The following is a 144,179-nucleotide window of genomic DNA, read 5'->3' on the forward strand; positions in this document are numbered from 1 at the left end:
ATAATCACTATACTTGAAAACTGTAAGTACAAATCTATTAAAAAACAGTCCTGAAAATGCCCCTCTCCTAAACTTAACTTTAGCTTTCCTGTGGGCCAGCACCTTTGGAGAGGAACCAGGTCTGCCTTCATGTCTGCCCAAAGACCACCTTTGCCCTGGTGTAGAGGGCAGCCCTCTGAGGGGCAGCTTTTGCTCCTACATGTGTTCTCTGATTTGCTGTGTGCTCAGTCTGATGGAGCCCAGCACCTTGCCCAACAGGCAAGCTGGGAGCAGGCAGATTAACACAGAGATGATGCCTCTCTCTGAAAGTCTTTTTGAGGTGTTTTGTGCTCTCCCTGAGCCAGGCTGTATTGGTAAAGTCTGCATTGTCAGTGTGGATGTGCACCACAGGGGACAGACACAAACATGACATGAAATGGAAGACCCAGAATTGTGCTTCCCCCCCTGGTTTTTTAATTAATAACTGCCAGAGTGTAATGACTGCAATATTTTTTTTAATAGAAAAAAGCTTCTTCCCTGTTTAAGTTATACCATTTTCTTTTGTGGTTTATCCTGTCCACACCTCTGGGGTTAGGTCTTAATTTTGAGCACTAAACAAAATCCTATGCTTTGTGTATGAACCAGAAAGTAACACACTGACCCCCTCCTTCTAGCCCAAGTTGCAGTGACCATCTGGAGACTTCCCTGTTCAACTTTGGATGAACTTCAGCTGAAGTAAGAGAGCCAGTTTGGCTCCATACAATCTGTTCTAAGCCTCATTGTTACTATTAGCAGTTTGTCTTAGTGACAAGGCAGCATTTTGCCTATTGAAGGGCTGGTTTTAGTGATTCAGCGTGTTTCCATTGTTTGCAGTTGTGAGTAGATCATTCAGGCTCTTATGTTTCCAGTGCTGTGGACACAAAGCAAAAAGGCAGCTCTTACTCACAATAGCTTATTATACTGGGGTGTTTTTTCTTGTTGTTGTAGTTTTTATGAAGGATTTTGGATAGATGTACAATAGATGCAAGCTCATTTGAGGATCAGGTTTTTTTCTTGATATCCTTGCACAGCGTTCCTCTTAACAGGGCTCTCTTTGCTCCTAATATTCAAAGCAAGCTAGTTTTGGGCTAGGGTGAGGACCAAAACTACAAATTTTTGTTAAGGGCAGTTGCAGCTCCTCAGACTATATCCAGCTGTTGTCAATAGGCACTGCATCATCATCATTCATCAGGACACAGGTGACACAGAGGTCACACAGGAGAAACTGGATTTTATTGTCCATTGCCAACAATGGCTTGAAAAATGATCACACTGAGGTTAAAGTTATGGCAATAAGCAAAGTTATGTGAAGGACACATTCTCCTTGTTTCTGATGACACGAAGCCGAGGGTTAGTGTCGAAACAGTGGAGAGTGGGACTTTACAGGAAAAACTGGAAAACACCACTAATTTGAATAGCAGTAACGAGAAGGAGTGCAGGGTCATGAACCTAGAGGCTTAGTAATGAGCTCTCAGCTCATACCAGAAATGCTTATCCATTGAAAGCCGTGGAGACAGAGAAAGCCCCGAGTGCATTGGTTAATCATACAGTGGCTTTGAGCTACCACTGTGGTGTAATGTGGCTCAGTAAAAGAGAGGGCCAACTCCAGAGTGTTCTGGGGAGGAATTTTTCAAGAATTATGGGGAAATATTAATGCTGTTTCACTAGTAAAACTGCACCTGGAGTTGTCTTTACAATATTTGTCAGCCATGTTGGGAGACAGATGGATTCAGCTGGAGCAGGTGCAACGAATGGCTACAGGGATTAGCACCGGGCACTCAAATATACAGGAGTAAACTGGAAGAGCTTGATTTATTTGTCCTAGCAGAATAAAGGCTAAGGAAGAATGCAACTGTGCTCTATAAATACAAGAGTGAATTAAACACAAGGAGCAAGAAGGTATATTTAAACAAAAGAACAATGCTGCCTTGAGCAAACAGGTGTGTGTGTGACTTGGTGGTGATTACAGTTTCTAACAAAAGGTTCTGGAATACTAATAGGGGAAAGAAACCAAAATACTCTTTGGATATATTTTAATAAATTGATGGAGATGAATGTATGAAACAGTTACTTATTAACAGAACTCAAGCCCATGATATCTCTCTTGCAGAGTGTCCCTGCATTTCCTGAAGAACATTGTTAATAACATGATTTCCTGTTGATCTTTGTTTAGCATCCATTATGTGTCTGTGCCAGGCATTATGTGTGCCTGAATAGCACTCACTTTGGGATGAAGAGCTTGAAAATGCAAGTCTTACTGGTCTTGGATCAAGTCAAGCAGACTCTAGTTCAGAGAGGTACAATTCATAGAGGTACCCACCTTCTAAGATTTCAACTTAGGAACATGAAATCTGGGCTTCTTCTCCACCTGAATGCTCCTGCTTCCTCACCCCTGTGTCCTTTATCTCTTCAATCTTCCTCTCCTGAGTCTCTGGCTTCTTGAATGAATTCCCAACTTCTATGACATTTAATCCTTCCCCTCTTCTGTGCATTTTCTACCTCCTGGTGTTTCACAGCCAGCCTAGACAACCCTTCTGCGCTTTGGAGTCATTTCCCAAGCTGAAAAACTCCCTGTTGGATGGTAAAATGAAGTGACCTGCTGTTTTTACTCCATATACTGCAGTGCAGGAGCTTGTCACACCGCTGGGATTAGTGTTGGCAAACAGCATTTGCAACCCAGCAGCTCTCCCAGTGCCCAGCACAGTGCAGGTGGGTGCCCAGTTGCTGCCAGCTGGTACTGGCCACCTACCACCCCTGCTCCTGCTCCCTCTTTCTTGCATTACACCCCCCTGCAGCAGCCCTTCTGCCCTGTCACCCCAAGCCCTTTTCCTCTCCCATCAACATGCACCCTTCCCTGAAGAGGGGCAGCCAACCCAGGAGTCCCCAGTGCTGCCCTGGCTGTCTGAGACAACAACCTGCCCATCATACATCACCATCAGCCTGGCAAGGCAAGCCACACAAATCCATTCGTCAGCCAAAAAACAGTCTCTATAGCTAAAAATAAACAAATAAATAAGTTAAACAAAATCATTTCCCAGCACTTTGAAGTACATTAAATCACATTTTGTGCTGCAGCATTTGCTTGTGACTCTTGACAGCAGAGTTACACTGTTATTGTAGGGGTATGGAACCGTATCCCAGGCTATAAAACTGCACACAGGAGCAGGCAAAGCTGCCTGGCTGGGTTCCTGCTGCTTTCCCTGAATGTCCTGCACTGCTGAGCTGAAGGCATTTTATTGCTGTTCAGTGGGGAGATGCTCATGCTGGGTGGGAAAAGAACCTTTCTTCTGTTTGGGAAAAAAAAAAAGAAAGTTGGCCTGTAATCCCTTAATTGCATCTGGACATTAGTCAAGCAAAGGTGTGGTAAGCTAATTAGGATGATTGTGAGAGGTTTTCATTTCCTGCCTCTTTCTTATTATCCTGTAATTGGCTATCTTCTTTATTTGAGAGGCATCCTGAAAAATAACAAACTTAGATAAATCTTTTTTTGCTCCTCTGACTTGTTGCTTGTTTCCCTGCCCTCTCTGGTAGCATTGTGGGCAACAGTTTAACACGAACTATGACTGTAACCCTAGCAGTGACTTTTAGACACTCCGTGCATACACCTCTTTACCAATTTGCTGTTTCCCACCTCCAGTATGCAAACCCAGTGGCACTGCCCTCAGTACTCTGGGGAGGGACAGAGCTGAAGGGGGTGCCCCCAAGAAGGCTACAAAGCCCATTCCCTACTGCCACTTTCCAGACAGAACTGTTCCCAGGTGAACTGTAAAAATGATGGAGCAAACACTATGTATGACAAAGCTACAGTGAAGTCACAGTAATTATTAAGTGTCTGACACCTGAAAACCAAGACACAAGGAATAGAGAAGTAGCAGCAATCAGGCTAAATTTTCTTATAATTGTCTCCTTACTATGAGTCTGTTACGGACAGAGAGGGAAAAGCACATCTAAGAAAACTGCAACATTGGACCGCATTTGTGTTTAAAAACAACTTCCAGCAAAAGCTCTTTTTTTCTCAAAAATAACTATTTCACAAAACAATGTCCTTACAGTTTCTCTTTACCAGAAGAAAAAATTTTGCACCCCACACATTTAGGCAGATTGCTGTTTTGCTAAGGCTCTAGCTCATTTCCTTCAGGAAACACTGGAATTATCTGGGCTCACTCTGTACTAAGGTTACACCTACCCCCTGCTGTGGCTGTGCTGCAGTGCCATAAGAACCTCCATCTTTATCATTTCAGCAAATTGTTTTTCAAGGTAGCCATACAAGATGTTTATAGAGGCAGCGTTTTGTTGGTTTTGTTTTTCCCAGCCTTAGAGCTTCCTGCTCCCTTTGAATTTCTCTACTTCTTTGACAAGGGGGTTTGAAAGTCTAATTATCCATCACAGAAACTTTACTGTTTATAATTCTGAAGCCATGACTGGGCATGGGTAGCAGCTGCACAAAGCTCTGCTCAGAGACACCCCTCACAACTTCTGTATCTACAGGTAAGCAAGGGTGTTGACCTACTTCAGGAGCTGCTAAAGGGCCCAGAGTTAACTACTTCAAAATGTTTTTCTAGTATGAAGACAGCAAAGTCTCTCAGACACCCTCTTGCAAACCTGAGGAATTCTGTATCTCGAAGCTGCTCTTGACCATGTTGGTTCCCCAACTCTCATCTCTGGCTTGGTAAAATTTCAGCATTAGAGGAGGGCATAAAGAACATAACATTTACTGTCCCCGAAGATGCAAAACAGCTGAGTGGGACCAGAAACACCAATTAATTTGCAATTTTTAGAAATAAGGTCAATTTTGTACACAGGTCTAAAACAAGATAAGGAGGAATCAAGAAGATTCTGTTATTGCACTGGACTAAATCTTGGTTGAGTTTTCCTCACTCTATACCTTGTACCTCTGTTCAAGCTGCAAACTGTGACTGAAAGCAGATCTACCTACTTATCCTTCACACTTCTTCAGCTTTTGAAAAATGGAAACTACAGCATTCACTACAACAAACTACTAAACAGTTTATTAGCTGTTTAGAAGGCCTTCCAGTCTACCAACATTATAGTTTCAAAATTTGTTTCAAATTACTATTGTGATGAATGAAGGAAGAGGTGGTATTACTCTTACAGGGAGAGCTCCACTGAAGAAGATTTCTTTCTTAGTAAGTATTAATTTTAAATGCTGATAATAAAGAACAGTGATGAAAGAAGAAAGGCATCTCTCTCCAAAAGAAATCTGTGATTCATTGTTTTTACTATGAATGTAACAAGAGTAATCTGCCTGATTTGTGAACCTGGAAGTTGTTTCACCTCTTGCGTGAGTTTGTTAGAAGGGACTGATTGATTGATTTATTTAAAATTAACTATCTATATCTTATTGTCTTGTATTTACCTGTTAGAGAACAAACAGATCCTTGATATCTTTGCTCCATTAGAGCTTGTCTGGTTGTTCCATTACAAAAGTCTATGCCCCAAAAGGAAATCAACCCTTTGGCAACAATGCAATTTTCACAGCAATTTTCAGGTTAGTTCTTTAATGGGCCTGATGCCTTATACAGCCTCTGGGGATGGAAAAAAGCAGTTCCACAGGCATAAGATATATAATTTCAAGCTGGTGCTTTTAATATCAGTTAGAAATGGTTCTTAATAACAGACATATTTACTTAATGATTCACTTGGTCTTAATTACATAGTAACAAGCTGCTATGATTCCACCCTGTATTACTGTATATGGTCTTCTTAAAACGTACTACTTCTGCGAAAGAGAATTAACTGCAGGAGTACATTTTTAAACCATCCCCATAGTCTTCTTGCTTTAGCTGACTAACAAGTCCCATGTTATGAAAAAGAAGCAGATTTCTGATGCTGGAAGACATCCTGGACATGCCTCTGCACTTCTTCTAACTGGATTATTGGGAATTTTACTTGTTTTTCAAACCACTTGGCTACAGTGAGAAGCTGCTTCTCCTGGAATGAACGTCCAATGAACTGAAGGCCAATTGGCAAGCCTCTCTCTGAAAGAGCTGCAGGAACATTTATGGCTGGCAGTCCTGGGGAAAAAAGAAAAAAAAGAAAAAAAAAGTTAATAACGAGAAACTTAATTAAGAGTAATTTAATGAGTCAGCATCCTCTAAAGAGACTCCACTCTCCTAAGATAGAGATTTTGGTCTCTGGAACTTGAGCTGATTCATCTAACTGTAGCCCCTGCCTGTCTCCAAGATGCCTCACTTTAAAATCTAAAAAACATTTATTAAATAAGCTACCCTTACAGCTGGTTATAACCACAGGAGTTAAAACAGAGGTGACATACCTTGATTCCAAAGTAGATGCTAAATAGCTGAAGGGAATGGACATTAAAACTGACTAGGCAGAGGAGAACAGTTGAATTCCTGTCCCTACTCACCAGCCAGGTTTACAGCCTGGGTCAGGATGTCATCTTGAGCACTGCGGGTTCTGTTGTCTTCTTTGATGAATTCTCTATAAGGCACTGGATCACTCAGAGTGGTAGGAGTCAGTAAAATATCAATTCCGCTCCTGAAAACCTTCAAAAAGTCATTGGCAATGAGACGTCTGACTTTCTGTGCCTTGATAAAGTAATTCTCATAGTTCCTAAGAAAAAAATATGGACATGAGGACCTGACATTAATTCCAAAAATACAGAGCTTTATTTCTTAGTTACTGCAAAAAAGGTAAGGCCAGTATTCCTTCTGCTTAAAGGACGAACACTGGTACTCAAGTTTTGGATATATCAAAAACATGCTGTTTATGTTCTCAGAGCAATGGAGATCTCAGAGAAGGAAGAAATGAGGTGAAAGGGAAAAAAACCCAAAACAACCAAAACCAGTTTACAGTAATTAACTAAAAATCAAAACACTTTTATGACCTTACTGAAACTAAACTATGTATAGAAATTCACTAAAGGGAAGCACAGCAAAACCTAGAGACAATACACAACTAAGTGATGCTAGAAAATAGGCGTTAAACATTTAGGATTCAATCTAACAAGATACTTAAAGAATGTGGAAAAGTCCCATCATCTAAGGAGGACTCCATGCAGTCAATGGATTTCTAAATCATCCCTACACAGTTCTAAAGCAGAAACAAATTAGTCAGCTTTACACCTACTGCTCCTTATAACTTCATATGCAGAACTGGTAAATATGGAATTCTTAAATTAAGGAGAGTTCAGCTTCAAAAGTAATTGCCATCTAAACCCACAGCTATTCTGAAAAGGAAGGAAAAAAAGCATAGGGAGGGTATTAACAACGGTCACATGCTAGAGTGTTTGTAGACAAAAGTGCAACTGCCCCAAAGCAACTTTGTTAGAGTAATCTAAAGATGTATTTTTCTAAAAAATACCAATGAAAACTGTTATAGTAAATAACAGACAGAACATAGCAGGTTTAAATTAAGAAGTTACAGAAGTTGTATCATGGGATTTTTTCTATAGTAATTTCTGAAGTGATCCTAGCTGTAAAGACTGTCAGAAAAACACTAAAAGGAACAAAAAGGACCTTAAAAATATTTAAAGCTGGAAAGGCTCTTTTGGGTTAAAAAAGAATGAAAAATATTGTTAAATCAAACATATACTCTCTGTTAAATCTGATACAACTCTGACAAGCTTCCATTGCTTCCTAAACAACCACGGAGATACAAGCAAGATAAAAATAATGTGTAAAATGCAACATTTGCAGAAGACGCATTTATTTTCTCTCAGCTATTTATTCTAAGAATGTTTTCAGAACCCTGGGTTCTGTTCTTCAAAAGTAATTTACTGCAAACAGGAATAGTGCTCTTTTTCAGTCTTGAACAACCTTGAAGCCAACGGTGTAATTTCTTTCACAGAAGAGTGAACTACACAAATTTTAAAGCAGCCTCAGGAAAGCTGATCTAGACAGACAGTAGTAAGCAGGAGCACACTTGGCAGGAATATCAGCATTCCATAAAAACTGGTTGCTGCGTTCTGACTGACAACATTCCTGTCTCTGTGAGCAACTACAAGTCAGATCTGATGAATACTCATGCTGACAAAGCTCTTTCTGTAGTGCACTTGCTTTGAGACTGATTTACGTTACTAGTGTTTCTGTTAGGACCTGAAAAATTAAGAGAGAAATCAGCAGTTTTACTAACATAGTAAATTAGGACTGTTGGATAAGAAATAAACACTCAGGGGGGGGAAAAAAAAAAAATCAGACCGATCCATCCTCCAACTTCTCTACATGAGCTGGATAAAAACCTCTTTTATGTAAAGACATCAGCTCAGTACCTTTGCCAGTGCCTTTCTCTCCCTGTACACTGAGACAAAGAGCTGCAGTTAATTTAATTGCTGCATCTTCTGGCTTTAGGTATGAAGACCTCCCTAGAATGAACCCACAGATTTTCTAGACAGTTCTAATGAGAATAACAGCTACAAAACTTTTAACACTGTGACAGTAATGGCTTCAGTATGATTTCAGTGCCATACCATAGGATAGTGTTTTGCTTAATGGATGCAAGTAACACCTTGGTAAGGGAAAAGAAAAAAGATCACTAAGTTGTTTTACTTACTGAATTCAGGTGGCTCACAGTAAGACTAAAGGAAAACATTTTCATTCATAATTAACAGTTCACTAGGTATTATATGGCTAAGTGATAATACAAGTAGGTACTAGTATAAGGATGAATATTTTTACGTCATGATTAACAATCACACTTTGCTCAAAAAAACAAATTAAAAAAATTGTTAACTTGGCAAATTTGCACTTCAAGAAGTCTGCTTACTGTTTCAACAAGAAATAGTTTCCTGATAGAATTCTTCCTCTTACAACATCATTAAAGCCTTCTCGTCGAGTTGCAGCATACATGCTTTCTGTGGACTTGTTCATGTCAGAACGGTGTCCTGGAAAGAAAAAGCAATTAGGAAATTAATATTTTCTGTAATCCTTACAATTTAACAACATAATGTAAGGTTATACACAGTAAAACAATAAGCCATTGTTTGCTGCACTCTGACAGGCTACTGTTCTGGAAAGACAGCAAGAATGTTCCTGTTTTATTATAAACATATTGAGCAGATTTTAAACCCTGACACTTACATGTCTAGAAGTTAAATGTTTTTAAATATGTATTTATTTACCCATTTTTATTGAGAAAGGTTTTTATATTTCATCTTGGAAAAGTAACACCAAACATTCAACCATGAAAAGCATAATTTTTCCTAGCATGCAGTAATGTATTTATTGTCTGAGAAAAAAGTTTTTTAAAGCCCTTACCATATTCCAGTCCATCAAAACGAGCCATATTTGATGCCACTTCTGCTGTGCATAGCACATGATAGCAGACAATTGAGTAACAAGTGTGTGGTAGACTCACTTCAGTAACTTTAGCACCTGCATTCTTAAAGAGGTCAGCAGCCTTTGACCAGAGAGCCAGAATTTCACTAGAAAGCGCTGGTGCATGATACTCCTTAGAGAAGAACAAGAAGGTGAGTGAATTTACACACCAGTTTACACACCACAATGGCAACCAAAATGCAAATACTCCTTGCTAAAAATGCATTGAAACTAACTTCACCACTGCATGATTTATTACAGCTTCTTGCATCTATTACATCTTATACAATCAAGCAGTATTAAATTAGCAGGATTCAGCATTCTTAAAACTATTCTGTTCATCTCAGTAGGATCAACCCACGTAACACAGACCATGGAATTTCTGGAGTTTCTTCTGAAGGAGAAGTTGCCCATCTATCCATTTATTTGTCTAATTCATGGAGACTATACTGCACTGCTCTGCAGTTCATGAGGAGAAATGCTTCGTGGTTAAATGCTAACACTGGGCTCTGAGCAGGAAAAAAGAATTACAGCCACAGCCTCTCAGTGGCAACCTGCATGCCTCAGTGAAACAAAGACAGCAAGCCACCAAAGAAAAACTACAGCTAAAGGGTTGGGAGACTTAGATAAGCTACGTTCCTGTTCAAGAGGTAAGTTGGAAGATACTGGATGAGAATCATCTACTTTTGAAATACTTGCTTTGTTTCTAACGCACCATGTTAGGGTAATAAAACTGTCTGATCTCTGAGTAGCTAAGACCCATGTTTAATATATGCATTTATCTGTCTAGGACAATCTGAAGCAGTAGAAAACAACTGTCCAAAGGATAGGAAAAATTAACCAATACCACTATTTTAAATTTATCAAAATCTAAACAGTATGCAGCTAATTAATATTCTAGGCATACAATTTTTGCATTTCACAGATCTGGAATAAACAATAGGTCAGTGGACACCTCTGTTTACCAAATTATCTTTTGGTATACCTGGTCTAGCACAGATTCCACTACTGATAATCAAACCAATAAATGTTATTGTCTTTTTGAAGGCAGAGCATTTACTAAACTAAAAATAGGCCTAAGTCCCAAATGCTGTTCCTCAATTTTAAGTATACTTACAGTTACAAACATGAATGATTTGCATACATCAGAAGCCTGATTACAGCTGTCTTTCAATCCCTGTTAGAGCTCTATGAATTGCAGTTCTATGTGCCAGTCAACTGTCTTAAAAATTCTCCTTCATATTAACACAGTGACATTTAGGCAAATACCTCAAAGCACTGCACAAACTGGTACTAATCTCACTGTATGAGAAGGTGCCAAGAGCAACTTGTTTGAGATTATACAGATGACCGAGAGCAACAGAGAGAACAAAGGACTGAAGTTCCTCGTTTCCCTTGGAACTTCCTACAACAACAAAATATTTTAGATGAAGCATTAGGTGATGCTCACCCAGAATCACCTGCACAGACAGAGCACAAACTGCTCTTTTCCAGGAGCTGCTTGTACTGTCTTCGCTATTTTAAATCATGAAAGATTGAAAGGTGATGGCCAAGACACAGGTATTTTCTGGTAGGTGCCCTATTTGCTGTTCCTGTCCACAATTACTGACTGGATTTAAATGTTACCTTTGGAATTCCTATCGAGAGCTTGCTGACATCAGGCAGATTGGGTAGTTCAAATGGCTTGAAGTCATCCTGAATTGTGGTAGAGTCTTTAGGATCATGTCCAGCAAGTAAGCCTGAAACATGACATCATATATGAAGAAGAGGGAAATGTCCATTGGGTAGCCAGAATTAGATTTGTTTTGAGACAATGTTGTAAACAAAGGCATATGGAGTAGCAATACCTAGCACAACTGCTGCATCATCCACACATCTGGTTAGGATTCCTGGCACATCCATGGAGTTCACTAGAGGAATGAGACCATGTCGAGAGATCAGTCCATATGTTGGCTTTAAACCTACTACACCACAGTGAGCAGCAGGGTTTCTGGTAGATCCTCCTGTGTCTGACCCTAAGGCTCTATGGTTTCAAAAGGATCATCATTAGTAAAGTAATTCAGAACACTTCCAAATAACAAAAAAAAAATCAATGGCTTTAAGATGCATGGATCCAAAAATATGTGAATTCTTCCGGATTATAGGTCATAATCACACAGCATAAATTTCAGCCTGCTCCCTATGTCAGTAATTTTTTATCTGTTCTCTTATTTTAGTTAGGGCCTCTGAATTAGTCCTCAGGAGAGCCCACTTCTCTCCACAAAGCAGAGGTAGACAGGCAGAAGTTAGGCCACCTGAATATGGCCCTAAATATTCACTTCCACCTTCTCTGTTGATCTGTTCCAGTTCTGTGGACTCCAAAGATAAGTCTAATAGGATTTAGTATACAATTTTCAGATGCTGATATCTTATTTATTCAGTAGCCAATACATTAGGAAGCTGCATTTTCCAGTACAAAAATAAACAGCAACACAGTACAATTTTTGCTCCTAAAAAAAGGGCATAGTTTTCTAAATCTAGGAGGTTTTTCCTGTTTCCAAACCTACAAAGCATAACATCAGAACTCCCACTTTACAGTAGCTTAGGTACATTTTTAGAACACAGTATTTTTAAATTATTATTAATTTACTTTTTAAGTTGACTTTTGTTCTTCTTTCACAGGTGAAATCTTGTTCTTTCTAAACTGAGATTCTATTTAAATTTCCAGTTCTATTACAATTTTTTGTGTGAAATGAAGCCTGCTCTTCTCTTGCTTTTGATAATGTTTAACTCAAGAACCATTATAAAAATAAAAAGACCTATCACCCAAATCCTTGCAAAAAACCAAACACTTCAGTATAGTTTTTATTGAAATGGGTATGTAACTTTTCCCATAATGTTTGTTTCTGAGATGGCTGAACTGATGCAATTGACTTTGCTGAAGTGGAATTTTTTCAAAGCTTTTGTGTTGCTATGAAACATCCTCAATTTCGTAGCTTTTCTGCACATCCAAATCTCAAATTGAAAAAAACAAAGATTGGCAGCACTCCTGATGCGTGAAAGAAACTAACAAAGTGGACATACAATAGGTTATAGGCAATAAAATAGCTGGGTGAAAAATATCACTGATTTGACAAGGTGCTGAGCAGTACAAAATGGGAGTTCAGCATGCCCTGCAACACAAAAGATGGTGCCAGACTCTATCAGTATCAGTCAGTCCTTTCTGGCCCAGGACAGGGACCAGCTGCACTTGGGAATGGCTGCACTCAGCTCAGTTTCAACAGTATTAAAATATTCAGCAGAATACACCCTAGCAAAGGTATCACAGAAAAACTAAGGTTTTGGATAAAAAACATTTTTTTAAAAAAAAGTAGCAAAAAACATTTTAACAATAGACCCCTATAGTATAGTCTGCATGTAAACAGTAACTGAAGAATGTTCTTAAGCACCTTCCAGTTAAGAGCACAACTGAAATAATCTTCTATAAAATGAGCTCCCCTATACACTCTAAAAGCTGCATAAAATCAAAGGTGTGAAGTTTTAAGGAGTGGGTGGGGAAAATAGTATCATACAACTGATCTGTTAAATAGTCAGTTGCTACTCCATGCAGATAATTGTTGTAATACAAAATTCCAGGTTGTTTAACTCCTTAAAAAAAACCCAAACCACAAAAGGTTAAAATTATCTGCTAAATTTTTAAAACAGACAGGTTCATAAAGACCTGTGTAGTTAAGTATCTGTGTATCTTTTGTTAAGTCAGGGATTTTAAAGCATTTAGATCTCAAATATAACTGCTATAAACACAAAGGAGAGGAGAAAAAATTATAATACTGTTACAAATCAAGGGGCCTCTTCATTTGCTAAACTGCACTTTCAGTGTGTACTTATGTAATGCACTCACTGAAGAAGAGGAAGTGTCACAAACCCCATGTTACTTTTAAGAGAGGATGTGGGAATAACAATAAAACTGTCAATCCTTTATTGCCATTATCGTTTTGTTTCACACAATGTCAAGTGATCCTATCAGTACTCTCCATAGTACTCAAAATGAGTAAGCCTGGATTTGCCTACATGCATTAATTCTGGCTTCATGATATACCACGAGCAAACTAGGGATGCTGAAATAAATTCTTGCATTCCAGTGCAAATAACGACACCCCCTCCCCCCCCCTTTTGAACTATATTACAAGAAAATGATAAAATTAAAACCTTGCAACATATTGAGACATTTAATAGAAAACTATTTGTAAAAGCCTCTTACGCAAAACACGTGAAAGATGATACAGCAGCTGCACTGCCTCCTGAGCTCCCTCCTGTTATTACCCAATTAGACTCTTCATCCTCAGAATGGGATTTTGAGACAGATTTTTCCTTGTACTGTCTTGAGTAACTCCAGGGATTTCTGACCGGTCCAAATACCCCATCCGTACTCCCAGATCTAAGATAGTCAGATGGGACAAATACAGACAGAAGTGACAAATGACACACAGCATTCACAAAGTTTTCATTTCTTTATGTAATTTATCATCCTTCAGCCCAGAAAAAAAGCATAAAAACACTGGTGTACATAAATCTTCGTGCAGTCAACTTCAACAGTGTTATACAGAATGTAAGGTTTATAGATCTTCATCCCTTTCTGACACAGAAACCTCTGCTAATGCCACTTTAAAGAACATAATCCCCCAAAACATAAAACTAATTTAATCTAAGTAACAGTAAAGTCACACATCTGCTTTAAATCAAAAGTCTTCTGGTCTCCTAACCCTGCATTTGGAAAAGGCAAAAGAAGATGACCACAGTCTTCTGGAGGACCATGCTGCTAAGAGCAGAGGAGGAAAGCCCCACAACATCAGGAACAAGCACTTCTCTCCAAAGCACACACCATGACTCACTATGTAGCCCTCTCCTGAGACCACAGCTCGCTGGTTCAGACTGACACATTGGCTTCTCAGGAACTATTTTCAGTCAGACTGTGGTCACCTACGTGTGAGCTGCCAATGATGCAGGACAGGGGGTACTTTCCTCCTTCTTCACATCCTCCAACCCACATTCCCCCAGACTCCAGAGTGCCAGAGCATGGGACAGAGTGGGTAGCTGACAAAGTAGTTGAAAGCTAACCTTGTTTGAGACATCATTACCTCGTGAGCTAGACTGGCTCACTGATCAAGCTCATTGTGCAGCTGTCTTGCTGCTAGCATAGGAGACCAAGCCAAGCACACAGACCAGAGATGAGAGGCCAGAGGTGGGACAAGCCTTTTTAGGGGAATGCAGTGCTTTAATGAACTTAGAACAGTGATAACACTGCATAATCAGGCTTTTTTCTGAGCTTTTCCTCCGCTCTTCCTCTGAAAAGTATCTCTGATGCAGAAATTACTTTATACAAAACAATATAGTCAAAATATTTCCACCTCATCCATGCAAATTCCCAATTAAAACTGTCTTCTGTTTGGGTAAAATAAAACCAAAACACAATAATTACTGTTTCTGATAAAGTCCCTTTCCAGACATTTCTTTCTAGACCTAGGAGTTGTGGTGACAGGGACCCCCATCCCTAATGCCCAATGTTATTCCCTGCTGTAGCTTGGCTGCCTTCACTGATTTGCTGGAGAATCAATTTCTCAGAGCATTTTCCAATGTGCTCCTGACAAAAAGTCACCAACATTAGCTTAAGCAATTTAAAGTGTTAGATGGCTGGCAGCAAATCAAGGAGCACTCATACAAATTACTCCAGTGGCTGACTGGCAGAGGCAGTGACTGCCACCAGGACATGATAATAATTAGCTAAGGGGCAAAAAGCATCAGTAGGGAGGGTGAAAAAGGCAGCAATTAACTGCTACTGCAACCAATTCTATTAACACGTTACTCAATCTGGAAGAAGTCTGTTTGTCCTTGGCCTTCTGCAATGGCCATTCCACTTTCTCCCCCTCAAACGCAGCTACAGTCAAATACGTTGATAAAACTTAGCATTTATATCACTTAAGCAACAGTATAAATGTTCAGAGAGAAATTCATGCGAGTATATAAGCTAAGAGAAGCTTCACAGTAAGAGAAGCTAAGGGTTACAGGTAGATCAGAACATGGTGTGCATTCTAGTTAATGTGCAATCACCATTAAAAATAATAAACATCACTCACCCCATTGCGAATTCATCTAGGTTTGTTTTTCCTAAAAGCACAGCTCCCTGATCCAGTAATTTCTGAACTACTGTAGCATTGTAAGGAGAAATATAACCTGAAAACAATCAGAACAATTAAGAGAGCGATTGGCAAGATACAGCTGATTTTTAGAAGTAGCTACCCTGAACACTTCAAAGTTGTCATTATTTGTGCATAAGAATTACCAGTTCACAGTGCTGAAATATTTAAGAAATGTAGCAAAAGTGAACCAAACGTTGTTTTGTTTGTATGTCTTTTTTTCTCTCCACAATTTACAACCCAGTAATTCTGGACTACACATTTTTAGCTTGTGCAGCTAAGATTTAAAAAACAAAACAAACCTTACCACAAAGGTAGCAAATTACTGCATTCACCCAATCTGCACGAACTGTCTAAAATCAGAAGAAATGAGCAACCCTCTTTACAGTAAAGCGCTAAGCTATCTTGAACTGTCTCCCATTACCATGAGATAAAAGAGCACATGGCTGACCACAGGATGAAATACTAAGTGGCAGCCCTGTGATCAAACTTGTGCACCTTTGACCACTTAGACTTTTTATAAACCAGAATGAGAACCACAACACTTACACAAGATCCCAGGTATCAACCAGTTCCTTTTGTGAATACTGGCAGGGGTTTCACCAGCCCTACCCTTAATGGGAACAAGGATAACATAACTCATAATGCTCTCAGCCATGATCTTGCAGTCAATCACAACCGGTCTCAGAATGTATTTTAAGGAAAAGCATCTCAGATACTGTAGCACTTCTTAAAATGTCAAAGTCAGATTTTGTTTCTTCTGCCATTAAAAAACCCCCCTGTAATTAGATAAGGGTCCTGCTAATTTACTTGAGGTATCTTCCACAATACTTTTCGGTTTTAATTTGTGCAGAATTAAAGAGATATAAAGATATGTTTTCTACTTTTGCTTTTACTGAAAAAATATTCTAGTGCCTGGAAAATGTTCATGGCCTGTTACTAGAAACAATGAGTTTAGGAAATTTCAAAACAAATAGAAAGCCATTATAGAATGTGTCTGTATACCAGGAAATTAGAGAAAAACAACTGTTAATGTCTACTCTTCCTACAGCCATATACAAAAACTACTTAAATCAACAATTATCAACAGAACAAAAAAGATTGTCTTTGGATTTTGCTAGACAGAACAGCAACAAACAGAACAGAACAACCTGTAGACTTAAAGTAACACAGACCAAAATGTGAACTGTAGTAAATTTCTATTTTAGCACATGCTCTATAATAAGCATTGTGCTGTTAAAAGCATGTAACTATGCATAAAAGAGATAATGTCCTTATAAGAAACACAAGAAAAAGGTACTTGTGTAATTAACAGATGAGATAAGATTGGCAGAACAAATCAGATTAGATAGAAATGTATTTTCTTAAATCAGCTCAGCTCATTTTTCAAAGATATTTACATTTCTGTAAGACTCCACTCATAAACCTTCTAAAGAGATGAGCAAGAGCTCTGAAATGAGATTAGATTTTACTTTAAAAGCTCTACTGTACCTTTTAGCATGTTTGATGCACATGTTGTCTCAATTCCAGCTGTATTAAAGTTGTCTTTTACTGCAACAGGAATTCCATCTAAAACACCCAGTGGCTGACCTGCATTAAGAATTATTGTGAAGACAACAGAGATTAAAGCAAAGTGTGTTGTATGCACAGCCTTCTCAACAATTGCAGTTTATTTTACATGTCCCTTCTGGTGTTTTTTAGAGGCAAGAACGCTATCCACCTACCATTTTATGGCTGTCTCTTTCAAGGATAATCTTTAATTCTAACCCCAGCATTGAGCATTCTGCCCAAACCAGACCTGACCCTGCAGAACAGAGCTCTGCAAATGGGTCTAAGCCTCTAAAACAGGCAACTGCTTTCATATAGGTTTCTATCCCAAGGGAGTGCTTACCTCTTCAAATATGACAACATAATGCTCACTTGAGCCATAGGTGCTGCCTAGATCCACTCCATCCATAGGCTGGGAGACATAAATTCTGAGTACCTGACGTACACAGTCGATATAATCTTAAAAAATTACTGAAGCAGAGAAAATCTTCCCCAGGTGATTAATTATCCATCATCCAGGGGAAAAAAAAAGATTAGAATGCCTGTGTCAGGAAGAAAACACTCTGGCTGGAAATTCTGTTAATCTGTCAGAGGACAGCAAATGTCAGCCAGGAAGGAAAATAAGTACCCTATTAGGTGAAAAATTCTCTTTTCTGTCTTCTGGGAAACACAAAGGAAAATGATGATGGCCAGCCTCTAAATGCTGCAGGTAAAAAGAGTTTAATGCTGTTCTGTTCACCAACAAATAACTCCAATCGACAGAGTACCTTTGTTTTCGTTTGCTTTCTTAATTTAAAACCTGACAGGTGGAGCTGGATCTTTGCCTACTCCAGTCAGCAAGCCTGCAGAAGGCCACTGCATCCTCCTGCTGTTGCTGAGGGAAAGAAGAGGAAACCATTGGCAGTGCTGTCCCAAGAAGGACAGAGCCCATTTATCTGCTTTGCCTCCCTGGTTTGGTCCAGAGTTTGCCTTGGATTTTTGAAGTGAACAACCTACGGGGGTGCCAAGCAAACACCCAGGAAGCCTCCATCGCTATCCTCACACCCCCACGTAGCCACACGTGTAGCACACAGACCCCGCTTTAAAAAGAAAAAGTATTTAAGCTAAAGCCAAGAGCTTCTCCACAGCAGCTCTTTAAGGGCTAATACCGATCACAATCAAACAAACATACCGCTTCTGTATCTTTTCTCCGACTCTTCAGCCTGCTTCAGAGCGGTTTCTTCCGCTACGGTGATGTAAGCGTTCAGGAACTTGGTGCTTTTGATGAGGGAAAGGCACCTCTGGCAGAGCTCCGTCGGGCTGACACCTCCTTCCCGCAACGCTGCCGACACCTGGAAGCGCAACACCCCTACCCCTGTCACGGCATTCGGGCGGCACAGACCGCTGCGGGGCCCTCAAGGGCCCAAGCGCCATCCCCACTGCCACTTCGGGAAGGAGGCCGCGGGCAGGGCCCTGCCTGCTCCCCCGTGGCCGCGGGCTCCGAGGAGGGGAAACACCGAGGGGACAGGGCGGTGGGCCCGGTCACCTTGCGAGGCCGCCCCGCCGCCGTTCCCCGCTCCTTGAGGCGCCCTCCCGGCGCGGCGGGCGGCTCGCAGGGCGGGATCGGCGCCACTCACCTCTCGGAGGGAAGCGCGCAGCATCGCGGCCCCGCTCACCGCCGCCTCGGGCTCACCGCTCCGCCGCTACCCTCCTTCTCCCGGCACCGTACCTGGGCGCCGCCATCTTGCTGCAATACCGCGTGGCACCATTGGCAGGGCCGCTAAGAAGGCGGCCGCCCATTGGCCACGGGTTCTGCCGGGCCGGGCCGGGCCGGGTCTTCTGAGCTTAGTGCTGCGGGACCGTGTAAGGAGTGCGCGGCGTCTCTTCTCGAACCCTTGGGGCTGCGCGACCCGCTCCGGCCCGGCCCGGCCATGCTGTCGCGGGGGGCAGCAGGCGGGCGGGCGCTGCGCGGGGCGGTGCGGGCGCGGGGTCACCCGCCGAGCCGTGGCCTCCGCGCCTCTCCGCGGGCGCGGTCCGCTATGCCCTCCTGGGTCATAGACCGGTACGGACCCAACGAGGTGCTGCGCTTCACCCGGGACATGGTGTTCCCCACCATAGACTTCCCGAACGAGGTGATCATTAAGGTTCACGCCGCAAGCCTGAACCCCATCGACCTTAGCATGAGAAGTAAGTGCCGGGCCCGAGCGGCCGGGGCCAGGCTGGTGTGATGGCAGGGGTGTGCTGGCATGGCAGCTGCCAGGTGTCCCCCGGCCACCAGAGTTGTACAGACGGTGTCACCGGCCCGCTCACAGTCAGGAGGGGCCCCTCGAACCGCGGGCCCTGAGGGAAAGCGCCCATTTGGAACTGGATCTGAAGTTCTTAGGGAAGCATGGTACCAAAAGCCTTTCCGAAGGCGAGAGTGCCAGTGCTGGGAGGGGGGTAGCTTTTAATCTGAGTGACTGGCTGCTGTCCTCTGCAGGTTTGCAACTTGCAAGGCAACTTCCTTCTGTTAGTAGCATAACCACAGGGGGGTTATTTCTCGACCTTCTCCCCAGACCCTGCCATCTGGCTGGTGGTACTCTTTGGGTAAGGAGAGGAGTCATTCCCAGGAGCAGGGTTGTCCATGGAAGGTCGTGGCTTTTCCCGTCTCTTTGAGTTGTGTATGTGGGGCTGAAGGTCAAAGTTACCTCAAAGTTGGCATGCGTGGCCTTATCCAAGCATTGGAATTGGAATGGGCTGCCCAGGGAAGTAGTGGATTCTCCATCCCTGGAGATATTTAAAAAGAGACTGGATGTGGCACTCAGTGCCATGGTCTAGCAACCGCAACGGTGGTTCAAGGGTTGGACTCGATGATCTCTGAGGTCCCTTCCAACCCAGCCAATTCTATGATTCTATGATCCAAGCCATGTTACTCGTTTTCCTGCCCCTTTGTCCTGAATTTGCATTAAGGTATCTGCTGTCAGCTGGCCCTGGAAGTCTGCATCTTTTACTTACTGAGTCTTTGTATTTGACCCACTTAATCAGATTTTTTTTTCTTTGATTACAAAGTTAAAAATACAAGAAGGAAGTTGCAGTTAATAGAAGACCTTCATGTTGAGAAATGATCTTGCTTATCAGATCAGATTCAGAGGTACATGCAGGAAGCCTGCTGATAGAAGTGTAATTTCTGTATGGGGTCTCTAATAAAAAAATGTAAAAGAAAGCAAGGTGTCTGCTTTTGTCTCCATCTCTTTTTTCAGTATTATAATATAATGTAATTAATATACTATAATATATATGAGTCACTGTAAAAATATATAATATAATAGTATAGATAATACTTGAAACACATAATAGGGCACCTGGGCTAGGACTCCAAATGCTTGAAAAGGCCTATGTGCTCAAATTACTTCTTTAGGTTATTATGTAATTCTGAGATTTTTTTTTTTAGCATTTAGCTATTGTTTACTAAATACAAGTTAGATTATTCATATCAGAGGATGTGTCTTACTATTTTTGCAGGGGTGTTAATGGTGTTTTTTACAGTGCTTTATCTGCAAAGACAAATGAAAAGCTTGGAGTTCTGGATTTGTAGATTTGTAGCTACACGATGCTGTTGGAAAATGGAACATTTACAAGTGTCCATTTCATGGAAAAATAAGTCAGAAGCAGATTTGCTCTTTATTTGTAAAATCTGTAAAAGTATAAAATACTGAAAGATTTGTGCATGCTTAAGTTACAACAACAATGTGTCACATTAGGTAAAGGCAATGCTTTACAGCTGGAATTGTCCAGTTCACAAATTTAAATTCTGGACCACATCTCATGGTTAATTTCATGTTTTGCAGGTGGTTATGGTGCAACTGCACTAAATATGAAGCGGGATCCCCTGAAACTCAAAAGTGCCGACTCTGAATTTCCACTAACACTTGGCCGAGATGTCTCTGGTGTTGTTATGGAATGTGGACTTAGTGTGTCGTATTTCAAACCTGGAGATGAGGTGGTACCACCAAGGTCTTTTTTTTCTAATATGTATAGTTAAAATATACTATAAGATATTTAGCTTTTATTTTCCTCCTAAGAAAATTCTTTTTTTATGCGTGCATGTGCTGCACTCTGGATGAAGACTCTATGGCAGTAAATTCCTAGAATGCTTTCTTCCCTAAATTTGTTCTCTGAAAAGCATAGTCTTTCCTAGACTTGCTTCTGCAAGTGAATTTTCCTTCTGATTTTTAACTTTTGCTTGATTTCAGTGGTAGCAAGAGAGGAATTTATTTATTTACAAGTGCACACTCAAGATTCATTTTTTACTGAAAACAATTTTAACAGGAAGGGTTTAGTTGTTTGGTTTTTATTCTTGATAAACTTGACCTCTGGCATAACACAAGAACTACTTATTGAGTTGATACAGAAATACTGGTATTGTTTGTTTTTATCTTCACCAGTTGCTTTCACATTTCACCAGTTTTTCTATAGCAAATTGTGATTACTCCCTGCCCCATCCCTTCCAATCTGGACTTTCCTGACATGGAAGTATTTTGGTTTTTTTTTCTTTTTTTTTATTATGACTTTGAAAAATCTGCACAGTTCTGTACAATTCTATTTACAAAGCTTTGCAATCCTTCATTAGCCAATCTTGTGATGTCTTTTGTGTAAAGAGTAAGCTAAACTGGTTTCTGGTAAGCAATAGTGAAGACATTCTGCAAATAGGAAGCAAGATTTCTTTAATGAAGAAAACTTTTCTATGTAGCTATAATGATGTGTAAAGTCACAAAAATTGATAGTTGTCTTCTGTTTGGTTTTAGGTGTGGGCAGCAATTCCTCCATGGAAACAGGGAACTCTGTCAGAGTTTGTGGTAGCTAGTGGAAATGAGGTAAACCTCCAAAAATGTGGCTAACAGACAAAACCCTGAAATTGTAAAGAATGGTGTTATTTTTTCTTCGTTGTCTAAATAACTGTCTATTTCTTGGTGCTTGGATTGCTTTAGGCTCCACCTAGCTGTCAAGGTGGTTGAAAATGGAGCATACACAATCTGCAGTTCAGTGAAGCTTGCTTAAGTATTTCAGTGTCTTGTAGGATCTGCTGTGTGACTTAGATAATGATTGATTTTGTTTCAGGTGTCTTTTAAGCCGAAATGTCTCAGTCACACAGAAGCTGCCTCCTTACCATACGTAGGTCTCACAGCCTGGTCTGCAGTTAACCAAGTTGGAGGACTAAACCAAAATAATTGTAGTGGGAAAAGGTAAGTGAATAGTTCTGGTGCTAAAATGTAGTGTTTCAATTTTATGCTGGTTAGCTGCTTGTAAGGCATGTCCCACAGTGATGGGGACTGTCAGACCATGACATTCACAAAGACCAGCTGGCCTGAAGGTGCCAGGTTTAGTGGACACAGCTGCTGAGAGAGCCTTCTTTCTAGGAAGACTCAGAGGAGAACCCTAAATGAAGTATGCAGAGTCACTATACCTTCTGCATAGTGACTGAATAGAGATAGTCCAGTGTATATCTAATGTATAGGACTGTAAAGAGAATTTAAGAATGGTATCTCTGGGAATTTCTTGGGGCTTTGCTTTTCTGCCTGCTGGGACAGCTATCCAAATGTAGTATCCTCTCTCTGAGTTATTTTGGCAACTCACAAAAAGCCCTTTCAACCAAAGAGATGTGGTTCAGTCACTTCCTGCATGTGTGGACCACTTGGAAAGTGGTTTTCCAGCTTTCTAGAAAAACCCCATCAGTCTCATTTGACCTATAGGCCAGAACTTTGATGAGGTCAGGAATGGAGGAGAATGTGCAAAATGAACAGCCAAATCAAATAAGAAAATTGGCTTTGTTTATCAAGCCTGTTAATCTGACAATGGCAGATGAAAGACAGAAGAGGAAAAATGCACTGAAAGATTGGAGCAGATACCTTTTTTTTTTCCTGATAATTGAAATTTGGAGTTATTTTGGCCTCTGGATGTTTATGTACATAGATAGTAAAATGTTCAAAATGGAAATAAGGGCAAAAGGTAAAAATACTGGTATTGAAAGATTATAATTAAAATTGCTGTGCTGCACCAAAAATGTAGGTCAAAAAGTAATTACTTGGCAGTAGGAGTCTATATGCCAGACCTCTTGTCTTGGGTATTATGCTGTAATGCAACACACTGCAAAGGACACTAGATATATTGAATTTCTTCACCTGCATCTTTAGGAGATAATCAAGTGAGTGGTTTGTATGTCATGGTAAATTTCATCATGAAAATATCAAGTAATTGTTCTAAAGAGAAAATGAAATTGCAAAATTTAAAGCAATTTCAAAGAGACATAAGTGAATTTAACTTCCAGCTAGTGATAAAATCTTAGCTATATTTTCTTCCTTTTTATTTTTAAGTATTTAGACTTATTATTATCTTACCTTTCAGATGTAAGTAGAATTAGCCTAAAGATAGATTGATAGGCTAGCCTTGTTTAAAGGATCTTTCCAGTCTTCAGGTAAGCATTCAGATTGTTAAAAGTGAAATTCAAACTGCATTTATATATTGTCTTTACTATTAACATTTATGTTTATGTTCCAAATAAATAATTACTCTGTTGTTAAAAGCATTTTAGTGTGCTTATAAAATTATGATGCATACTTCTAAAATTATGATGTTTCCTATCTAAAATTATTCAACTGTGGAAGCAGCAGAGAGTGACTGATGTGATGGTAGCTTTCCAATGTTATTTGGTCGTTTTATCTGTTGAGAAGTACAAAGTGAGTGGAGGTTGTAAAACTTCTTGATAATGCTTTCTGATACGGGAATAAATCTCTTAGGGACATTTTGTTTCCATAACCAAGTGGAATTTAATTTTTTTATATATACAGTATATATACACATATTCCATAAATATAATATTTTGTATTTGGCACGTAGATGAGTCACTGAAAAATTTCACTTGTTTATAATCTGGAGAAAATGTTAGTCTTTGATCTGAATACCATCTCCCCTCCCCTGTGTCTTTTAGTGAGGTGGGGCACAGCTGAAACAAGTCCCAGCTCTCTCCTGCTGGTTTCTGAGCACACCATACATAGTTCCAGGCAGGGAACAGAGAGAGAAGGGCTAAACTCAAAATCCCTTGATAAGCTCATCGGGAGAGATCTGCTGACTCTGATCATTTGAACCACTATAACCTCATATGGGGCTTGGTGAATGATGGATTGAATTGTGTTCCTCTGTCAGAAGGGAGCCAAGGCTGGGGTATGAAGATATGGTTTGTTCTTTTGAGAGAATTGGTTCTGTTTGATCTCTATTCAGGTCAGATAATTCATTAGTTTGGTCCCTTGTGCACATTCTTGTATGTTAGTTTACTCCTGAGCTCACCTTTGCAGTGAAACAGGTGATTTCTCTGAAATATTTTCTCCTGGCTGTGTTTTCCTAAGGCAATGCAAATAAAACTGTGCCTCTTTTGGCACTTTCCACCATCTGTAGTTCTTCAGCACTGTCCTAACAGGTCTTGTACCTTCAAATGCTTCTCTGCTCCCTTGCTCACATCAGTGCTGTAAAAATACTGATCTGTGGAGCTCTGTGGCACGTGGATCTCCTGTACTGAAATAATCTGTGTCTGAAGTGAAAAGCTTTCTCAAAGTCACAATATGTGGAGAGAGTTTTAATAATTAGAAAGTTTGGTAGAAAATAACCCATGTTACATAGGAACAAACCAACTCTGGAAAGTATTTTTACCTAAGAATCTCAAGGACTTCTACTGAAGGGGAAAATAAAAGAAAGTTCTTGCCATGCAGCTTCCCCAAACTGGAAATATTACCTAAAATGTTGCAAAATGTACATTTTAAAATAACATCTGTCTCCAGCATCATAGCAGAAGAAATGCTTTTAAGCAAGAAGTAAAATTGGAAAGGCAGTTTGGCAATGTTTTTTTTTAAAGGATTTAATTGTGACTGTCCTTTGTAAGGATAAAGATGGGCTTAGCCCAGAATCTTGAGTGTAACATCCCTGTTTCATGTGTAATAAAATCTAAACATGAATGTTGCTTCAGGCATCTGTCGTTAGAAGCATGCTTCTGAAGATAAGTACTTTTTGGCAGATTTAAAAGCTGCAGACGTTTTGGTTTCAAATTCTTCATCTGAATTTTGCACTTTGGATCAGTGAAATAGGAGGGAACAGAATCTGATCAGTTACAAAAGAGGAAGCATTTTAAAATGGATACTGTGACCAAAGCCAAGTCTCTTAGGTTACTTCAAAGAATTTTTGTAAACTGAGACTCCAGATTGTATAGTACACTGTAAAAAGCAATTTCCCTCAACATCCAGCACAATATGATTTAAAATGGGAACATCACCAGCTTCTGAAGATACTGATTTCTTTTCTGGCAAACAGAAGTTCTCAGAAACATGACGTTCCCCAGTCCTATGCCAAGACTTCATTTTGGATCTTCTTTTTGTCCTCGAACTAGCAAATGAATCTGAAGTCCAAGCACTCTTTGTAACTTCAGCTGCAGGGCTGATTTGCCAATTCACTTTATGAAATTTAGTTATTTAATAAGATACCTGGATGAAATTTTTGAACAGTGGTTAGGCTGCTAGGTGTAAGGTTCTCACACAACCAAGCTTGCATTTATTTTATGAAATTTAGGGCAGTGTGCTAAAATGAACTCTAACTTGCTAACAGTTTTGTAATATACTCTTTAATTTTCTTGCTTGTGTGTCAGTTTCCACAGCCTGGCATTTGCAGGGTCTCATTGAGATGGACTATCTTTTTTTTTAAAAAAAAAAAAAAAGGAAGATACATTAATTTAATAGAACTTAAGCTTGGTTATAATGAGGTTAATTCATTGTATTTGTGTCTTTCTTTTAGGTAAATATTATGCAATATGGGAAAAAGTATGTTCTATATGTTCTGAAGTTCCCTGTCTCCCTAAATAATGTGATACTGAACTACTTTTTCTCAGATCACACCAATTTGTGCAAAATGTTGGTGAATCAATTTTTTTTTTCCTTTGGCAGATATGAAAGTGCAGTCTGGGAGACACTGGTTTTATCCCAAACTAAGCAATTATGCTCGGGGAAGTGAGGACACAGACAGGGGTTTTTGGGTGATAAATGTTACTGCCTGACAGCTCCACTGCCTGGATTTAGTGGAAAGCACATCTGAGGAAGCCTCTTTGTCTGTGCCAAGATAATGGTCTTGGCACAGGAAAGATGGTCAGCAATGTTAAGTCACATTATTGGCTATTGGAAGAGATAACCACAAAATAACACTGAATGACAAATACAATCTTCTGCTTAAAATAATTTACTGCTAGAGATGTATGAGAAGCCTTAGAGTACAAAGTTACTGTAGAGTTTATTTAAAGAACGATTTAATGTATTTTCATTTTCTCTTACAGAGTATTAATATTAGGAGCTTCAGGAGGAGTTGGTACCTTTGCTGTACAGGTAATATAAACCAGCATGTTCAGGAGGCATCTTCCAAGTATTCAATATGAAAAAAGAAAATAAATTGAAGGAAGGAATAGTGAAATATGAAGCTCCTGATTGATTTGTCCAATCAATCTGATCAGTATTTGCAAAAGCAAAATATTTTCAGATTGATTACTTTACATTTGTTACATTGTAATAGTTTAAAGTAGGAAGGGACTTGAGAAGAAAGTAGTTTGTGAGTCATGAGAGATCACATTTCACATTTTGGGTGCAGATAATCTCTTCTTGTAATTTGAAATATGTAGCATGTTTTCATTATTTTTCAGGCAGCTCTGCTCCATAAATATAAAAAGAACTTGATGTATGAGGAGATAAAATGATAGAGAAAGTATCATCATCTGTAACTGTTGTAGGTGGCCAATTGATACAAGAGGCTTTTATGTGCAGTGTATGTAAATCAGAGTAGCTTAGATTAACTTTCCCTCATTGTCTTTGCCCTGCTGCCCTTTTGCCTGTCTTCATTCCAGTAGCTCTAAGCTTTGGAGAGTCAACATGCTCATTTATTGATCCACTGATTGTGGAACATCCTCTTTTCATGTTCTCTCATTTAATTGGGGGATTTTGATTCTAATTGGTGTCATGTCATGCTGAAAACAGCTTTCTCTTGAGAATATGAAAAAAGACAGAAGTTGGGTGATTGCATCACTTTGCATTCCGTCTTAGTAGACTATAAACATAGTGGTTTTAAAGAGAGTGATGGGAGACTTTTTAGTGATATGCCTTTTGCTTGATCCATGATAAAGCAGGTGGCTAAATTAGATCAGTCATGGAGGGCTGACCAGCTACTGGTCACAGTTGTGATTTCTATCTGATTAATTCTGGTTAAACTACATTAATTAATCCAGAATAAATTTTAAAAATATTACTGTCAATGGAAAAAAGGGATTACAAAAAACACAAATAGCAAAAAATCCTTTACTTTGCTTTTGAAGTAGAAAATAACCTGACATCCTCCCTGTAGTGAATCAGAGATGGCTTCCTTATTTTTCTCATTTTTAATATTCAAGGTAATTACAGTGAAATAGATTTGTGAAATATTTACTGACCAGGTAGGAATATAAAATATTTTAAATTTTAAATATTTAAAATATGTAGTATTTGATCTGGTAACAGTTTTGTGGGTGGGTAACTTGGGACAATACCTCTTGGTATATATTTAGCTGACATATTCAAATGGTAAACTGAGTATTTTTATTTGAAGCCTTCTTTATACTGAGAGCTGATGTCTCTAAATAGCATTAAAAAACCCCCTCCTTTCTCCACACCAAATCCTTCCTCTCCAAAACCTCCTTAAATATGGAAAAATTCTAACCACTATTTGTGGCATGCATAACAGGTTATACTGTGTTGGTTATACTGAGTTTCCGTGCTCCCTACTAAAGGTGTGCTCTTGTTATATAAATATAATGATATTTTGTCTTTCTAAGTTGTTCTCAATGTTTCATTAAATTTTAAGCTTTGGATTTCTTTTTTTGTGCTTGTTTTTAGCTAGTGAAGGCCTGGGGTGCTCACGTGACAGCGGTTTGTTCTCATGATGCCAGCACACTGGTGAAAAAGCTTGGAGCAGATGATGTGATTGATTACAAATCTGGAAATCTGGAAGAGAAACTTAAAACGTTACCCTTGTACGTATTTGTGTTGCTTAATACTGAGATGAAGGAGTTGGCAGTCAGGCCTTGTGCCTTTTGATTGCTTGACTCCAGTCTGTCAGAACTCCCGCCTTTTTTTTTTTTCTTCTTTTTTCTCAATTCTAAAACGTTACTTTGTGAAGCAAATTCATCCCAACCATTTTTTGAATGCAGTGTGCCAAGCGAATATCCCAAGCACAGATTTCATTGTGCCACTAAGCCAATTAATTGGGCATGTGCAGGCAAGCTCACTTTCACATGCTTCTCTTCAATGACTGTGATTTGAACAGTTTTGTCAGCTTCCATCCAAGGATCTTGGAACATTCACAAAGCATGAATAAATTAAACTAAGTGTCAGGAATTTTGTGTGAGGCTAGCAAATAATAAAATTGATCTTCCAGAGGGAAGAGCTGTGTCATGAAGCATAGGTCTTTTCCTGAAGGTCTTTAGCCACTGTGTAACTCAACTGGGAGTAAATTTCTTTTCTGTAGCACTTGGTAGGGCTGCCTCTGATAGCAATCACACTTATCTTGTTGCAGCAGTTATGTTTCAACTAGCTTGGGGGTTTTCTCTAGAACTGAACTATTTTTTGCTATCTTTCCATCTGTTTCAACTTAGTCTACTGTGACTTGTATTTGAATATGATACTTACACTGCTAGATTGAGTTAACTTTCTGAGAGGGGAAACAGAAGCTGTTCAATCTATGGAAGAGTCTTACTGTGCTAAGAAGGCACTTTAACTGTGGTGTGATTTTTCAGCAGGCCTGCAGTCAACTGTGAGGGTACTGGCACTGTCTGTGTGGGCAGGACATGCAGCAACTAACTTATCAGTTTGCAAGCAGTGCTAAATTTACCTTTGTGCAATTCAGCATCTGAAATGCTAAGCACCTATTCTAGTAAGTGACCCTGGTTTTTTGGGAGATACCAACAGCAATGCCCTGGGCTGCAGTTTTATGAAACAGTTACACTGATCAGTCGGGTATATTGAGAGGACTGTTCCTACTTCCCTTTTCAGCTGTACTGACTCTTTGGATGCTAGAGTGAGATAGTTTTACCTGGAGCATTATTCTTCATTATTTCAGTTTCTCTTGCTGGCAGCTGTTACGTTCACTGAACTTTAACATGAAATCACATCCTTGGAAGATAGGCAGGAAAACTGTCTTCCCAAGGATGTGAACTTTTCTGTTTAACTTGCATTAAGTATTTTCCCTCTTATTTGTAGGTTATTTAGATTAGATTTGTGTGTATATACAAATCTGTTGTGATCTGCTGATTACTGGAGATTTACAGATGGAAATGAGAATGAGCTGTGCATCTAATATAATAGGTGCATAGCTCCCTGCTGCACTATCCAGCCTTTACAGGCTCACATGAGAAACATATATGAGAAGACTAATGAGAAGGAACACTGAAACTGTGGCTTCTTGTCAGCGACTGCATGTACCCATTCCATGGGGAGAAGGTTTTAGACCCTTTGCATTGTTAAGTTCTATGTTGAATAGGTGAATGCAAAGAAAAGAGCTGGGAATAGAGGCAAGATGGCCCCAAAACAAATAAAGAGGTCAGAAAAGCCTTTTGTAAGTGATGCTGAGAATTGGGTCACAGAAAAGATGTGAGGAGATAAGGGTTAGTAACATGTTTATGTAACTTTGGCCACTTGAACTGACTGACACCTGAGTACAGCATGTACAGGAGATTTTCCTAGTCAGGGTGTGAGTCCAAATTAGTATTTACACGCACATACCATATTGTTCTGTCCTGGGACCAGACTCAAGGCTGTTCCAGTAGTCTCAGTGGTAGAGCTGAAGAGACAGAGCACTAGAAGGCTTTAAGCAAGTGGAGAATGTAGTTGTGCATCTAAGAGTCTGCTTTTTGGGGTTTAAATGCAGTTTAAGTTATGTATATTAATAGCCCATGGCTGTTGTGCAATGAATCATCAGTAAGCTGTAAATTTAAGCCCCATTGAACAGTAAAGCTGGGATTTGGCTGAAGTCTTGAGACTTTCCTGCCATTATCTTGCAGGCAGATTATTGCATTTGAGAGACATGTAAACTTGAATCAATTTCTGATATAATTAGCTTAATTATGATTAAATTATTTTTCCCATGTTGTGATTTTAAGCCTGGTTTTTACATGTCTGCAGATTTGATTTCATCCTAGATAATGTTGGTGGATCCACTGAGAAGTGGGCTCTAGATCTCCTGAAGAAATGGTCGGGAGCAACATATGTTACCTTAGTGACACCCTTCCTGATCAATATGGACAAACTTGGAGTGGCTGATGGCATGTTACAAACAGGAGTTACTGTTGGCTCCAAAACTGTTAAGGTATTTAACAAAATTTTATATATTTAATATCATGTATTATTCTAGTTGCTTCCTTCATGGCTCAGATGCTAGTCGTGTGGCTCATCTGGAGGCATCTGTTGTATTTTCCTCATTAAGTACACTTCATAGGCATTTTAGTTCTTTCTGCCTGTCTTGCACTGAAAAACAGTGGTGCTGATTGGTAATTGTGGTAGTTTGGGGTGCTTTGAAGTTCTGATTCCTTATTGTGCTTTTCATTGCAGCCTTTTCTATACGGCCTCCTTAGTGAGTCCTGCTGACAGCTAATGTTTCATAGTAAACAGAGCAAATCCCTGCCTCATTGAAGTGAGGGGAATTTTGCTACTTGCTTTAGGCTGGTCAGGCTTTCTCTCAAAATGTTGTTCCATGACTGATTCTCTTCATCCTTTTCCAGCACTAGAACATAATAATAATGGTTGAGGGTAGCTAGAAAGCTTTTCATCTCTTTCATATTCATATGTCTGGATGGTGATACTGATTTTTCTGGTTTTTATAAGTGGATCTTAAAGCATTCTGCCAGGGGCCAGATCAGTGAGGCTTTTTAGAACTTCCCTCTTTTTTCTCTCAACATGTGTACTTGCTCCCCAGATGAATGCTTTTCAAGCAGTTGCTATGGTATTCCTCTGATGGCATGGTTGAATGAGATTTTAAGTCCTGCACCAATACTTTCAAAGGAAAGCTCAAAGCCAAAATTAGAAGTCTGGGAAGAAACAATGTAACATTATTTTTCAGTGTGGATGGGAGCATTGTATGCCACGTATTAAAAATCATCTCTTTGGTGGCTGATGGCTCTTACTTTGGTAGTGCCTTACTCAGAGGAGGTGCTCTTGGCTTGTGCTTGTGAGATCCTCTCAAAATGCTTTTCATGTGAGCTGCCATCTGTCAATGGATGGTGATGGCTCTGCCAGATGTGATGGTGGAAAATTTAATCACAGACACGGAGATGGAAGGTCCTAAATGTCACATTGCTGGGTTTATTTCACCCCCTTTGTGAATGTGTATAAACATACAGCACCATCTCTCTCTTACATAATAAATAATGCCATTTCTAGCTGCTGAGACAAGGTGGTTGTGTTTTTCAGCTAGCTGACTTGTGCAACTGGACACAAAATTCACTCTGATCCTATTGTGGTAATACAGCATCCCTGTCTGTACATTTAATCCATGTGCTTAGGTGACATTTTTTTCAGACACTAGCATATAATTCCATGTCTTTTCCCCAAATTACTTCTCTAGTGCTTCTGCCATTAATTTTTGTTCCCATTTGAGATTCCTCTTGTGATTTTTTAAATATATTTGTGATCTTTCTTGCAGCATCTCTTAAAAGGAGTCCATTATCGGTGGGCATTTTTTATGCCAAGTGGCCCAAGTTTGGATGAAATAGCAGAACTAGTCGATTCTGGAAAGGTATGTCAGTAAAGGTTATTTTGGTATTTGTGCTGAAAGAGGTGCTGCTTGGACTCAAAAATGGTGTAGTTCACAATTAAAGAATAAAATGGTAAATGAGGGTCATGAGAAAAACTAAGAAGTTACTTGCTCCAGTTTCTAACTTCTGCCTTTTGCATGGAATTTAGGAATCTTCAAGACTATTCTGCCTTCTCCTTCTCTGCCCTACCTGCTTTTAAAAACACAAAGCTTATTAAGTTATGAGGAAGGACTGTCCAGTGATGATTTATTTTTGCCAGTGAGAATCATTGAGCAGGACTTCTGGTGTTGAAAATCCTGTGTTTTAAGAGGTCTCCTCTGGTTCATTTGGTCAGAATGAACGTAACTGTGTATCTATGTGTATCTATATATGCAAAATTGCTCAGCCTGAATGATCAGGAGCCCTGCCCAAAATTAAAACATTCAGGTTATTGCAGGTCACAGAAATCTGCATGGGCAGAGTGATGACAAGAATCTTGTGTTTCATTGTTTCAGTGCTTCAGAGTATGTTTGTGCTAATTCAGCACAGTGACTTGGGGTATTGTGAGTGTGCATAAGCTCTTGGGGAAACTCTTTGCGGGCTTGGGGGAGGGGGGGGGAAGAAAAGCAGGTAGATTACTGCCTTTCTGATCTTTTCATATTAATGAACTTGTTACAAAATGTGTGCAAGAGCAAGCAGTTAATTGCCTGCTTACTGGACTGTGCTGTAGTGCTAGCAGTGTCCTCTTTTGGATAAATTGATTTTGCCAGAATTCCCAAAGTAGAGAATGTGGACAGCTGCTGTTAATCTCTCTATGTAGTACTTAAGCTTAAGAGGAAGCAGAGTCTGCTGTGACTGTTCAGCCATCTTGTGCTCAGAATTTGCACATGTTAGTAGAATTTAGACCTCTCAAAGTTGGAGTGTTCATATCTTTTTTTCACTACACATTATGTTCCAGATTTTGGAGATGGATATATAAGTTGCTCTTGTACTTGCTACTGTTTGCCACCTCAGTGCTGCAGATCAAAATATAAATCTAAATTCAGCCATTTCCATTCCTCTGTCACAACCAGTGTGCTGCTGACACAGGCAGTGGAAAGTCTGTGTTTCCTAAGAAGTTACCTACTCATAGACAGAGGTTGCAGCAGCAAATAAGCTGTGGGGAAGTGTGTTCCTGGCTATGCCTTTGCATCACTCTGCTTTGCATTATGTCCAGTACTGTAGACATTATCCTTTGGTCAAGAAGGAAACCCTAGGTGGTGTTTGCATCCTATCACACTACTAAATTATAATTGTCTAAGAAACAGAAATGGCTTTGTTCTTTACTTTTTGTCCTGATTCTTAGCCACTCACATCTTGTTTAGTGTTCTGCTTCTACCTTGTATGCAAAACAAATGCAGAATATGCTCATGAAAGCCTCTTGGGAAACACTTGTTTATGCAATAGAGATAGAGCTTAATCAGTGTTCTCAGCCTCATAATCTGGACAGGTGAATTGTAGAGCCATTTAAAAAGTACGTCAGACATATATGAATGTCCTGATGTACTTTTTCGTGTCAGATGATCATGAGGACAAGGATGTTTACTTGGTCTTTTATTTTCTGTTTAAAACCAGGTCATTATGTCAGACTGTTTATCAGCATAGTCATTATTCTAGCCATATTTTACTCTGTTTTGTAAGGGGAGGTAACCCTGTGCTGTGCTGTCACCCGTATTTCGTAAAACCGTGATGTGTTTCATTTGAACAGATGTTAATTAGACTGTGATCTTTATTGTCTAGACACAAGAGTTCTCTTGAATGAACAGGTCATCCATTCAGAAGAGCAGGTGTTTGGAAAAATGGAAGGGGGGAATTACTGGAGAAAGTGCACCAAAATTTCCCATAACTAAGTGAAAAGAAATGTTTATGTTTGGATTGGAGAGAATAAATGAGAATTAAAAACCAAACCAAACCAACGATAAAAACCCCACCCCACAAAGCAATTGAAGTGTAGCATGAAGACTCAGGGAAGCCAGCGAAGTGGGCTCACGTGGTTGAACTTCTTAGTTTTGAGTGAATACACTTTTGAATAATGCAGATGAGTTATTTTGAAATTTCAGTGAATCTGTTATAGGTATCTCAATTTTGAGATTGTATGAAGGTGGATAGGAGAGCAATTGGAGTGTGAGAATGAGAATTTTTTTCAGGAAAGTGTAAATCATGAGAGGGGGTTTAAATAAATCAAAAAGAGCTGATAAACAGATGACGTTGCAGTAGGTGAAACTTTGAAGAGCATAACCCTGAAGCAGCTACAGGTCATTTTGATTTGTCAGGTTTTTTCTCTCTTAGTCATTTTGCACCAACACAGATTTTTAGTTTTGATGAATTTGTCATCTTCCCTTGCAAAAGCAAAAGAATTCTCAATCCTTCAGTGGTTACAGAACAAACATAAAGGGAATTTTGTTTAAAGATACTTGGTTTTCAGATAGAAGATCTCTGCAGCAAGGAATAAAGATTTGCAAAATGTCAGCTATGTAAAGGTATCCTCTGAACGGCCTATTTTAATGGTGAAGAAAAGGAGCTGATTTGATGAGCAGGTAGTGCAAGGGAGGAGAATAAATTTTCCTTTTGTAATTTACCTGCACATCAGCTCGGTTCCGGAGGCTGTAAAACCATTTTCAGTTTGAGTTGTTTTCTCTGCCTTGCAGCTGGACATCCTGCAAAGAGACTATTGTGAGACTGAGGGGCTGGGGGGCTGCTGATACCATAGTGTGCACAGAGTGGATCATGTATTTCTCCATCAAATTTTAGAGACACTAGCAACTTTCTGAACTGCTGGGAAGCCCCTCTTGAGGAGTAATTATGAGTTGATTAATTATGATCCAGAAAGGACTGTCTTAACTTGGGCTCCTCCAAATGAGTTGATGAAGCATGTGACAGAAGCTGGGGATCTCTTTCTGTGGTGGAACGTTCCTGGTGAATTATAAGGTTCTTATCTAAAGAACTGAAATCAATAGAGCCTGTAGTTCAGGACACAGATTTGCTGGCACACTGTTTGCTGAAGCATTGTCACTGGTCTCTGCTGCCAGCATTGTCACTGAAAGGCTTGTTAGGAATTAGATGTATTTGTGGTCAGTGTTGTGGATTTAACATTGGTGGTCTTCATTTTTGCAGCTTGTTTTAACTTTTTGCTCCTTTCCAAGGATGTCCTGTTTATTCTTCGGTAAAAATATACCAAACTCCTATAACTACATAAGTTTGTCTGACTTACAACTGAGCATTTCCTTTGCCTTTTATGAAGCCTGATGGAGGAAGGCAGGCTGAAAAGACTTCATAGCATCCTAAGGGGGAGCACTCGGGATGTTGTATGTTCCTGCTGGACCACGATAGGATGTCAGTTAATGTGCATCCCTCCAGATATTTGAAATTTAAATTTCAATTCAGTGCCCTTTAAATGCAATGCAGGTGTTTGTCTGCAGTATTTCAGGTGGCCCGTCAGAGCAGAGTTGCATCAGATGGGCTGATGGGTGCAACTTGGTTTTGCAGAAGGAAGGCTGAAGGACAAGAGACTCTGATCATGAAGTGAATAGATGCTTTTTAGTGCTATTTGCATAGGCACACATAAGGAAAAACAATTGTATGCCTATATTAAGGTAATTTGTGTGTAGTGTTGGTTATACATTTTGCTGAAGACGGTAGGTGCTTTGGACTCAGCACCTGCTGTTGTGATTTGGAGGAGAGGATGCTTTTAGGCACTGCTGCTGTCTTCCTGTGCAGTGCTGTACAAATCACATAACCTTCTGCTATCATAATTTCTCTGTCTTGTACAGAGGGCTAATGCTCTTTATCCACCTTGGGTTACTTGCTGTGACATGCCCTGTTAAAATGTGGAATTCAATTCTTTTCTATTCTTTTGAGGAAGACTACATTGAGGAAGCAAATAACACAAATGTCATCCACTTGGACATTCCTTGGCTTTTGAATTGTTTGGATGGCCATGAGTTAAGATGGCTTACATTCCTTCTGCTGGCACAGGTTATCAAACCTTCTTGACTCCATATCCTGACCCCGGTGTGTATTGATTTGCTCCCAGTTCTTGTTACTGTTCTGCAAGGAACTTTTTCCCTGGTCCTTATTGCAAAATGGTTGCAGATTTGTATCTAGTTCTTGATCCTTCTCCAAATCTGGCATCTCTAGATGTGGCCTTCTCTGCAGTAATTCCAGTCCTAAGGTCCCCAAGGTGATGTGCCTTTGGGAGGTGCCTGCTTTAATCTCACTGTCTGAAAAAGAACGCTGGGGTAGTAATTCTGTTCTTAAATGTCTGGATTGACTAATGATCAGTCCCTCTCTCTACTCTCCTTAGCCACTCACACTAGTTCCAATGACCATCTTTCTCCATTCTCAGTTTCAAAACTTGCACTTTTTTTTTAGAAAAACAACGGCCATCAACATGACTGCTAGGGGGATTCCAGGAGACAGGTGATCTTTCCTTTATTTAGTTGGTTTTCAGCATGGTTCAGTAGGCAGCTAAACCCAGGATCTTCCTCATTTCTACTGATTTAAGCTTGGGCTTGGCAGGCACGTGCTGCAGTTCTGGGCTTGCTCCAATTTCTTACTCCTCTTCATTGCATCCTGTAAAAGTTGTCCTGCCAGGGCCAATTAATGAACCTGAGATATTCTAAGCCTCTCCTGCACTCCCAGGCACACCCTGACAGCCTGCTTCACTGGGACTTATCTTCTAGGATTTTAATACTTGTAGATGATACTCATGAGTTTCTATTGGCTGCTGTGTATAAATAACTCATACAAGGTACCTTAGCTTGAAAAGCAAACAAAACCTGGTAATACAGTTGTTTATAAGATGACTAGGGAGCAGACCCCAAGACCCATACCTTCCACTCCTGTGTCCTAACTACTGCACCACTATTCTCACGGGTGTATGAGACTGGAATGTTGGACCATTTTTACTTCTGCTAGGCATTTGGGACAGAAATATCACACGCCTCATGTCCTTTAACATACTTTTGGATGAAAATGTATGTTCTCTGAAATATGAATTAATCAAAAATACAGTACTGTAAAGTTGTGTAGCTACCTTTACAACATGTGACCAGAGTCAGCTGTTCAGACAGTAACAACTTCAGGTTTTGTCTTCAGTGAGGGTTTACCCTAGAACCTAATGATGACAAAAATAGGAATTGCTGCATACATCATTGCATGGCATTTTAAGATGAAGGAATGATGAAGTAATGGGTGGATTGAGATTGTACACAAATTCCCAAGTTGAATTTGCATACAGTAGAGAAGATGCTCAGCTGAAGGGAAGGAACAACACAAAAAGCAGTGTCCTTAAAACAGACTTTTTTTCCATGAGATAACAGTAAAGTAACTAAATGTTTAGTTACAGGACAGGGACCGGTTTTTGTAATGACTTCTCTTCAAGTCTCATGTTGACATAGGAGGGAGTCTCACTGCCGGCCAGAGAATATCAAGCTCTGCGTTTGCACTCATGGGTATGTGAGCATGGTGGAAATTTCTGGAGGAAGACAGCTTTTGTCTCCTCACTCAAAGCAGCCAGTAGGTCTTTTCCACTGCAGCAAGTCCTCCAAGAGGACCTTTAGATCTGCTGGAGCATATCACAACTCCCATTCTGTGCACATGCAAGAACCTTTCCTGAAGGGCAAACAGAAACCACAGGCAGACTGGTGTCTGCTTACTGTGGTGCCACTGGTGTGTGTGTGTGTGTGTGTGTGTGCTGGGAGGGGGCACTCTGCACAGCACGGCTGCCCTGACACAGCCCACAGCCACCCTTTACAAAGTGAGGAGAGAGCCAAGATGTTGTCATTGCATTTTGGAGTGAGGGGACGTGCTTTCCCTCCTGTTTTGGACTGTCCTTGCTCTGCGGGCCTCTGAGGTTCGTTCTCTTGGTCGCTCTCCTGAGGATTTCAAGGCTCTGGCTCTCCCTCCAGCGGCAGGAAGCAGCTTCACACTCATTGCAGCAGCTTGTTGCTAAGGGGAGGCTCAGGGCCATCTTCGTTGTCCCTTCCAGGTAAATTCAGACTGTGTCCTTGCTACCACAGAAATTAGGAACCCCAAGGGTTGGCTTGAATTTGGCAATTAGCGGGAGTGTGTTCTTACTGACCAGTCAGCTCCTGCCAGTACGTGTTCACTGCCTGCTGCAATCAGAGTTGGCTTGGCTGGGATGCCACTTCTGTGCCCTATGTAGGTTACCCTTCATCAGCATCAGCAATTGCTCTTTATTTTGCCAAACACATGAGTTCAAGAGACCTGAGATTCATTTCTATAGTATGTCCTGCATTAGTGAGAATGAAGAGGAAGAAAATACTTTTCAGGCCCAATCTGTTTGCAGATAAACATTTCAATGCGTGTGTGTGTAATCCTTTCTCTCCCAGACTTTAGTTTAATCCCTTTCCCTGAACAAATAGGTGTTCTCTGGCAAGGAACTGATGTGTGGCTGTAAATAGGCAGTGTTTTTATTATCCAGTTAATCTCCATTTATTATCACACATTCAACAAACAGTAGACGCTCCCCTGCTTGTTTGTCTGTTCACAGGAAGAATTTTTATCTTAGTCAGTGGATTATGGTACAGGCTGAGTGAATCACTGTGCTGCAACATGGTCAGCCCTTTCAGGGTTATTCAAACAATGGGACTGACCAGCCAGCCAGATAAAATTAATGCTCTAGATTGTCAGGATCATCAATTTAGTATTCATGTCTCTCTATAGCACTGCCTAAAGCCAGCATTTAAATGGTGTTAGAGGTTACATCAATGTAGCAGATGGGCTTTGAGTCTGGTGGCTGCAGCACACACAGTATTTTGAACTGTGAGGCTGAATTCAGGGTTCTTCTGAATCCCTGTGTCACCACTTTTCAAATGCAATGCTTTGAACTTTCCCTAATAGTCTGAGGATGCAATATACCTCGTTCTGTCAGGGTTATAAGCTGCACCCCACAATAAATGACTGTAAGCAGCAAAACTCAAAGTGCCGCATTCATTTTTTTCTCAGTTGCTGCACACATCTGAAATTAACTTCTGCCTTTCCCTGGATTCCCTTGTGCTGCACATCCCTTATACTGCTGTGCTGCTTTCTTCCCCAAATACCTTTCCCACCCCTTCCAGCCTCTTGCCCTGCCCTGCATCTATGTCCATGCTCCACCAGCCTGAGGTTCTGTATTCTTTTTTAATTTTTTTTAACTGAGGCAGAGCTTTGTATGTAACTGCTGTTAACAATAAGTACTTGTACAAGTACTGCACTTGTGCTTAGCTCAACAAGGTTACTGTGTTGTTTTTTTCTCCCCAAGCTTCTGCTATGAAAACAAGAGTTGGTCTTCTCAAAACAGGCACTACTGATCAGCAGCACCTTCCTTCTGCTGATAGTCACAGCAGCTGCAGTTTACTCGGGTGTTGTTTTACCCAAAACCATTGTTTCATTCAGTGTTTTTGCTGCCCTGGGTATATGTCCTGACTTCGCTGGTGCCTGAGATGCCATTTCCATTCTGTGCTGGATGCTGACCAAAGGTGATCTTGCCTTGGTGATTCATGCCCCCTATTTCTTCCTCAGCTGAGCAGCAGAGTTACACGGTATCTTTGTGGCTCCTCTGCTGTGTGTTACTAAGCACTTTGCTAGAGGTTTGTTTACAGAGTTTGCCCTGGCAGAACAAGGGGATGAAATTACCCAACCTTGTACTCAGCATCATGGCAAGTTTAAGGCACTGAGTGAATATATTTATGCAGTCATGCTTACAGAGGTTTGGCTGCTAATTTTAACTTTTTCTTTGCAGGAGGTTCACTCATTCCTACTTTTCTGCCATGCAAACTGCTAAGTTTGCCTTGACAAAATAAAAAGGAAAATTTAGGGATAAGATTAGGAGATACTGCAGTGTAATAGTTAGACTATTGATGTCTCGAATGACTGTTTATAATATCAGCAAACCCAGCAGTTATTTTAGTGCAATGACTGGACTTCAAGGCAAGGCACTGTGTGTGAATAAATAGAAAATTAGGGGAGTTGAGAAAAGAACCTACACAAACAGGGACAGCTACCAGATTGCGTTTGTCGTGCTGATGGGGAGGGTTCTGGGTGGTCAGTGCTGCTGTTTGGAAAATATGTGTATGTGAAAAAATTTCCATGGTAGTGCTGCAGATTCACCTTCTAATCAGCATGTCCCAGTACATACCCTTTGCCTTCTGGTACAAGTAAGCAAGCCTTTTGAAAGACAGCACTGTACCAATGCTGGCAAATTGTGTCCTTACTACTGGTGTATTCCTTTTCTATTCAGCAAGATGCATGTCCTACCAGTAAGAGGGCAGTTACTGGCTCTGGAGTATTTAACAAGATAGTATTCATGCTAGTGACCATGAGGAAAAAGCCTGAAGATATTTTTTTCACTGACACAAGTAACAAGGATCTTTTTTCTAGCACAGTAAATACGGGTTTTTGATCTTTGTTCCTTCCAGTCTTCATCACTGCAGACTCCTCTGCTGTCGATATTTTCCTAAGATGAGGGGATTAGGGTCAGTTCATCAATGCAAGTGCATGCATTGGGATGGTGTTAGGGGATCCAAGGTAAGAAACCAACCTCAGGGGAGGTAGGATCTTTGGGAGGAGGTGTGAGAGATACTTTTGTACACAGATCTTATTTAGGGCTTTGGAAGGCTGACTCAGAACTTGCTGATAGGAAAAGGTCTCTCCCCTTGGACCAGCAGTGAAAAGTATTTTTCAGAAGCAGCTGGGATTTCTTCTGCCTCTGTCAGTATGCTATGATGTATAAAGAAAATTCTTGCAGGGTTTTTTGGGTTCCTTAGTTAATAATAGGGACAGTGAATAGGGTAGTTTAGCCTTCATTATTAGAAAATAGTCTAAAACAATTACAGAGGGCTACTCTACAAGATTAATGCAAGAACAACTGTAGATGCAAGCTGGATTTAATGTCTGCCTGTTGGAATACACAGTGGCTGAGTTTCCATGTATATCTAAATGATTCCGCAACAAATGTGGACTTTTTTTTTGGTTGGTTGGTTTTTTTGTTCTTCATTTGTGGCCAAGTCTTTGAAGGGTACTGAGGTGTGTACTGATGCAGATAGGCAATAGATTCATAGATATCTTTAAAGCATCTGACCTTTTGAAAATTCTTTGGTTTAACAAGAAAAACAGTAGAGAAATATGAGAAAAAAAATGTTCCTTCTTAGTGTATTATGGACAACAAAGAGTTGAACCACAGTGTCAGCTTTTACAGGGAGTTAAAGCGTTGCATGGTGACTTTATTAAGAGTCCCAGGTGAGGGCACTGAACTGTGAGTAGTAGAGATGTTTCCACACTTGGGCAAAAAACAGCAGAAAACTTTCTCCTGCCTGGAGAGGGATCCCTGCAAAAAGTTTAAAGCTAATGACTGCATCATTTGGCAACTTCTGCCCTAAATACAAGAAAGAAATCCTCCCCCCTCAGCTTTCTTCCTCAAGTTTTGAAGTGTGAATGTGACTAATTTTATTCCTAATACCATGACTTTTTCTTTATTCTGTAGATTCAACCAGTTATTGATCAAGTCTTCTCTTTTTCTGAAGTTCCAAAAGCCTTTCTGAAATTGGAAGGAGGACATGCACGTGGAAAAACAGTGATTGATGTAATTAGTAAAAAATAAATTATCTCTAATCGTTATTCTGCCCACATTCCTTTACTGGTAAATTACACTTGAACTTGAACTGGTATGTAGCAACTGTTTTTTCTGTAAAAGCTCACACAGGATGCATGATTTTAAAAAAAGGTCCTTTCCTTTAAGAAAAGCCTCTGATTCCTATTTACTCAGTCTTGTTTGTAACTGTTAAGATGTGGATAAGAGATACTAATACCGCTTAGGTTATTTCTGCATGAAAACCATGTTAAGAATGTAGGTGAGACTTTTGCAGAACACCCCTTACTCTTTGGATAAGAGGAACAGCAATCAGTATGTTCAGTTTTTAAATCTTGGAGCTTTTATTTTCCAGATGTTTTGGTTAAGTCCTGAAATGGTGAGGCAAACTTTTATCTAACTGCCATGTGAAACTTGTGCTGCCCTTTTTGCCTTGACCTTTTCTAGATCTGTTCACCATATTGATATACATTATTACTCAATCTCGTTCATTCTCAGAACCCATAAACTTTTCCTGTATTCAGTGGTCACATTGCTGTCTCAGGCCCCATAATTTAATCTTGATAAGGCAGCTCTCCCATGGCATAACTGATTTGTGTAGAAGCATGAAACAGAATCAATGTGTAACTGATAATTATTCTAATTGCCCAACTCCTGGCAGAGATTCAGCTGACTACAGTGTTTATGCAGGTAGGCTAAACATGATTTTGTCAAGTAGACCCTGTTCTGCCATGCCTCCTGGCTTGAGGGTATGTGTCTGTCTGTCTGTTTTTAAACTTACTGTTTTGCCAGAGATGGGATATGGACTGACTTCCCCTGCCAATTATGCAGGAAGGGTGAAGGAAAGTGGTAACCCCTTAATGGAGAACTGATGGGAAAAATGTATCATGCAGTGTTTCCAGCAGGGGACAGAAGCAGCAGGAGCCCTGTGAGCTGTGGGCCCCAGTACAGCTACACTGAACATGTGATGTGCTTGTGTAAGGGAAGCATCCATTCCTCAGAGCCTTCAGCTGTGCCTCACCATGTATTTAGTCCTTGTTAGGCAGCTGCCACAGAGGAATTCTGGACAGAGAAGGGCACGAAACAAAAGGAAAAGTAGCTGTAAAAATGTCAGCTCTTCACCTTTAAAAATAATTTCAATGAGAAGTTACCTAAGTTAAATTTATTTGTAAAATGCTATATTATATATAGCAAGAGCACATCAGTATGACAAAGTACCTGTGTTTGGAACCAGTAACAACACATTTTCTGTGAAGAACTAAAAGCAGCACATTTCAGAGCAACAAAACTTCAGTACGTCTGTACAAAAGGAGAATTAGTAAGGCACTTCCTCTAGGTTGGTAACAGTAAAAACACCACTATCCTTTGAGGCAATACAACAGTAATGAAAATGTTAATTTGAAACAGACATACTGCGCAAGACAAAGGCCTGGGTGCTCCTAGGAGCAGCTTGTAATAACACTGGTCTAAGCCAGAACAAAACACAGCAGCATAGTACAAGACTTTGTATTTTACCTTTCTGCCAACATGATTAAGGAAAATTCATAAAATCAGGTTAAGAGCAGAGCAGCAGAACATCTTGCAGTCATTATCAGTGTGTCTTACTTGTCACAAGCTCTTTACTAAACCAGTAATGTTTACTTTGAGCAGGCACAGCCCTTGTGACTGGGTGAGTATTCAGGTTTGGCTGTGCCCCTTACTGGAGCTGCTTGACACTTCTGCCCAGCAGCAAGGAGGAGCCCACCATAGACATTGCTCTCCAACATCAGCAGATACCAGGGAGTCTGGCATTCTCCACAGCAAGCCCAACAGGCATTGGCTAAAAAGCTTGGTAACCACAGTGCTCAGGTGCTGTTGCAGTCATCTTTAGTAAAAATTTGGCTTGGCAAAGAAGTAAAATACCCATAACTCAAAAAGTTAGGCAGCCAAGAAAATGGGCAAGTTCTTCACATTCCGATATATCCTTTTCCAGCCCTTATTTTTCTAACAAACCTACTAATTTACATCATCTCTACATGAGAAAATCTAGATTTCTTTTTTCTTAATTTAGGACTTACTATATTAGCATACTAACTATATTTGAAGCCATGTTAAAACTTTGGATGTGCTGTGTGCTAGCGGTCTTTAAACTTCCAGTAAATATAACTTTCTTTCAGTGAAACAAATATATTAATTTCCAGTAGTGAATATTTCTCTATACTACATCCCATAGGTCCGAGTTGCTATGCCCACATACACACTGCACTCCCGTCCTTTATAAGTTTTAATGATTTCTTAAGCCCTTCTCTCTCATAAAATTAATTTAAAATTGTGCTTATTGACTATTCTGGATTAACTACTCACTGACACACTTGTAACTCTCAAGGGGTGTCTTCCACCTTCAGTTCCACTCTAGCCTGAGGCACACTACCATTCTACCTCACATGGAATTGAGATTTTTTTTTTTTTTTTTTTTTTTTTTTTAAAAGTTGAGAGATACTCAAGCTTTTTATAAGAATAATAATCTTAGGAGAGCTGAAATCATTCTGTTGCTTGTTCTTTTTAAAATTGCAAAGAAAAGGCAAAACTCTCATTGTTGATCCTGCACCCTTCAGAGATGGCAGTGCCAATTCTAGTGTCTGGAACTGCGGCCAATTCAAACGTCGTCTTTGCTTGTGTGAGTTTACACAACGAGTGGTTCCCAACACTGCGTTAACTTTTCTTCATTGACTGTGTTGACAACAACGTGGTCACGGTCATATTGTGTGCCTCCTGTAAAGAAAAATTCAAAGAGCGGTGTAGATTATGTTTCAAATAAGACATATGTACTCTGGGTTTCGGGCAGCTCCAGCTAAGTGTAAGCAGTTTCTCCCTGAGGCACTGAAAAGAAACTCATTTTCATCACCGCCTGCTTTTGTAATGAATTTTGAAACAAAGGAGCTTTGTCTGCTCCTCTCCACCCCATCAGTAATTCAGTACCTTGGCTTGTTCAGCCTGGATGGGAAAGGAAGGAAATACTGCAATACAGTCAGGTGTAGCTCCTTTAAGACTGTCACTTCCCAAAAGCCAAACTTGGCTGTTCAGTTTCCCCTCAGCAGCTGTCAGTTGTCACTTTGCTCCTAAGATGATGTTTACCCCATGAAGTAAGTCCTGCTGCTAACAGACAGTGAAGTGGTGGCCGTGCCAGAGACAAGGTCTGGTACTCATTTACTCTTTGCCATTATCACCCTGGTTTTTGACCAGCTGCATCACAAGTTGCCACACACAGAGTGCCACCCAATGCCCAGCTGTTTCCACTGGCAGCTGAACACACCTGAATGCAACATACAACCCATTCTTAGAGGGGCTGAACTTAGTCACATAATGCAGTGCCAAACGTGTTCCCATAGAGGAGCACTATTAGTATGCTGACTTAGGAAAACTCAGAGGCAAAGAAGTTTGATTAAAGCTGGAGGTCTGAACTGACATTTTTTTCTCAGATCTAGTACATGCTGCTGAGGTGTAGGGCATGTGCATCTCATATAGTACAACACACCTGCAAAAGCAAGGGAGGAAAGAGTCTGACTCCCTCCTCCTTACACCCACCCTTTAGATATTTATAGACATTGATAAGGTCTCCTCACAGTCTTCTCTCCAGTCTAGTCCCAGCTCTCTCAACCTTTCCCCATAAGAGAGATGCTCCAGTCCCCCACTCATCTTCACTGCTCTCCACTGGACTTTCTCCAGCAGCTCCCTGTCTCTCTTGAACTGGGGAGGTCAGATCTGGTCATAGTACTCCAGATGTGGCCTCACCAGGGCAGAGTAGAGGGGTAGGATGACCTCCCTTGACCTACTGGTCACACTTTTCCTAATGCATCCCAGGATGCCATTGGCCTTCTTGGCCACAAGGACATGTTAAGGGCTCAGGGTTAACTTACTGTCTACCAGGACTCCAAGATCCTTCTCCTCAGGGCTGCTTTCCAGCAGGTCAACCCTTAACCTACACTGATGCATGGGTTGTTTCAACCCAGGTGTAGGACCTTATATTTCCCCTTGTTGAACCTCACCAGGTTCCTCTCTGCCCAACTCTCCATCCTGTCGAGGCCACACTAGATGGCAGCAAAGCCATCTGGTGTGTAAGCTACTCCTCCCAGTTTGGTACCATCAATGAAATTGCTGAGGATACACTCTGTCCCCTCATCTAGGACACTGATGAATATGCTGAACAAGATTTGAGCTAGCATTGGACCCTGAGGAGTACTGTTGGCTACAGGTCTCCAGCTTGACCCTGCACCTCAGAGGGTTATGACCCCCTGAGCTCTGTCACTCATCCAGCTCTCAATCCACCTCACTGTCCCCTCATCTAATGCACACTGCTTGAGTTTCTTCATGAGGATGTTATGGGACGCAGAGTCAAAAGCCTTGCTGAAGTCAAGGTAGAGTACATCTGCTGCTCTCTCATCTAACCAGCCAGTGACAACATCACAGAAGGCTGTCAGAATGGTCAAGCATGATTTATCCCCAGTGAATCCATTTTCACCACTCCTAATAACCTTTTCTTCCACATGTTTAGAGATGACATCCAGCATGATTTGCTCCATCACCTATACAGGGACAGAGGTGAGACTGTAGTTTCCTAGGTCACTCTTCTTTCCCTTTCAAAGATCACAGGGAACATCCTAATAATATCTGCCATTTCTCCCAGCACTCACGGGTGCATCCCACTGGGGCCCACGGGCCTCTGCACCCCACAGCCTCACCCTCCCTGAAATGAGCAAAAGGCAAGCCCAGCAGCTGAAACGTAAGTGAACATAACAAAAAACAATTCTAGGAGATCTCAGAAATATGCTGCACAACTGGAGTCTTATATGGGCAGGCACATTTAAGAGTGGCTCTCAGCACCAAGGAAATGGCACCTCAAGCCCCACAGTTTCTCTGCTTCAGGAACTTGGGGAAGGCTTTCTGGTGCCTGAGCCAAATTAGAAAGATCTGAGAAATCCAACATGATTTCTCTTCTGCCATCACCAGGAAATTACTCAAAAACAGTAGTGATATACTGCACAGGTATTTACAAAGTTTTTCTGAAAGTAGGAGAAAAAAGAAGGGAATACCAGAGCAAATACTCCCACAGGGGAAAAACCCTCACTAGCAGCTACAAAAAGATAAGACCAGTTACACAGCCCAGTTACCCCTGGGAGTGCAAACCATGTTTTGTTAACGGTGTCAGATACAATGTAAACATGTTATAATGGGAAAAGATGAGATTTTTTTCAGTGAAACCAGCGAATATTAACTTTGATCGAGCTGTGTCTGCACAAAGCTTTGTGCTATGCCAGTGTATCCACAAGGTGGCATTGGGAACTGCACAGCTCAACAACTGCATTCATCTGCTGAAGAATTCCTTGCTGTTTAATTTGTGGTCAAGAAGAGATCACCAGAACTGGCAGAAACAGGTAATGTTCCTACTAGACTTTTTCAATTAAAAGCTAGATTTACCTGTTCTTTCATATTTACTGTACGTATTTACTTTTGGTTTTTAAACTAAGAGTGCATTTAAACTTAGCATCACCAAACTTACCCACTGTGAAGTTCTTCAGTTATAAATGCAGAATATCTAATTGCTTCTAACTTCATTAACTGAAGACAAGGCACTTTAACAGTATTTCTGTCTGTTTGGTGCAACTCTGAACTGACTTTAGAAAAAGGTACACAGAGCCACTGCGACTAAAGACTCCCCCTTGAGCTGGAGTCTTTGATAAGTTTATAACTAATCATTTTTATGGCAGTAAAGAGAATTTGTGACTGCTTGTGCCAGGTGTTATATTATGGTACAAAATATAACACCATAATATTATGGTGTTATTATGGTTATGGAGTAGATATCCCTTTTCTCATAGTTCTGATTGTTTTGTCCTTCTGAATTCAAAAGTACTGACTGTTGACTATGGTTCTTTTTTGTTGTTGTGTTTGGTGGATTTTTTTTTTAAATGCAAAATTAATTTAAAGTGACTAACAATATTAACAGCTATAAAAAATTCAGACACCCCCCCTCCAAAAAAAAAAAAAAAAAAAAAAAAGCAGTTATGAAAGAAAATCTGAGTATGCTAATTCTGCTAATCATTCAATCTGTTGCTTTTCCAGACCTATGAAACTATGAAAACCAAGTTCAGAAACAATATCCACGTGAATCAAAGTGCTGTGACAAAAGTGACTGTAAAATACAGATCCAGTGCTCAGAGACCTTTGGTTATTGTGGCAGAAAACCATGTTCACAATAAAGGTATAGTCATTAATAAACAAATTAAAAGATATTTTGCATCTAATCACAAAGCCTGCCTTTGCTTTCCTAATAACTTTTGGCTATTGCATCCACCACTACTGTATAAGAATATTTGCTCTATACAAATTAAAGGTAATGACAAGCTATAGTATTCTTGCTTCAGTATTTTAAATAAATTACATTCACATCATCCAGTGCCATGTAAAATTAACTGGGGATATCTACAGTGAATGGACACCAGGAATACAAGATAAGCAAGTACTGTGAGTTACTATATGTTGAAGAAATGAAATGAAGTCCTAGGGCCTGTATAATTCAGAAGGTCAGACTAGATCATCAGGTGTTTTTTGCTTCTAGATTAAAGTAACTAACACCATCCTTAATTTATAAGCACCTTTAGTGCTTATCCCACTGTAAATGCCATGTAATTACGACACAATGTAATGAGATAATATATTTGCTTACCTTTGATATCTAAAACCAGCTTGGGTTTCATCTTGCTATAAATCCTGCCATCAGGACCAACATGCCAATATTGTTTGTCTTCATTCCGCTCAAATGACAGACCAAGTTTAGAGCCAGGAGTTATAAGATTCCCAACAATTGTCAAGCAGCAATCTTCTGCCATCTGTACCATCAGAAAGGCAACAGCAGTTATTCAAAACGGATGTTTATCCACTATTTAGTGGATTATTATCCACTATTTTTTCATGAGATAGAAGAGATGTCAGCAGGTAGAAAAGAATCTAGGAGCTACTTTCCCTAAAGGAATGTATTTGTGCTCCAAACTCAAGACTACTTGTTTTTCTTTTGTTCCTCTTTCTGTTGACACTCTCCACCACATAAAAACATCAAAATAACCATTTTCTATCAGATTAAAAGGTACAATTAGCACCTGCTTCTAGCAGCGGCCAATAGCAGATGCTATGGAAGATTACATTCACTCTGCTCTTCCATGCAGTATCTTCCTGGTAATCTCCCCAAGTCTACAGCAACTTCCAGCCCAGAGACTTTTCCATGCAGAGTTGGTACCTTTAATACTCGGCTGATTTCTGTCCCATATATGAATTTGTTAGTTACTACCCACCGAGATCTATATAACTCTTTTACATTAACACCTTTCAGTATCACAACCAGTGTGTGGCAAGCGATTTCAAATCTTAACTACTACTATTAAAAAAAAAAATGATAAGCAACTACAAGTTCTATCAATCTCTTCCTTGCATAGAAGCCTTTCATCTCCTCCACACATCCTTTTTTATTCTTTGCTACTAGTTCTGCAATAACCTTTTAGGATAAAGGACACAACTGCATAGTACAAGTGCATGAATTTCACAGTGTATCACAATAGTATTTTCTTATTTGTTCTATATTCTCTTCCTAGTCAGTTGCATTACTTCATTTCAAAACCCTGCAGATGTCTTTATGGTTACAAAAAAGAACTGGCAAAAGTCAAGCTTACTTGAAAATAATAGTAAAGCTGTATTAGTAGCACATTACAATTAATTATTCAGTGTAAACAATGGTTTTCAACAGATCACCATAAGCTACTTCATAACTTCTGAACATAACAGTGGCAGATAAACCAAACATACATCTGCCACTGCTGATACGGCCTTAAATTCCTAAATATGCTGGTTTGAAAAATACTTCTTACTATCATAACCTAAAACTAAAGTAAGTCAATTTAGTTCTGCAGTTCTGACATTCTCATCTGTATCTAAAAATGTTCTCTAGTGGCACTTGAAAGACTCAAAGCTTACACATTAGTCCCACTAGGCCACTACTTCACCCATCTCCAAGAATCTCACGAAGAATGAGGAGACCTGAATTCATATCTGCTCTTCCTATCCGTTTCTGACAAAGCAAGCAGATTAACTTACTGCTTATCCCACCGACCTAAAACAGCCCTTCCTTGAAAACCTCAGGCATACCACAAGGTACAGTGACTCAAGTATATGAGGTGACCTAAGCTTACAAGAAGAAAGGCACAAGTTCTTCCAATGAACAGCTTCTCTGTCTGCCTGCGTGCACACAGCTACCCACACACAAGCTAATTTTCTTTTTTAAATGTGCCGAAATGTGTGTGCACATTTAAATGTGCACATTTTTGTGTGCAAAGTACGTTTACTCCCATTCAACAGAGAGATGGCAAAGCTCCGTAAGAGTTCAATCACTGAAGACCAGTGTTGCCATTCCACACTAAGATACCTGATTGGTATTCAGCACGAGCTGGGCATTTTCTCTGCACAGAAAAACTGCGTCGTGAGATAGGGAGATGAGGATAAAACCCAGCAGCTTTCATCCAAAGCTGTATAATACCACACTGTCTTGATATGAATACTTCTAGTGAAACATTTGAAAGGCTCTGTCAAGAGAGCAGCCTTTTGTATATGATATTAAAGCTTTTAGCTTACTTTGCATCACTCTGCTGTCTACATAAACCCCTTTTACTACTGCATGTGTCCTGTAAACATGTCCAAACAATGCCTTAGCTTATTAACAGTAAGATTCTTCCCTCCAGCATAGATGACATAGTTATAAATGGCTCCTTTGAAGTTATACAATCCTATAGAAAAAGTTCACATGATTCTTTGCAGTCATGCTGTTTAATGGTATTAAAGTAACTTAATTTTATTTGGCTGGCATCCCTACCCAAGACTGTTCATGCTTAAACATTATGAACTGTGCATACTTCTGCTCACCGCAATGACAGTTCGCACATGATTAGCTTTATAGACTGTGAGAAAAGTAGAACTTCATCTGGAAACTTGTACAGAGGAATGGAAAAGGGATGAATTCAACAAATACAGACAGAACCAGAAAAAACAAAGCAACCTCCGAAACAAAAGAATAGGATTTTATCTTTAAGCTTGCCTGAATGCATTACAGAAGAGGATATAACCTACATTGCACTGATCCTTTTTTTCAACCTAGTATGCATAGTTCAAAGTATTATCACGAAGGTCCTAAATTTTAAAAGGTCTCCCCTTTTATAAAGTGACACTTTTGTGATATTTTCACTGTGGAGAAAGGGAAAAGAGAAAGGGAGGGAGTCTGTGAAAAACAAGATTCAACCTTCTGGTGTTTGTACTGATTAAGATATTTTTCTTCAGGGAGAAAGTAAATCATAATTAAAATCTATCAAAATTTCAATTACATCAAAAAAGGTATCATACAGCTAGTTTACATCACCTAAAAAAAGCCAGAGTTCAATTAAATAACTCATCAAAACAAATAAACCCTTATAAGAAGCTTGTATTACAGCTGAAACAGAATAAGCCTATCAAATAAATTAAGGTGATACAGTAGGTATTGAGTTCAGAAAGCCCTACTGTAGCAGGAGGAGCCATTCTTGCTCCTAGGGCTGCTCCTGAGGCCTCGGGGTTTAGCCCATTCCTGGACAATGTCCTAGGGCTGTGCTGTTCCTGAGGCCTCGGGATCTACCCCTTCTTGCCTGCTCCTGGGGCTCCTCGAGCTATGGGCTTCTCCATCCTCACTGAAGAGTGAGAGCTCTCTCCATGGGTGTCAGCTGCTCTCTTATTGGTCCCCTGCTCCTGCACATGCTCAGGAGGGAGGCCAGACACAGGTGAACCCACACCCACTCATCAATAACTCAGGGCACCTGGTCCTGTCTCACTACACCCTACTATTGGAAAGGAAAGGAGAAAGTTTCCATGGAACTTGAACCTCACCCGGCTCCTTATGAATCCATCCTGATAAACCCAAATTTGGTCACATGAGTCTGTATCTTCTGCAACTTGTATTCTGAGAAGATTCAGATTGTCCAAGTTTCCATCAGTTGACATGAATTTTCCCGTTTCCTTGTTCCGAAGCCTGAAGAACACACGTTTCTACAGAAAAGAACACAACTCCTGAACCACAGTCTGAGCACAGAACACATCCTGCTCTGGTTAACTTCACAGCAGTTACTGCACAGTGCTGAATTCCCCACCTCTTGCATTCTTTAAGGAATGCTTAATTTTTTTAGTTTAGGTTTTAATTACAAATTTCCACAAACGTCTAGGACAAAAGCCAAGCTCTGAGAAGTTGTCATTCTGCATGAAGAGTTTTAGGCTTTCCTATCAGCACATAGCAGACAGCTGAGAATTTTTAATTCAGAGAAGCACTAACTTCTCCCTGCTAAGTTCTTGTACAAATGCTGTTCACTTTCATAAAGGGTGCACTAGTGCAGTGCTGCTTATTTCACTGGCAGCAAATATTGCACTGCACATTTGTGCTGGGACTTCTTGCACATTAGCATTTCTGTTCAGACAGGCTCTCAGCTAGGGCAGTCGAACTGCATTATTCCTTGCTCTGCTTAAGGCTATATAAAGACAAGTATGACAGCAAGCAAATGCGTTTGGTTATAGGTACAAGTAACTTCTGAATTAGAAATAAGTTTCCTCAACAGAATATGGGTCAGCAAGAACCTCAAATGGTAAAGCTCACATGACAAGACATGGTTGGATATTGGAAAGAATTTCTTTACGGAGAGGGTGATCAGGCATTGGAATGGGCTGCCCAGGGAAGTAGTGGATTCTCCATCCCTGGAGATATTTAAAAAGAGACTGGATGTGGCACTCAGTGCCATGGTCTGGTAACCGCAGTGGTAGTGGATCAAGGGTTGGACTTGGTGATCTCAGAGGTTCCTTCCAACCCAGACGATTCTATGATTCTATGATTGCAGCAGTGGGCCAAATCACCTGGTCCTTATTTAGAGAACAAGATGAAAAAGCCACTACGAGAGTAAGTTCTGCATTAGATTTCAAATTATTCTCCCAGGTAACAAACAGGGAAGGAAGGAAATTAGAAATAAGCTCCTAAATCAACAATATGTCACTCCTAGTTGAAGTATCCAATTTTGTGGGCCAGTTTGCTTGTTGTTCCAGATATAAACCAGATAGTACACACAATATGCCAGTGACCAGTTTAAGTGCTAATTATAAAACAACTTAAAACAATTCAGATACACTAGTTATAGCCATTTGCTTGTTAAAACAATTTAGCCAATCCTTATATGCTGTCTTCTATAGTTTGATTAAAAGTAGGCTTAAAAGTCTAAACTGTACTGTTTAAACAGTACAGTAAAAAGCCATGTCACACAATCAAATAGCTCTTATTGGAAGAAAACTGTAGAGCAATTTCTTTACACAACTGCCATTGCTGAAGCTTGTGACACCGAAGACTAACATTGCCTTCAGCTGTATAATAACCTCCCAACACCATTACAAAATATAAATTAGTACCTGAAAACCTCGTGTCAAATCCTACTCACCTGCAGTAGAGGTCTCAGAGAACCTATCTGGCAGTAGCCACTCACTTTATACCAATCCGGTATTTCACTTGGTGATAACAACATCTGACGCCCCCTGTAGTTACTCTGCTCATAAATTATCCATCTGTGAGGAAAAAAACAATAAGAAGACTGAATTCTTTTTTTCCCCACCTTGGAATCAACACATTTAATAGAAATTTGCCCCTCAGAGTAATTACATTTGGCTTTGGAAAGCAAATGACCTTTTTTAACAAGCCCTCAAAAAGAGTAAAACCATGTTCTGATTTATATCAACTGCACTGAGGACACTGCACTTCACATTTAAAAGCCTTGCTGTTTAAAAATGACATGCTGAACAAAATAAATCATTTTCTTGCCTTAAAGAGAGAACCCAACTTTTAAATATCATCTGTTTTCAGGAGGCACTGTGAGTCCTCAAGGCGTATATGTGTAGATGCTCTTTAGATACAAGGCATAAGCTAGATAGCTGCATGTGCAAAGCCACCAGTTTAGGTGTATCCCATTCTGGACAGGCCTGAACTGCATGGGAAAGAACTACTAGGGATGGAGACTGCAACAAGCAAATACTGGAACTGCAACAAGGTGAAGTTCTTTAGGGTATTTTGCAAGAGGTTTTATTACACCTTTCTTCTTTCCTGCTACGTCCTTTTCCCTTACTGATCTGTTTTCAGATGTTCTGTATCAAGAAGAAGCGCACTCACCTTTATTTTTGGTGCTTTTTCACAGCCTAATGCACATCTATCCCCAGGTGTGAAAGTAAGAGAATTAACAGAAAGATGTCTTAGCAAAGGAAGAGAAGAAGAAAACCCCTTCATAAGCGAGGCAGTAGGGGCAAAGATGCTCTGAACCCAGTATTTTGACACATTTCAGCAGCTGACACTACTATAAGGAAATCATAATTTTCATATTGTAATCTACACAATTCTAGTGAACAACCAGGAAAAAAAAAATATATATATGTTGATCAGACAGGACACATGCACAATTCATTATTCCATTATCCGGAAGCATGGTAACCACATTACTGGCAAAGAAGTAACCTGATGTTTAACCTCATGTTATGAAAATTGAGAATTACCTATATTGTGGTTATGGTAACAGACACTGAAATCTCAGGAGGCTTAAGAAAAATGGAGCATGTACCTTTTCTTACAATCTTTATGTTTCAAACTTCATCTCAGTGTGCTAAGGAAACCCTTTCACCAGTTTATCCACAGGAGAATAATGTTGTCCTCTGCTCATCTGGTATTAGCTATCCACTTGAGGGCAGCCTTAAACTATCCAGCAGCATCTCTCTAGCACACACACCTTGGAAACTTACCTCTTCAGAAGAACACATTTAAATGTGTAAATCAAAAGTAACAGTTAAAAAAACAAGTCACGTTCTTCAAGTTAGAAAGAAACTGAACATACACTTGGGGCAAGGATTTTGGAGGTAAAGATTAACAAACAGGAGAAACACACAAAAAAAGAGAAATATAACCAAGCTGGAATACTGGGAGGAAGGTAACACAGTACTTTTCAAAATGCTTCCAGACCAGTGTTAAACTTAATCATAGGATTTCTTTTTACATGCTTTTCAGAAGTAATTTAGAGAACACAACTGCTTGAAAGTAGCTTACTAATTTAACTGCTAGATTTACAACCAAGAGTCTGACCCAGTTCCTGCAGCAAAAGGAATCATTACTAAGTGCCAAGAGAGCATCAATGATCGGTCATCTTAATTGTGCCCGTATCATCAGGGTAAAGAATGAACATGAAGACTTAATTAAAACATTCTGATTGTGACATAGATGAGAAATTAAATTTTTCTGATTGAGACCTTAAACAAAGACACTGAAGTCGTTTCACAGAATGCTATGCAGGATGCTTTTTATATGGCATGAAAGAAGACACATTGTGAGATTTATTCAAAGTAATTTCAATTTCTAGCACAGGTCACCAGTCAGTGATAACATGTTGAAACACAATGAGTAAAGGTTCCATAAAAAGAAATGTAATTAATGCACTGTACACATTCTGATGCTCTAACTTTATACTCCTTGGTTTTTCAAACCTGTAATTTTTCTGTTGAGTAAGCACATAATTTTAAAGAATCAAAAAGGGATTTTAAACTTACATGCCACCAAGGACTTGAATTGAAGCTATTCGAGGATTGTATCCTAGGAACTGGAGATTTAAGACTTCTGTACTGAATTTGATTTTCTTTCCTTGGAAATCCACTTTTTCAAAAAGAGCTATACAAGGCTCAGACAGCTCCTGCAAAAGGAATATGAGCACTTTTATATGGTGTTAGAATTACAGATGGTGACTCCAAGTATCAGTACTCCACACAGAATTTATTTCAGAGGTTTCTTCTTGCTCGTTTAAGATCAGAGACCCTGAATAATGCTTTTGCTCTGCAACAGCTTACTTTTAAAAAGCAATTAAAAGCCCTGATAGAAAATACACAGGGGATTTTCTTGCATGGAACATAAAATTTCCCTATCTTGAGGCACACAGGAATGTCTCTGTGGTCAAGTCTTGCATAATATCTTAACTTAGTTTTAAAATACATTTTAATGAATGCCACATCCCTCTTCCATTGCACTAAACCCCACTCACTGCAGGAATTTTCACCTTCAGATATGAACACATAGTAAGATAATATTTATTTCTACAGCTTCAAATGACAAAGCTTTGTCAGCACTGCTTATCACTTCTCTAATTTTTAACTTTTATTGCAGGTTATGGCAACATGAATCTCTGACTAGAGAAAAGCTCCAAGATTCATACTTCTGAGGTTAACTTCACAACTTGAGCAAAAACTGTAACGTCTGAATCCTTCAAATTTCTGTGGGGAGATGATTACTCTCCCTCTCTGTCAAAATGCTTCTGGTGTCAAAGAGATTCTACCGACATGAAGCTCCTTGCATCACAAAATTAATTTAAAGTGTCTTTTGGATAACAAAGTGTTAGACTCTTTTCTGTGTGGCAAAGTATCTGTAATGGATTGGAAATAATCTCTATAACTAAGGCCTTCCCCTGGACGCTGCTAAGGAAGGGTCTGAAATCCCCCAAGGTAAGGAAGGCAATTAAAGCCTCAGAGTCCTGGTGTTACAGTTTACGCTCCCAGATAGAAATGACCCTGCCACTCCCTTTCTTGGAGTTCTTCCAGCCAGAACTGCATAAAAATCAATGCCATAGCCAGAATTGCTCCTTCCTGTTGTCATGTGTTTGGCATGCTCAAAACACATCAGCTGGACGGGGAACGCCCGACATGACGCCAAGTCTCGACAGACTCCCATCTGGCCTCAGGCATGGGAACAGGCCCTCCGAGGCAGAGGTGGCTCCATAAATGCACAGCAGCAAGATATCCATGCTTTCATGTGACTCTGTTAGGCAAGACCTCATGTCTATCAATTTCCAGACAGTACTTAAACTCCTCTTTAATCTTCCTGTAGATGTTAAAGGGTCCGGATGACGATGCTGCATGAGCATCCCCATTATGGTCACAGCAGTCAGGGTTATCACACAGCAGCTGAGCTGTGCATCCTGATCCCTCAAACACTCCCTGCACTGCTGAGAATGCCAGGCTGCATCACGATGATGTCTCAATATCTCTGATCCCTCAGCCTTTTTACAGAGCTCCACCTGCACTCCGAGACACACAACTGGTCAGGCAGCAGCCCTTGAGCCACATGCAGTGCTTCAGAAATCACCTACTTACAAACAAAAACACACACAGACAGAAAAGGAAATCCTCTAATTTTCTGCCACACCTTTCACTCTGGGCATGTTTAGATTCAGTAGCAATGCTGTTACATGAAACGTTCCCCATAGAGAGAAGTGAAAGGGTTTTTTTCAGTACTTCCCACTGTACAAAGCTGGTGCTCCTGCATATCTACATGAAGTTATTTCACAGAGTTGTTTGTTAGAAAAGTATTTTCAGCATGACTGTGCAAACATAAGCCACATTCACAGTTGTTTTTATACTATGTTGAGGAAAAGAACGTGTGGTACATGCAAAGCAAGCACAATCAAGTAAAGATACAGTGTAAAAGAAAAAACAAAACAGAAACAAAAAACAACCTTGAACTTATGAACAGAAGGCTATTTAACTTCCAAGTTTATCAAATATCCTTTTCTCTTTTTTTTATGGTCCCTTAGATGAAAGACAGGGTTAAACTCGGTAAACAATCCCAAAATAAATCTGAGAGGTGAAACCTCTACTGGAGAAACCAGTATCCAGAATAAGGGAGTTCAAGTTTTGGTAAAATTATGAAAAATGAACTGTATAATATGATAATTCCCACCTAACTGTTTATTCTCTGTATTTTGGTTTGCTAATAAACCTCTTCTCCACACATGGGAAGCCTCTGAAGAAGGATGCAGCAGCATGTGATTTGTAGACAAATGCAGCTCCACTCTACTGTTTGAAGTGTTATAAACTGTAGGGCTAGAATAAGTTTCAAAAGTTGTAAGAACTCAGAAGAGGCACAGAACTGGCACTTGGCTTTTTTAACACTAGTCTCTGTCACAAAGAATTAAAACTTCCCAAAGTAAGTTGATTCTTCTAGTTTGAAAGAAGCATTTTAAACCCAAGAACTTGATACTGATGTATATTATATTATAGCCTAATTAATTCATGGACATTAATTCAGCCACTAAGCTTGGCTACAGAAACACTTCTATTGTTTTCAATACAATCTGCCTACTGGACAGTGAAGGAGTTCTTTGGGAAGACATAACCTGATGTTTGTACATCAAAATGCTTGGGAAAGATGACTGAGGAAGACACATTTTATCCATCCTTCCTCAACTGCTACATCCCTGACAAATGACCAAAATTCTACTGCAGTGCAACAAATTTGCCAAATTCAGAGAAGCAGCCAACAGAGTACTCCAACTTTTTAGAATGAGTGCAATTTCTTCATATTGCCTTAAGTTCCTGGGTTCTTGACCACACTTTCCTAGTAATTACTTTGATCTTAAAAGATACTTGCAGGTTCCATATATGATCCATTATAATGATTAGTTATAGGCTTGAGCAAACTTGTTCCTCACCACCGATGAGTTACAAAATATGTAAATGTTGTTTAGTTTGTATCCACCACACGTAACAACAATAATTTTGCTAAATGGCATTGGGTGTTGCTGTACTTTACCTTGAAGGGTGCATTATTTCCTGATTAACTCAAATTGCGTTTCCTTGATGATAGCAATAGTGTTTAGTAATTACATGTATTTCATGCAAAGTTGCTTAGTTTTGCTTTTTAAATATGCATAAAAACCAGGGTTTGCAGTACAGTACAATCTTCACACTCTCGGGCTGACATTTTTCATCCCGCTCAAAGTGGTCTCTCCTACTGCCAAATAAAGAGTCTGACACATCCTTGTTTTGTTTTACAGAAGTCCTTTCATGAGCTGTTATTCAAAACAGTGATCCCAGGCAGCTGCTTCTGTTGTGTCCTCTCTGTTGCACAACCAGCACAGAAGTCAAAAAAAACCTGACTGCAGCCAGGACATTTAGCTGCTACTGCACAGAAACAAACCTAAAACTACTCTTCTGTTGTCTGTGCATCCCTAGCATTTTTACTGTTGCACAAAACTGGGAGGGCAGGCTCATCAGTGTACTCATCTTTACAATATTTCTAATAGCTATACTTACAATATTGATAATCCGTAAGGATTTTATAACTGCCTGGGGTGAACAACCCATCGCTGTCAGATCAGGATAGATTCCTTCTTCTAACACATACTGGTTACCAGAGAATTCTTTCTGGTCATACACTATGCAGCTGCAGGAAAAAGGAGAAGAAATTACCTCTTAAGAATTCTGTGCAAGTAAAACAATGCTAATTTTTCTCACTCTTTAGCAGGAGCTACCAACAGAAACATTATTTACTGTCTTTTGTCTGACAAGCTGAAGATTGATATGTAAACATCAGGTGTTAGAAAGCTGACTGCTTTTAAAAAACTTCTATATTTTAGTGATTTTGCAGTATTCATTCAATATAACTTACCTGCCATCTAAAATTTTTGAAGACTTCACAGCAAATGAGTCAATACATCTTGTGTTTTTTTCTATTATTTGGCAGTTACCCTTGAATTCCGGCTCTGAAAATAACTGGACCTTTAAAAAGTTATGAAGATATTTAAAAACAATTAATTTTTCAATATTCAGTAATATGTCTCCACCATTACCCCTATAATTAGATTAAAACATAACAACCCAAATTCCTCAGTTGTATCAATTTATTATTTTTTTTGTTACCTCTTCAGTGTTGCAGTACTTGTTCAAGACAGCAAGGTAAAACACTACCAAAAAATTACCTCTGGCTGCAAATTACTCAGTAACATACAAAATAATTACAACATAAAAAAAGACAGCTCCTGGACTATCTGCTGGAGAGGAATTTAATTCCCACAGAATGGCACATCTTTACTAAAGGGCCATAAGTGGTTTTGATTATTAATCTGTTTAGTTTCCAAGACACATTCTCTTCCCATCATGTGAAAACTGTCTGTCTCTCAGAACATAAGTGGTGCATAATCTTGGCAAAGTATTCAGAGAGCCAACAGACATGGCATATACTCCCAGGGTACATGGGCTTTATGTGCCTTTGAAAGCTTTAGTTACAGTCATGTCAGTCCTTCCTCTGCTCGGAGGATGAGAGAGGATACGTCACCTGGAGTCTTTTGTTCTTGTTAAAAAGAAAAAAAAAAAAAATCTAAGCAGCAAACCTGCTAATTTGGATAGAGGATAATTAACCCTGATCACACAGAAGTCATTCGCATTATCACATGCCTACCAGCTTTATTCACTCTTGACAGAGATACGAGTGTGGGCATGTACAGTGTTCTCCACAGAGGAACATGCTGACAAGGGATGCAGTCGGTTGACTACAAGCCACAACTTCTTTGTTTCCTCAGGATAAGGTCTTAATAGGCACATTATATACATATATGCAAGTATTTTTTCATGCACACAGCTGAAAATAAGCTGAAAATAATGAGATTTTTATTCCCTGCGGTTTATACGTTATGCCTGTGCAGGAGATACCAGCGAGGCATGCTTTTCATCAAGAATGCAAAAACAGAAAGCTAAGACTTTTCTGCCTAGATTTTAGTTCCGTAACACACTCACCATTCTTACTAAAATGAAAATAAAGGTGACTTTTCACAGGGACAAACATGAAAAAGCTCAGAGTTATGAAAGGATGAAAAAAGCCGCCCATTGGCCTCACTGCCAAAATAGTACTTGCACATAGGAGACAGTCCAATGTGAAAATTGGTTAACTCACTGAACAGACAAGTTCTCCCTGACATTTATTTCTTTTAGTTACTGACAAAGATAGCATTAACTCAGATATATTTGTGAGTGAAAGAGATTCCCTAAGCTCACCCACCATTAACAGAAGAACTAGGTTCAAAAGGAATTAAGTCATGACTGTACCACAAACAACATTTAACTTGTGAAGCCCTCACCTCAACAACAGAATCCAGATAGGTGAGGGCTGCAGACTCCAGATCCTCAGAATAAGCCCTGATGACCCCTAACAGCTCACTTGCTGAACCAAATATTGCCTGTACCCTAAGTTCTGACAGCTACTGCTTCTTAAATCCCACCTTCCTTGGGCTTTATTATTTCTTAGCTATAAAGTTTGGGAAGCAGCCTCCCTTCACCTGTGGTTCTCACAGTGTCCAACCAGTCAGCCATCAGTGCTGGTGTTACAACAGACAAAAAGCTGTTTATTTCTACATGTTACAGACACTACAAAGTATGTTTAATGCACTTAAAGAAGTATCTTACCTTCACTTTACCCCTTTCACTTCCAACAACATCCTGCAGAATTTTGAAGGAAAAAAACAGAAGGAAGAAATACATTTTAAACAGTGATAAAATAACAAATATACAAAAGTCTACTTTTAATTATTGTTTAAAGAATGTACATAAACTGGATTTGATAGAAAAAGTATAGCTCCAAATACATCAGTGAAACTTGCAGAACAGCTATGAACTGAACTCCTTACCATAACAATGGGTTGAACTGATGATATTTTGCAATTCTTGCCCCCCCATGCCTCAATGCTGGGATACAGCCCTTTAGACAGTACATACTGCTCCCCTGTAAACTCAGGATTCTCATAAGCCACCCACCTAAGAGAGAGAGAAACACAGGGTAATGAGTGAAAGTCACACTATATGCTAAAGACCACAAGTTCAAATACATCATCTGCTAGATATCCTAAGAGCTGTCCCCACTAAGAATATTTGGACATGTTTCACAATTCTATTATTTTATCTAAATCCAATCAGAATTTTTATCTAGATCTTCTCTAGAAAAACAGATTATCAGGATACAATTTTTTTTTATAAAACTAACTTTCAGAGTAATCTGGGCAGTAGATATAGGAATACTGATTTTTAATATCACCTGTATATACGGTTCCCTTATGTTAAAACAAACACCAACACACACACCAACAGTAAGTTCAGTTGCAGCAACAGGCACATACATTAATGAGAGCAGTCTGTGCCCTGCTAGAAAACAGACACTGGGAGGAAGAACATCCTTGAAAGTTAAGCATTAAAACCATCACAAATTTTACCAGAGTAATGTGTTTAAATTCAAAGCCATTGATTATTATTCAGCCAGACCTCATGCCTGACACAGGCCACAAACTCAGATTTCTGCTTGAGCTACAGCTCATGTCTCAGTCAGAAGATGCCTTTTTGAAAGACACTGAACTTTTGAGATACACACTGGAAGTATTAGAAAAGCAAACAAATCATCACGAAAATCTCTCCGACATTCACTTCCCTCCTGCAGTGCTTTATTTCTCATCTGAACTATCTGCTACCAGCTACTTTTGCTATACACAGTCTACTGTTTTTCAATAAACTTTCTATTATGGTATTTTTCTGACCCTGACCCCATTCTTCTGACCCTGACCCTATACTGAATGCCCAGGTAAAACATTCCTGCATCTGCACTACTTTAATTTTGTGATACCCTAAAAACTAATGTTCCCTTTTACTGCTAGACTTCCCAAACTTTCCCATAATTACATTCTGGCTCTTTTTAAAACTCATTCTAGTTTTGTTTGGTGGTTTTCACTTGTTTTTGTGTGTGTTTTTGTTTTGTTTGGTGCTTTTTGGTTTTTTTTAATGCAAATATTAGAACTGGCCACAGTTACTGGCCACATTCATTATATTTATGCAGGGATCAGGACATCTTGCTGGCTCCTGATTATAGAACATAATCTTCTATTCCAAGTAAACCACTTTTTAATTTTAGCTGATGCATGACTGTATGCTAGGTTATGCCAAAACCCACTTTCAGAGCAGCCTTACAGCATTTCAACACTAAGAAAAAATTTCACACCATAAAGCAGTAAAATGATACAGAATTTAAGATTTATAGTGGAGTCTAACTCTCACCATTTAAATTCACCATAAAATGATCTACATGTGTTGAACAACTGGATTCTACATTGCTACAGTTCTGTTCCAAGCCAGTCTCTGCATATACAAGATGTGGAATAACTTCAAACTGAAATAAAGTTGCATTAACATGTATGTGCTGAAAGTATGAACTTCATATTATTTGTTCATGGCAAGCACTCAGTGATTTCCATTTATCACTATTCATATTTCATGGTTTGCCTCAGACAGTCAATTATTTTAACTTGTTATGCACTAATTACTTAAGGCATATTTCAAGGCACATTTCAAAATCATCTCATACCAATGCATCAAAGAGACATTGGTATGTATGATAAATTGAGCAGACAGTTCAGATTATTTCAGGTATGTCTATATCTCTATGCTACACATAGTGAAAGCTGTGAATATGAAGTTTCCCTAACCAATTTCTTCAGCAGATACTTATTAAATTTTTCAATGTACAAATGCCAGGCTATGGCTACAGAGAATGACAGTTTAACTTGGCTGACAACTATGCAAAAAAGCATTTCTTATATGAAGTGAAAGATAAAACATACCAGATGCCCCCTAAGAATCTCTTGATAATAGTTATTTTGCTTCTTCTCATCTACAAAGAAGCCTGAATACAGAAGTAATAAATGAATCTCACTTTAAACCCATGTTTAAGTTGAAATCAAAGCAGTTTAAATAAGTAAGCACCACTCTCCCATGCAAGTGAGCCCATGCAGTTAGAGGGTTTGTAGACTCAGAGTTTATTGGTGAAGTACCTGCGTATTTCCACTTCATTCAGAAGCCCATACTGACTGCTGAGAGTAGTAATAACAACATCAAGGACAGGCAGCTACATCCAGTACCAGCTAAACCTGTCAGACCTCAAAACTATCCCTAGGAAGAAGCACTGCTGTAATCCAGCTTCTGACTAACAGAAAGGCCTGGAGAGCAAGACATCACCTCCACACCTGAGCAAGAGAGTCACATCCCAGCTGCCAGACACCACAAATCTCAAGTACTACTCTGCAGCATCGCAACAACAACCTTGCCCCACAGGGAGCACGTTCTCCTAACACAACAGTTTTTGTAACCCCCAGCCCTACATAAAATGCCTTAGTATTTTGAGTATATTTGAGGCTCAGCAGCAGCCTCATCCCAGGCTGCTGGCAGGGTGGTGCTAGAGACCTTGACTCCTCTGCACCAACCATGCCACTGGAACCAGAGATGTAGAGAAAAGTGTCATTTACATTGTTAGGACTATTACATGCACAGTATCTTTCCCCAGAACCTTCCATGTGTAGGAAGTGCAGCTCCAAAGAGCATCTGGAAGAAAAGAACTCACGCACACATAACTGCAAAAATCAGCTTCGCCTACAAGTAGCCCAGGATTCATCTTACCTAACTTTATCTTAAAACATCGGCCATTTCTCATCATGTATATGCTCTCTCTAATGTCAGCTGCAAGGGCCAATCCTCCTTTTTGTATTGCTCAGACTCATCTTAGGACAGGACAGATCACTCCAGTCCTGGAACGACCTTCCCTCTCAGCTATGAGAGAAATGGCAACCACTGTACTAAACTAAATGCCTTAGTTGTAAAAAGCAAGTTTTTGGGTACAGAAGCACTCCTTCAGGTCTCAAATAGAATCCACAGTCTGTAAAGCTTAAATACTATATGGAGACATCAGGTTTAAATTGGCCCATATATGCTAATCAGACCACAAGGGGCCAGGAGTTAACTGGCACTTGGCAGATCTGTTGCATGATTAACAGAGAGGATGAGGTAATAATATTCTATATATAGGAAAGAGAGAAAACAGGTTCTCTATCATACTCCTTTGTGCTTGTGATTCCTAGTATCCCACAGACCTGCAAATTTTAATTTCATTACTTCTTGAAAGGTTCTTTAGATCACTAGTTCAGTTCAGTTCAGAGATGAAAGGAAGTGGAAACTTTGAAATGTTCTCCCACAAGGTAACTCAAGGGGTCTTGCCCTTTTCAGCTCCCAGGGAAGTTTTGTTCTTTTACCTCACATGTCTTTAATTTCAGCCATATTACTTTCCCTAGTGCATCTAAATTAAACTTACTATATTCTGGCTCCTGTATGTGAACTACTCATGACCTAATGATTTCCTTAATACTGCTATCCATCTGATTTCCTTAATATCAGCTATCCACTAGGCAGCCAAATCTGCACTGTAGATTAATTGCTCGAAAATTGGGGGAAAACCAGGGAAAAACTACATGAACACAGTAAGACAAACACCTACATAAAAAGCAAAACAAAACAAAACAGAAAGCCCACACACCTGGAAAAGTTCTTCCACCAAGTTAAAAAAGGATCACCTAAAAGACGGGAGCTTTTTTGGTACTTTTAGCAAAAATTTGATGTGGTTATGGATAAAGAAAAAGCGCACTTCAAATATGCTATTCCTGTGATGGCTATTAAATATAAGCTTAAAGAATTTTTAAGCAGAGAGGAAATCAAAATTGTTCAACAGTTGATTTTAGTACTTGCTTAAACTTGTAAAGGGTGTTACCTGTTGTTAGTAAATCCTAGCAACTTAAAATTCTGCCAATTTGAAAGTAAAGATCAAACCCTACTTACAAGCAGAAAGGTCTCCTATTTTCAGGCAGTCTGGATTTCTTTCTCCCACCCCAATGGCAGAATAACAAAATATCCTGGGTTTTACACTTGGCCAATTTCTGAAGAATGCTCAAGAGCAAAGGATTTTCCTTTTTAAAGAAGCCAATCTTCTTCACCTTAGGATATTTTGGGGAGGATGTCTTTACAATGGATTTCACAAAGATGTTAAAATATTGCCTGGAATCATTCTTCAGAAAGACAGCCACTGAAAAATTTAAAAGCTAGTCTTCAAATACTCTCATATGAAATATTCACTCCCTAGATGCAGAGCTAGGCTGTCTTTAGCATACATGTTAGAGATGCAGCATAGCTTAGAACTTGTTCAGTAGTATCTGTGCACTGCAGTGTCAGGTTTTCTTTTCTTTGATATAACCTTTAAATTAAAGAGCAATTAAATTAATTATGTGGGAAATACATGCCATCTGTTATCTCTTACTGCCATAACTGCTTACCCTAGATACCTGTGGTTAAAAGTGTGTCTATGAAAAGTTCAGGGCTTCTTACATCTCTAATTTTGTTTTTTTTTTTTTTTTGATCAAGTATTTTCCATATGATACCAGGAAGGTTACTTCAAAATATTACAACAAGCTTTTACTGAATCTGTCACAGTTCACTCTGACATTATCTAAATTACAGTCTAAGCAGCTCAGGAAATTGCTCAGTGGATTATTCATTGTTCTATGACAGATCCTTGAAAAGAAAGACACAAAAAATTTCTACCTGTTAAGCATGACTTAACATGAATCATTCAGCCTTGCTGATACATTAACATTTAGTAAGAACACCACCACAAAAACCCCAAACACTCACAACCTCTTTGGAAACAAAAGGGTCCTATGAGACTTAAGAGTCACCCATTATGAGCAATCTATCTACATTTTCAAAAAGCTTATTGCTACAAATTACATCCTTAAGAGACAACAAGGTGAGATTACAGGAGCAGCAGCACTATGGGACAAGAATTTTGTTTGCAGTGACTTCCAGCTGCCTTTACCATCACAGAGTATCAGTCATTCCTAATTATGGAATACTCAAACTCAAGTATGATTCCTATCTCAGCTGCAACATTTACTACAACAGCTACACAAAGGGTGTGATAGGTAACCCACATTCTCTTTCCCAGCCTTCAGAGGTGACTCCCATGGATCTCCCTTGCGTCTAACAGAAGACAAAAAGGGCACAGTGGATTCAAAGGCCACTAGGCAGAAACACCCCCCCCCCTGTTGCACCATATTCAGATTCAGATTAAAAGCATTCCTCTGGAATTCACAGAGCTTAATTCTGCAGTCTTTATCCGAAGCCTGCGGAGATATCACACAAATAACACACGGAAAGATTTAGGGTGTGGCTGGGCAAGGCAGAACTTTCAGCAAGGCACCTGCATACAAGGCAGGGATACCGTACACCACATACTCTTTTGGTTCTAGTACTTTGAATAATTTTGTATATTTGGAGCTATGATTGCTAATATTTGTTTGCATTTCCAAAGCACTTCAATGCCATCTGCAAGGCCATGACACTCAACCTGCAACTGATGCACTGAACAAATCAAAAAAGCAAAGTCTATCAACTTAGCAGCTGCATGTGACAACACGTAGCACAAAAAGTAAGAGTTGTTAATGGCCATGGCAATGCAAAGTTCTGGGTACCATCGTATTGAAAAAATACACAATAAAACCACCACTGAATGTAATAATGTACTGTAATGTAATAATGTACTGAAACATTATTAACTTATCGGATTCACTGCAAATGCAATTTTACTTTTCAGAACAGACAAAAGCCTCCTAAATATCAGAATGGGCGAGTGAGCATGGCAGGAGTTACCTCCATTTTAAACAGAGCTGAGAAAAAAAGCAAGCAATTTGCCTTTAGTCAAACACAAGAAGCCTGAAAATTAATTTAAAAACTGGAAAATTGTTCCATAACAATTTTGCTGTTGAAGCATTTTTTTAAAAATATAGTCATAAGAACAAAGTATTTCTACCTCTCTGATATAATGTAATCTATTTCTATACCTTATGTGTCAGTAAGCCAGCACTTCCTGGGATCATCTGATCTCATAGTGAGAAGAAAACTGATTTGCTGTACATGTTTGCAACTTTACTTTTTACATTCTGCAGACAACGGCAGAAAATTTTATCTGATGACTCCACACAGACATTAGAAATCAAGCTGCTGAAATACATATGCAACTATCAACTTCTAAAAAGAATAGTGCATTTAAAATTAAACAACAATTTAAAATGTCACTTACACGCCACTTAGCACATTTATAGACTGTGTCCTCAGCCCATATCCAGTGTCTTTCAAATTGGAAATAATTCCTAACACATTAATATTGGAACCCTTTGACCCAAAGTCCTTCTCACTGTACATTATCATATGGGAGCTCGTGAAGTCCTGTAGAAAGAAAGAGAAGCATCAGAAGGAATATGCAATGTGATGTCTCAGTGCACTCAGGAGATGACTCTTACATGTTCATGGAACTTACTCCAACAATCGGTCGCAGTGACTGCAACTCTTCATCATAGCCACCCCAGTCTCTCCAGTCCTGATACACTCCTTCTTCCAGCAAGTACTGATGGCCTTCAAATCCTGGCTTCTCATAAGCAACCCAACTAAGTAACAACAAGAGAGTTACGTGTGTGAAAATGGAAAACTGCCACTCCGCGTTGTTATGGAGCAGATGCAGATGTGTGAAATTTGTTCTTATGCTATGAACAGTTGCAAATATAACCCAAGCACATATCTAAACCCCAAAACTAGGAAGACAGAGAAAATAAATTTAGTAGTAAATTTGTCTACTGCAAATTACATTCTGTGGATTTACTATTTTTCTTGAAGGGGAAACACTGCAGGTGTTTTCCCACACTTACACTCCTCCCAGCACTTTCATGGATCCCACTGATGTAAGAGGAAGTCTTGTCTTGTCTTCTGATTCCTTGTCATTGAGCATAAAGATTTCTGATTCTATTTCCACATGTCTCCCTTCAAAGAAAGGCTTCTCATAAATGATTATCTGTGGCAGAAATGAGGTAAAAGAAAAATTGCAGAGTATGACAAATTCTGATGACAGATTCTTTTCAAAAGATTCATTGAGAGAAAAGACAAGATTATGAAGATAATTAGTGGGATCTCTCCATTCTCTTTAAGAGGTCTTTCCTTTAGGAGATACAACATGAGGGCTTGAATGTTGATTACCCATGTGCATTACCCAGATGGCTGTTAATACTTATGCAATAAGTGTGACAAAATTTGCAGTTTCATGGTGTGGTCACACACAGCAAAACCAGCCACTAAACCAAAAGTAGTCAGTACATGACCAAGATATATTTATCTACCTATGTGTAGCTCATGTATCATAAAATACCCCTGGAGAATCAAAAAAATATTGAATTTTACCTTTGGATCTCCACTGAATTCAACTTTGCGACCACCCTGTTAAAAGAAAAATAGTTATCTATACTTACACAACCTCCAGACAACTATAAGAGTCATCAGCTCTTAAATACAGAATTAAGTTGAAAGCCTAACTGAAAAACACAAGTAAACATAGGAAAACTGAAGGCAGAAATGAATGCATCAAATGGTAGAAATTCAAGAATTTTATAGATTAAAAATTTCAGTTTTTAAAGAGTTACATTTTTTAGTGATTTGAAAAATCTAGCCACTTTAAGTCATGATTAAACACAGGTAACATAAATTGCAAGTAGAAGAAGTATTTTACCATTTTCAAGGGCCTCATAGACCTGATATAGGCTTCCTTCTTCTCCCAGAACGCTAAATTAGGATATTCACCAGGCTCTAACATTAAAGGGACTCCCTGGAAACCAGGTTCTTCATAAATTAGCCATCTAAAGTAAGAGAGAAAGGAAAATAAAAAATAAAACCCCCAGAATATTTCTGAACAAGGCAATGTGTTTACTTTAGAAAAGACAGCATTGTATCCTTAATAAAATTCTATTTCTTTGACTTTAACATGAAGACTGTCAACTGGTGAAATGGCAAACTTATGTGTCTGTGCAGGAACCACCACCACCAGTGCATGTGCTTTCTTTGAAGAGGCCAAAAAAAGAAATCAGTAAAACAGACAGCGAAGAGTTTTTCCCTGTCTTAGCTGGGGTCAACACAAGTCTTAGACTGAATTTCAAGAGTTGAAGTTACTGTGAATTCTTTTTTAATTGTTTTAATATATGCAAAACCAATTTTCAAGAAGTTGAAAGATCTTTACTAACCTAGACTTGGAGTTGTTGTGAAGTCTGTTCAATGGGGAATGCTAAACTTCTACTATTTACTAATACATAGAAAAACCTGGCAATTCCTTAGAAATTTACTTTCTCATGGTTTGTAACTACCAATAAGTCTGCTTTGAAAAACATAATTTTCAAAATTCCTGATTGGAACAGCAACAGTAGTTTTTCAAAGCTTTTTCAACAAAATCTTAACCAGTAATCAATTACTGGAAATAAAGACACATGCTGCTGATCTCTGCATAGAAGATGGCACTGTAGTTCTTCCAGTTAAATTAACTCATCTCTCAGTTCAGTACAGAGAAGTGAAAAACACATACTAAACAGGAACACGTTTTGCAGACAACCTCTTCAGCATGTAAGGATCGTAATGTATAAATCTGGTAATATCAGAAAGATGTAAAAATATTCCATCACTCTACCATGCTTGAAAGGTAGATTTCAAGGTGATGTAAGCTGGCATAAGCCTCAGTGCAGACACACAGTTCCAAGAAACAAACAAGGAGTATTAGTTTCCTTGTTGTCTATAGCCAAATGTTTGCTATATTCTGTGTCCTACAGTAGGACTGCAGAATAAGCTTGTAACTTCAGTGCAAGAATTTAAACACAGCAGAGACCAAAGGAGGGGGTACAATCAGAAGATAAAGGTGCACTGACTCATTTCTGTTGGCAGGTTTTAGTAAACAACAATTAAGCATGAGCACTGGGAAACTTTAAGAAGATTCAACCACACCCTCATGGCCAGGTGACTCAAAATCAGAGACTCCTTCAACTGCCAATGTAGTGAACTATGTCTTGCCTGCAAACTAAAGGAAAGGAAAAAGCCTGCAACATGAAAAAAAGCAGCAGCAATTTATGGAATTTCAAATGCAAGCAACTGGCAAAAGCCACTTCTCTCTACAGTGGACTAATGAACTAGTATCTGAGAAAGATTCTTTTCCAACTGTCTTTTGTGCTTCCTGGTGCAATTATTAGTCTGCCTTCCCTCAAGGGATTCAATTGAAGAGAGAGAAATTATTACAGTAAGAGTTTACATAGATTTACTGAAAAAAAAAATGCTACCACAGTAAAACAAAAAAAGGACCTGTCATCCTTTCAAAAAAATCTTTTTCAGGATTCACAGAACGGTTTTAAGTGAGGGAGAGAAATAAAGTGTTGAGGTAGATTAAGTCAATTAATAATCAACCTCCAAATAACGTATCTGATTTCATGACTCTTGGCAGACATGTAATTGGGATTAAGCTTGCAGTTCAACAGAAGCCAGCTCCTGTGGGAGAACTATCTCCTTGGATACTTTCAAGTTTTCCTACATACTCAAGTGCTCCATTTTTCCCCAAATCCAGATAAAAAGATTTAATCAGACATAATACCCTTTACCTAACAACTAAAATGCCCTATCCATCATGTGGTATATTTGAATATATCTTTGAAGTGGTATATAACATTTTAGTTAGGCACTTTTCAATCCTTAAATAGACTATTTGCAGCAAGGCCCATACTATCAGTGCTCAGACACAACAGAGCCAACAACCAAAGTTTTTACACCCTGAAAAATGTTCTGCAGGACCCAACACCATTGAAAGTGGTTCCACCCTCACTTTTTTTGAAATCAGCCTCCCTCTTCTGCATACTTTTCCTAGTACTACTGGGACATATTTTCAGTACCTATTTACAAGTTTACTTATTTAGTTACCAAAATTACCACTGGTACATTGTTTGGATTGGTCCTTAGAGATTTCCTTTCTCATAAAAGCTTGCTTAGTTCATGATACATTACACTCCTAACTCATATGGGTAGATATTTTCAGGTGACATTACGTGTCCTAAACATCACCACAAAAACATCGATTATAATGCACCATGAAATACAAGATTGCTTTCCAGAGTCCACACATTACACTCAGTCTTATTTTGCAAGAGGAAGACTTAAAAATTTTCTCCTTTTAGTACAATGATTTCAGGTTTAGAGGACAGGAAGCAGGAAACGTGGCCTTATCACAACAGCTCATCCATTCACTCTCACTTCTGATGTTTGCCTGAATGAGAAAGAGCAGGAGAGGCAAACTGACTAGTTTGTAGCAAATACACCAGGTTTACTCCCTCTCTATAACATGCAAGCAGAAGAGAAACTGGCTCTAACACAAAACATTTAAGAGGTCAACCTCCTCAAGGATGAAGCATTACAACGATGTACTAATGCTATTGTCAACAAATACTACCAAAATATAGGACTAGAATGAACATTAGCTTGCTTGCATGTCTGAGAGGTAAAACCAATGGCTTAAAACAAATTCCTTTCATAGCAGTACACGTTCATACAGAACTATGCACTCACATGCCCCAGTGTACTTTGATAGAACAGGTCTTCTGAGTTGTGCCAAACACCCCAGCTTCTTCAGTGTCATCAAAAAAGGAAGTCACAATTCCTAACCCTTCAGGTTCTGTATACAAATCAATTCGGCAAACCCTGTAATCCTGAAAAATGAAGATTACCATAATCACTTCATCTGTGCAGCAAGTTCTGTAATTGATGTGGATAACTAAATCAGTTTTGAAACACCTATTTATTTTAAATGTTTTCCCCCCTTCTCAATTACTACTGCTATTAGTTGCCTATAGTAAAAGAACAAACAGACCACTTCGCTCATCTCTGGACCAAGAGTCACTCAATCTCTAATAAACATCTGTATTGTTTACTTTCTGCCATCTAGGAATGCACCATCTTTCATCAGTTAAAATCTCCTCTAGCAAATTAAATTCTAACAACACCAAGCAAGACATTCTTGAAGACAATAGTAATTTAAACAAGAATTGTAGTTACAAGCAATATATATTCCTCCCATTTCTCTTCCTAGTCAAATAGCTCATACTTGTTTTGACAACCTGAAAAGGCAACTACTTAATAGTAGGTTAAAAGTGCATGTAGGGAGGCTGTTCCACCACGTGCTAAACTCGTGGTAAGTCTGCACATACTTGGGCTATTTTTTTGAGTATCAAACAAGGTGTGGTGTTTAACACTCAAGTTCATGCTGAGGGCATATTTGGTTTATATTATAAAAAGCAGAAAACCCCCCACACAACCTTTTTAAAATGAGTCTGTGGAATTACTGATGATTTTCTAGGATGTTTTTCCTGAGAAACTGATCAGCCTAAAGAGCATAAGCTGTACATACAGTCTGAGGGCTATTCTAACAAAAAATGCTAACTTTTTTGCTTGTCCTATCCTTCCAGTGGATGTTACCATAATCCTCATCGTGCAACCTCCACCCCCCACATTTATTTTGCTATAGAACATCACCAAGCATTAAGACCTATAAAAGTTTTACTTTACTTCTATTACTTGCCTTAACAACATGTCTTATCGAACCAATCACTGCAGGCTTCAGAGATCTGCACTCATTTTGCTCTTCAGAAGTACCTGTACCCCAAATATCTGGGAGTTCCAGCTCTCCTTCTTCCAATGGTATAGAGGGGCCTTCAAAATTGGGTTTCTCATAGAGTATCCAGCTTAAAACAAACATTTCTCATTTTAATGGTGCTTTATCAAGTGCGATTTGCAAAAGCAATCTCCCATTTCACAAATCATTTTGCAGGAAGTAATATCACCAGACCCTTCCCACCACCCCAGTACAGCTTACTCACCCAACACTGCTGGTGCAAGCAATTTCTAGTCTCTGTGATACTTTGAAAAGCAATGATAGGAACAAAAATGCCAACTGCTAATGTAATTTTCAGCAAAAACTCTACCTTTTTAAAGTCGATGATTTGAAGCAGCAACCCTACTGTCTACAAATAACCACACTTGTGCATGAGATATAAATCAGAACCAATTTGTAGGTCAGAAAATGTTGACACTGTTGGCTGCTGTATTATGTATGACAGATAAGCTACTTGGATCATTTAAACAGCAGCCTAGAGTTTAACAGCCACTGATATAGATGTGCTGCAGGATGATAAGACTGCTCAGAAGACAAGCAAAACTTTATTCTTAATTGAAGGTTTGAATATATAATTAGATAAAAACTGTATCTGCAAACACAAAACCCTACCCTGGAGCTCTCAGTGAGGAAAAAAAGAACTTGAAAAATCCAAACAGTTCCCTCGTCCAGTCTGGAAATAAATACCCTGCTCACACAGATCAGAAGATTTTTCAATACAGCTTTCTGAAGCTAAAGAGCAAACAGTGTGCTTGCTTCCCAGTACCTCCTACTACAGCTTGCCTTTGTTTCTGCAGCTTACTATAAGATCATTGCTTTTAAGAACCTGCTATTTGACTGTATTATAGCCTGGCCACAACTTAACTTGCCATGCTATCCACACTAATAATGGCTGTTCTGTTAATGCTACAAAGAATGTAGCAGATGACCTTGTTTTGAACTACTCTTAAGCAACCTGGATTTTGGAGAAAAATTCCCTCTGTACTCATCAGAGAAACACCCAATTATCTCTACAGCAGTGGGGATAATTCCTACCTTTGGACATGAAATTAATCTTCTACAGTGGCAGAATGTTGTCAAGCTGTGGCTTTTAAAATCCTTTGCTAGCCTGGAACCCATAAAAGGGAGAGAAGCCAAAGGGCAGCACAGCTGGACAGAATCTGTCACTTTATAGTGATAGTGAGTGATAGCAACACTCAATTTGTCAGCAAAATACTCATTTCAGCCCAGAACCTCCTACTGTGGCAGAGATAAAATGCCATATTTCTTGCTCATGGGTGTCTATGTTACACTGCCATTCACAAGGCAAATTTACTGCAAATTACATGTTCATTTTCCTTAAAAAGATTTTTTGATAGACCAGTGATGAAGAGTAAAGATTAATCTCTTACCAGCCTCTTATGACTTTAACTAAAATTGTGGGTGACAGAACCCAAGAACTGCAATCCAGAACATCATGGAAAACTTCAATACCATTTTTTGGGTACTCTGATTCACAGTATATCACCAGCTGTGTTAAAAAAAAAAAAAAACAAAACACCAACAACAGACAGTTATATCTTGCTATGACTTAAATATAGAGAGGAACAGCTAGGATAATAAAATTGATCTTACCTTGCCAGGTCTGGGATTGATTTTACTTTGTCCATTTCTTGAAATTGCCTAATAGACAACAGCAGGGAAAGAAAAGTCAACAACAACAACAAAAACTCAAGCCAAAAACATATCCCATAAAAATGTTCATATATATATATATAAAAAAAAAAGAGCTAGTGTAACAAAATAAAAAATAGTCTGACTATTAAAAAGCTGGTAATACTTCAACTACATCTACCTACTGCTTCAATTCCTTCTTCCTCCTGAAGAGCAGTATCTTGCCACAAATGTACAAAGTATGTAACACTTCTTGTTATTTATTCTTTTTTAAACTTTTAATTATCATCTCACTGAAGCCAACTAACCTCAGACTTGAAATGCTTTAAAATTCTACTGATCAGCTTCCTTTATATCCCAGGAGTTTCATACCAAGAGACAATTTTAAAAATTGGCATTAATAAAGCACATGTTCTACAATGATAAAGGTATTAGTTTAGAAGCCAGGTACCTATATAAAGCATGAAATAATTTTGAAGGACTATATGAAAAGACTGAGAAGACATGATGGCATATAAATAGAATCATCAGGTATGTGCTGAACATCTTGTAATAGGTTTTCTTCAAAAAGAATGAGATGCTGCAATAAGCAACACACTAAAAATGCCGAGAACAAGTAAAACACACTGAGGTATCTAAAACAACATTGAAGTCAATGGTAAATTATATGATACAGAATATGTGGGAAAGTTGTGTTCGCATCATGCCATCTTAAAACAACAAAGAAAGCATTGCAGGTATGTGTTTGGTTTCCTACCAAGGACAGGAATGCTTATTCTGGGACAGCAGTTCTAGGATCATGCCCCTAAATAGCCTAAGATAACCAGCAACACATGCAGGGAATTAAAGAGAACATATTAGTCAACACGCAGGGCAGGCAGTTGTCTCAGGGCAGAATTCCTAACAATGACTAGATTTTTGTAGGCATCATCAAGATACATTGAAGCACAACTGGTTTTTGAGCCTGTGCTTCAACTCCAGTTGCTCCACTTGCTCCATGTTTTAAGGAATGCTAAAGTTAGTGTTTTGGGCTGTCCTTAGTCTTTTCCTTCACATTACCCATTAGCCACTGCATCCTATTCTTAGTCAGTGGAAGACACACAGGAGGTACACATCATACAAATATTCTAAGTTCCTAACTTCAGCAAGACAATTCAGGGTCAGCAGCAATGCTGCAGAAGTTCTGGAACCCTATGGAGTTTAATGGGCTTCTCTCAAGAGCAGTCTGACATGTACACATCCCTCCTTGCCATATACGGCTTCCACACTCTACTAAAAAATTCAAACTCCCTTCAGAAGATTATTTTAAGTAGGAAATAAAACCCAAAACACCAGTACTAGTCATCTGGTTTGAAACTCAGACTCTGAAATCCAAGCAGGAACATCCATAATAAAAAAGCCTTTTAAATGGGCAGTCTACACCACTACAAATAACACTCCTAATTTTCATCCCCACACTAATGAAAAAGCTTCTCATAAGAATTACATCCTCAGAACTTCAGGATAGTATGGTTGATTTCCTTCTGCAAGGTGAAGAAAGGAGTTAATTCAACAACTCCCCCACTCCTCTTAGTAGAACTGTAACATCAGATAACAATTAGCATTGTAAAAGTATTTATCAAATTTCTTATATGCTGCTTCAATGTCACAGGTCATGTTATTGTGTCCGTTTAACTGTGGAGAACATGGGTTTTTCCCCAAGATTCTTTAAATCTCCTGATTATACTTTCCCTCTTAGGTAACAGTAAGGGCCCACACAAACAGAAACCCCAGATACTCTAGGACATTGGTTCATCATCTTGAAAACAGAAATTGCAAAGTTCTTCTTTAGGGTGAAGTTGCCTGGAAGGGAAAACGTAGTAGTCTGCCTTGACTCAAGATGAACAGATACTCATCATCAGATAAAGGGACTGACTCCACTGCAGCAGCACTTTCAACAAACTCTACCATCCAGTTCTTGAAATAGTCTTAAAGACTATTTTCTAACAAAGGCATAGGAATACTGTGAACAAAAACAGAGGGCTAAAAAAAAAAAGTTTGGCTAAAAAAACCCATGTTTGCCCTGTTACTCATTTAACAGTGCAATGTCTGAATGTTTTGCTGGAAGAGAAGAGAGACTGCTGTCAACAGAAGTTGGATGAAGTTATCTGTAGCTCACAGGGAGCATTCTACTACTTGAGTATAAAAAAAGAAGTTAGCATAAGATTTGTTTCAAAATCATACAAAATCAAGTATAAAGACATTAAAACATACACTTTCAATTTATATTTGAGAACAGTCTCAAAAAAACCCAAATATAATGTTAATAGATGTCAACTCATTTCCAAGTGTAGCCAACATTAGATGAAACCAACACTTACATTCACCTCTATGTATGAGAAACAAATCAAAACATCATCTACAGAAAATGTAAAAGCAGGGTAACTTTTCAGGCAGATTTTAAACAACACAATACTTACATCCACATCTAATAAACCAGTGGGGACATTTGTTTCATATCTGCTTGCCCCTAACCAGCTGGAAAAACTTTTCTCAGGGTTCCCGTAGCTGGGTGATTGTAAACTTAGTTCTTTTCTTGCACTATCTGCTTGTATGTACTTCTCCACAAAACTTGGAAGCTTCAAATCTGAAAGGGACTGAATGGGAAAGTCAAAATTAAGAATAATTCAGCAGGTAGAGAAAATTTTATATCACTTCATTTCATCACTGATGTTTATTACCTCTAACTTTTGAGGCATGCCAAATGGCCCAGAAGCATCTTGTTGTAAAGCAGGCATCCCTGAGGAGTCGGCTGTGAAAGCTGTTGTGATGTTATTTACAGAATTGACAGCAGGATTAAAAAACCTTTCTTTAGCAGTAGAAGACAGCAAGCTTGAGAAGAGGGAGCTTTTTTCAAGCCGGGATCTCTTAACTTCACCATCTGTAATATCAATGTTCTCTTTTCCATTTATTTCCTGCATAAAGGCAGGCTCCTCTTTATTACATGACTGCAGGGATTTAAATATGATACTCTGCTCAGTTGATGCACGTTTTGGTCTGACTCTGGCTATTGTTTCCAGGCTCTGCATTTTCATTTGCTGGGCCGGTAGCAGGTCGTGTGTTTTTTCCCTCCTCAGTCCCAAACCAAAAGTAAATACACTAGGATCAAATACTTTCTCTAAGTTGTCTTCATGAATGGGAGGCATGGCAAAGTGGGGCGCTGGGGACTTGGGAAGCTTTGACCTCTTCTTTTTCTGGGGTAAACAAACTGAGCTGTCCAAGTTTTTTATTGTTTCGGCAAACTTCTTCATGTCAGATGGAGAATCAAAAATGCTATCATCTTCAGCAGATCCATTACAGGTTCTTCCTGGGCTCTGTTGTGTATCATTCTCTGGTATCAACATGCTGTCCTTACTGTTGTTGTTGTCATACTGCAGTGCTACCAAGTGCAAATCTCCCGGCTTTACCTTTCTGTCTCCATTTTCCACCCTCTTAAATTCTGATCTAGAAATCTGATGAGGTGGCAAAGGATATTTGTCATCATTGCAAGGTGATAAAACCTGTGTGTTTGACAGTACCTTTTCTTCATTTCCGTGGAACTCTGAGCTTGTGTTATTTCTTTGGTTGGAAGTATCTCGAGCATTTTCACTTTTACTAAGAAAGTGCAAAGGCAGTTTTAAAAGTGAACTTTCTTTTTTAGCTGTTGTTAATTCTAGATCAGGTTGCTTCAGAGAGACACTATGAGCATCGATCTTGCTGCTTTGGTTAAAAAGTGATATTGCAGCTTTTACTTTAAGTTCTGTTGTCTTCCCAATATCCTCATGAAAGGCAAAGCCTTCTTCATTTTTGCCTTTTGGTTCTGCTGTGCTTTCTCTCTCTGTTGTGCCATTCTCAAAAAACTTCTGGCGACTGCTTTGCTTATTTAAGGTTTTATCAGGCTGTTCATTTTCCTTCAGTTGTTTTCCAAATTTCAGCTTTGCTCTGCCAACAAATGTGCTTGGTATAGTACCATTTTTTGAAGGAGGGATGTCAACAGGTCTCTGGTTCTGGTTAGCACATTTATTTTCAAACAAGGAAATTTTGTTGGCAATGTTGCTGTTAGTTTTATTAACTGGTTTTTCAAGAGTATCCTGCTCACCTTCTAAACTGTCTTGATTCATAGGTGCTTTAAAATTCAGCTCTACATTCTTCGGTTTGGCTGGACTACAGGAGACAAAGTGATGCACAGTTAGATCTTTAATGAACCTCAAAAAGGCTTGTAACAATTTTCAAAATAATAAAACATAGTATTCCAATGAAATTTTCTATAGTTGTATTGAGTTTAAATTTTGGGATTAACTGAGAAAGAAGTTAACCACGTGAACAACAACAAAAAAATTAGGCATTAAATACGGAGAATACATTTCAAACATACATCATTCTTTAATGCTCAGTAAAACAAAAATCACAGCAGTCTACAGCATCTGCAATTGATGCAGACCACTTAACTACTTATGACTGACAGATGTGAACATTTGTGAACAGGCAGAATAAATCACACACCTGCAATTCCTTACAGAGTTTAGGAAACAAGTACCAATTAATTATGGTGATAATGAGTTGGTTAACATTTGAATATACCTCTCCAGCAAGTTCTGAAGACATCTGCTCAGATACTTTGCAGACCTTACGCTGCAGTAACAACCTGAAATTGATTGGAAGACCTGTTCTGGCCTTCTTAGTGCTGGTGGAAAAGGTAACTGTCCCCAGTCACTGCATCACTACATGGCTAAGCAAACGTTACATGTGAGGACTCTCTCATTTCCTTCAGATAAGTCAGCTAGCAATTTAAATTGTGCAAACTAACTATTCTGATTTTGCAGGAATTGAATTAGGAAACACATAGAAACTTCTCCATCAGAGTGGATAGGGAAGCACAGGCAAACACACAATACTCATGAACTATGGCAGAAGGCTGATGACATGCAGCTGAGGGCATTAAGCATCCTTCTTCTGAATACCTACATCTAGGAAAAACAATTGTCCGTGTCACTTGCTACTGCAGGGACAGTAGAACAGTATGAGCAGCTGTGAAGATGCTGGGCACACAACTTGAAAATCTATCAAATAGAAAGAGTGTCAAGGAGCCCACCATCACCTCTCAGGCAGACTTGTTCTCCAGAGAGAAATCTGGAGACACTTAGGGGTGGGAGAACAGGCAGAAACAGCACTACATGAAAACTGATGATGCTGGGAAAAAAAAAAAAAAGGAAACTAGCTTGCAGCAACAATCTCCAGGGGCTCAAATGATCTAATAATCAATGGATGATTCTGGTATTTATGTGCTTTCTTCTTTTTTCTTACACAGACTGTGTTCACTGAGCTCTCTTTAGATCAAATGAGAAGCATGAGATACAAGAAACATGAGCTAACACGAACAACCTCAATTTTTCTTCAAAACTGAAGGAAATCCTTTCTCCTCTTCTTCAAGAAATTGATCCCAAATAACAATGTAAATCCTACTAAAGCAACACTCTCCATTGTAGAAACAACTCTTCTTGGAAGAAGTATGATGAACAAACTTGCTGAAATAGCAGAAGAAACTCAAAATCAGATGCCCAAGAATCTATACAGAAAGCAACTGCTAAAAAATCACCATATCTTTTCAGTGAAGACTTCCTAATAGCACTCACTGGAACTACCAAGTTGTTCAGATGGGTTCAAGACTAGAAGGTTCTCGTGAAGAACATGATATCAGTAAAAAAAGAAATAGTAACTTAAAAGCAGGTGGGCATACTTCAGATAGGTGCTAATAAAACAGAAAATTCAAGTCTAGAAAAATTTTTAAAAATTCCTGAAAAAAGGGAGGGCAGGGAGAGAACTACCACACAGCATACAATTTAACATATTTAGACACTACTTCTCATTTGCAGTACAACTATTTTTCCTTATTTTTTCAAAGTTGAATTATTCTATGATTTTTCTTTGTGGAAAATGAATGTGAGTTGCAACGAGCCTATAAAGGTCAACTAGTCCAACTTTCTGCTCAAGACAGGGACATCTTCAAAGTTTCATCAAGTTGCTGAAGGCTTTGTCTGACCACGTTCTGAGTATTTCCATGGGTCAAGGCTTCAGCCTTACTAGGAAAGCACTGCAGTAGGTCAGCCAGTCATGGTGAATCATTTTTGCCTTTTAAACCATTGAGATGTCACTGTTGCAACTTGCAATCACTGCCACTGTCCCTTCACTGCATACCTCAGTGATGAATCTGGCTCTGCTTTCTCTGTAATAACTCTACAGGTAGTAAGATATTATTGAAGTCTACCCATATCATTCTCTCTCAGCTGAACATACCAAGCTGCTTCAGCTTCTCCTCATACATGGTATGTTCCAGTGCTATGACCCTGATTGCTCACCACTAGACTCATTCCAAATTATCATCATCTCTCTGGTACCAGAGGAGAAGAGAGCTAGAAGAGAAAGTAGGGGTACGTCCCAATAGAATCCCCCAGATCCCTCATGAGCCTTTTGACCTACTGGGTATGTTTGTGCCAGTGTAGCTACAGCAGCTACACAGCTTTCACCACTACAAGGATGCACTACTGAGATGTGCTGAATTACTGTTCACCAGGACACTTCATAGCCTTTTCTGATCAGAAAAAGGTACTTTTTCTTCTGCCTGTACTTTCATCATCCTTTTGTCAGCCTGTCACTTTCACTACTACATGCATTTCAACATAACAACATCTATCTTCCTAATAAAATCTGTCTTTCCCTGTATGCCTTGACACAAGCAAGCATAATGGTTAACACTGATGGTTATCAGCCACTCCTAAAACCTGTTTTAAATGTACAGCAAACACCTCAAAGGTACAGTTTCAAACTTTACAAATTTATGCAGAAACAACCACCTCAGCATTTTGTATTTTACATTCTGTAGTATTTCTGCACAGCAGCAGCTGAGACTGAAGAGCAACAGAAAACACAGCCCTGCAGCTCCATCCACTGCAGCTGACCTCCTCTAACAGATTTTTTCATTACACCCCTTTCCACACAAAGAAATACTCACTTAAAATACAGTCAAAAGATGCAGCTTGTTGGAAGAGCTGAGTTTCTAAGCTTGTTTAAAAGGAGATGTTGGCTCAGTACCCTTTAAGCCTCTCTCCTGGTATGTAGGGAAAGCACTGAAAGATGGATTCACATAACAGTGCAAACACTTGCTCACTAACAGGCCAGTGTGGCTGATTCCTACCACCCACTGCTGAACTGCAGTGCCAGGAACAAGCAGGCACTAGAGAACTATTGATGTCCTTCTCTTTGGCTACACCTTGCAGCTAACCTGTGGAAGCAAGCACTTAAACCTCTCCCAGTACAATCATAAATGGAAGGTGAGTCACCCAGTTGAAATGCTGGTCCAAACGACCATGTCAAGGATGTAACTGATGCCAAAAAAACACTGTTGCCAAAACACCAGACTGAGCTGAGCGAAGAAAAATGGCATGTTAACAGAGCAGAGTAATTTAACAAGTGGGAATAAATGCAACAGCAAATACAAGACAGTGCCTAAACATTAAATATGACAACTAAAGCCAAAATTTAAGCTAAGCACATTAAAGTAACTACTGCCTGAGGTTTTAATTGCTTAGTATGATGTACAATCAATCTTAGTTTAAGCCTCAAATTTGACTGGTTTCCCTTTCAAAAGCTAGAAGCAAAGACACAAAATCCCATCATTACTTGCAGGGAACTAATAAAACTGACTTTTTAAAAACAGTTTCTAAAGAAACTTGATTACCCAAATTGGCACAACATCATTAGTAAGAGACATGATGCTTTCAGAAAACTACTTTGGTTATACAAAATCCATCTAAAAGGAGGCAAACAAGTCTGTGTGTAAATGAGTATTTTTCAGCCTGAAAGGAATTCATGTGAAGGACTTTAAAGATAAATTTTTAACCTTTGAAAAAATAAAAGTTATCTGTTCTCTAATTCAAAGAGAACAAACCTGTATCTTTTTTCTAGTAATGGCACCATCACATTTTTCCCATTTTACAGGAGGTTAACCCACATTCAGGTTTACAGTCCATATTTTCTGATAAAAACCTACAAATTATACCAGGTTATCTGTCTGTTCAATTTGTCTGGCTAAAGAATCTGTAGTACTGTGCAATGACACCTATCAGATGCATCAGGAACCTTGCATGCAACACCATGGTCCCCACCCAGGGCTAAAGTTCCTACAGCAGCAGACAAGGCCAAAACAGAGTGCCACACACCCCACAAAATCAGGTGAAATAGAACAGGCTGTTTATTCATTAAAATTCATCTGTCTGAAAGAATACTCATCTACTACTTTATGAGTACTGCAGAAGATAATGCACTCTACAGCGAGCCAAGGAGATAGCCAGAAAAATTAAATCCAGCTATGCAAGCATTTAAGGCTTCATCACTACTAATGACAGTGGCATAAAGTAAAAAATATGAAAGCTACCCTTCCTTTAAAGCTGTGAAGATACAAACTGCAGAGTTTAGGACTGCTGATCTATCAATGGCAAAGCATCACCATGGACAAAAATGTCACAATTTAATTTTCAGTACCAACTGCTTTTAATTCAGTTACCAATTAACAAATCAGATGTAGAGTGTTACAAATCATGCAAGGGAGAAATTGTTCCTAATGCTTCTATACCTCTCAGATGTGGGAAGCATAACTGGGAACAGATGTGTTTCTAAGCTGTAATGTTAAACCTTCCTGTCCCTCTAACTCAAAGACAATTCTGAATGCTCTGTGTGCCTTAGGTGGACTTATCAATTCAATGTAATCTGACAGGACCTATAAATGCATGTACCAGAATGAGGAAAGCAATAGAAAATAGTTTATAGCCGTGGAAGTCAAGGAACAGAATTACAAATGCAATGAAATTATTCACTGTAGAAGAGACTAGAAACCAAGAAATCAATCACTGGACTCATACTAGTGACTACAGTGGAAATTATAAATACATCTACTTATTTATAATGCCAAGGAAAAGCACTGATAATCTCTGTTATAAGGCAGATGACAGTTTCTTCAAGGGTAAAGGCAAATCCTGCAAACTAATATATGTATATTTCTGCAAATACTTGATGTTATTCACATGTATAAAACTTCATATGATTCATCCTGTACATACTTACAAAAGCAACTATATGTATTCATATAGCATGACTACATTACGGTCAGTGACTGCTGAGCTAACCTGAGCAACAACAGGAGCAGTGACAATGAGAAGAGAGCAGTTTTTGTGTATGTTAAGTTATTCCATACAATGCCTCACAAAGAAATTCCCTATCCATTAAAAAAAAAAAAAAAAAAAAATTACAGGCAAAATTACAGGTACAGAGATAAGATAAAGTAGTTTCTTACTTACAGGCTAATCTTTGTCGTGACTGTTCTGGAAGCATCCAAATTCCTCAGCTTCAAGTTATCTAAATCAGAATTTGTCTGTCTCTCAGCTGAGATACATGGGTCTCCATTTTTAATTCCATCAGTACGCAAGAAAGCTCTTCCATCTGAACCGTTACCATGCTTCACAGTCTTGGTCTCATTTCTGCCTTCAGCAAACACCAAAGCAGTATCTTCTGTCTTATCAGCCAAAGAAACTTTGGGAGACTCCAAGCTATCTTCCCCAAAAGCCACAGGCATAGCTCCCTTTTCCACTGAAGTTCTTTTTGTCACTGAGTTACTCTCTGGTGATGCTGGTTGCCTTTTAGAGGAGTAATCTTTTACCTGACCCTTCAGACCAGTAGGGGAAACAGGAACAGTATCCGACTGATTCTTTTTATATGATCTTCTCCTTGCAGGGGTTGTGTTGGATATCTGCTGCTTGCCTTTGTCCATTTCAGTTTTAGACGCCCCTTTATGTGCAGATCCAGCTTTTAGGTCCTGATTATTATTATTACCTGAGGAAGAGGAATTCCTTTCAGAAGTCTGTTGAGGAGATTTTGCTTTTCTTTCTGAGTTTATGACCTTGTCTGAGAACATCTCAGAGGAGACATCATCCTCAAAACCACTTTCTTCTCTTGCAGTAGTCTCAGCCTGGTTTCTCTCTCCATTTGAAACGTCACTAGACGACTGAGACTTCCTCCTTTTTCCGGATCTTTTATTAGCAGATTTTTTATCCATTGTGTCCAAGTTGCTACAATTTTCTTCTGATGTAACAGTCACAGGTTCATCAAGAAGCTTGTCTGTTTTTCTTAGATAGATATCGACTGTTAACACTCTAGCAGGATGTGCGTGTTCACTTGCTGCAGATTCCAACTCGTATGGCAAATCCTTTGGTTTTGCATGCCCAGGCTCCTCAGACACCCACGTGTTCACAAGCTGCTTGTGGCTTAAGATACTCTTCTCTAAGTCTTCACTAGACAAGCTTCTCAAGCTTTGGATGAAATCTGGAGTGGTGGAATTACTTGCAGCTGTGATGGATTCTTTGTCCAGTTCCAGGCTACTCTCGCAGGAGTTTTTAATGGTTTCACTGCTGCCGCTCCAATCCGCTGACCACTCACTGTCTGAAGAGACTCCTCTGCTACTCCATTCTGAAATGGTATCACGATATGGCGGTCCCACTTCCTCACTGAAATTATACTCCTGTGACTCAGAAAGAGCACTCGCGTTTCTCACTTGCTTCTGAGGAGCTTCGTGTCCTTCTTTTATCAGCCTACAGTATACGGGCTGCTCTCTGAGAGGAGACACTGATCTCTCCTTCCGATGTGAAGTGTGTTCTAGTGAACTTTTGACATTTTTCCTTTTCCCTGTACCAAAAAAAATTCCCAGTCTTTCCAAAACTGGTTTCTTTTTATTCTCTTCTCTGGAAGAATCTGGAAATTGTGAGCTTGACTGTAAAAACAAACAAACACACATTTGGTTAATGTCAAAATTGTTTCTACAATACATTTGTTTGTATCAAAATATAACAGCTTACTGAACAATATTAAGTCTAAAAAAAACACAAACAAAACAAACAAGCAAAAAAGAAAAACCAAAACCCTAAAAATTTTTTTTTAAATCCCAAGATCCTTCTGTGTGTTTTTGCCAGTGTTTGTTTACAAGTAGGCTCATCTTGCCTTAGAATACAAGCATTTTTTTTACCAAATGTCCAACTTCTGTACAATTACTTAACGTCATCCAGCATAACTCAGGAAAGTGCCCTGGAGTGTGCAAGACTAAGGACAAACTGCTTTGTCAAAATTTTCCCTAGAAAACAATAGTGGGGCATTTAACTTTCCCCTCCATACCGGCTGAGTTAGTTTTGACAATTGTGCTGGCAGAGAATAGTTTCAAAGGCATAGGTTGCATTACAATTCATACATTTCTTATTAATGAAGTCAAATAAATAACTTGGCTTCTGTTTTGGGCTAGAAAACCAAGAACTACAAAAGCCACCGCATCATTCAGTGAGCATTACTGGGTCAAACACTGCCCTGGATTACTCTTGGTGAAGTTTTCCCTTGCAACTTCTAATTAACATGGTAAACAGGAAACACGCAACAACACTGCCGAGTATACACGCATATTTGCATTTTAATATATTAGCACTTTTTACATGCCGGTATGATGAATACTTGTTTTGAGATGTCCCTTTCAAAACAGCGCCAGCATTTCCTACTTCGACGGAACAGATCTCCCGAGGACAGAAGGGCCCTTTCGGCAGCATGAAGCCTGCTTCGGCATGTTTTAAGATGGCTTGGCTTTTTAGCTAGAGTCACTGCGACCTCCCTTGCCATCACCGAGCGCTGCCCGGGCCGCCCTGAGCCACCTGCGCCATCCGCCAAGCCCCGCGGCCGTCCTCTTCCCGCCGTGAGGTGGGCACCGACGGGGTCCCCCCATCGTCACCGCTTTCCTACTCGCGGGCATGGCTACGATGGGCTGCCGGCCCGTTCCCACTTCAGCTCCCGCCGCCCCGCGCAGCCCAACCCCGCAGAGACACCGCCCATGGCCCGCGTGTCACCGGGAGGGAGAAGCCCGCGACCCGGAGCTGCCCCACTTCTCCCTCGTCCCGCTCTCGATCACGGGGGATAAAGCAGCCGCGCTGGACTTCACCCGCCTCTAGCCGCGCCGCATCCTCCTCGCCCAGCTCCGGTGCGGGTGCGTCCCCGCCCCGACGAGAGAGGAGTCCCGCCAACGGCCCCGATGACACTCACGGCTCGGCTCGGCTTCCCCCGCGCAGAGCTTCCCCGCTACGCGCCCGGCTGCCCCGGCGCCAGCTGTCTGGGCGCTCCGCCCCGTCCCACCCCCGAGAGCGCCTCAGCCCGCCCCGAGCCACCGCCTTCGCCCAGGGCAGCGGCTCTACCTGGCCCAGCCGCCTCCCTCGGCAGAGAAGGAAGGGGCGGCGGCGGCATGGTGCCCCCCAGCGAGGGCTTAAGGCTGAGGGGCAGCGGGAAAGCGGTCGCTCTCTACCACGGGCGAGGCTTTCGAGGGGGCGGCGGAGCACGAGTGGGCACCGCACCCCGTACGTGCCGCATGAGACCACGCTGCCGCGGCTTCCTTGTTATTGAGGGCAAAACGCCGCCCCGGGCGAAACCGACAAACGTTTGATGTTGAGGGACGAGCGCCAGGGATTGAACCCGGCAGTTCACGCCGCCGAAGCGGCGGGCTGCAGCGCGGGCAGCCCAGCGTGAACCTGCGCTCCGATCGGGAGAGAGCCAGCGCTCTTCTCCCTTCACCTGGGCGAGGGGAAGGGGCGGCGCGGCCCAAGGGCATCTGTTTGTCGCCGGGCACCCCGACGACGGCGAGGGCACAGCTGCCAGCTGGCGCGGTCCTACCGCCGCTCGCAATGACTGCGGGGAGGGTGCGTGGGGAGTAGGGGGTCGCCTCGACCTCCTCCAGCCCCGCGGAGATGTCAAGCCCCAGCAGCAGGGCTCGGGAGTAGGCGTCGCTCCCCCCCCCCCCAGCCCCGCGGCAGGACCTGCCCGGGTAGGCATGCTGGGGCCGGCACCGCCCGGTTGCTGGGGCCCTTGTGGGAGATCTCGGTTCAAAGCCCTGCGGGGAGATGAACCCGCATTTTCCACCTCGCAACCACGGGGCCAGCAGGCGCGGCTGGCTGTTGTCTGTTGTCTGTTTTGGTGCCTGTTGGCTGCCGTCTGCGCCTGCCGCCTCGGCCTCCTCCTGCCCCTGGCGCACCGCCCGCGGGGGGCCGGGGCGGCTTCCCCCCGCTTGCCCCCGTCCCTGGCCGGCCGGTGCGGCGTGAGAATGACTCCACGGACTAATGGTGCCGGCGCTCTCCCCGGGCACTCAATTAGTATCTAATGTTTAATGGATGCTAAACTAGGCCTCTTCTAATTAACGCTTAATTACTCATATGAAGTGGAACAGCTTCAACAGGAAGGGCCATGCAAGTCTCACTTGGGTGTTTCTGAGGGCCCTACGCGGAGGCGGGAGAGACACCAGGTCAACCCGCCTGCGGATGGACAGGTGGCCCGGCCCGCAGCGTGTCTGGCCCTCCGGATGTTGAAGAAAATAAAAGGCCTTTTTTTTACACGGCCGCTTCCTTCTCAAGGTGAAAAAGTATCGTTAGTTTATTTTTGCTTCATCAGCAGACTAACGTTTGGCATCTGTTCTGTAAGTCCCTCAAACGCGAGTTGTGAAATGTGATCTCTGCTCCAAGAGAGTCCTGCAGAGCCTGCATACTGCCAGTGAAAAGGTAGCGTGCAGCAGCCCGAACACATGAAAAATGCAGAAAGCCTAAACTAGGGAATACGTAGAGTTATCTTAATTGTACTGCAGCCAACCAGAAAAACATGGGAACCCTGACAAATAACCTGTACCACCAACAAAGTCATGCCTCTGAACTCACAGGGATCTTCCCCCAGTGGCTTTCAAATCTGCAAGCCTATGATCGTGCCCTTGCTCTTAAGTTTTTCAGTTGCTGGTTGTTCGGGGTTGGTTTTTTTTTTTTGGTTTTTTTTTTTTGAGATAATGAGAAAATTTTATGTCCCTTGCTGACTTCTTTCAACCAGTAGAACCAAACCAAAGAGGAACATGTGCTGAGTTCAGACAGTTCAGACAGTTAAAACGCGATAACAAAACCAAATGGAAATTTCCCTATCAGATGCAACAATCATAAGTAATGAAGCCCAATTACTATCTAATTTATTGATTCTACATATGTATTCCCCATACGAACTATATGGAAGGGAAAAGGAGAAACTAATGTACATTAGTAGTTAAAAAAGAAAAAAAGTTAAAATATAGCATTTTAAGGAACACTGAAAGCAAGCCAATAAGAACTAAGTCACACTAACTTCTCTGCAAGTTTATAACTAAAAGTGTGAGGAGGATGCTTATATTGTTAATATTAAAAACTTTTGAAACACTAAAATAGAGGAAATTTTATTATGGTGTCAATCTGCATATTAACATTTGGATGTGTAATAGCTGTCATTCCTCTAAATTAGCTGGGATTATATTATCAACCTGAGATTCATTATTACTCTTGCAGTCAAGCTTTGGGTTTGCTAGATTATGCTTGGAAAAAATTTAGTTATTTGAACAGTGGATCTGGATTTCTGTCTTCCCAGCAGCTGATTTTCATAAAGTCCATGGGAACTTAATTATCTTTGAGACGTCTCCCCCTTTAAAATGTAGTTTAAACTGTCCAAGAAGTTCAAAAGGTGTTGGATGGAAGGGAGGAGGGACAGCCAGCCAGTCCAGTCACATAAGCCTTGTTTCCTCAGGGAACAAGGCTAAAGATTTTTTTTCTTGATCTTGAAATAGCTGCCCTATGTAAACAGTTTTGAAGTAATTTCTTCATACAAAGTACCTTAATTACATACAGCTCTTTCAAAACACATAAAAGGCCAGGTACTTGCCCTGAAGAGCCTGTATTCTCACTCAGATAAATGCAGGTGATCCAGTATTGCCAGTGCAAGAGGGCACAGAGACCAAGCTTCTTGAGAGGCACCAAAGTGGGGCCCAGCCCACCAGAATGCAGCACCCAAATGTTTGATTTTTCAGAAGGCAAGAAAGACCCTTGCTCTGCAGATCAGGCTTCTTCAGCATCTTTCTGCTCAAGCATTCTTACCCTTGAGACACTTGCCCCTTCAGAAATGCCTGATTAAAAAGAGTTGGCAACCGAAAAAAACCAGAGGACTTGCCTATCCATTCCTCAGACAGCATGGAGGAAGCTGCTCCAAGTACACTGCATGAATCTTTAAAGCACTGTTCTAATCTGAAAGCAAAACGTCACCTTCATAACCAAGAAATGTAGATCTTGTTTGTATTTGTATTCATACCTGTTTATGTGAGCATTAAAATATTTCCTCTGTTTTTGGCTGGTTTTGTTGGTTTTTTTTTTTCTCATTAGCTAATGTAAAGTTGCCACAGCCAAACCCCTAATTTAACAAGGTAATTAAGCATGTGCTTTGCTGGTCTCCACTGGAGGGAAAGCATAAGCTACTGTGATTTATTGAATCAGAACTTCAGGATGTATCCCAAGGGGGCAATTGATGTAATTTTTTTTAGATTAGTTGATCTGAGTCAGTAGAGAATGACTGAAAAAACTTTGTAGAGCAAACATTATAGAAAAAAAGTAGTATTTTTACTAGTCATTATCAAATCTGTGGTAACTAATAGGTGGTAATATCTAGTATGGACAGTTCTGTAATTTAAGCATTTATTTGCTAGCACATATTCATCTTCAGAGGGGAAAAAAGCAACAAACAATAATAAAGTGTAAGTTTGAAATTTATCACTCATTGGAAGGTTATAAGTGGGTTTCAAGTAACATGCAAACTTCTGAGAACCTTCTATCTCATACAAGTCTAGTAACGTAGGATCTGTTTAAGTTCATACTGGAACACCGGTAACTTTGGTTATCTTTAAATCAGGGTATCTTAACTCTCACAGCCATGAGAAACAGAAGGCCTTGGAGGGCTAGCAGTCATATGATCTGCCAAAAAATGCATTAGCCAAAATGATTTAAATAAATAACTACTGTTCTTCAGGCTCCAGCATTCTGCAGCGACTGAGACCCAAAAATTCAACATTAGCAGTAGCAGGCTTTGTTAGACTGAAAATTCTTCTGGAATACTGCTGGCACAATGTCTGAGAAGCCTAAGACCCACTTGAGTCCCTGTTTCAAGTTCTACAGAGAGAAGATTTCATACTGCTCTCCTCCAGGTGAGTGCTCTAACTACTGGTTTGGAACGGGAGTTGTAGATGAAAATAAAGGCTTGCTGCTTTTATTCTTATTTTAAAAGCATGGGAAAAAATATGCTTAACAAAACACTTGACCTGAAAAAAAATATTTGTGATTCACTGAGAGAAAAAAAAAGCAACCACATTTCAAGTTGAACTAAGTGATTTCTAAACTTAACCAGTTACCTTGCCATCAGTCAACTAGATTTGAATTACTTCAGCTCACTATAAATAATTTTTCCTGGTTCATGCTGTCGCTTCACAAGGCCACAAAAGAGGGGTTTATTATTATGGAAAGCACTACTTAGATTATTTTAAAACCACACACTGCCTTCTTCCAAAATACTAAGAATTTGGCACATACGCATTAGACTTTTTTGTCTTTTTTTAAAAATATATCAGATTCCAGGTTGACAGCGTCCTCTCCAGAGGGCGAACGAGAAATACACTTTAAATTTAACAAGTCTACTCTGGCACAGAATTTACTCCCTACCTCTTCTGCCTCTTTGCTGGCTACGCTTTACAGAGGATATAAACAGTAATAGCTGGCTTTTAAACAATTTCAGCTTTACCTGAGCTCTGCATACAGGGAATGTAGTTATTTAGATTGCGAGCTTACCTATATAACCAATAACCTAAAGAAATACGTTACTTGGGCAGAGCAAAGTGAAACAAGTAAAGGTTTTCTTAAAAGCTTTCTTAATAATTTTTCCACAAACTATTTGTATTTTCCACCAAGTCAGAACATTCTAACAAAGCAGTTCTTGTCTTCAAGAGAACAGGACCTATCTCCTAATTTCTTTTTTCGCTGTAAAACTAAAAAACGTACACTAACAGTTGACCCTTTTGCAGCAGCATGTAGACAAATGAGAATACTGAGCCTTCATGTCTAACTGATTTTTTGGAAAGGAAACAATCAGTTCAAGAAGGATAGATCTAAGTATAAATTTCATTCCTTCAGTGCCAAACACAGAAAAAAACACAGGAAAGCAAAAGAAGCATAAATAAAAACTGAACAGATCCCTACATGCGTCTTTAGGAAAACAGGTTGATAAAAAAGAACAGGCATGCCAGAAAAGGCATGCCTGCTCCCATCTCCTCTTCCCCAGAGCTAGCTATTTCCATATACTAAAAGCTTTACCCCCTCCCCTTCTGTCAACAGTAGCATCTGTCAGTTAAAGAAGTGCTCTACAAAATTAATGGAGATCAGTTCATTTTATGATTTTTAAATATAATCGTGTATGAACCCAAAGATTTCTGGTGGGTTTAAAGAGAGGAGAAAAAGAGAGCTCTGTTTGCCTTACCATGTTGATGATAATTCTTTTTGCTGTTTACAGAAGAATAAACAAACTATGGTGTGTGAGATGCAGTCCTGTGTGTCATTAACCAAACCCTTTTTCTTAGCAATCCTCCCACGCTTTAACCCTTTCTTTCTTCTGGCAGCACTCAGTTAAAAACAGGCAAAAAAGGAAGTAGTATCTGACTTGAGCCTTTCCAACTGATAAGTCATTTGGCAGACAAATTCTAACTATGAAAGGGACTCAATTAGAGTATAGGATAAAGAACTGCAGAAGGGTGGCAGCAAGTTCTTCAGCAGGTACCTTTGCAGAAGCAGAGACCTGTTGCAGTTAATGTTGAGCAAATGCCTCAGGTGCATTAATTAACATGCAATACTAGAGTCTAGATATGCAACAGGAGGAAAAAATACACCACACACATTGGTTCTCACAAACCTGACTGCTGTTTTCTGGCCCACATTTAAGATGGATAAAGAAAACCAAGCACTTGTGCCTTTATTCAGTAAGAGACCGATTTATACAGGCACCTTTGGTTCTTGAGTCTGTGATTCTGTGAGTTGGTATATTAAATCTATATTTTTATGGCAAAGCATGGTAAAATGATACTAAAAAGGGACTTGGAAAAGCACAAAAACAGCAGCACCAAAAGCAGAAGCAGGGATTATTCACCACTGAAGAGCTGAGAGAATGTTTCAACTCTCCTGCACTTGGAACACCTCCAGAAATCAAATTATATGCAAAAAACTGAATTAACATATATTGTAGTTGTAACTCTTTGTGTTTCAATGTAAGAGAAAGTGAGAAGGTCTGATATAAGATAACCTCCCCATCTTTTCTCTCAGAATTTCAAGTCTTGCTGATGGGTCAGAGTCCCATTAGTAGATAACCTACTCAGTGTAAAGGTTCAGCAAGACATCACCTCTTTTGAAGTAAAGAGTGAAAATAAACATTTAATATCTGTGTTTTGCTCTAAGAGGAACTTGAAAATACTTTTTCTGTTAAGCTGTGGAGGATAAATGGCAAAAACATTTTGGAGGGGAAGAGAGAGGCTTGGAAGTCTTTTAGGTCCCCCTAACCAGAAGCTGCAAGTAATAAATGTAGTTTCCTTTTTCTTTAAATTCTGAACGCAATTCAAAAGCATAAAAAATCTGTTAGATAAAGTCTCTTTCCTCTAGGTTTGTAGGTCTTTTTTGTGACAGGGTATTGTGTCCTGTCACTAACTACAATAGTGTATATTGGTAAGTATAGATATAACATAAACTGTCTAATTTAGATCTACAGCTTACCATTAGTATTTCCCAATTCCTTTTAGATTAAGTATTTACATATAATTACCAGAGACAGGAAATAGGACTCTTTTGCTGAGAATCAATAAGTGTCTGTACAACAGACTGAGCTACAAATCTCTGGACATCAGATCTTTCTCAGGCAGCATCAATCTTGATCTCTCCCCCTAGCTTTCACACAAAAATTGTGGCTGTCAATAGGAGCTCCACAGTCTTGAAAGTATGGAACATTCTAAAGCCTTTCAGCATCTCAGAGCACATGGAAGAATTTCATAAACGCATCAATGAAGTTCCAGAGCAACCCCAAATCAGGTACTGTGACAAAAACTGATAGTTTTCACTAATAACTACTGAGTTCACAGTCAAACAGAAACTGCTGGTTAGGTCAGCTAAAAATGCATAAGTGACAATTTATTTTGTTTTCCATTCTCTGTTGTTCACAACTAAGAAAAAGCAATCTCTAAATTAAAAAGCATCAAAGTTGCTTTTAATTAGCAACTTGAATTTATTTCTTTGCAGAGTACTTAGATACAGCAAAACTGATATATCCAGAAGAGAAATTATGCACACTGAATACACCTTTGAAATCAGACAGTATTCACTGTCTTTGAAATCAGACAGTGGATACTGTATTAAAACTGTCAGATTCATTGCAACCCTTAATCTCATTCCAGTATTCTAATCCATTTTCTCAGGACTGCTTATGGGATTATTATGGGACAAAGGGGGAATAATCCTTAGGAGCCACATGTATTATTAGAGAGGGCCAAACATGCACTGGTGTGGCTCCTCTGTGCTGGCTACCTGAGCTGGCTCCTCATGGGCTACCTTGAGCACCTCTACATGATTCTGCATGTAGCTCAAGAGCAAGGCAGGATTTCTAATATGCTCCTGTGCCCAGTCTTTCTTGTTAGCTAATTCTAAGTGCTCAGCAGATGAAGGATATAGATAGCCTCAGTCTCTGCTTGCACTAAGTAGGAAACCTAGGTCCTTGCCTGCAGTTTTAATTCAGTCGAGGGATATATGCCTGGGAGTTTGTTTCACTAAATAAAACACTTAAGTGTTTTAGTCCTTCAGCAGGTCTACCTTGAGATACCTAAAGGTATATATATACCTAAAGGTATAACCTGTTATGTCATTTGAAATTTAGAAAACTGGGGTTCTTTTCATTGAGTAAAGCAGAGAGTCTGAAACTAATGGAAAGCTAAAAGGCTTTTGACAGCAACAGAAGGATTTTGCCCAGGTCAGGCTGTCACAGGCATACAGGGTAGGAGGAAGAAAGCCATCCTTCTGACTACTGTGTTCTTCATGTGAGACTGTAGAACTGCAAAAGAATAGAGGAAGTAAACAAGTTGCAAATTGGACTGCTAATCTGACCAAAGCCAAACTTCATAAATGTAACAATTGCATGCTTGAGATGCTTGCTTTGGAAGCAGATGGGATGTTCCTGAAACAAGAGAAAATTACTGTTTGTTTATAACTCTGAAAACCATTCAACAGGATGAAAAATGACAGTAGTTAATCAAAGTGTGCTTAAATATTAAATTAATACAATCTCTCTCCTCCACAGAAGTTCTCATTAAATAGATAAAAATCATACCATGTAATTCTATTACACATTATGCCAGGGTACCATTTGGTACCTTTAAACAAACTAAACATTGAAACTGGAATGTGTCTCAAGTCAAGTGCCCCATAGGAAGACACCTGGCATGTCAACTGCTTTGGAAAATCCAGGCTTGATAGTCTGTGTGCTTAAAAAATCCCTTTTGAAAAATTTATCAAGTGTTTACACCTTTTGATAACATCTTTGATGTACAGATGAATGTGCAGATGAAGTGCATTCAGTACAATGAACTATTATTAAAATACCTTATTCTGACTTTGTAAGAATGGCTGGATATTTTATGTTTGAATTACAATATTATAATTTACCATTTATTCTAAATAACAGTGTTTACTTAAGGCTCTTTGAATTCTCTGAAACTAATTATTATAATAATTATTACCAAAAAATGCCTTATTATTAATTAGACTAAACTTCATAAAAGCAGTGCAGAGAAGATAGGAATGACTCAAGACCTACTGGTTCTCTGCAGTGCAGTGGACAAAAATTAAATCAAATCTAATAATCGTGCAAAATCTCACTCTTAATTGCACCATTACATCAGTATCACCTAATATTCACCAGTAAGCAAGAGAAATGTCTAGGAGAAGAAGTTTGATTGAAAAGCATTTATATTCTTGGGTGTGTTTATTTTAGGCTCTAAGCAGAACTAACCAGTATATAAAAAAATAAAATAAGTAATAGGTATCTGTCCAGAAAACAGATACATTACTTGTTCTGAAAAAAAGGGGAGATGAATGTTTTCCTGCTGTTACAGGTATATTATTACAGACACATTGCATTATCCTACTGTGCACCCAAACTAACTAAATGTTGGCTACTAAAGAGGTGTAACTACAACATTAATTTCTCTACTCTTACTAGTGCATAACTGAATGAAAATTTGAATTCTTGCCTGGTATGCTTTAAAAATTCAGTTCTTACCTCTAAAAATATATCTTGGCAATTAATAATTATGCAACAGGGAACTGCATCAAACTGGATGAAGCTACACTGGTCAGAAATAACCAGTATTTCTAGGAAATGTTAAGAAATACATTGGTCTAAGAAATACAAAGATTATTGATTCTACACTTGAACTTCTGAAGAAGATGTTGGTTTGGGCACAGAGGAATCCAGCCTACTATAGGATTAGAACAAGAGACATTGCAAAGGTACTTTTAAAGTTAACCCTTAAAAGTGTCATGATTAACCAAACTACGGGAGTTCCAGTGTTGGGCTGGAACTATTTTAGAACCTTTCTAAATAAAATATGATAAAACAACTCCACTGGCAACTCCTGGGGACCACTTTGCATAAGCTTACTCCATTTCTCGGTGCTTGAGGAAACAGGAGGGAGCTGGTTTTCTGCCATTAAAACCTGGCACACTACTTGTGCTTTCTGTATGTAGAAGGCAAGCATGTGCCTTCTCTCTCCTGCTTCCCTCCCACACCTTCTTGGGACCTGGTAGGGAAGGGGGTAAGAAGACAAATCTCTGCTGGAGTTCCCCTCTCTGCTACCTACACTCTTCAGCTGCTGTGACTCCATCTTTTGTCTCTGCCACAATTTAGGCTTTCCCAGCCATTCCCGTGATGGACCTGACAAGTCTCTTCAGCATCCCAGCTGTGCACAAGGCTCTGAACAGCAGCCAGCAACAAGCAGGGTGAGCTGCTGTTTAGCTGGGTGGCCGCTTAAGAAAGAAAAAAAAAAAGTCCTCACAATTCATGTTTGGAAAGTGGTTTTCTTTTCCAAGTCCAAGAGTCAGAAATCTACCTGATAAAAATCAAGTCTTGCGTGCCAAAGGAAAAATATACCCTCAGCATTCCCAGAAGAAAAACATCTAAAAAATCTCCAGGAGAAGAGGGAAGGGGAATATCCAGAATTCTAATAAGCCTTCCAAATTAATATGTTTTTCTAGATGAAATTTAAAAACCCACCATATTTTCATGTTTTTTAATCTAAATTCTGGTTGCTTAACATTTACAGTGTTGTTTGTTCAGATTTTCCAGACTTTTCAGAGGCCAGACTTTTCAGTCCCTATTTTCCTCCTAGACCATTATTCTTTTTCAGCAAATATACCCTAGAAAACAAATTGGTAAATTGAAAATTAAGAAAAAAAAAAGTAGGGGGAAGGGAATTGTAAATATGAGAAGAGGAAAAAAGGCAATATTTTAATCTGTGTGTCATAAGGCATAATTTAGAGGAAATTATGATGTCAAGTTACATTATAAAAAAGCAATGTTTGTAGAACAAAACACTGTTTTCTATTTAAATCCTTAGATATTCTTTGCAACCACAACAAATCAAAGCATACCTATTGAAATGTTACTGCAATTTTGAAAATTACATGAACAAGGCTAGTTTGCAGGAATGGTATATTTCTTTCAGAATCTCTAAGTCTTATTCAAACAGCAGTGTAGGCAATTACTTATAGAAGTGGATCATGCCTTGCTGGTAGCAGATCTTGAGCAATGGCAGATCAAGTGCTTGTTTCAAAGTCGATTTCTTTCAGAACCTCTAAATCTTATTCAAAGAGCAGTTTAGGCAATTACTTATAGAAGTGGATCATGCCTTGCTGGTAGCAGATCTTGAGCAATGGCAAATCAAGTGCTTGTTTCAAAGTCGTGAGAGAATATACAGGCTGATTCACTGTATTTAAGTCCTCAGGAGAATAAAACCAGAAAGATCAAGTTTTTCATGACTACCCTTTGGAAACCATTATTACACTGCTGCTGGAACTACAGAGCAATAAATTACACATATATGTATATATATACATATTCCCAATGTCATTATGTAGTGTATAAAGGGGCAAAAGCCTGGTCAGAAGGAATGAGCTATTACTAAAAGCTTTGTGTCGCAACCTCCTCAGATCTGAGGGTGCACAGGTGTACTGTGCATCTGCTGAGCCACCTGGCCACGTACCATGGCAAAATGGAAATAGGGTCACACCCAAGGTGAGAGCACAGCAAGCTGCCAAGGTCCCGAAAACCATTCCAGCACATTGCACAAGTGTGGAAGTGGTACAAGAACAGCGTGATGCAAAAACAGTCTGCAGCTCTCCACACAGCAGCTCCAGTGAGCAGACCAGAAACAAACCCCTGGTGATTCAAAGAGCAACTTCAGAGGACTGTACTCACCAAGCCAAAGAGAAGGGAGGAGAATGCCCTTTGGGAAGAAGGCAACAAAGTGCCTGGTGTCCTAAGAAAGAGTTGCACAGTTGCATGAGCAGCACCCCTGAAATGTCGGAAAGCTGTGTAGCTAGGTGTTTGGCATGATGATACACAAAGGTGGGGCAGATAAAGGATGGCCACTGATAATACTGGACTGCCTGGTTCACACTCCTCATGTCACCATTACCAGCCGTAAGAAATGGACATCATCTAGATCTGATTTTTAGGAAATAAGGGAATTGGTGACTTATGCCAGGTTGGAGACAGCAAAACAAAAACCTTTTTAAGTTAATACTGAAATGAAATTGTGGCTCAAATGGGGATAAGAGGAATAATGAGGTGGGGATATGGAATAAGTGGACCAACAAGGAAATTGCAACAATGCCATCAGTCTGTTCAGCAGAATGGTATTCTATTAAGGAGAGGAGTAATTTTGTTGAGCAATACTGAGAGATGTTCTGTCACGGATAGCTGAGATCCTCTCGTGCTGTAATTAGCTGTAAATTTCTAGTCTTTTTGGAAGATATAAGATTGAGCAGGTCTTCAGTGAGCTGTGTTCCAAAGCTAAATCAAAATAATCAAGTAGTTTTATAGTGGACCTGATGTCCAAGATTTTCACAGAACTATGGAATGATCACAGTTGGAAATGACCTCTAAGATCACCGCATCCAACTGTCAACATTCCCCCCAAAATAAAGTAGATATATCAATATCTGTATCACCCATCAGAGCACGTCCCAAAATGCCTCATCTACAAGGCTTTTAAATACTTCCAGGGATGGTGACTCCACCACCTCCCTATGTAGTGTAACGAGGCAACCAGGTGCCACTAATTGCCAGGGAGTGAGCATGAGCTTGTGTCAAGCCTTTTATTGGCCCCCTGGTCCTGCTCATGCGCAGTGGGGGCCCACCCTAATTGGGCACAGGTGGCCTTGACACAAGCTCATGCCCACTCCCTGGCAATTAGTGGCACCTGGTTGCCTCGTTACACTACATCCCTGGGCAGCCCATTCCAATGTCCAACTATTCTTCTCAGTAGATTCCACAGATCTGGTCTAAGCCTCCTCTGCTGCAACTTCAGGACATTTCCTTGAGTCCTATCATTGTCTGATGGGAGAGAAGAGGTCAGCACCCACCTCCCTGCAACCTCCTTTCAGGTAGTTGGGTGTCAGGTAGGCAGCAAATTTTGGCATTGAGACTTCTCAGAACTTTGGTATCTGCCTATATAGTAAGCTCAACCACACATTTATAACTAGCTGCTGTATTCTTTTGTCTTTATTATCAATGAATGTGGTTGAATTGAGGGCACCTGGCATTTTTTTTCTGTGAAAGAGTCACATTTTTTTTATCCAGACCAGCTCTGCAGCAATGCTATATGGATGCTTACTGTGTCCTGGGAAATCCAGGCACAATCATGCTTAACCAAAGGTACCTATCATTATAGATGCTCTTAACGCAGGAATTCTTAATTGTGGTATATGCCTCAGAGAGATCAGTCATGTTAGAAGACAAATTATAGTATGAATAGCTTATTCTTCTACAGATGCAGTTACTAGAATTTTAGTTCTTTAACCATAGACATAAAATAAACCAGACTTTTCAATAGAATCCTAGAAACGTATGAACCTGATATAAAATAGCTGAAAGCACTTAGTGACAGAAACAGATTCTCTGTGTTCTGATCACTCCTTCTGACATTTTTTGTGGTTTGTTTTCTTACCTGTCTGCTGTGATTTTAATCTATAAATGATTAATTGTTCTTGCTTTAGTGCTTCGGCTTGCTTTGGGTTTTTTGGCTTGCTTTGGTGCAATCTTTTTGGTCTCTCCTCTGTGGTACCTCTCTCGTCCTCTCACTCCACCTATCAAGGCCTTAATGAAGTACAAATGCAGGTAAAGCAATGGGCATGCAATTATCTCAGCCCCAAAGTGCTTGATGTACACAAATGCATATCACACTTATCTTTTTTTTTTTTCTTTAACGCAGACATGGTATCTGTATTCCATCAGCCCAAGAAGCATCACCAGTAGTGACTTACAACTACAGATGGCTGTCCCAGTGTCCTGATGTATCATTCCTCCAAGTAAAAGAGTCCCATGTGCTATTAATAGTAAATTGCTTGTACAGGGCTACTTCTGTAGTATTTAGCATCAGTGATGAGAAATATTTACATTAAAAGACACCACCAAAAGTTATTACTAGTCTAGGCCCCTGCTGTCATTTGGTACTGTTCTTTAGGAAGAGCTGGCCCACATGTGATTCTTGCTAGCAGGAGGTATTACAAAAAGACTTCCTGTATGTGCAGGGGCCAGTTTTGCTTTGTTTCTGTGATTCTGAGCATCTCCTTCTGTCAAATATCCTTATTGTAGACAACACTGCCATTATGTCTCTGTAAACCATGCTCTTAAATATTGTCTCGATGGGAAATGCTTTGATAGAAGATACATGCAAGTTATTACCTCTGTACTTTGTGGATTTTAACATTTTACCATATAATTTCAGGTTACTAGTTTATGACACTGCTCGCCAAATACTGCAGATAAGTAATTAAAGATACAGTGGCTTCTCAGAGCACAAGTGTTTGTGGGAGATTTCACTGTGACTTAAATGGTCAGCATTTAAATTTTGCCCCAGCTCTGTATTTTCTGGCTTCCATGATTATTTTAGTACTATTTAAATTCTGTTGGCTTCTTACGGATTGTTGTGTTGTTGGGCTTTTAATTAAGAATCACATATTTATCAACTAAATAGTTATGAAATCATACTTCAGTATTAATCATCTCAAATTATTGCAAAACATAGCATGACTCAGAGCTACACATCCTATAAAAACTGGAAAAGTTTAAAGGATGGAGGAAATTAAATATTTGCCAAGTGTATAAATCCTTTGTCAACCATGTAAGAAATTCTGGCATGGCCAGCACAAAGTGAGGCATTCTTTTTCCCTTTCCACATCTCTCCACCCTACTCAACTGGTTTGGTTTCAAAATTTGATTACTTTTTTTTTTCCCCCCATGAATTTCAAAGTAAAGGCTTCAGTGTTCTTCTTCTATTAGCATTACTTTCTTACCCAAACCACAGAATGGTTGCAGCCCAATAATAGGAACAAATTGTGTAGATAGGATAAAAGGAAAACAACAACTTAGATGAACTATTACAACGATCTCATGTTTTCCTAGGCATTTTTAACCACAATAAGAAATTACTGTGCTGGCCAGCACAATAACATCCTATTAAAATCCATATTAGAAGCCATACAAACAATGAATAGTGTGGCTATTCTGAATGCTTCTAGAGAGCTCTTGCGATCCACATTGCATCACTTTTAATCCTTTTCAATTCTCTCTCTATACCATTCTTTTCAGTTCATACAAATACATCAGGACAGCAATCCCAAATCCATGAGTCATAGATAACATCCCCCCAAATTGAATACGTACATTTAAATTTACGTTCAATTCATACGTAATTTAAATATACATCCATACAAACATATATGTACACATGTAAATATAGATGTATTCTAACCTTCAAAAACCTCTATTTCTGCATTTGTTGACTGATCTAAAGTGAAGAAACTTATTTCTCCAGATTTCCCATAAATTAATGCAGCAGAGGCACGTAGCATGACTCATAGGCAGATCACGCTATTTAAGAAGTTTAAGAAGTTAAAGAAGTTATTTAAGAAGTTAAAAGTTATGCTTTTAAATTTAAAACATGGAAGGCTACTCTAATCTTCAGGAATAGCAACAAGGTGATTAAGAAGCAGCCCTCCTGGAGTGAGCACAAGCATGGCTAACTGGAAAGGGAGTAAGCAAAGGCCAGCTTTTTTTGTGGGGCATTTTGAATCTGCCTAGTAACAAGAGGGAATTCCTCAAAGAAAGAAAAACTGAAAATTATTCAACTTGTTAAGCCTGAGGAGGGAGGTAGAAAGTGAAAAGAAACTTATTTCAGGGAAACAAGTTGCACTTGGGGGTGGAGGGTGACTGAAGCATCATGCTGTACCAATGAACTGTCTGCATCCAGCTGCCAGTAAGGCCTGCAACCCAACCTGAGTCACCCTTGCTATTATTTCCCACACAAGGAACAACAGTCATTTTACCAGGTGGAGAATACAACAGGAAAAAAAAAAACCCAGCAGATCAAAGTGCATTATTTTATGCAAAAGTTGAACATAAATGTAGTTAAGCAGATAGAAACTCTGGCAAGAATACAGATGTCCAGCACAGGACTGAGCAGGTTTTTATCCTTGTTGCAGGGTTCTTTTTTTCAGGTAACAATAAAACTTTGTCCCACTGCAATCCTTAATTAGCTGGAAAAGTACACTCTGTTCCAAACACTTAAGGACCTATCCAGATTTCAAAAGAAAACTGAACAAACCCAAGAATAAGGTAATGCCCCCGCCCTACCTCGACCCCTCTTACGTGACTGCCTTTCTATACCTGCCCTTCACCTCAAAAGAAAAAAATTCTGTAGTGTCATATTCTTCCCTTTCTTTTTTTCCTCTCAGTCTATGTACAAGGCAGGCTAATGCTCTGCTGATATATATAGCTTTGTTTTTTCCCTCCTTTGTGAAAATCTATCCCAACAAATATTCTCAGCCCCTGCATGACACGCTTCCTAGGAGTTTGGCTACAAGTTTTGTTTAGTTTTATGATTTCAAGTGGAGTAGGATGCCTTCTCTTCTATTGGTCTCAAGTTCTGGGAGAAGATTGATTAACCAATGAAAGGCCTTATCTATTAAAAATTGTGGTGAATCTTAAGGCAAAGACTTGCTCTCCTCAGGGCAGGCTCCTCTCACCTATCCACAAACTGATAATTTTCTTGTCTGTTCAGAAAGTGGCTCACCTGCTTTCTGACTTACTTGGTATTGGAAGTTTTTCAAATGACAGTATAAAACGGTTTGTTTCTACCATTTAAACATCACTCTGAGAAGTCACCCTGTAACCCTGTGGGATCCCAAATAGACTTTAGGTTTCATTATTTCTTGATAAAGTAAAGCACTGCAAGGAGAAGCATTATGAGGACCTGGGCTGGATGTCTTGCAAACATTTTTCTGAGCAAGGCAGAAATGAAATTAAAGAAGCAGATGAGGAATCCTACAATGAAAATAGCCTAAGCCTTGACAAGTTATCATCTTGTAAGATGACTTAAAAGAGCAGGAGGAGGGATCTGCATATCTGCTGTCTCAGGAATATGGCAAAAGCAGCGATAGAATAAACTCATTTAATCCAGTAATTTGACACAGAATCAAAATAGGCTTCCACAGCCACACCCAGGTGTTAGAAGTACTCCACCCAGTTTCCTTCGTTAAATATTCATGTCATAGGACTGAATCTGTGTGTGAAAGGCAGTGGCTGTGTTCAGGGTAACAAGTAGGTGTGAGAACCCTTATCTAGAGAGAGAATCCTGAGAAACCTTTAGACAGGTACCTGGTTATAGGTCTGAAAATATGACTAATCAACACCTGAATATAAGAGGAGACAGCATTAGAGCACATAGATGTGACTTTGGAAAAAAAAATAGAATGTTTAGACACAGGTACCCCACATGGAAATTTATAGTCTAGATTTTTTGTGATCATTATTCCTAGTGCACAGGAAATGTCCAAACAGCAGAAGATTAAGAACTCTCTTTTCATTCACTCATTTTACTATCAGCAGAAGCCAATCTAAATTTGAAATTGTTCTCTACATGAAAAAAAAGCCTTTCAGCTTAACTATACAGAAACCTATCAGCTTAAGGCCTATTTGTCTTTAACAACATAGTTCCAGTTCCTCTGAGTTTGCCATATGCAGGTAGGACTCCTTCTCAGCTGCTATTAGTATTTTGTCACTATTAAAGCTGTATGACTGCAAAATACACATTCATCAGTGATTTGGCCTTTAAATAGAATTATTATTTATTCAAAGAGAACAGAATGAATCGAACATGCAGGAATTTGTTCTTCATTCATAGTGAGAACATTAGCCACATCATTTTATTAAACATTCTTAAAGGTAGAAAAAACCAGTCATAACACTAGGGGCACAGCTATCTACTTCATGTAGTATAGGTTATGTGACACCTCAAATAGTCTTCAGTGTGGATCTGCAGAGACATTCTAAATATAAACAGGAATTTAAAAAACCTATTTTGCCTTCATTTGCAAACAAATTTAAGGATACCAAATACTCTTCCTATTTAGCTCCACTGAGCAAAACTGGATTGTGCAAATGAAACCAGGAATGCAATGCATTATTTCACAGAATCACAGAATCACCACAGTTGGAAAAGATCTCTAAGATCACCACATCCAACTGTCAATATCCCCCCTGAATATTTTGAGAAAAGGAAAAAGATTGAGTTCTAAAAATATAGAAATATATTATTTTTCAGATCTGACACAATTATTTATTTTTCAATTTATTTTCTTTTAATTTAACAGTGTTACCAACCTTCTATTTGGCAAAATATCAAAAAGCTACTTGGGAGCTGCATTTTTGTAAAAAATGCATTGCACAATAATAATACAGGAATAGATGAATCAAGAAAATTAAATGTATATTTAAAGCTAGTAATTTCTCATATATCTACTCACCTCCAGTGATTCAATAAGCATATGCTATTTATACATTTTATGAGAACTTTAAAATCTCTCCCTGTTATACAGCTGACGTTTTCAGTTGTTCAAATCAGAAGCTTGCAATAAAACAAAGCCATAAATTTCAGATGGCCTTGCAAAGGAACAAAAGTGGAAATCTGTACAGAACTAGAAATACATCTGATTTGGCATCAGACCTACTTCACGAGAAAGCAATATTGATATAGAAGAGTATAGCTTGTTTCCTAAAGCAATGATTGATTCAGTAAGAATATTTTTGCCTTATAGTTTGGCCTACATAACATTTACTCACTGAGCAACATTATCAAACAAGTGTTTTTAAATATTTTTAAATTTCGTACTGGTTTACCACCATTACTTATTAAAGTCAAACAAAAAGAAAGAGAAACAAAGTTGCACTATATATCAAGAGTAGTTGCTGTGAAGTATGAGGATAGGTAAATTGAAAATTTGTTAAAGAACTCTGGAAGAAGATGAAAGGGGAAAACCAGGTTGTACTATGATAGGTGTTTATTATACAATAGTTAATTGGGTGGAGAAAAGACTGTTTTTTGATCAAGGAAGGGAAGCATCCAGAAGGACAGAACCTGACAGCTTTAATTACTTCTTGGATTTTTTTTTCTGTTGGAAAAGAAATACAAGACAGAGACAGTCCAACAAGTTCTTGGAATATGCTGGGGACAGCTTTTTCTTCAGAAGGTGAGGAAAACTATTAAGGGAGTGGCTATTTTAGATCCTCTGCTGACTAGTAGGCATGAACTGGCTCAGCGTGGAAGGGAATTCAGGTGAAAGTAAACTCTGTCATTTAATGGTCACTGCTACAAAATGGAACAGGAAAGAAGCAAAATAAAATTACTTTTTTTTTTTTTTTTTTTTTTTTTCCCCCAGAAAACAAACCAAAATGTTAACACGATCCAGAGACTGATAAGCAAGTTTTCTTAGGAAGACTTTAATTAATAAAAGAATGCAGAAGAGCTTGTCTGTTTTAGTCATTGCTGGAGTCAGCTCTTAATTACACAAGGTAAAAGGGAATAAGCTAAATTAGGCAAAAACAGAGGATAATACAAATTAGGCTACGCAAATTAGTCTGCAAGACTCTGCTTAGTACATTCACCTTTGAAAGGCTTATGAACAGCTTTCCAGAGACAGCAACAGCGAGGAGCCTGGTGCAAACAGCTTATGTATGTTCTGTGTCATGCACCGTTTTCTGCTGCTCTCCCACAAGAAAAGCTGAGGGAAGGCAGGGCTTCATTAAATCCCAGTCCTCAGAAACCATCTATCATCACCAGGTGACTGCATTATTACACACACACCGGCAGATTATCCCAATACAGAAGAAACTGCTGAATTCACACACACACACGCAATTTCCTTCATTTTTGGTTTCCCTAACAATGAGGCCTTCGTGCTGTTCATCAAAGTACAGAATTATGTGGCCTGCTCTGATACTCCTTTAGATGATTCGTTTACAGGCTTTTAAGCGTTCTTTATACAAATTAATTGGCTCCAAGTTAGAGGAATGACACCCCAACAGTTTAACTTTTCCATAGTTATGAACAATTTATACCAAAAGAAGAAAAACATGCCAACTCAGAGCTCACTAAATAACAGCTGAACTCTGCTATTTTCAAATTTCAGCTGAAAACATCAAACACATACGTGCTTTTCTAGAAGTCCTTGTAAGGGTTGATGTACAAGTCCATCCAAAACAACAGTAGAGAGAACAGCATTTTTTTCTGTTGGAAAGCTAAATCCTCATCTAGTTCTACTGCAATAGAAATGTCACCCCACCACAGTACTGTGCCATTTTGCTGTTTCATAACTACAAAGAACTGGGTTCTTTTTGTTGGCATGTTTCTACTGTATCAATAGCACTAATGAGTTGAAAGAGGCCACAAGGGATGTTTGGGGTTTATGTTATTTGTATATTTGACTAAAGACCAGTGAGTTTTTCCACAGGCTTCATATAGGAATTAGTGGATGAGATTTGCTGGCTTGACAAGACTAGAGAATAAATTTTGTTGTTTTAAAGACAGAGCATTTTAATCCCTCATCAAATATATTCAGATGCATATTACTTCGACAACCATGAAAAAAGCAATGTTTTGATTTATTGGCCTGCTGTGTACTTTTGTTAACATGGACAAAAAGTATTTTTCTCTCTTCATGGAAAGATTACAATAAAGACAAGAATAGCATTGCACAACCTCGTCTGAAATCTGAAATTAGGTTCTCACATTAGGACAGGAGTAATTAGCATTTTCCCTACCTTGCTTCCATGCAGTAATACTGCTGCCAAGCAAATGAGTAACACTACATGAACTAAATGAACACTACAAAACAAATGTGTAGACACTTCTCCTTCTCTGGAATAAGACTTAACATAGAAAACAGTACAAGTTAAGGGAGAAACTATAAAAGTATAGGTGCTATTCCTTTATTATTTTGACATATATATTTTATGAGCAAAAGGAAAAAACCACATGGTTTGTGAGAGCACATGGAAGACCTGCTCCAGCCATTTCCTTTGTTGGCTCTTCATGCCAGCTATAGTCAGCATGTACCTTCCCTATTTCCACGTAGGATATTAATTTGAAATTTTTCCAGTACTTATTTCAAACACAGGTCTTTTAAAGGAAGATTGCAGTTATACCTAGTGTTAAAATATGTTTTCAGTATAGTAATTTTTTTTATGATACACATAAATGTGTGTGTATATGTATACATATTATTTTAATGTAAACACATGTATTTAGTTTTTTCTTACCTTTCTAAGTGCTGCTGGTAATGAGGCAGTAGACATTGATATTGCTGGAAGAACGTAAGAGTGTGGACAGATTACTGATGGTATTTGGTTTTCTTCAGCAGTACAGTGTCTGCCTGATATATCATAGTACCTGAAAGGAGAATAAACATTGTCCAATTAATACACCCTAATGAAATAAAGTCTGAGCTAATATTTACTATATTTCTTGGCAAAGCACACTAAAATGTTTCTCCTGTTGTACTAGTTCCAGGCCTCTGGTATGCCTGCACTTTAGGGCCTTATTCTAGCCAAACTATTTGCTCCTCTTATTTGACATTAATTCATCACACCTGCTTTAGCTATCTGAAACTCTTAACTTGTCAGCATTTTCCAGATAACAAAACAACAAAAAAACCCAATACAATATTCAGTAGGATAACCACATCAGAGCTACAAGGCAGAAAAATTAGTCATCTTATCTTATGTCATTCCACCTCTACAAAAAGCAGATTACAACATTTTGGGTTTATAGTTCCACATTACATCACACGTTATGTTCACTTTCCTTCTGGAAGCTGTCTCAGGTAAGAATCAGTTGAATTCTTGAAACAGAAAGCCATTTATTGAGAAGATGCCGTCACAGTGAAATGCATATAATCTTTAAAATGATACTCTGATTTTTAGCAAAAAATAGTCCTAATGCTTTACGGTTGTGATTTTGCTTATGTTTATTCTGCAGTGTCAATTTTGAAATTCTGAATCCAAAGAATGTTAAGAAGTTCACTTAGTCTCCTCCACAGAATGAAATGAATTAGTGAAAACTGACTTACATATTTTTTTTCATTTCACTGTCTGAAAAATCCAAGTGGCAACAGTACAGATTTCTCTGAGCGTACAGTTTCATTTAAAAGGTTCATACAGTTATATATATATATATATATATATATAACTTTATATAGTTAGTCCTTCTGATAATAGCAATTAGCTTAAAAACATTTAAAAAAAAAAAATATGTATTTCAATAGTTTATTTCAAAACTGGACTATATTTTTCATAGGATCATTGGAAAATTCAGGTTGGAAGGGAACCCAGGAGGTCTTCTGGTCCAACATCCTGCACCAAGAGGGGTCAGTTATGGGCTAACATGAAGTTGCTCAGGTCTTTAACCAGTCAACTCTTAAAAATGTCCAGGTACAAAGATGTCTCTGGGCAATGTGGAAAATGTTTTCCCTAGTATCCCGTCTGAATCCCTCATTTTTCAATTTTTGCCTGTTGTCTCTTGCCCTCCCACCATGCATTACTGTGAAGAGTCTGCCTCTGTCTTCTTGGTGACCTGTACTGGAAGGCCTCCAGGCCCCTCACCACCCCCAGAGCTGCCTCTTCCCCCAAACTGAACAAGCAAAAATTCTCTATCTTCTCCTCACGGGCCAAGTGCAGCCTCAAAGGAGACCCCTGAACATACTGGTGGCCATCTGAATCAACTCACCCCAGTTTGAAACACTGAGGGATCTTTAGCAGAAAATACCCTCACCACTAAATGTTTTTGGGTTTTTTTGTCCTCAAAATATGCATATTCTCCATTTCAGTTGGATCAAAACTCCTTTTCCATAGGCTTCTCCTCCAGACTCATCACAAAGTCCCAAATCTGGCTCTGTTTGTACAGCTTTAGTTGCAGATTTAATTTTATAACTCACTGCCATATGAAGTTTTCAAAGAGTAAATAAGAGAGCAGAAAAGCCTCAGGCGTATTTGTAGAGCTGTTCAGTTTATTGCATACTTGTGGTGAAAATGTTTTGACATTTTAACACATATCCCAATAAACATACGCAATTATTTTGTTTATTTACCCATTTCTAAGGAAGAAACTTCATCACTCTCAGTACCTGGTTATACCTTCTCCTGTCCATAGCTGACAGTGAGCTGTACATCCGGATTTTCATTCCCTGTCTCCATTTGTGGAGGCTGTACACACATTGTATACAAGAGAATTCAAAAGTCACCTGAACCATCTCCTCTCTTAGCACTGAGAGATCATGTTGCACCTTACCCTGTCTGACATATTTACTGGATGTTGCTCAAGGGAGCAACAGTAGACTGAGGACTATCAGCTCAGTGACTCAGAGCAGTGGAAAAAATGACACAGTACGGGTAGGAGATGGGGAAGGCGCTCAGTTGCAGTCCCGGTAAAAAGTCTGGGTGAGGAGGATGGAAATAGTGGTGTACAGTGGGAAGAGGATGGAAGAGCTGTCAAGAATTGAGGTGACACCAATACTTTGTGAAAGGCCTCCCTCTACCATGGCACTGCTGGGCTGGTGCCAAGTGTGTGCACCCCGAGTGCTATATAATGCATGCATGTCGTAAAACAACATGCCAGTGATCCCTCAAGCTGAAATGCCAATAAAGGAGGAAGCTGTGGGAGCAAACACTCCCTAGCTAGAAAGTCATGATGGTTCCCTGTGTCCTACTGCAGAAGGGGGCTGTGCAGTCCTCAGCAGAGCCAGCAACATCCACCTGGCAGGGAGGGACCAGCACTGGAGGGAGGGACCCCCTGGGCACCCTCACCTCCATGGACCCACTCAGTCCCTGTGACACCATTAAGCCTCAGGGTGCTGGCAGGCTCATGGCGTGGTAGCCAGGAGGCTGCTGCCTTCAGGGTGTGGTGAAGCAGCAGCATCATTTCTTACGGATCCTTTTTTTTTTTTTTTCTATAAAAGGGCACAATTTCACTCCAAAAGCTGGAGCTGACAGAAGCAGCATGGGAAGTTTGAACCCAAAAATGGTGTGCTGGAAAACAGCCAACTCCATATTTCCAAATGGGTGAGAAGAGGCACTCTTTGAATTTCTTCACTGTGTGAAGCCTATCCTGCCAACAATCTGCTGATGAGCAGAGTTCACCAGAGCTTCCCAAAAGTTTTGCTTTACGGCACTGGGCAGTTTTCCAGGGAAACTGTGTGACGCTTCCCGCCCGAAGGCGCAGGCGTGCGTGCCAGCTCCCAGGGGCAAGCTGGGGTGTGAGGGCAGTGCTGCACCTCCTCTGCCCTGACTGCCTGGCCAAATTCTCTCCTTCCAGCCCAAACCCGGAGCAGCTAGCCCTAACTCACTGTGGAGAAAGTCCCTGTGGGGCGAGGGCAGGCAGGTGGACAGTTACCATTTGGGAGCTGACGCACCGTCAACCCACACCCTTGCTTTTCTCACCCAGGCTTGTTTGTGTAACTATACCCACTCACTCAAAGCCCTGAGGGCCCCAGGGGGAAAAAAAAGGTGCTTGCAACACATTAGACATGTTATGAAACCCTCCCAGATGTTTTGCAAGGCCCATCAATTGTTGGAGGCACTTGGGAGAGGAGCTTTGTCTGCAGAGGTAAGAATTTTTAAATTAGGAAAAATGTGGGGTGAATATTTATGATAGACAGAGTAGTTTATTGTTTGTTATATGTTTGGCTACTAAATGGTACAACTAATTACACAAAAATGCTCCAAGTATGTTTACCTCATCTACAGTAATGTGTGTCTGGCGTGTTTTCATACAGCTAATGAAAATAATAACCAATTTTACAGTGAAGCAAAGGAAGAGCAGCTAGGAGGCCTTGAAAATTACCAAGCTTTTGAAGAGAGCATGAGGCACTAAAAGGAAGAAGAAACTTTGTAGGTACATACATCTTCACCAGTACAGGGATACTGTTCACGGCAGAACTACTGACAGGAAAAAAAAACTATCAGATAGGAATTTAAAATGGGGAGTGCTCTCTTTATGGTGCAGACCACATATCTCAGCTCTATTGCTTGTGCCTGTCCATGCTTAAGATCTTGGTAGTAACACAATGCTGTCCTATTAACTGTATTAAAATATTAATTGTATTAAAAATATCACTACAATTAAAAATATTTTTAGAGGGAATTAACCTGAAGATAAAAATATGTAAAAACACTAAGGTAGGACAAATAAGCAAACAACTCACAAAGAAAAAAAGGAGCTGGCCCTACATTTTAAACTAATAATCCTTACTCAACTGGCATCCTTGTAATTTTACAGCCATGGCTTCTCTCATAATCCATCATATTCAGCCCATATATCCATCTACAGTCTGCTGTTTTGTTTTTTTTTTTACAGTCTTCACTCTGTACCTGGTAGATGGTTCTTCCATTTTAATTCCCATTTTCAATCAACACTTTTACACAGGATGAGATCATGTTTTAAAAAAAAAACATGTATGAGCAAGACCAACTTGATTGAAACAGAAAGACATTTTTTTTGTTTATTCAGATCCATTGCCTGTTCTCCCCCCTCCCACACCACACCAGCACTTAATTTTTTTCCTGGGACCAGCAAAAATCAATCTGATCATCAAAGTGTCTGTGCTAAAGATTTACTGCAAAATACAGAAAAATGTTAAGAGCAGTAAAGAGCTTTCACCCAGCTCACCCACCACCTAGGTGCTCATGACTATGGTGGGTGCACATATGCTGCCAAATAATTTACCTCCCTCGTTCATTCCCAGGTCCTGGTCTCCTTGTCAGCCATACTGCACATCCATCCCTTTGGAATCTTCTTGGGAGGAAACCAACTACTTGCCTCTGAGGAAAAGCCAAGGAGCAGCTTTGTGGATGGACTGCCCCATGGATGGCACAGAAAGGATAAGACTATACAAGCTTTGGCTCCTCCTGCCCTACACTATCCCTGCTATCCTCCTAGCCAAAGACACCCCCTGTATGCCCCACACCACACCCCACAGTACACAGCATACCTCTGGCATAATGCTGTAAAAACACCAGTCTTGCAGGCAGCAAAGCAGTCCTCACTTTACCTCAGACACTTTGAACTGAAGCCACAAAAATATAATTATGGTCTTACAGCCACGGGGGCATCGGACCCAGGTCAAGTGTTAGGCAGCACAAACACAGCCAGTTCACACTAGAGGCAAGTAATCTTGAGAGATGTGGATGCATATATAAGGATAATTCCTTGGGGCAGATCCTTTAGCAGTGTAGACTGTTTTAAGTAAGTTTGGGTTGGTTTTTTTTATTATTATGCATTATTTGAGCTGCAGTAGTTACAGTATTAGTATATTTTAAGCATTTCAAACAGCCTGCTCATGTCTGACATTTTCCATACAAAGCTACTGCTTATTTCTTCTGTCATGTCTTCCACAGAACCAGTATGTGGACTTCTTGAAAAGTCTGCAGGAATCTACATACCACATTTACATCACCCCTTCCCATTGCCTCAGAATTCCCATTAATTTATCCCTGGTTATAGAAGAGAAAAGACTTCCTATATGAAGGGGTTTGTTACACTGGGGTAACTCAACACCTCTCCTACTTAACCACTTATCCACACAGGGTTTCAGGATGTGAAAAGCCAGAGAAGACACACATGTCTGGGACATAGCTGTTCTATGACCTCCATCCTTGGAAAGATGATGAAACAGCTTGTTGTGGGGATGTGAAGGGAAAGAAGGTCAACATGTATTCAACAAGAGGAAGTGATGTCTGTCTAATCTGATAGCCTTCTACAACAGCATGAGTGGATGGATAGGTGAGGGAAGGGTAGTGGATATTTTTCAACCTTGACTTCAGTAAGGTTTTTGACACTTTCCCACAGCACCCTCATGGGCAAGCTTGGGAAGTGTGAGTTAGATGAATGGACATTGGGATGGATTGAAAACTGGCTCAGAGTTAGAGCTCAGAGGGTTGTGATTAGTGGCACAAAGTCTAGTAGGAGGTCAGCAACAAGCAGTGTTCCCCAGGGGTCAGTACTGGGTCCAGTCCTGTCCAACATCTTCATCAATGACCCAGACACAGGGACAGAGCATGCGCTCAGCAAGTTTGCTGATGACACAAAACTGGGAAGGGGTGGCTGACACACCAGAAGGCTGTGCTGCCATCCAGTGTGACCTGGACAGGCAGGAGAACTGGGCATAGAGAAACCTCATGAAACTCAAAAAGAGCAAGTGTAGGGTACTGCACCTAGGAATAACCCCATGCATCTGTATAGGTTAGGGGCTGAACTGCTAGAAAGTAGGTCTGTGGAAAAAAGACCTGGGAAGCCTGTTGGACAACAGGATGACCATGAGATAGCAATGTACCCTTGTGGGCAAGAAGTCCAACAGTATCTTGGGGTGCATCAAGAAGAGTGTGGCCAGCAGGTTGAGGGAGGTTATCCTTCCCCTCTATTCTGCCCTGGTGAGGCCACATCTCGAGTAATGTGCCCAGTTCTGGGTTTCCCAGTTCAAGAAGGGCAGGGAACTTCTAGAGAGGGTATAGCAAAGGGCTACAAAGATAGATGATTAGGGGACTAGGAAACCTCTTTTATGAGGAAAAGCTGAGAGACTTGAGTCTTCTTAGTCTGGAGAAGCGAAAGCTGAGAGGGGATCTTACCTATTCTTATAAATACTTAAAGGGTATATATCAGGAGTGTGGGGCCAGTCTTTTTACAGGGGTGCCCAGTAACTGAATGAGAGATAATGGGCACAAACTTGAACAGAGAAAGTTCCATCTAAACATGAAGAGGAACTTCCTTACTGTAAGGGCAATGGAGAACTAGAACAGAGGGCCTAGACAGAATGTCTCTGGAGACATTCAAAACCCACCTGGACGCAGGTAAGGAGTGACAGTGTGAGAGTGTGTGATTTTTATAGGAAAACCCAGCATGTCCAACTTCTCCCTGGTCCTAGGACTGAGAGGCTCTGACCTTTCCTTGGAACATCCTCAGTAAGAAGTGGTGGGGAGGCAGGCACCCTCCTGTGCCAGCACCCTGCCATCTAATGGCCAGGGTTCAGATTCACAAGCGAATCAAGTTAAAGAGTTTTCTGCCTCCACCTTGCTAGATCCTAGAGATAGAAAAGGCTGTTTAAACCACCTTAGGTCACATTTTGTCATTTCCTACTGGCTTACTTCGAAGTGTTTTGTCACGCATCTTAATAACAGGGCTATTAACCTCACATAAAAGTACCCTTTGTTATAGTTACTCTACTCTGCCTTACTATGCCAGCCTAAATAACTCCTTTCTTTGTTTGGCAAATTCACACCATTTAAATATTTGCAGGCTTTAGCTGTATCCCACTCAGCCACTATTTAGCATAATCTTCCCTTCTGTAAATGAATGCCCATGTTCTACTGTCCACTTCATTCTGACAACATCTCTCCAGCAAAGGTACAGCCAGAGAGAGACATGGTACTCCAGTTCTAGTCACACCAAAAATCACGAAGAGCAGGTCTGCTGCCTCATTGCTTTGTTCCACGATACATTTGCACACACAAAGACTGCACGGAGCTTTTTCTGAGCCACTGTAACACCACAAACTTGTCATACTTGTTGTCCACTGCCGTACCTGCATGCATTTGTTTTTTCAACCCTACTGTCCTCCCACTACAATATATTAATTTAAGGTTATTAAATTTATTTGTTTGCATTTGGCAGTTTGTTGAAGCTCTGAGCAAGTGCTCATGAGATGAAATGTTTTCAAGCTTCTGGCTTTCTTGTGTTTCAAACAGCATGCAACTGGAAATACTACGCTCATTAGTCCTTCAAAACTTGTCTTCCCCAGTCCTAACACAGATAAATGGTTTTGCTCTGGAGCCAAATCTTCAACACAGTGAATCTAAGCAGCTTCTGGTTTCTTATCCCAAGTTACCCTTTTCCATTCTGAAAATTCAAAAAGCCCTGCTGTCATAGTAATTATTGCAGTTATTTGTCACGTTTAAAGGGAACTTCTTTAACACCTCTACTAATTGGGCAATAAACCCAGTACAGAGACTACAGACTGAGAATAAATGCTTTGAAATGATGAGGTTATCTCTGAGATAATCTGGAAATGGTGAATAATCTTTTTAAGATGCACCTGAAGCCCAGCCATTATATAGCTAGGTAAAATCTTCATGAATAGCAGTGTAGAGCTTGATCTACACCAGGTGTACCATATGCTCATCACCGTTTCACTCTTCTGCCTCCGGATAATCTCAACGAATAAATATAATCACTGTAATAGATGTAATTTTGTATCTTGATGGCATCATAAGTATCTTCTCAGCAGCTCCACTTTTGCACTTTTTGAACCTATGAAACAGATGATTATCATTCTGTATCATGTTGCTGTGAGGAGATGCATCATCAATTTCAGTTAACACCAACCACAGACCTTTAGTTGTACTACTAGATCTTGTTTGCATAGGAAAAAAATCACAATCTAACAGTCTAACAAACCAACAAAAACAGCACCTTGGTTTGGCACAAAAACACTTCAACATATACTTGGTACACTTTGTAAAACCTAGTTGCAAAGGAGGAAAATATTTTGTCATTTGATTACTTGGAGACTGTTTGAATTAACTTGGGCTCTTTTTTATTGTTTAATTTGAAAATCAGTAACAAACTTTGTCAGTTACTACTTTTCACAAAACAGGACCCTGGGTGCTGACAATGAAGTCTTAAAAGAAATTTATTTAAAAAAAACCCTATTGTAAGATGCCTTCCTTTGATGACGTTATTATTTTAATTAGCCAGAAAAATCCATTATTACCATGTGGCCACTGGGTGGCACCTCCACACAGGTGCCAGATGTGCCCAAACCAACCCATGTTTCCTGTGACATCCACTCCATTCCTTCCACAGCCCAAGGTTGACACTACATCAGCTCTGTGTATGCAGCCATGTTTCTGAGACAGCTGAAGTTTAAAAAATTGACTTTGCAAAATAATCCCGAAACTTTGCATTGTCATTTTTCTACTCCTAGTTTTTGAGAAAAAAAAAAATTCTGTAAGATAACCTACCAGTGGAAACCTGTTTATTTCAATATGTGTAATTATTGGCAGCCTTTGAGAGATGTGGCAGACAAGGTACTTAACAATCTTTTTGCTTTGTAGTAATAGAAAATGAATGGTGTCTGAGATTGCAGGAGCATCCAACAAGCCCAAAGAAAGTAAAATTCCAGTTTTGGTGAGCAAAGACCGCATACACACCGCTAACATGCTCATGCCCAGAGATCATTTGTAACTATGCTGCACTGGAGAATCTCACTGAGTATAGAGCTAATCTTGATATTTATATTCTGGCCTAGCCTTAAAGCATTGTATAAACAATAATCATCATGTTGACTTAACCTAACAAAGGTAATATCTCATTTTATTTAGTAAGAAGCTCAAAGAACCAGATGAAGCTGTTTGACCAAGGAGATGGAAAGCCAGCATCACTCATTTCTTTAAACACATGATGCTTTTCTTTCTTTGTTCATTTTGACTCACCATGACTTGATGAACAAAAAGATCATAGAATTGTAGAATGGCTTAGGTTGGAAAGGACCTTAGATATCATCTACTCCAACCTCCCTGCCATGGGTAGGGATGCCTCTCATCTAGACAAGGTTGAACACTTGCTTGAACACTTCCAAGCAGGGGGCATCCACAACTTCTCTGAAGTACCACTCTCATACTAAAGAACTTCTTCCTAGTATCCAGCCTAAACCTATTCTCCTTCAGTTTAAATTCATTTCCCCTTGTCCTATTGCTGGACACTCCTATGAAAAACCTCTTTCCAGCCTTCCTGTAGGTTCCCTTCAGGTATTGGAAGGCAGCTACAAGGTCCCCCCAGAGTCTTCTTTTCTTCAGGCTGAACAATTCCACTTCCTTCAGCCTCTCCTCACAGCAGAGGTGCTCCAACCCCTGTACCACCTTTGTGGCCTTCCTCTGGACTCATTAGAACAGACTTATGTCCTTCTTACAGTGGGGGACACCAGAACTGGATGCAGTATTCGAGGTGGGGTCTCACAAGTGCAGAGTAGAGGGGGAGAATCACCTCTCTTGATCTACTGGCCACACTCCTGCAAATCCATCCTAAGATGTGGATGTTGTCCTTCAGGGCTGCATGAGCACACTGCCGGCTCACACTGAGTTTCTCATCAATCAACACCCCCAAGTCCTTCCCTTCAGGGCTATCCTCAACCCACACTGTACCCATCTTGTGGCCGTGCCTGGGGTTGGTCCAACCCAGATGCAGGACCTTGCACTTGCACTTGCTGAATCTCATGAAGTTGACCCTGGCCCATTTCTCAAGCCTGTGAAGGTCCCACCACATTATGGCATAACTGCTACTTCCCGTAGCCACATCGAGAGATACAGAAAGGTGTTTATAAATTCAAGGACATAATAATACGTCTGAACATACAGATTCATGCTTGCAACATTTTTTTGCCCTGCTCTTTAATGTGGCTATTAGCATTTGGTTCACAGTGACAGCTGGAAAAATTTTGCAAAAATTGTACTCTCTGCTCTTTAAATTTTGCTGTGAGCAGCTAGGATTCTGCCTTAGACTAAAGTTCCATTTTGAAAAAGTCCAATTCATCTGGGCATCTCTAAACTCAGTGCAACTCCAGCAGCAAACAGGAAAGTCTTTAACTCTTAGAAAAAATGTTTTGCCCACAAGAATGGATGAAACAGGTTCACATTACACCCAAACAGGTCTCTCAAGTTCCCACTGTCCAGAAAAGCCTGTGCAGGATAGGTACAGAGGCAGCAGGGAGAGGCTGAACACATCTTAACACTACGACTTACTGCAGGGCCACATCTTACCACACAGAAATGACCACAGCGCCAGGCTGTGGCTGGGAACTGTGGTTTCCAGCAAGGTCCCTTTCAGCATGAGAATCCAGAAAATCACACAGCCTTTTAATAGCCTAATGTCCCAGATCTCCCCTGTTCCAGCTTCTCCTGCACCCATCGGGCCAGTGAGGAACCCCCAGGGCACATCCCATGTCAAGCATGAACCCCCAGCAGCACAGCTTGAGAACAAGGAACAGGACAAATAAATGAGATGCATACAAGACTTGTGAGGCTTAGTTGGTACTGTACTAACTCATCAATTTATCTGTTCATCAAAATCTTCTTAAACCACACCCTGCAATTACAGCAAAGGAACTTGCCTAAAATGAGTCGATTTCATGAGCTAAATTAGCCCACTGTCTAGAACAAAGACAATCAACTACTGCGGTATCAGACATTTTACGCTGACATCAATTATGCTATGCCTAATTGAAACTTGGGCTTTTGGCAACAAAGCACTGAGCCACCTTTTCATAGAATCATAGAAAGTTAAGGGCTGGAAGGGACCTTGAAATATAGAGTCCAACCCCCCCTGCCAGAGCAGGGTCACCTACAGGAGGTCACACAGGAACGCATCCAGGTGGGCTTTGAATGTCTCCAGGGAAGGAGACTCCACACCCTCTCTGGGCAGCCTGTGCCAATGTGAAGAAAAAACTCTTCCTACTATTTATATGGAACTGCTTATGCTCCAATTTATAACTGTTGCCTCCTGTCCTATTGTAGTGAAATGAGGCAACCAGGTGCCACTAATTACCAGGCAGTGGGCACGAGCTTGTGTTATGCCCACCTGTGCCTGATTAGAGCAGGCTCCAACTGCGCATGAGCAGAACTGGGGGGCCAATAAAAGGCACTCATGCACAGTTGGGGCCCACCCTAATCAGGCACAGGTGGGCTTAACACAAGCTCATGCCCACTGCCTGGTAATTAGTGGCACCTGGTTGCCTCATTTCACTACATCCTGTTGTTAGTGACCCCTGAGAAAAGCTTTGCTCTGTCCTCCTGGCACTCACCCCTTACATATTTATAAACATGGAGGAGGTCACCCCTCAGTCTCCTCTTCTCCAAGCTGAAGAGACCCAGCTCCCTCAGCCCTTCCTCATAAGGGAGATGTTCCACTCCCTTCATCATCTTGGCCACTCTGTGCTGGACTCTTTCAAGCACTTCCCTGTCATGGAACTGAGAGGCCCAAAACTGGGCACAATATTCCAGATGTGGCCTCACCAGGGCAGAGCAGAGGGGGAGGAGAACCTCTCTCAACCTACTAACCACCCCCCTCTAATGCACCCCAGGATGCCATTGGCCTTCTTGGCCCCAAGGGCACATTGTTGGCTCAGGGTCATCCTTCCATCCATCAAGGATGGAAGGATTTTGTGCAGAATATAACAGGGTTGTTTATATTCACTGCGGATTTGTGATTACAAATTGCATTATTTTAAAATTTATTCAATTGTTTCTGGGTACCAGCAGGCTAAATACCCCTATAGAACAGTTCCAAACATGCTACAGAAAAAAGTCAAATTTATATTTTTTTAAGTGGCATAGTAGAGGTACCAGTTCAGAACATAGACTTGGAAATACAGCTTTCAAAATTGGCCATTAAATTTTACTGAGCTTTAAGTAGGAAACTGTTTTTTATGCCAGCAATGGAAAAACTGAATTAAAATTATATATTTTTATATATATATTTATTTATTTATATTTATATATAACAAAGTTATACTTAGATAAGTCAGTTCATGTACTGTGAGACGCCTTGTTGCTTTCAGCTTTAATAATGGACTATATAATTTCAGGTTTTAAATCATGATAACTTAATTGCAAAATACACTAACACGGATTTTCTCATTTGCCCTAAAATAATGCATCTGCAGAGATTTTAATGTAAATCCTAGCATTTTACTATTTTAGTTTTAAGAAACTACTAATTACTCTCATTCCAAGACTCTCCATATTTCTGTATGAAACTACTGAGCCAAGTTTGAATCATGTTTTAAAGTAACAGGATAACAGTAGTCAAATACAACTTATAAATGTGTTCAACAGGCCAGGTCCATGCCTATCATGTTTTAGAGCAAACAATCTTCATGTTGTATGTGTACTTAATTATATTTATGAGAAAAAGCCACTAAAAACGTTTTAATCCAGACACATTTCAAGATACAACTTTGAAAAACCTATTTCTTGCTTCCTGTGGCTTTTCAAGTCATGAGTCCATCAGAAAAAGCAGTAGAGGGAAATCTTGGAAATCACTAGGCCAGAAGAATAATGGAGGTGAAAAGAGGACTCTCAAGCACTGTGTATCAACTGCAGTCACAGATGCAGCATAAAAAGTGGTTTTGTCACAAGCACTAGCACAGCACCACCATGAGATACCGTTTCCCAGTAGAATCTGTAACCCTGCAGATTATCCTCAGTGCTCTTCATTCTTATAATCTTTTGAGAGCAATTAATACAGGTATTTGAGTTGTCTTAAGTTACACTAAATTAAATATATGGATGTGAATGGACTTTCTTCATACCTTCAGAGGACAGGCTTTCTGCCAGCTCAAACAGACATCATAATACCGACTTTTACTCTGATGTGCTTCTTTGAAGTCATATGGGCATTTTAGGAAGGACTAACTCACAAAGCAAGAAGCAGCAGCCTTCAGGACTTATTCTGGGTATGAACTTGCTGCAAGGCAGACTACCTGCATCTTAATTCAAGAGAGTTCGAAGACCACAGGCACCACTTTGAGAGTTTCTCTTGCTTCACTCTCAGAGGAATGAGAAGTTGTGTCCTGGTAGTATTTTTGCCTCTTGTCAGACCCATTTATCACTTCCCACTTTCACCTCCTTCTCCTTTTCACAGTTATCAAAAAGAATCTTGCAGGCAGTGATGGAAGGTAACAGAAAGGATGTAAAGAACAGAAGAGGGGGAAATGAAAGATGGACATGAGAGGATCCTGAGAAAGGAGGGACAGACAAACTGGAGAGAATATTTTATAACTGGGAAACTGCCAGCCCAATTCTTTTTGTGTAGCACTTTGTTATTTGAAAGTATGAACATTTTATTACAATTCAGTACATTTATTTAATGCTGTTTCCACTTTGCTCATTAACCGCTCTCTTCTGGATTACTAAACTATTAGTCCTTCAGCTCATCTCCTTGCCTCAATGCCTGTTCATCTTTGGAAGCTTAAACACCCCTGGAGCAGGAAACACCTTCAAGTTAATTACATTAAATGTCTACAATGGAGTCTGCCAAGTGGTTCCAAACACAGGAAAACAAGCAGAGACGATTTATAATGGGCAAAAACAATGTGCCCATATAACAAGATCATTATATCAAAAGAAAAATCCTAAAAAAAAAAAAAAAAAAGTAAGTTTTTAACTTTGAGGAAGCTGATTAAGATATACTCTCTATTGCCATCTCTTGCACTGATCTGTGGCCACACCTCTATAAAAGAAATACATCTACCTTGTCTCTTAGATTTATCAAACAGATAGCCAGGACAGAGGTGGCTAATCTCCATGCACATGCAGTACTGAGTGAAAACGAGTTTGATTTGCCCACCGTAAGAGTTAACTTTCTGCCACACCTACTCTTCTGACTGGGTCAAGTCTATCATTAATAAAAGCACTGTCTTCACGTGACAAGCAAGTTTAGATATAGCCCTCTTTATCTTTGATTAAAGATGTCATCTATAAAATTACAATATTACTACAGTTGTGTTTGAAGCTGAATTAAGAAGAAAAACTTCAGGGAGTGAACTCGCTCCAACTAGCCTGCAGCTAAAGCATCACATATTCTTACCATGCCTATCTGGGCTGGCCTGTACCCAGCAGGAGTAACCTCCACGCTGTTTGCTGAAGGAGGTAATTTTCATGTCTCACTAAGTGTCATGCTTCAGCTCTTTGTCATCAAGAAACAAATTATTTTGGTATGGCACTAAGTGACAAACTATATAGTCCAAGCATGCATGCATACTATCTCAGTGATTCTGATGCTTTGTGTACTCTCAGCACGTAAGCTCCTGGAAGCTTCTGGTCTTTAAAAGATAACGTGCCCATTTAAAAACAAACAAAAAAACACAAGCACCATGCACAAATTTTTCAGTTCCTTCAGAGCCAAAGGAGTTTATCCCATCCTACTATCTCAGCAGGTTAGGTAGCACAGTTTGGGTCTGCGCCTTACGCAAGACGTCTAATTGACAGTTGAGTACAAAGAGTAATTAAGTAAACATCTCAAATCACACAAAATAATACCACTACAATTTCAATCACATTTTAATTTTAAAAAGGTTCACACATTAAACTTTATCCTAAAGCATCATTTGGGACAAATGTATTATGAGTCTTGGACATTACACATGAAATACAAGTCATTCTGGAGCCAGTTCAAAGACTGACTTAAGTCATCTAGGATGTCCTATTTACAATAGCTTACTACAAAGTCATCTGCAAGCAGCTCTGTAGTTAGCTGCTAAAACCTTCTATTTTAATTTCTGCATTTGCCTGCTTTCAACCCTCTGAGGGCTAGAACAAGTTTAACAAGGTTTAAATGACATTTATCTTGTCATTTGTGACCCAGATGGGGCAACTCCTTCATAAGGGACAAAGAAATTAGAATCTCCTGCAGATGAATACTCAGAATTTAGAGGCTAAACATTTTTTTTTCATTGGGATTTAGACTGAAGAGTATTTGTTCTGATGATTTATCGAAGTATCACATAAACCCCTCATTGCTTTAAAAACTTCCTTCTGACTAAAGGAGCATAGATTCCTTTTCAAAATCCTAAGTATTGCCCAAAAAAGAGCAAGAATAAGAAACTAAAGTAATCAACATTCTGTTACTAGAATTAAAGAAAGAAAGCTGTTGTGTTCTTGTTGTATTACATACACAGTGAAACAAGGGACAATTTCAAAATCTTTGGACTTGTTCTCTAAAATCAAACCTCCAAGCATTCTGAAAGCCTGCTCTAGGCTGCTGTGTACAGTGAATGCATGTTTGAAATAAAATTAACCTAGCAGCAGCACTTTAGGGCTGCAAAGTTTCTTCTTGCAAAGATACATACTCTGAAATCTCTGTCAAGGGATATTTATTAGCCATAATGCAGAACTCTATTGGGTTTTTTGTCTTTCTATGAGGTAATACTCACTTCAAAACAGCCAAGGACCGGAAAGTGGCAACTAAGGATGACAAATAGTGGATAAATACTTAAAGTTTATTTTCAAGATCAACCATAGCTTGAATGTTGTAAATTGCTAAGCCATAGATGTAAAAATAAAATTACATTATTTTGCAAAAGGACCGCAAAGAAATGACCTTCCTAAAAGACTTGATACTAAAAGACTTGCTAGCCAGGTCTGTGTCAAGTCTGCTAATTATAAGTCTTTCACATAAGAAAGTGGATAAAATATATTATCTCCTATTAATGCTTCTATTAATTAATGGGGGAAAAGAGGAGCCACAGAAACAAGAGGACATCGAGGTTTCGGTTTCACTAATTAAAGCTAGCTCAAAATCATTTTAGTAACTCAGGTCTCATTAATTACCACGTGCAATAACATTTTTAGGAACTTCAGAACAGCAGTGTCTGGACCTGTAAGCGAGACCCTCTCATTCCCAGTCAAGGATCTCTGTGGTAACTTCAGTTGTACAAAATAACACAATCATGCCTGATAATCTCCTTCCTTAAAGACAGTGTTACAAGACTAATGAAAACAGAGGCAATAAACCCTTATCAAGCTTTACACATTTCAGCACAAAAATCTAGAATTAACAACTTTCATTTTACACATTTTCAAACCAGCTTGTTCATTAAAAGTTTATTTTCGTACCACATAAATCTGTATAATTTAAGTATTAGCCCTTTTTATCCTCCCAGTTTTGATGGTTGATCAGAAGTTACAAAATACTTTAAAATGCAACATCAGCTTCCTAAAATAAAAGGTGCAGCCAAGATATAGCCAGTATAGCCAAACACCTGGCTATATTCATTGGCATAATAGGAACTACTAAAAGCAGTTAGCATCATCAATGCAGAAAGGGCAGAAGCCCTCAACTAGTTGATTAATACAGGAAGAGGCAAACTAAACTGATTCTGTCACACTTTGTGCTGGTTTTAGCTTAATTCTACGTCTTTAGTCATTCTTTTTTAATGTACTACCAGGAAAATACTCAAGACTTGGCTCAAAAAGTAGTTTTGCTATAAAAACCTTGGCAAACACTTTAAAAACCATTTCTGTTAAAAGGCTCTGCTCGTCCCTACTAAAAAGGTGCAGGGTTTTCATTGAAGAAAAACTTAAGTTTGTTTTTGTAAGCTGCATCCAGTGGCATTCCTGCGTCTCACTCTGTACAAACAAGCACCCTGAAAAGCCTGAGCAGACTGGACCAGAGACCGCAATAGCAGAAGATGCAAGATGACTGAAGGGTTTTTTTTTTACAGCTAACTTTTGAAACTAGAACTACCTCTCTCCCTCAACCCTCACCTTCATTATTAAATTGTAATTTGGGCTAGATTAAAGGACAGTGGTGCGGCATAAAAGGAAGGGTGGAAAGCTAACCAAAATAAGCACATTTGTAAAGGGACTGAGGGAGATGAAAGATTATTGAGCAGATGAAAATAATGAGGCAATTCCAGTCATATGAGACACACAGAAATCAGAGCGGAAGAAGTAAAACACTTCTGAAAATGAGAGATGAGAAAGATACTTTAAGAAAGGAACAAGAAAGGATGGCAAAGACTTCTTTCACAATTAATAGAAGGAAGTCTCCTCAAGCCAATTTTTTACCCATGTATTTCTTAGTCTTGGAGGAAGTGTAAAGTAGTTTCAGGAAAAATAAATTTGTATAAGCATTTAAAAATTGTCTGCAGTGAAAGAAGCTTTTGGAATTTGTTATTTTATGTTGCGCTGATGCTGTGTAGGTGCCATGGAAAAACTCAGACCCAAATATTAAACAATACGTTGTAATCAACAGGTAAGCCATACTAAAGAAAAAAAAAAAAAAGAAGTCATAAGAAGTAAAGTCTAGTATTATTTACACTGCAATTATGCTGTGAATCTTTTGAGTCTCTCTGTGGTAGGTCCTGTCCCAAAAAATGGGTATGGCAAATAAATGGAAGGGAGGAGAAACAATTATGCTGAAACACCTGCAATTATCATAACAGTTTCAGAACAGCAGCTGCTTCACCAGATTTATCACCACCAAGACCCAGCATCTGACAGGGAAGACTTGTGGTGGGAGCCATCGACACCAGGTAACAGCAGGTGTGAACATCAAAGCCAATGGATAGGATATGAGCAAGCTCCAAGGAGTCATCCACTATATATACACAATATACACACCTCTGTGGTCTTTCAAATCTAGATCACAGGACAATAGTGACTGTCACCCATACCTGATGGCATTTCTAGTAACCTCCATGATAACAGATATATCAGTGGTAGCACTTCATTACCAGCTAAGTAATAATCCAGGGCAGCAGGGAATGCCAGCTTACTGTAAAATGTGTCCAGTTGTTCGGTTGGACATGGGTTTTTTTGTCCAGATTCGTGTTTACATGGGTCAACAAACACAATCAGGTAAGTTGATCAACAAGTTGGATGTGATGTGCTGGAGCATGTCAAGAGAAGGGCCAGGAGGATGATCAGAGGGCTGGAGCACCTCTGCAATGAAGACAGACTGAGAGAGTTGGGGTTATTCAGTCTGGAGAGGAGAAGGCTCCAAGGAGACCTTATTGTAGCCTTCCAGTATCTGAAGGGGGCTACAGGAAAGCTGCTGAGGGACTTTTTAGGATGTCAGGTAGTGATAGGACCTGGGGGAATGGATTCAAACAAGAGGAAGGCAGATTGAGATTGGAAGTTCTTCACCATGAGGGTGGTGAGACACTGGAACAGGTTGCCCAGAGAGGTGGTGGAAGCCCCATCCCTGGAAGTTTTTCAGGCCAGGCTGGATGGGGCTCTGAGCAACCTGATCTAATGGGAGGTGTCCCTGCCCATGGCAGGGGGTTGGAACTGGATGATCTTAAAGGTCCCTTCCAACCCTGAAAATTCTATGATTCTAAGTCTTCTAAAAAAAAAAAAAAAAGCTACAAGGAACAAAGAAGAGTTGCACAGGAAAATGACAGAGTGAAATAATGTCAGATGTGCAAACCTGCATCTCATTAAAGCACTAAAACCACCATATTTAATTTATTTTGTAAATAAAGTGGGATAATTTTTCCTCTAATTATGCAACACAGTAAACACTGAGCAAAAATAGTCTTTCCTGTGTTCCCTAGGCAATCTTATTTAGCTCTGAAGTCTAGGATATATTTTTTCTTACTGTAAGCTTACTAACTACAGGTGTTTTATTTTGTAAAAATTATGCAGGATTTTTCTAAAACTAAGCTGCAGCATTTGACCTCATTTGCACCCCAGGCAATTAATTTCAAAAGCTGTCAAAATGCAATGTCCTTAAAAAAAAATTACATTAAATTTCCTTGATTGACTTGGTGATTCTTTCATTAAAGATTCTGTGTGTGGGTTTTAACCATATCTAAGCCAATATTGTTCATTATATTTATAAATGAAAAATTAATATATTTCCACGTTTTCTTAGGTAACTTGGGTTATTTTCTATAGACCTTTCTGATCTTTAAGTCACAGCAGGTTTTAGTTTTCTCAGTCTCACAGAGTATTTCTGTGCATAATCCCCATCACACATCTAACTATCCTGGTTCTTCCACTAACCTTTCAGTCCATTCATGCCTTTAGTAAGAGAATCCACAAACTGATGTAAAAAATACTTCAGCAGACAACAGATCACTGACCATGGATGGTCAAGAATGTATACTGGGTCTGCCTGAGCTGGAGTGGATTTTCTTCTTTGGGTGGACCCAAACCAGCATTGATAACACAACAAAGTTCTAGCTACTGCTGAACTGGGCTTGCACGACACCAAGGCTCATGTTGTCCGCTTAGGAAGTAGGCTGGGAGGGAAAAGCTGACCCAAACTGACCAAAGGGATATTCCATAACATGCAATATCATGTGCAGCAACAAAACCCATGTGCATGTGTGCTGTGGCATCTCTTTCCGAAGTAATCACCTCTCGGCAGCTGGCTGGGCATCAGTCTGCTGGTGGGAGCTGGTGAGTGATTGGTGGTGCATCACTTGTGCAGTGTTGTCTTCTCCTTCTCTTGTTAGACTGTCCTTATCTTCAGCCATGAGATTTTCTTGCTTTTGCTTTTCCATTTCTCTCCCCTATCCCAGTGGAGGGGGAGGTGAGCAAAGGGCTGGTGGCTCAAGCCATGATGAATACTCAGACCTGATGAGCTTTTTGTAGCAGTACCTATGCACTTCATGCTCTTTGTATGTAGCTTCATATTCTTTGCACCAGAATCATAAAGGACTAAGCATGCCCAACATTTCAGTTTCCTCATGAGCATGTGAGCCCAGGTTGCCTTATCTGTAGAGAGAGTACCTGCAGAAGGTCCTTACAGACAACATATCTTCAGGAAAGCTAGATAATAGACTTTTAAAAAAATATATTTTCCTCTTATTGTGATTGTCCTCAGGCATATACATGAATAATTACAAAGGAATCATCAGTCAGTTCAGAGGCAGGAAGCAGACGGAAGACATCAGGGACTGTTTTGCTGAATATGCCATCAAATCTGTATTCTCTGAGGAACTGTGAAGCATTTTATTTTGGAATACTTAAATATGAGAAATAGTTCTTAAGCATGCTGGAAGTGCTCCTTCTAGAACGTCAGCATCCTCAGTCAGCTTGGCAAATCCACTATACCAAAGTCATTTGTTTATAGGCACAGACACTGTTCCCAAGGCTGTTTGCTAAACTTCCTACAACACTGGTTGTCCCTTTGATGTGGTATGTTGCCTCTCCATAACATCCTAGACCTTAGCTCTGTGAAATCTTTTTACTTGTAGGGTACTCATCTACAGACAATCACTTCATCTTGAGAAGATGAGCTGGGAACAAGATCTCCAACACCTGTAGACACAGTCACTGTCTTACAAACATCTTCTTGCCCTGAGGACTGCTTCTGGGTGGATGGAGGGCTGAATGGTCCCTCAGTGGGTCTATTCTGTCTGCCACAAACACTGCACCCCTAGACTGCCCCAGAAATCATCTTTTCATTCCAGGACTCACTCTCATTGGCAAAGACAGAGAATATTTATATCAATCACATCCTCTTACATTCTTGTAAATGGCAAGGAGTCATAAAGGCAACACCCTTCCTCCACTGTGATATCCTTGGTGCTAAAGGCACTGTCATTGGTGCTAAATGACATCAGCAACACAGTTCCAAGTCCTGGAGCATTAGTCAGTGTTACCTGCTCCTCAGATGCCCTGATGTATTCTGGGTTCTCTGTGAAATATAACCTGGCACCCTGGGTTGTGTGCCAGCACTAGTACTGAATGCCACAGTGGTTAACAAGGATGAGATCAAGATACCTCAGGGAGGATCATTGTCATTGTCTGAACTGTTTCTTTATTGTCATTTGCCTGTGATTCAACATGGGGAGAGAAGCAGAAGGCACCAGCAATACCACAGCACCTGTTCCTCACTCAGGTACACTGGAAGCAGGTCACGAACATCAGAAGCTGCATGAGCACCACTGGAAAATATTCACCCTTCCAGTTTTGGGAGTTGCTTGCTACTCCTCCAGATGCCCCCAATCACTGCCTTGTTTGTTCCTATGTCTTTCAGCTCTGTGAAATCTGGGAGGAGCCTAAACCAATGGATGCAGGCTTAGAGAAACTATTGGAAATTGAAGTTAAAACTTCCCTGAGAACAAGAAATTTCAGTGAGGCTGAGGAGTGACTAAAACACATGAAGATGTTTGGCATTCTGTTGCCCTGATATCAAGCAAAAGTGGCAGTAGCAGTATGGATACATGCAGAAGCTGTTAACTTACAAAGTCCTGATGTTTGAGGATGGTAACCACACCCACACCCACACTGAAACCTGAATGAGGACTATTGCTCAGAATCAAAGCAATTTAGAATACATGTGTGGAGAAATAAAAGTTTCTGCCAAACCTTCTTTCTGAAAAGCCATTCATGGCAACTGCTTCTCTCTTTTAGACCAATTTCTAACATCTCATGTAAAAAAAAAAACAACAACAAAACCCAACCCAAAAAACAGTCTGGCCCTAAAGTTTAGAAAACAGAATGATCAGAAGGCTCTCCAGTTTCAGTGTTTGCAGGGTAAAATGACAAGGAAAGGAAAGGAAAAGCAAGCAATGGCAACCTAGGAAGACTGAAATGATAAATCAAGTCTGTCCACATTTCAGTATCCACTTAAGAGTTTAATTTCATAACACCCAATATCCTTACTGACACTCTGCTTAACCTGACACTCTTTACATTATAAAATGAAATTTAGTATTTAGAAATAATTCAGTGGAGGAATTTTTTTTCTCTTATGAGAGACATCCAGATCATTACATAAAGTGAGGGTTGTTTTAAAGCAAAGTGATACACTAACTCTACCAACAATACTACAATTTACTGAGAGATAAGTATGTCCACAGATAGTTCAAAAGGAGAGCTGGATGCTATACTGCCTCAGAAATTCAAAAAATGGGACTGGAGAGGTAAAGGCAACTGCATGTGTTCTTCCCACAAACTGAGTAAGATGCTACTTAGAAAAGGGTTCAAAATTCTCTTTAAAGGTAGAAATTACTCAACCACTAGATGGAATATCCCATCATGAAACAACAAAATCCACCCTTGGAAAATTGCACCCTGACTGATTTTGAAAGGAAAAAAAGTGAGCACGTGTATTTCACACACCCCATGGGCTGCTACTGCCAACACGTGGCTGGTCACACCTGCTTCATTACATGACATTGAGACCTAATTTGTCATCAGCAGAAAAATTTATTTATAATTACCTTCAAGTGTGATAGTCAACCTGCAAGTACGAAAATGCTGTCAATAAACCACAAAGTATATGTAAGAATGAAAACAGATATTACATGTTATATATTAAATTAATTTATATATTATTCTACTCTACACACCTGTGCTGCAATATGGGCTATTAAGTGGTGAATCCTCTAGAAGAAGACACACACACATTTCAGAAATATGAGAGAAACAGAGCAGATGGCAGACAGACAGCCCGGGGAGCATTATGTCCAGAAAAAGAACTGAAGGAATTGCATGTTGGTAAAAAATGAACATTATTACTGATGATAGAGAAGTCATAGAATCATAGAATAGTTAGAGTTGGAAGGGACCTTAAAATCATCAAGATACAATCCCCGTGCAAGTGCAGCAACACTTCCCACTACATCAGCTTGCACAAGGCCCCGTACAACCTGGCCTTGAACACTTCCAGGGATGGGGCATCAACAGCCTCCTTTAGGCAACCGATTCCAGTATCTTACTACACTCACAGTGAAGAATTTTTTCCTAGTATCTAACCTAAATCTACCCTCTTTCCATTTAAAACCATTACCCCTTGTCCTGTCACTACCCTCTCTGGTGAAAAGCCCCTCCCCAGATCTCCTGTAGCCCCTTCAGGTACTGGAAGGCTGCTATAAGGTCTCCCCTTCTCCAGGCCTTCTCTTCTAAGGCCTTCTCTTCTCCAGGCTGAATAACCCCAACTCTCTCGGCCTATCTTAGTAGCAGAGGTGCTCCAGCCCTTTGGTCATCATTGTGGTCCTTCTCTGGACCCTCTCCAACAGGGCTGTATCTTTCCTGGGTTAGGGACTCCAGAACTGGATGCAGTATTCCAGGTGGGATATCCCAAAAGCAGAGCAGAGGGGCAGAATCCCCTCCCTCAGCCTGCTGGCCATTCTTCTTTTGATGCAGCCCAGGGTACATCAACAGCAGCTCATGTTGAGCTTTCCACCTACTACCATCCCCAAGGAGTCCTTCTCAAGGCTGCTCTCTACCCATTCTGCCCCCAGCCTGTATTTGTGCCTGGGACCTTACACGTGGCCATGTTGAGCTTCATCAGGTTTTCATCACCACTTCTGCAGCCTGCCAAGGTCCCTCTGGATGGCCTGCCTTCCCTCCAAAGTGTCAGCCACACCACACAGCCTTGGTACCATCAGCAAACTTCGTTACAGGGAGGCACAATAAATGTTAAACTCTATCAGCTTGTACATTGTGTGGAACCAAGTCAGAACGGATACCTTTCACTGTGGGAAGAAATTAATACATGATAATAGCTCATGGTTTTGGCAGCTGTCCCAGGGTAATGACCTGAGGGTTCAACTTCAACTGGAAAAGCATATCCAATCCACCATTGGAAGAGAAGGAATTCCTTGGGCCATAATCAAAAACAGTGGGAATTTGATAAATCTTTGATAAATCTTACGAACCCCAAAGAAAGGAATTATTAAAACATGGAGTCTTCAGAGCATAAAGGACTTGTTTTAAAGTGGATGCAGGAAAAGCACTACTTCTGCATGGCATGAGGGGGAAAAAACATTGTTTAACAGAATTACACTAAGGAAATATGCCAAAGGTTGGCAAATAACTCTCATCTAACTTAGACTAGATTAGACTCGTTTGAACAGGTACACAGAGATTTCTTTTTCTTTTAAAACCAAACAAAATACAACTGTAGGGTATGGCAAGTTAGTCACAACTGTAGTGCTATTAAGGAATCACCCTCATCATATTTATCATACTAAGTAAAATCACCCACAATTAAAAAAAAAAAATTCCAATGGTAACAACTGTTATATAAACCTAGGATGAAAAACTAGACAAAGAAAACAGGCATGCCAATAGTGGGAACATTTTTAGTTACCTTTCCCACAGTAATATTGCCAGAATATTAAAACATAAATACCCCTCACTAAAATCTGAATAACCAGGTGGCACTATAATGCCATCAAAAATACTGTTGTGCTCAATATCTGAACTTGCTAAAGCTTGATTTGACACAGAATTTGAGAATCCAAAGTTGCCAGGTTTTTGCCAGCTACTTCCTGTTCAGTTCTTCCTCAGCAGTCACAGTGAGCACCTCTGCAATGTGCAATCATCACTCAAATACCTCATGTGTAAGCCTTGAACTATTATTATTATTCTCTCCAATGCTGCCCCACTGGTTTAGCAGCTAGTGGGGACATTCTTCCAGCCCTGTCAGCTCCTGACAGGCTCACAAGAAACTTCTGAGCACCGTACTCTGAAGTGGGAAGAAAAGAGGGATATCCCATTTAAACAAGGCTTGTTTGGGATGCAGACCATTTGTGAAAATACTCAGGTCTAAGTTACTACACAGTTTCACACACTAGGAAGTATTTATAATAGAGGCCATTTTTAACTCATGTTTTTGAACTACAAGTCATACTATCACATTGTATTTTTTAGTATTTGCAGAAAAAAGAGACTTTTCACAAAACACAAGACTAGAGTTTGTCGCCTGGTTTACTTCTGCCAAAATGTTACATTGTGAAGTCTGTGCTAATTTTCTACTTATTTATTTATAAGACATTCTCAGCACACTGTCACACATGTAAAAGTTTTTCCAGATAAGATTCTTACTTGTTTTGTACTTGAGCTTATGAAAGACATACATTTTCTAAACCATACTTTGATCCAAACAGAGTATGCTTGAGCTTACAGATACTTCTTGAAAGTAAAGACAGGATCTTGAGAGAAAAAGCTGCATTTAGGCTCCAGATTTTTATTGGTCATTACATTATCTGTAACTAGCTAGTAGAGTACTGTTGTACCTCTACCTTTTTTTTTTCCTTTTGTAGTGAATTACAGTAAAAATATTAAATCTCTCCCACAGAATTTACCTTATTCATAAATTTATATTACATAAAACACTCAAAATCTTGAGTTAAAATTATCAGCTCCCCCTTACCTTTAAGGCTATGCAGTAAAGATATCTACTTCTCCTAGGCAAGGAAAATATCATCTAGCTCTTATAAAGAACTGGTTATTTCAATTAACTGTCACTCCAAGCCACAGATACGTGGCCTAAGATAGTGAAAACAATGACACAGACTCACAGGAATATCAGTGCAATTCAGGATGCCTTTGGATTTCTACACTAGTAACAGAGAGGACAGAAACCTCCCTAATTCAGATTTGTTAGAACTTCAAAGACAAGGATTTTCCTGAGAAGTTAATCATCTTTTATCCCAAATACAGAAGACAAGAGCCTCTCTCAAGCCCTGGCTATGCTGAGTTTCCATCAGATGTGAAAGAAATGGATATTGAGCTGTTTGTTGGGATCCAGACCATCAATTTCATGAGAGTAGATTTATCACCTCCAGAGCTGTCACATATATTGGTTTCACAATGCATCCCTGTGGAACTTTTATAGGCCCCTCAGCCTCTTTTTAAATTTTTCATCTAATATACAGTCTTTAAATTACACAAGAACTATAAAGCCTGAGGAGTCCCACTCTAAAATTGCAAATTATATGTCTTCATTGAGACCTCTGGAGAGATGCCAGCTTTTTAGGGTCTTTTTTTTTTTAGGGTCTTTTGTGCTGTTATTTACTATTTGCATACATAAGCCATAGTCAAGATGAGATTCCATTATTCTAGACATTTGTGAAACACAAAACCCAAGCCACTATGCCCTGGGAGAGATTACCCAGTAAACTAAATGGGTACAAAGACAAAAGGCGTGAAAAAAAGATTTCTCACTGCCTGAAGACTGATAAGGTTTCCTCCCACTGAGTAAATTAAGGAGTCCAGCCTCAAATGAGAAGCAGCCCACAAGGATAACTCTGAATATGTCTACCCTGTGGGGTGAGGCAGACGTGTGTGTTCTCTGTGTCAAAGTTTAAATCATCCAGGTAAAAAGCAGTTCTAGTTTGCACGCTATGTCACGGTGTTACTTAGGTGCTGTGCTTACACATTCATCCTTTCAGGCTGAATACTCATGAGCTTCTTCTCAGTGTTGTAAAAAAATAATCAGTCAGCCCAGTCGATCAGTCTGCCTCTCTACAGGATGAGCTGATTTAAGCTCTCTGTGCCTATGCCAGCGACACCAAACCACCTGTGCTGCTTCCACACAGAAGGTACCTTGCTCCTAGACAGCTTCTAACCCAGGAAGACTGAACTTGTACAAATCTATACCTCTTCCAGCAACCTAGTCTGCAGAGGTCAGAACACAGAGATAGCACCAAGGGTGACATGAGGGCCGCCTACTGCAGCAGTTCCTCTAAATTATCTGCGGTGTTACTGCCAAACATATTTTAAAAAAAAATAACTCAATCATTTCTTCCTCTTTGCCAAATACACGATGCTCTTTAAGTAGAAAGAGCATAAGGTAGATACACTTTCCATTCCTATTTTCTCCCTTAATATTTCAGTTTTTGCACGTAGCTAAGGGAAGTCACAAAGATGCTTCAACAGAGGACTACAAGTAAGCTTCAGCATGTATCTACAGGTGTCCTCCCTGCACCATGGAGCATGAATTATTTGTACTTTATCTGCAAATTGGTAATCATATGTGAATCATCAAAACACCCTCCTTGAAGACCGAGATGGCACTATAATGTTATAGACTCCTATTAGTAATTATATGGTTTGGTTTTATGCCATATGTGCTTATACTGTCCCAAAATTCTAAATATATGTTCTGACACAAGAATTACTGGTTACTTGCTTATGATTCATAAATGGCACAGGATTCCCAGCCAAGGGTAGGAAAACGTGTCAGCACTGCTAATCACAGAGTAACTCCCTGGCTGTTGTGTAATGTCCACAGTGAAATCCCAACTGGTGGTTTCAAGGAATTAAAATTATGAAAGCCAAAACAAACAGTTCAGTAAAACCTTCTGGAACTCAAAGAGTTAGAAACTGTAGATGTTGCCCCCAGAGTCCACAGGTTCACAATGACACTTAGAATTACCTTGTACTTCTCAGTGCCACATCTTTGCAAGTCCTTAGTTTTCACATTATTCTACTATCAGACATCACCAGCAGTGTGTCCTTGTGACAATGAAGGCTACCTGTATATCTCCAGTAAAAGAAAAGTATGTAAAATTGTGTGAGTATGGAGAAAGGCCACTAAGATCCTCACGTCCTGGGCTGTGAGATACTATGACCACCCAGAAGAGTTGAAGCTGGCTACTGGAGAGATGCCAGCCTCTCCTTGGAGGTGAACTGGGACAGATGAAGAGGAAAGGGGTAAGGACAAATTTTCACAGCCTTCACAGAGAAGTTGTGGAGTCTCTGTCCATGCAGATGTTCAACACTTGATTACACAAAGACCTGAGTAGCCCAATCTTTACTTCAGAGTAGGCTCTAACATCACAGTTTGTTCTGCTTTCACTGGGGAGCTGGTAGAAATTAGTTTCACAGGTTTCTCCCAATGTAAATCTATCTACATTATGATTCTGCTACTTTCTGGCCAGAGAAAAAAAATACAATGTCCTCACTTCCTAAAAAGAAGCCTCTCCTCACATTAATTAGAGACATCTGTGCCTCTACATAAGCACTGAGAGACTGTGTTGTGGCACCTGCTCCCGGTCATAGAAGAAGAGACAAAGGGAAAATCATGGTTAACACCAGGCCATGCAACTTACACTTTTTCTACTCAGCTGATCAGAGACTGATCAAGTTCTGTGAGCTTGGGCACTGGTCCTCAATGATTTAAACAGCACCAAACAGCAATTCTGACATACACTCTTGCCTCTACAGCAGCACCACAGCTGTAGCTGTAGCACCAGTGACAGTCCAAAATACTTGACAGACAATACACTAGTAGCTATTAAAAAGCCAGTTAAGGGATGCACTGTGACCCCTCAGCTCTTAAACTACTTACTGAGTGATTTTAATGGTATAAGGAGGGCTGTAATCAGCAGAAGATACTCCTAAAGAGGAAAAAGATATTTTTTCATCAAAATCACAGTTGTGCTACTGGTGTACGTCTCTATCTGAAACGTGGTATTTGGGCAACGTGTCTGTTATACAGACTTTCATAGTTTAGGACATTCTTTTAAAACTTAATTTAGTTGGCTTTATAACTGTAAATTCTAGATGAATAAAAGATTAACACAGGAAATAATTCTATTTTGTCCAATTAACACTATTTTTATTTCAGATTTTCCAAGTTCAGTTCCAAAGTGAGGCTAATAAAAAAATCCAGTACTTTTACACAGCTGGAAATGAAGGATAAGGACAAGACACTGATGTCTTTTCTTTAAATGAATACTCTGCTTTTTCTGCAGAGGGAACCAAAGGAGATAATTAACCCCTTATATTGATCAGTCTTTGCCTGTTTTTCCCTTCTTGTCTTCAAGGACCACTGAATGATGAAATATTTAATGATAGATTGTATTAGCTCACAGTATGTACTTGCATGAACAAACATGCGTGAGAAGAACTGTACAGCAAAAAAGTTTGCTAGGTGTCAGAAGTGTCTAATTAAAGAATAGCATATATAAAGGTACACTATTAACAAACACATTACATGCACGCATACCGCTGATGTCCTTTATTCTGTCTGTTTTGAAACCTTAAGAAGTTGCGGTTTTTTTCCTTGCACGGGAACCTCTGGTGACAGAACAGCTCCTCACGGTTTTATTCTATTTTAAAATGCAAGCTGTCAAAGGAAGAACTGCCTGCTGTAAAAATTTCCCATCATTCCCATTTCAAAGTTTTTCCCAGCAGCCTTTAGCTTTCCTAAGCATTGATATTTTTTGCTACAATTCTATAATCATAGACCAGGTCAAGTAGTCTCCTCTCTCCTGCTTCCCTTGCTTACCCCTCTGTTACCACTTGTGAAAGGTTTGTTTTCTACATCTGTCCCATGACTTCCCCAGCTTTCCCTAGGAAACAGAGACAAAAAAAGGACCAACCTCAATTCCTCCAAAAATCTTAAGCACAGTCACTGAATAACACAGAAATTCTCCAGAAACTGAGTCTTTAAAGGAAGCCTGCTTGTAAACAAAAAAGGTGCCTTAAAGCTGCACATAAAAAAAATTAGAACACAGGTTCTGAAGCTCATGACTGTTTGACTTTGCACTACAGCATCTCCTGCACGGAAGTATCAGCCTGGGGACTTCCCCTTATCAGGTAAGATGGACAGAATTCAGCTGCCAAAATTCAGATGTTGGAGGTATCACCTTCAGGTGGCTGTTTAAGTTGAAGAGGAAAAACTGGCACTTCTAAGATGCAATTAATTTAGCCTGCTTTAGACACTCACCTTAGGGTAAGATGAATTGCACACCAGACGTGCCTATTTGCCCTCCTTGTTTATAAAGGGAATAACTACATCAGCTGTAGGTATTTGAAATTAGAAGATATGTATCCCATCTTGTACCTGTTTATGAACTAAGCCAACCTACTTATTATATTCACTGTTTCAATAACAGATACCAATTTCCATCTACAAATGTTGTCCTGCCTGTGCCCTGAGGCCACCACAGGCAAAATAAAGCATCCCTCTTCTGCTTCCCCCATGCAAGTAGGAACCCACCAGAGAATGAAGGCTGAAATGCTTCATGCAAATCTCATGAGGATGAAAATAGAGGGAAAGCTGGGACAGAGAGCTGTGGAATAAGGAAACATGACAAGGCGAAAAAGACAAGAGATAGCAGTGTTAATAAAGAGTGAAAACTGCTGTTTGAACTTTTTGCCAAATGGTTCTTACTGAATTGGTATGCATTCGATATTGAGCATTGGTTTTAGCACTTCATGGATTCTTAAGTGCCAACTGTACAGACCTGCATTCAATATGAACTTCTTTGTTTCTGCACTTTCCTAGGTAGTTTCCAGAATAATGCTTGATAATAGTTTTTCAAACTAACTTTATATTTGTATTTGTAACCGTTTGACAGTGTGGCACACTGGCACACTAAAACCAAAAGCATCAAGACTGGCACCTAGTCTGAGTTGGCTAGAACCTGATTTTTTACAACAATCCTCACTTTAACAGATATTTAACTATTCAGCACAGAGCTCCTGTCACCTCAATGGGACTCAGCCTCAGCTGAATACAAAAGGGTACACCAACCCACCAAAATCAACACGCAGTAAAGGTAGAAGCACCTCAAAAAATAAGGGAAAAAATCATTGACTGTGAATGGCATGAGCCCATTGACTATTTTTAACACACTTTTTTTCAGTTTAAGGGAAAAAACACAAATAAAGTCATTGATTCTACTAGTGCACCACAGAGAGGGCTGGGAGTGAGATCCCACTCTGTTCTATCAGGTTCCATCCACTGACATCCAAGCAGGCTGATCAGGAAGACACCAGCAGTCTTACTGGTTCAGCTTTTTTAGACAGACATTTGATTTTTAAAGGGACAAAAGGAAAAGGACAAATGAAAGCACCCATCCTGGTGTTTTCAAAGTCACAAACCTGTAAAATCAGGAACACAAAACCAGCAGCCAACGTCAAACTCATGTGGGAGAGACAGGCTATTACTTTCATGGCACAGATGTCATTATGTAGGTTTCCATAGGATGGTATTTTTTACCTTTTAAGAATGCAAGCAAAGTAAGTGAATCTTTTAGCATGCCATTCCTCTCACTTAGTATCTTTTTAGAAACATTTTTAATAAGCACTGATTTCCTCATTAGGTAATATTAGATTAAAATTGGATAAATTTAGATAAAAATTAGATAAAGTCTGAGCAAAAAATGTTCTGTATTTGATCATGATAGTTTAAAATAGCTTCTCTGTAAAGCAAAATTAAACTCATAAATATTTATTCCTAAGGCATTATGCTTACATTAGAGTTCCAAAAATTATACTGCAGTGTAATTATCCTTTCCCATTTCCACCTCCCATGAAGCCAGTGCAACCAGGAACACTTGTAGACATCCACATTCAATTTTGAGAAGAACACAGGGGAATGATTCCATTTTTTCTTTCAACCAGATGGCATACAAATGCAAGGTTACCCACATAGAGTACACTGAATTGAGGGTTTGTACTTTATTATTTAACACAGCTGACTGACTATTTTCTACGTTTTGTTTTTGTCAATCAGTCAAGCTACTAATGTTCTGTGCTATAAGTTCTGCCTTTCACAGGGTGAAGCATTTGTTCTTCATCTTCCTTCAAAATGTGATATTACAGGTGGGCTGTGAAGCACAGTTCTGCAACCTCTTTTAACACCTGAGTCAAAGAAGAGTAACTCAAAGAATATCAAAGGAGGGAAGAGATATCAGATCTTGGCCTCAATGCCACTTTCTCCACTTGTAGCACAACATCTCTTCACATCCAGCATACCTCCTGAATGCCTGTGTTCTTCTCCAAGATATGGTATAATTACTCCACAGTCTACCTTGCCTTTGCCTAATGCAGCAAATGTGGTAATGCCTCTGCTTATTATTAAGCTATTACTGAACCCTAATTCATTTTTGTTTCTCTGCCAAATCACTGTAGAATAAAAGTTACATAGGTTTCTTTGACTTCATGTACTTAATAGGTTGATGAAGATGAGCTGAGCTAAATTTAATCTGGTGAAAGTGTTAAAAATAAGGGATGTTGCTGATGGTAGCATAATCAATAACAAGGGCAACACCGAATTACCAGTGTTTCTTGAAACTGAGGAAGTAACAAGCAGCAAAAAGGTCCTCTTTCTTAGGTGGTGATTACATTGACACATTTTGGACAAGAATCTATCTGCTGTCATTTATGTATCAGCCAACTCATAACTGGACCCAAGTAACTTGTCTCGTCTTGACCATCAAATACCAGAAGCTCTAGATTGATAGAGTAGCACACATTGTCAGAAGGACTGCTAAGCAATCACACCCCAAAGATATACAATTTTCTTTGCCCTCCTGTGGTCAACTTCCTGCTACAAAGTTCAAACCCAAGTCATCATCTTAATTTTCAAAGTTGCCCTTGGGTGGAGATCATTCCATGTCCAGGATGCAACAGCTTGGTAGGAACAGGACTTCCAGGAAATAAGGTAAAAAATGGTGACAACCTGTGCATTTTTCTTCAGCATGGTGACAACTTGTCATTCTTTTTTCATTCTTCTCTTTCACGGCATTTTGTTCCGTGTAGATACTCCAATTTGTAAGAATTACCTCCAGGAATGAGACTTCACAAGCTTTTGCTGGGAGGGACTAGAGGAGTTCACCTGGTTTCAATGATTTAACCCCAAACACCCATGAATACAGGCAGTACAACAGAAACTTCAGTGAGACAGGGGAACACACTCATAGTCTCAAGTCTAAAAGTTATGCTGCTTGTTTTGCTTCTATAGTAAGAATCTTTCACCCCATATTAGTTACTGCTCTTCAGCATAAGTAACTAACAGCAAGGAAAATTATTTGATACCTGAAAAAATAATGTAAGGAAAGCAAAAGTATTCATCAGACAATTTTTAATACTGGAGCACCCTATAAAATAGGTGTCTTCAAGCTGCCAGTCATGATGCTAGTTAAGTGCCAAACCATGATCCCCTCACAGTGAACACCATACTCATTTATTAAGCAACTCAATTTTTCAAAATCACCACCGCTAAAAGTATACCTTTATTTGGCCTTTACAGCACTCTTGCAACCATGCGTTACAGCCTACCATCCATGTAATAAAAATAAAATACTTCAAACAATGTATTTTGAAAAATTATACCATAATCTTCAGTATATACATATAAAAAATGCATCAGGTTTTTGTTTATCCCATTTTTTAAAGTCTGGTAGAAAGCTACATAAAAAAAGAGAAGTTTGTGTTCTCTGAAGATAAGCTACTGCAGTTACATCCACATGCCTTTCCATGTGCTGAAGCACAAACCCAACCCGTTATCAATAGAAGGACTGGATCCCTGACCAAAAAGCAAAAAAACAGTATTTTGTAACAGGAGTTACAAACCTATAATTTCAGATGCCTTGCAATTATTGAACTTCATTTGTATTTTAGAACTTGATAACATTTATGCAGCAAAAACATTCTGCATTTTTTCAGGTGAAGAACCTCAAAACCTTTATAACATTTCTGTTTTGGTTTGGCACCACAGACCTAACAAGGAAAAAAAAAGATCTGGCATCCAGATGAAAGACTTATCCTTCTTTTCTTCCCACTCATTTGATCACACATGGATAGTCTCTTCAGTTTTGAGCCCTCTCAATACAAAACACAATGATAAACTGGGGCAAGTTAAGCATAGGGCCCCAAGACTCAGGGGCTGGAGCACCTGCCCTGAGAGGAGAGGATGGGGGAGTGGGGCTGGTTCAGCCTGGGCAAGAGGTGATCTTGGAGAGGATCCAGCATCTGCCTGCCAACATACATGTGAGGGTCACCAGGAAGAGCCAAAAAGCTCTCCAGTAGTGCCAGGAAGGAGCAGAGGAGGCCATAAACTTCCAGAAGAGATATTACAACCTTGTACCAGAATAAACTTTCTAACACCTAGGCAGTGATGCAGCTTGCCCAGAGCTGTCATGCATTCAGTTCTTGGGAGATGTCAAAACACAAATGGATATGGTACTGAGCAACTGGTGTCTGAACACATCTCTGACCATGCTTGTGGGCTCCCTTCCACCCTGAGCTACTGATTGTCTTCTGTTTTATCTGGCTTTTGGAAAGCAAGAGTATGTTTCTGGCTGAGCAGCATCAGTCTGAGCACCAGCAGTCTGAGCTTGGCCATTCAACAGCATTGCGAGAGACATCATTGTCTGGTTTAATAGTTTTGAAAACTGTATTTAATTTTTTTTTTTTAATAATAGATATGTAAAGGTTTTTTTTCTTTTCTTTTATAAAAGTTGTTGGTGTTTAAAGTTTTCAATAACATATTAATATACCAAATACAAACATCAGTCAAGTCCACACATCTATTTTCTGGCAAGTATTAACATTTTCTATATAACTAATATATGTATATAAACACCCAGAACTTTCTATAACATAGATTTCTCCGTCTATATCAAACACCCGAGAGACCAACAATTTACAACTTTTTGGTTTGTTATTTAAGTTCAGGCAGCACTGACACCTCCTCGTTGCACGAGTTCTGCTATTCAAAGCCGAGCAGCATTACCCAAACCAATTCTTGACATAAGTTCACCGTAGCCTGCCATGAATTACCTTCACGTCGAAAGGCTCTACCTGCCCAACAACCAACCCCACAGTCTCCCTGAGGTTCCCCAGTGAGGCGGCCAGAGGCTGCAAACAGCTCCCGGGGAATACCTATGTCCTCAAGAAGTTACAACCCAGCGCGCATTAGATGCTCATTACTCACGGCAGACTTCGAGCCACGCCGAGGAGCAATACCTACGGGCAGTGCTGCAGAAAAGCGGCGCCAAGCCCTTCTGTCTTCTCTCCTTCCTTTACTACGTCCACGAAAAGTGAGCAGCAGGCAGAGCCCACTGCTAAGAGTAAAAGCTATCCACACACTCCAGCCGCACTTGAGGAGGCTGTTTGGGGCCAGGCAGCCTCCCCCTGCTTGGGGCAGAGGGTGACTGTTACTTATTCACACGGGCGCTGCTGTTTGTCAACACCGCTGAGGCGCCGCCGTGCCAGAAGGCTGAGGCGAACCCTGGACGTGAGGGTGGCTGCGGGACACCCGCTTCCCTCCTCCGGAGAGAAAAAAAAAAACCCAAACCTCTGGCCTCCAGCTGTGCCGGGGCGCCGTGGCTTTCCCCCCGCACCTCCCACACCGCCCGCTCTTCCTCCGCCGCGGGGAGGGTCGCGCTTACCGCGGGGCCGGGGAGCCGAGGTGTGAGGCGGGCGGCAGGGTGCAGGCGGGAACGGCACCTTGGGTCCCCTGGGAGTGCTGCTCCTTCCTCTTCGGGCGCCAGTGGGGGAACGCGGGGCGCCGCTTGGACGCGGCGGAGGGGCGGCGGCGGGGCTGGGAGAGGGCGGCCGCCCCCCCCTCGGGCTCCGAGTCCTCCGACTCGCTGCGTCCGAAGAGGCGCTGGAAGCGGCCGCGCCGCGCCATGCCGGACTCCGCTCCGCCGCGGCGGGCTGGGGGGCTCTGGGCGGTGGCAGCGGCGGCGGTGCCCGCCCGCTGGCAGCCGGGGCAGGAGCGGCAGCGGGGCGAGCTCGGCCCGGCCGGCGGTGTCGGGTTCTCCGCGGGCATGGACGGGGAGGCGGTGGTAGCCGCGCGGCTCGGTGTATGCGTTTAATAAGGCGATTCCCTCCCTCTCTCCCTCCCTCCCTCCCTGCCCACCGCCGGCCGCGTCGGTCCCTCCCCGCCGAGGGAGCTGCGCTGCGGCAGGCTCCTCGTCGGTCGCACAGGAAGGGAGCGGCCCGCCTGTGATCCGTGCCCAGGGTGCACATTAGGGGCCATTATCTTGTTGTTGTTTTCTGCTAACCCTCAGGTGTGCCCCGCGCCCCGGACACTTGTGCAAGGTGCGGGGAAAGGCTGCCCGCACGCATTAATCTCGAATGGAATGCCCCGCATCCCTCGACTCGACCGCGCCAGCCCCCTCCCCCGTTCTCGCCAGATCCCCCTCTTCACCCGCCCGTCCCAGCCTCCCGGGGAGCCGAAGGGGCTCCTCGGGAATCGGCGCACCCCACACCCTGCAGCGTTGCTTTTTTTGTCCCGGTGCCCGCCACCTTAATTAATTAACTGCTTATCCGTCTCCCTGGTAATCAATTGGCTTGGACCGCCCTGCTGGTTCTTTACCCCACCGAGAAGGGCCGAGCAGGTGAGTTGGTGGGGAGGCAGAGCTGTCCCCGCAGGAAGGGCCGGGCTGCAGCACTGCACCTCTGCTAACTTGCAACGGTGAACATCTTTTCGGGTCGTATGCTTACCAGCACCAGACAGGACGTGATGGCCCTCGGGGCTTTTAGGAATCTTCTCTTAACTTATCCCGCCGGCTTCTCCGTCATTCCTTAGGAGACTTGCTGTTTGGCGCTGCCTGATCCCATCTGTCCGAAATCGTAACTAACCCGCACGTTTTTGTCTGATACCTGGAGCTTTTAGCATGGAGGTTATAATTGCCGACTACATGCTAATGTGGGATAATAAAAATGTCCGTGTGCTGGAAAAATATGTACATTCACTGCTGAAAAATGTTCATAATTGACGAACAGTACATAAATTGAGATGGACAAAAATTGATGCTGTGGTTCTTACAGCAGGAGGACAAAGATGTGATCAAGGTGAGGGAAGACAAAATACAGAAGGGGTTTGCCTGAGCATTTCGGCCCAACCTGTAATACTGTTTTACCAAAGCAAGATGTACACCTGCATGGAAAGACAACTCAGTTATTTTTCTGAGTTGTGTATAATTTACTTGGCTAGTTGATTACCTAAACATATTAACCTATGAAGAAAGTTACTTTTCCCAACATTAAAATAGGTGATCAGTACTGTATAACATGTCATTACAAAATTGGGCAAAACAAGAAAGGTGGACGGTTGTACCCTCAGGAAATGCATAAAGGTTTACGAAAAAATAGTCAAATTTACTAAAGCAATTTATATAGGCACAGA

General features: G+C 40.0%; 3 protein-coding genes across 3 annotated transcripts; 1 reads left to right on the forward strand and 2 right to left on the reverse strand.

Moving 5' to 3' along the window:
* Positions 1-4,708: 4,708 nt before the first annotated feature.
* QRSL1 (glutaminyl-tRNA amidotransferase subunit QRSL1) lies at positions 4,709-18,980 on the reverse strand. The gene is made up of 11 exons (XM_030447258.1): positions 18,652-18,980; positions 18,207-18,366; positions 16,979-17,077; positions 15,428-15,524; positions 13,555-13,731; positions 11,162-11,337; positions 10,941-11,053; positions 9,255-9,447; positions 8,764-8,881; positions 6,407-6,612; positions 4,709-6,053 (listed from the first exon to the last, which is right to left on the reverse strand). Exons 1-11 carry the CDS (start codon positions 18,673-18,675, stop codon positions 5,842-5,844), a joined length of 1,575 nt encoding a protein of 524 aa, XP_030303118.1. The 5' UTR covers positions 18,676-18,980; the 3' UTR covers positions 4,709-5,841.
* Positions 18,909-41,486, forward strand: RTN4IP1 (reticulon 4 interacting protein 1). Its single transcript, XM_008503981.2, has 9 exons — positions 18,909-19,201; positions 20,842-20,993; positions 21,799-21,867; positions 22,112-22,236; positions 26,358-26,406; positions 27,940-28,076; positions 30,223-30,406; positions 31,739-31,831; positions 41,353-41,486. Exons 1-9 carry the CDS (start codon positions 18,946-18,948, stop codon positions 41,467-41,469), a joined length of 1,182 nt encoding a protein of 393 aa, XP_008502203.2. The 5' UTR covers positions 18,909-18,945; the 3' UTR covers positions 41,470-41,486.
* A 2,520-nt stretch (positions 41,487-44,006) lies between these two features.
* Positions 44,007-84,545, reverse strand: CRYBG1 (crystallin beta-gamma domain containing 1). Its single transcript, XM_030447733.1, has 22 exons — positions 83,776-84,545; positions 79,007-79,057; positions 77,128-78,589; positions 76,867-77,043; positions 74,369-74,416; positions 74,146-74,264; positions 72,662-72,824; positions 71,653-71,792; positions 68,795-68,921; positions 68,470-68,505; positions 67,944-68,086; positions 67,559-67,685; positions 67,322-67,467; positions 61,011-61,137; positions 60,790-60,822; positions 59,000-59,109; positions 58,645-58,774; positions 55,114-55,253; positions 52,974-53,097; positions 51,391-51,549; positions 48,161-48,323; positions 44,007-44,208 (listed from the first exon to the last, which is right to left on the reverse strand). The coding sequence occupies exons 1-22, from the start codon at positions 84,528-84,530 to the stop codon at positions 44,120-44,122; spliced, it is 4,569 nt and encodes a 1,522-aa protein (XP_030303593.1). The 5' UTR covers positions 84,531-84,545; the 3' UTR covers positions 44,007-44,119.
* Positions 84,546-144,179: the final 59,634 nt, after the last annotated feature.

Source organism: Calypte anna, chromosome 3 (assembly GCF_003957555.1).
Source record: "Calypte anna isolate BGI_N300 chromosome 3, bCalAnn1_v1.p, whole genome shotgun sequence".
Taxonomy (NCBI): Eukaryota; Metazoa; Chordata; class Aves; order Apodiformes; family Trochilidae; genus Calypte; species Calypte anna.

What these genes read in the sequence shown, in the direction of transcription:
- QRSL1 (XM_030447258.1), bottom strand. Translation starts at nt 18,675, where the DNA reads ATGCTGCGCGCTTCCCTCCGAGAG. An exon ending in GGAGAAAAGATACAGAAGCG is followed by an intron (nt 17,078 to 18,206) that starts GTATGTTTGTTT and finishes TTCTTAATGCAG; the next exon opens with GTCAGCCACTGGGTGTTTTA. An exon ending in AACTATTTCTTGTTGAAACA is followed by an intron (nt 6,613 to 8,763) that starts GTAAGCAGACTT and finishes TTTTTTTCTTAG; the next exon opens with GAACTATGAGAATTACTTTA.
- CRYBG1 (XM_030447733.1), bottom strand. Translation starts at nt 84,530, where the DNA reads ATGGATAAAAAATCTGCTAATAAAAGATCCGGAAAAAGGAGGAAGTCT. An exon ending in ATGAAAGTGCTGGGAGGAGT is followed by an intron (nt 67,686 to 67,943) that starts GTAAGTGTGGGA and finishes GTTGTTACTTAG; the next exon opens with TTGGGTTGCTTATGAGAAGC. An exon ending in GCTGGTTTTAGATATCAAAG is followed by an intron (nt 44,209 to 48,160) that starts GTAAGCAAATAT and finishes TTTTCTTTACAG; the next exon opens with GAGGCACACAATATGACCGT.
- RTN4IP1 (XM_008503981.2), top strand. Translation starts at nt 18,946, where the DNA reads ATGCTGTCGCGGGGGGCAGCAGGCGGGCGGGCGCTGCGCGGGGCGGTG. An exon ending in ATTTCAAACCTGGAGATGAG is followed by an intron (nt 20,994 to 21,798) that starts GTGGTACCACCA and finishes GTTTGGTTTTAG; the next exon opens with GTGTGGGCAGCAATTCCTCC. An exon ending in TGGTAGCTAGTGGAAATGAG is followed by an intron (nt 21,868 to 22,111) that starts GTAAACCTCCAA and finishes ATTTTGTTTCAG; the next exon opens with GTGTCTTTTAAGCCGAAATG.